This window comes from Alosa sapidissima, chromosome 7, assembly GCF_018492685.1.
Source record: "Alosa sapidissima isolate fAloSap1 chromosome 7, fAloSap1.pri, whole genome shotgun sequence".
Taxonomy (NCBI): Eukaryota; Metazoa; Chordata; class Actinopteri; order Clupeiformes; family Clupeidae; genus Alosa; species Alosa sapidissima.
In genome coordinates, this window is record NC_055963.1 from 15,950,561 (window position 1) to 16,065,560 (window position 115,000).

Genomic DNA, 115,000 nt, shown 5'->3' on the forward strand with positions numbered 1-115,000 from the left:
AGCGTTGAAAAATGGTATGCACAGTGCGTACAAGATTACGGCTGGCGGCCACCAAGGCCACAGTAGCCTGTGAACCTCTGATAGTCTGGACCAAACATTGAAAAAAGGCCACAGAAAAGAGGCAGTAGGCATTTTTGAGGAAAAGTTGTTATACAATATTTTTAGATAGTTCAAAGGGTCCTTAATACAAATCCACCATATAACATTTTGTTTAGGTCCTAAGTTTCTCAGAATTTTCCTTTAAAAATGGATGCCTTGCTCTCAGGCGAGAAAATACTGGTAGATAGGGTAAAAATGTAAACCTTTATGGATCACCACAGAACTTTGCCAGTTTGTCACGTACATTAAGACAAGTATTTTTTTGTATTACAAGTTTTCGGAAATGTAATGTTTAAATATGCAAATGAGGCTTAATCTACTGAAATATGCGCTAATATGCACAAATTTCCAAACTTGACACGTACACATTGGATGAAGCATCAATTGCATTTTTGAGGAAAACATTTTATACAGCATTTTTAGACAGTTCAAAGGGTCCTAAATACAAATCCACAGTATAACATTTTTTTTAGGTCCCCAGTTTCTCGGAATTTTCATTTAAAAATGGATGCCTTGCTCTCAGGCGAGAAAATACTGGTAGATAGGGAAAAAATGTAACTTCTATGTATCACCACAACACTTTCCCAGTTGGTGTCTTACATTAAGACAAGTATTTTTTGTATTACAAGTTTTCTGAAATGTAATGTTTAAATATGCAAATGAGGCTTAATTTACTGAAATATGCGCTAATATGCACACATTTCCAAACTTAGGCTAGTACTACTATGATTGCATCAAAATGGCTAGTTTTAAAATACTAAGGTGGCTTGACACAACTTGACACTTTGCTTGTACTATTATCAGGCAGGCTTCCTACATATGAACTCGAGCATTGATAACATCGTTCGTTGCAAAGAATTTACTTTAAAGACGTTTTTGTTAGCACAGGACCTACATCGTCTTGTCTTCCGGTTGTTGCCACAGGTAAGGTCCAGTGTTGTTATTTTAAGGAAACCTCTTCTAGGCTACACAAACAATGTTCCCAATGCTCGAGTTCATGTGTAGAGACCCTGGTGATACTACGAGCAAAGTTTCATGTTGTGTCGAGCCTTCTTAGTGTTTTAAAAATAGCGATTTTGATGCTATTATAGCAGTGCCCCTAGCGCTCCCATTCAAAAAGCCAATAGTTTGGCCAGGGACCAGATGATAACTACATCCATAGTGAAACGACAAAAGGCAGAATGAAACGGGACAATGCAGATGATAGTGATGGGGACGAGACCGCCTATGCCGAGTCCGAGACAAGACCGAGTCTTTGAAGGGTCGAGACCGAGTTGAGACCGAGTCCGTTGGTTTTCAAATACAGTCGAGTCCGAGTCAAGACCGAGTCTTTGAGGAAGCAAGTCCGAGTCGAGACCGAGTCGAGACCAAGACCATAAAAACATGTCAGTTTTCATATTCATGATTTAATATCACCCCAATTAATAATCAACAGTTAGGCCCAGGCTTGGAATTTCACCATTTTAGGGTCAAGGCCACTTGGTCTTCAGTTGGGCATATTTGGTGGGGGGCACAAAGGCCACATGTCAGGGCACCAAGGCCAAAGTTAACTATACAGTAGTAGGCTATAAAAATAATCAAAGTTGTATTTAGCCTATTCACAGCAGTAGACCTGCATCACTGTATGAAACATTACAAAAACATGAAACATGACATATTACATAGAACTGTAAATCATCTGATCATCTAATATTTAGATGTCTAGGCTATATTTAATATTTATATTTATTTTATATTTGGCCTGTAATGGAATCATGTATTTAACAGTTTAAGCACAGCTCAGCTTTAAGAAACTCAAATAGCCTAGATGCATGCTTAGCATTTTTTGATCATTAAGACTCCTTTCACAAACTCTTACTCAGCTGTATATCCTCTGATTTCAATATTTACCTATATCTAGGCAATATTTGTAACATTTATTGTATTTGGCCTGTTATGAAATCATGAAGAACGATTTAAACACATTTACTTTTCTCGCGAACCGTTCACCACAGCAATTAGCGGCTAACATCATTTAAAAGCTGAGAAAAAGCTCTTTCATGTGATGTGATACATGTGTCTGCGTGATGAGTAGGCTTAACGATTGCAAGTATTTCAACTGAGAAGAATGGGTGAGTTTGGACGCACTTTCTGTCTTGTCATTTTCTCCACTGTGTAAGACTGAATTAGTTTGCGCTGTGATTATTTTGACAGGCTATAGGCTAAATAAAAATCGCTATTAAACGGACGCAAAGCAGAATATTGAAAGAAGGGGGCACAAAGGCCAACACAAGGGGCAAAGACGTGGCCGCTGTGAAATTTCATTTTCATTTTTTTTTAATATATGAACATAAAAAAATGCGCCGGTCTCGAGGACTCGGTCTGAAATTACGAGTCTTTCTCTTCCCACTGTGGTCCGAGACCGAGTCAAGACCGAGTCTTTGAAGGAACAAGTCCGAGTCGAGTCCGAGAAAGCAGAAATCGGTCTCGAGACTGGTCTCGAGTCCGAGACCGGACTCGAGTACTACATCACTGACCTGCTGCATCTGAAGGCCCACGCTACAACTATCACTATACACGCCCCCTGTTGCACGTCACATTTTAATTTGCTAGCTGATCCTGCCTCCTGACTCCCCAAAATGCCGCATCATATGAACAGATCAGCAGGCCGGCAAATTTTCACCTCGTTTTCAGACACGTTGCGGCAAAAAGACGTCTCCTCTTCCCGCAAATTTAGCGTAATCTCTGTGTGAAAAGGCCTTCAGTTATCCCCTTCAAGAGTGAATCTATTTTTCCTTTATATCTTACAATCTGTTTCAGTGCAAGGCCTTACAGAATTATATGACAGAGATTTGGAATCTATGGGCATTTAGAAATGCCACTTATTTGTAATAAGTGGGCGCAAAGCGTGACGAATTGGATCACTAACCAATTAATCTGCTGCAGCTCAACCTTGTTGCTGGAAGTTAGACTACAGGGACTATTTTCAGGTGCTGCATGATATCATTGTGCTGCTGTGCCCATGGTGTTCCTAGACTATTACGCTGGAATGAGAGTATAGTTCATGTCAAATCAGCCTAGAAAATCGCCACGTTTCATTTTCCGTTGGTTTATTACACTTTCTAACTTGAGATGAGACAAGTTTTAAATAGGAAAATTCCCGGAAATCTTAGTCACTTTTAAACGTGATGCTAGCAGGCGAGAAGCTAATGGTCTAATCAGATTCAATGATCTATGCTAGGCTGGAGCTAAAACTGGTATCGCCAGACTCGGTGAACGGCTGGAATAATAGGAGAAAGGTAAAAATCAATTGTTTAACTCAAGGGGAGGTGGAAAATGAATGTAATTCCCCAAATAGTGAAATATCACTTTAATAATGCCTTTCTTTTTTTTGACAAGGAAGATCATAGATTCAAAAAAAATAATAATAACCATTACCATTTTGCTGGGGTGATGGTGTCAGGTGGGCCTTGACAATTCCCCACCTCCAAAGTGGGGAACGACAGAACAAGTTGAGAACCGCTGTTGTCGGCCATTGTCTCCAAATTCTGCCCTGCTAGTTTGTGCTGTGAGATGGAAAATCTCTTAATTGACTCTCAAAGAATAACCCGTTGAAGAGGCAGTAATGAAATCAGGACTCTGCCAGTGCCGACAAATTCATTCAGCAGGCAATTACTATTTGGCCACAACAAATAATAAGAGATTCAATTTCTTTTGAAGTTCTCATAGTGGGACTTTGCATGCGTGTGAGTCAATTCAGTGTGAATAATTGCTAACAGAGAGCATTTATAACATTTTGATTATTTACAAAGCATACCGCACTTATTATTTTCTTCTTCCTTCATAACCCAGGAACATTGGCCCACAGCTCCCCTATGTTTATTTGCTCCTGACACTCACTAAATAGGATTGACTCCAGATCCATAACAGGCCTTGCACCTTGGACACGTCTGGCTCGGGGAGGGAATAACGAAGCTTTAGGCCATAAAGACACGTGTATGCAGAGAGGCAGAGATGCAATTAACAAGCCGGTCAGGCAGACAGGATCGATGGAGGCCTTGGAGTGATGGTGTGCCCGGGCCAGCTTATAACCACAAGGCAGCAGCTGCAGCACAGGAGCGATGATGGCAAAACACAGTGGCACAGGGCACAGTGGCACAGAGCCTCAACAGGCACCGCCATCAATGAAGCAGGACAGTCAACAAGTCTATCACATGTATGTAGGTGGCCTGTGTATCTATAGTGTGTGTGTGTGTGTGTGTGTGTGTGTGCATGATGAGAGAATGGAATGAGAATGAGAGAGACTTTAATCCGTCTCTGGGAGAGAACAAAAATGCATGTAATAAGTTCAAAGTCAGTCAATATCAAAGACAGTTTACCTGAACAGACAAACAAGCAAACAAACAAAGTAAACAACAAACAAGCATAGGGCGATTCATCTGAAGTAAGTAACCAGGCTTTGATGGCCTGGCCTACTCTCCACATTAGAACTTCTCCTTCTTTTCTGCCTGTAGTACCCATCCTGGGCATTTAAACTAATGGACCCTAATATATCTCTGCCTCTGCTCTGCAGTTCATTTGTCCTGGATGTGTTGCCTAGGGCACAGATGTGAAGTATTGGAGTGGGAGCCGGCGAGGAATAAGAGTGTCTGCTTTGTGCCCACTAGTCAGCTGCCTGCTGTGGACAGTGTCCATCAGACTAAATACTGGCTGATATCTCAAACGTCATTATAACAATAATTTGCACTAGTCATAATGACGTTTGAGATATCTTCACCTTTCATTCTGCCTAGTCAAAACTGAATTAAAGATATCGGCAATTGCCATTTAAGATGTGTGACGTTGAATGTTGTTTTCAATGACGTGATGACAGATGTCTGTAATTCAGTTTTGCCTAGTCAAAACTAAATTATAGATATCCCTATCTGACGTTTCGACTAGTCACAATTACGTTACAGATATCTTGAATGACAATTCCAACTATCCAAAATGTAATTGCGACTATCAGAAAGATGTTGTTGATATCTACAATGTTAATTCCAGATAGTCAAACTTAGCGGGTAAATGTTATCTTCAATAGATATCTTCAACTGGAGTTATGACTAATCAAATTGTAGATATCTCTAACTGGAATTACAGATATCTACAATTCAATTGCAGATATCCGTAATTCACATAGTGGATATCTGCAACTGAATTGTAGATATCCGTAATGATAAACCCCATAGAAATGAATGGGAAATGTGGCGTCATTTGTCCTAGGAAGAATGTCTTTGTGGATATCTGAAATTACAATTATGGATAGGAAGAATTAAATTGCGGATATCTAAAATGTTCGTTTTGACTAGGCAAAACTCAATTACAGATATCTGCAATACATATCCAGTCTAGCGGGTAAATGTTAAAATGGCTTGCCATAGGGCCCGTCTTGGTAGCTTCTTTCTGACTCCCGTGACGTGAACACTGGCTACCTGCAACTGCATGTTATCACTTCTGACACTATGGAGACATATTTCACGTCAACAATGGAGATGAAAACTAGCTTTCGGTTAACGGAGATGCAGATCATCTGCCTAATTAATTTCTTGGCGCAACAGGCCACATTATACATTCATTTCAGCGACATGAGTGAAATAAATGTTTTTTTTTTAAGCTGCCATCGCCATAGGTTACTATTTGCTACGATATTCATCTGTTAGAAATAGAACAAGTTGCTATTTCCTTTTTTTTCGTGCAGTGGATTAGGCTATCAAATCACTCGTTTGAACAGTAACAGTAATCCACTTCATTCGTGGTTTTAAATATAGTTGTTTCTGGCCTACGAGGTTCAGTTTATTAGTTTCACTTGCGCAGACACGTAGGCCTACTAGGGGTGTAAAGATTAACCGATACGTATCGGTATCCGTTTTTAACGTGTAAGATACGGCTACATCGATACGTGAAGCCCCGTATCGGAAAAAAACTGAAATGAACCGGTCGTTATATCGATTTACTTGTTATGAATCGGTTAACAACGTTTTCTGCTCGCTCAGACTCTCATTTACGTTCCAAGCAGCGCGTTCGTCCCACTTCCGGTTTTAAAACTATGTGGTACGGAATTGTGGGTAATGCAGTTCGTTTTTGGTTACATTCATTGCCCAAAGTTGTCAAATAACCTCATTACCCATACATCTACTGCAACTTAAGCATGTGACAACTTGCACTCGGTCGGCTTTTGTTTTTTGAAATCCAGCGCGAAATTAAACACTTGTCTGTAGAGTAGCCTTACCTTTGATGAAGGCATTTCCTTAATGTTAAATAATAATTTGGCCCTAGCTGCTAAAACGATGCACAAATTATTAGCCAATGATTTTGTTCATGTTCACTCAGACTTGTGGCATTATAGGTTTCTGCATTAGGTCTACTGTTGGAACAAAATAAGCCCAGAGAGTTTATTGATTTGTAGGCCTATTTTATTCTTGTAGGGTAGGCTAGGCTATATGAGAAAAGGCCAAGAGTTTCTTAAGCACTTTTATTTTGGTATTGTCTTACCTCAACAAGGCTACAGCTCCATGAAAACAATCAGATATAACTCTATAAAATCTGTGAAAGATCTATAGTCTATAAAAATGTATTTTTATGTTGTATTTGGCTGCTGTGTTTGACTGAAATGTAGACTATTCTTTTTTCATTTCAATACAGTATATGGAACAAACCTTAGTTTAGATAATCATATTCACACATTTTTTTTGCCTAATTGACAACCATGACCATGATAATTGATAATATAAAATTAATGTGCACCATGAGCAAATGATAAAAAATCTTTCAGAATACTTTACATTCTTGAACTGCATCGAATTGCATCGAATCGTACTGAATCGTTTTTTATAAACATGTATCTTTTCTTGTATCGAATCGTGCCCATGTATTTAGATGCGAATCGTATCGTCTTTTACATGAGAGATTCACACCCCTAAGGCCTACATTGACACGCTATGGACACTCTACTAGGCAATTTAATGCTATATCTTGATTGGGAAACCTTTTAGTTTATTTTTCTTTCAAAAATAGCCTGCTGCATATTAACAGACAGAAGCACGGCAGGGCACTCTCCAAATGAAAATGAATGAATGGAACCTCGCTTCTCGCGTCAGTCAGGAAAAACACTGTTCACCATGTCACGATGATCAGCTATCCAGCAGCAGTGTGTGATGTTTAGGTTGAGTGTAATCTTAGGTAATGGCATGTCATTTATGAGAACTAATATTGCCTGGCAATACTACATTGACATGGCAGCGGCCATGTCTCCAGTCATTTTGGTGTTAAAGTTAACGTTTGCTTTGCATGTGAACATGATGTGACTTGCGATGTAGGCTATATGACACAAAGCAGTAGCCAACATTCCCTTGCAGTAAAATTAGCATTACAAATAATTTAGATATTAAAATCATATAGCAAATTATAGCCTAATGACATACTACAATTATAGCCATGATATATTACAAAAAAAAGTTGAGTACTCGACGAGTCCTCGCGAGTGCGAATGCACGAGTAGTCCAAGGTCGAGTCATTCAGTGCTCAAGTCCAAGTGACTCCGAGTCTCGGACTCGAGTACTACAACACTGATGCACACACACACACACACACACACAAACTTTCTCTCTCTCGCTTCTGTCAATGAATCTATTCTTCACTGCTAAATTTCTTGTTATGGAAGTGCAACCACACATATAGGCTCCACTGAAGTACTAGTGGCAGCAAGTAAACATGAGATATGAAGTAACGCTGCATGACAGAGTTCAGTGTGTGTATGTGTGTGTGTGCGTGTGTGTACGTAAGTGAATGGGTGTGTTAATGTGTGTGTATATGGGTGTGTGCATGCGTAAAAGAGTGGGTGTGCCAGCGTGAGTGTGCGTCTGAGAGAGGGAGAAAGACACAGAAAGAGGAGGGGGGGGGGGTGTCCTCTCACTGAACGTGGGGTGTTGGTTTCTTTATTTTTTGTGTGTGAAGACATCTAGTTCCTCAGGGCTGTGGCATCCAGGGTGGGACACACATGGCGTTACGCTGTAGTGCAGTATAGTTCTCACCCTTGAAATAAAGTTATAGAGCACAAACACACACACACACACACACACACACAAACACACACACACACACACACAAACACAAACACGAACACGAACACACACACACACACATGCATGCATACACATATGGGTGCACTCAGGTGGCCATACACACACCAAAATAAATCACACACCAAAATATTTTTGTCCATGTGCATATCTTTCACCAGCTGCTTGACATATTGGCCACATCCCGATTTGACGTGCGAAAAGAAGTTCAGCCTTCCACTGCAGCTGACATCACCGCTTAGAAAGGAGGGTGTGGCAGTAATAGCCATTGGTTACAAGAGCACCGACAGACACACACACACAATGTCAACACTAATATACACACAACCTGCTAAACGGTTCCATCGTCATGAGGTAGCCTGCCCTTAAACACCCAGCCAGAATGCCTTTCACTGAGTGTTAAATATGATAGGGGCAGTTTTATTAGCACCGCTGAAAGTTCTCACACACTGGGCGTTCTCTCCAGGCCCCACACGCTGCTGTGGTGCGATGCTGTCCATCCTCATATAGAAATGCCTTCGCCTTCACCTTACTCTGGAACTTGAATATACCCCACTCTGGAGTCTGGGACCTGGGTGGTTCTAGAACACAAGAGCAGTTCTGATCCAGCAGCCAGGCCTATTTAGTCAGTGATTCTTTAAACAACAAAGGCAAGAATGGAAAAACAAGGACCACTGGGGTCGCAATCCTTATTGTCTTTTTCACTACAGTATTGTTATTCATGTCAAGTGAAGTCATAACATTATCCATAATAATAACACGGTAACAATATTAGTATTATGTTTGTTGCATACTTTTCTCCAGTGTAACTTGTTCAGACTTATCTATCACACTATTCCTTCCATGGAAAAAGAAGGTGAGAACTTTTCTTGAGAAGTCTTTTTTTCCCCCAATGAATCAATGTGCTGAAAGTTGTTTCTTTGTTTGTGTTCTTTTCTGAGCACCTGCCTAGAGACGGCATGTCCAATTTTGTATGTATCTTACTTTGCAATCCTCAACTTTGACATTATTAGCTATTTCTTCAGAACCAGTGTATTTCGAAATGTGCGATAGCGAAATCGTCCTGGTCGTAAAAAAAGACGCCTGTGGGTCTCATTAGAGGTGCATCCTATCCAGGAACGAGGGATTTTTGGGCTTCTACTGCACCCGGACCTCTGATGTCATCACACTAACACAGCCCAGCTCTGGCTTCCATGAGAACAGGGAGGAATTTGGAAAACATTGTGTCTTTCCACGGTGATGCAATGCGCTAAGGCTAGTTCATTTCCTACAGGCCGACAGCACTACGCCCTGCAGTCAGCTGGTAGATTTCGAAGATTTTATCCAGCATGCTGCTCACAAATCACATTATGTCACATTGGGTCATAATGTGAACGTTTTGTCTGTAGGCTAGTAATAGTCTGTGCATACTTATGAAAGTTTTTAGGCCTATCGGCAAGACTCAAATATAACTGTCCACAAATAGTCTTATAAGTGCTTTATAAGTAAGCGCTTTGTTGGTGCTCCTGAACAAAGCATGGCAAATTGCTTAAAGAAGGGTGCATGCCTGACTGATTTGTACAGTTAGGATTCAATTATAGGCTACTTTCGCATACTTTCACAAATGTAAAATTGTCTCAGTAATTCACAAAATGTTATACAAGATTTCAGCCTCTTTCTAGGCAAAAACAATTTTGTTGTGGGTGGCCAGCCTGTACGCTTTGTCTCTTTCAACCTGGGGTGGGCCTCCTGCTCTGCAAAAAAGTTATCCTCCCGCCAAAAAAATCATGCGCCCTTTTCTGAGTCTATATCTCCCTCTGCTGGAGAGGGAAGTAAAAACAAACCTTATCTACTCAAACCTAATTCCCAACCCATCCAGAAGAGGCTGGATTTCGCTCATGGAATGTTTTTATCGCGCATCTCTAATTTCGTCTGAGGATAACAGCTATAGCCTACAAGTGAATAGCTTTGCAATTGGGAAAAAATGTGAATCTTAACCATATTTTCAAGAGAAATAAGTTACATAAGTCATTAAGTGTGACGGTTATTTTGGTATGATATGATGTGAGGTGATATGATGTGATAGCCTATGATGTGATACGATATGGTAATATAGAATAGCCCTTATGTAGTATCTATTGTGTGCTAGGCCTACTTATGGTGATGGGTAGTGACTTTATCTGTAATAATTCCTTGAAAAACATCACATACAATCTTACATCACATCAATCAATATTATTACATTATTGTAAGATTGGTACGAGCGGGGAAGGAATGGGATCTTTTTCAGTCCTCAATATGAAAGCACCGCATAGTATAACACAAGCACCTTGCGCTCAGACCACGCAGTATCCGTGTACTTGGAGCGCGCCTAATAATCAGGATGAGTAATAGCCCAAGGCCTCCATATTATAAAACATCCTCTGACCGAACTTGCAAGACAGTCTCTTTGGTAATGCAGGAATTCGTTAATCAAACCATTATTGATATGGTTGCCTATGGGAATTTCGATTAGACCCGTTTATGTGCATCAGAGAATTAGGCTATTTGCATACAGCAAAGACAGGGAAGAAATAAGAGCAGGTGAGAGGTGTAGTCAGATTGTAGTCAGCAAGACACAAACTAGATAGATAGATAGATAGATACTTTATTGATCCCCAGGGGAAATTCAAGCTATCTAGCTAGGCTAGCATATGGGCTATGTTGGAATTATAAGGCTATATGAATTTGGAAAGGCTTAATTGATGTTTAATTGATTTGAATTGTCTTTGTTGTTATGTGCATGCAGAATATAATTTAAGTAGTGGGGTGGGTTGAGGTGGGGGTTAAGGGTCTTGTAGAGTCGTGGGTCTAGTGTCGTCCCTGGTCATCGTTACTATCGATATCCTTTTTACACTAAATTACTTTAATTTAGTATCCGCATATTAGTTTTCAATATGTCGATCTGATCATTTAGACCTTTGAAACGCAGATGTAGCTGTTCCACATGTGACGGAATCAAATGTTTGTAAACATGCGTCAAACGCATGTGATTTTGGTGACGGGAAATTGCGTTTTGACGCATGGGCCAATGGGAAAACGGGGGTGTGTGAGGGGGCGGAGTTTGAATGTGGCGCTGTGGAAAATTCTCTACCTTCGTCTACAAGGTGCGTGATTGAGAGACCGAGACTGGGACATGGAAATCGGATGAAAGGCAAGTTTTGCCGCATACACCATGGCCACGGCAAAAGAACCATCAAAAACAACGGCGTTTGAGGCTGTTAAGGTGAGTACTGAACGTCTCCCCTCGGAGAGATGAGTTGAAAACACAACATCACTGACGTTAGAATAGTCTTATGTTGTGTTGTGTCCTATAGGAATGAAACAGTCCATTGCGGCGTCACAGGTTTTTGTAAACATTGCCGTTTCTTATGCCATTGCTAAACTTATTGTAAACCATGATTATTTTTGAAGTGTTTATATTTCGAAATGTCTAAATCTCATAAAGGAGTTGAAAAATGGAACTTTATTAATATCGAACTTTATGATAAACATGTGGCGTAATACGGGCTATTGAGCTGCGTAGTTTGCGCAGGCTATATTATCCCGTTTAGAAGGCCTTGGGATACTCTCTCTCTCTCTCTCTCTCTCTCTCTCTGTCTGTCTGTCTGTGTCTCTTTCTCACTGGGAAAAAACAATCAGATTGAGGTTGACGGGAAGGGGGAGGGTATGCAGCATGAGACGTAGGTGTACGCGGTGAAAACACGGCATGGCTGAAAGATGTTACGCAGTTCTTATTTACAATAGTCTCCCATCCCCGCCCATTCTGTGCGACTTAGCCACCTGAAACTGTAGCCTGGTGGAAATTGATGTCGTCGTTAAAACAAGATAGGCCCTATATAATGTCTTAAATTGTAGTCGGAGAACTGTTGTTCAAAGCGAAACGATCCAATCGGTAAGAATTATTTAGAGTATTGCCTAATAGGCTACCAGAGAATGTTTTCAATGTTTTCATAACATATTGTCCTGATTACTTAATTATCATCATAATGAATGTTTGCATTTGTGTGATAATGGTTTTGAATAGTCTTGTAGCCTACTTCAGTGTATAATAGGGTGTTGTAAGGATATGTATGTAGTGCGCACTTTTTATTTGGGATGTAAACAAAGCTAAACCGCAATACATTCATCTCAACGCGGAGTGGCGTTATTTCACCCTTTTTGTCATTTTATAATCCTTGTATTTTTCTTTTTTTTTTTATTTATTTAGTCATACCTCATGGTTTATGAACGTTTTATTCAACACCGGATGTGTATTCACCTGGTAGATATAATGGATAGGCTATTCTTACATTTGTGCTGAAAGCTAACAATCGTTAGGTGGCCTTTTTCACATTTCACGATGCTGGCGTTCCTGTCTGCGTTCCGGAAAGAATACGACAGGACGTGCTTGACGTCAGATTTGAGGCCCTTGGTTAAGTGGAAAGACCTGTCAACCATCCCAGGACATGTTTACCATGTCTCAGCTCCACAGTGATGGATCAAATGGATACAAATTCACTTCGTTTCTAGTAAACAAAGCAAACTTTTGCAACATAGCAAACATTGCTGATCCAAGGCTGTTTTCTTTCTACAGGAAATGTCTCTATCATTATTTGGACTTGGTTTTAATGCATGCGATAGCTGAATAATAGTCAAAGATTATCTTTCAACAATATTCATCTCTCAGAACAAGGTGAGTAATGACAATCATACAACTCACAAACCGGTCTGGTCAGTCCCATTACCTAAATAATGACAATAATTGGGTTTTATGCAAAGTAATGGGATGGGATAGAAGTAAAATCTGGCAGAGTGACAGACAAGCCAAGGAGGTGATGTAACCCATGGCACTGGTCGTGAGGTAACTAAATATCTTGAATAAATAAGCAAACCTTTAATCTCGGGCCCTGGAGTGCTGCTAACTGACTTGTGCTTTTTTAGTTCCTCTGTGACGACAAGAAAGAAGAGTTTCTAGTGAGTGTGAGGTGAAGAGTTTCATAGAAGACCGTGTCAGGCAGAGGTCGCACAACCACCAGAAGGTAAGTGCACAACACATACATGTAGCAAAGGCAAATAGCCAGTGAATGTTTGTTACATCCAAACATATTTAAGGATGTGTAATATTATGGAAATATTACGTAGGCTTATACTAAGTTGGATTGGTTCATACTTCTTAACTGGCCTCGTAGGATCTTCTGCTGTTTTAAATATTGTGTATTTTACAACACAATTGTGTATTAACCACACAATAGTACACACTGTTGTTAGATAATATAACTATAACTACTTTGACAACATAATCAGTGTTCTACAAAGACAAGAGTAGGAAACAAGAAACGTAGAATACGGAAGTCCTTATGTGTGGTGAACAAGCTTAACATAAAATCGAACAAGGAACCAAATTGATAGGTGACATGAAACTGATGATGTTCACCACATCCTGTCTGGGCTGTTGACATGTGCTTGCTACGGTAATCATGTGTTTTAGATCGTCCATACGTGGTGTGGAATGCAACAGAATATCACTGATATAATATAAAGGTGCAATGAATATTTTTTGTTGACAAAAAATATGAATACTTCTGGTTTTATAACAGAAGAGCATGATAAATAAACAGTGTTACCCAATATTACTGTACGGTTTACACACTGTTTTATGATGTTTTAACCTTTTCGATGTATTTGTTTATATACTTGGGCCTTCTACATTGTATCAACATACAGAGAAGAGAGAAAATCAGTTGCCTACTCTTGTTCTTCAGATTAATATAATTCATATCTGGCTAGAGGCATCTCAAAAAAAAAAAAAAAACACTGTACTCACCTTTAAATAAGTCTCTACTGTATATTGATCATAATCATATTTGTGTGTTTTGATTTTGAAATATGAAAGTGAACTATTTATCTGTGCTCATGTAACCTTGAATTTTCAAGATTATGGAAACAAACTGTCCTAGTCATCCTCCAACATGGGATTCATGAGATGATTTTTTGTTGCATCATCTCTGTCTGAACCACAAAGGCTAGGGTCACACTGCAAGTCTTAATGCTAAATTAGATTTTTTTGCGCAAATCCTATTTTTGGTGTGGCTGTTCACATTGTTTTTATTAAACATGGCCAATGCCAGGCTCTCAGTGTGAGTGGTAACAGTCCTGAACTGACCCACATGCACAAAATAACAACAAACAAGCATACACACAGCACGCAGCTAGCATGAAGAACTGACTGACTGCCTTTGTAGTTCTCTTCCTTTTCCACTGTGTGATGCCATAACCCACACCAGAGAGCATTCTCCCAACTCCGCTGCTGCTCCAGTGAAATGTTTGGAATAATTTCCGCCAGCACAGAATTCTGGCGAACGTTGATCAAGATTGACATAAAAGTCACAGAAATTCTAATATGACTGCTGCATTAAAAAAAATCAAACCTGTATGTTAATTAGGACCAAACATCAACTGATGATAGAATAGTCTATGTTGTGTTGTGTCCTATAGGAATGAAACAGTCCATTGCGGCATCACAGGTTTTTATAAACATTGCCGTTTCTTATGCCATCGCTAAACTTAATTAGGACCAAACATGGAGGTGGGCCAAATCAGAAAGGGAAAAGACAGATTTCATGTGTCACACTGTTTTGACAACATCAAACAGTTCACATCGTGTGAAAGAAATGGGATTTGGCCTGGTAGTGTGACCCTAATACACCTGAGCAGCCTGTTTCAAGTCTTCCCCCCTCACCGTCTTTATGTGTCAGTCATTGTTGTTGTTGTTGTTGTGGGGGCTTGTTTGTGTGCTTTATTGGGAGAGACGTGTCATGTCAGGGTGGGAAGGTGGGTTGTGTTAGTGCGTCACACAGGCAGCATGGCGGCTCCAGCGTGTCGTGACACATGTGAGGGACGCCACAGGCTCCCGGTGCAGCTGGGGCTGGGCCTGGCCTGGGCTGGGCTGGGCTGGGCTGGGCGCTTGTGCTCTCCTGCGGGCGGGCAGATTAAGCTTTAGGAAGTAGAACGCGGCGGAGGGATGACACAGCTAAAATTAACCAGGCTGCCTGTTGAATGACGGCCATATAAATAGCTCGCACACGAGAAGGACCAACAAGGCACTCTCGTTCCCTCTCTCTCTCTTCCTCTCTCTCTCCCTTCCTCCCTCCCTCTCTCTCTCTCTCTCTCCCACACCCGCTCCCTCTCTCTCATGCGTCATTAGCGTGAGATTCTAGCATGTGCGAGAGCGACTTAATCGGGAATGCCGTCGAGGTAAACATGCCCCCATTCACCCACTGGAGAGTGAAGATATATTTACGTGGCAAAGAGCAGACACCGTGACTCACATCCAGAAGGTTTTGGGGATTTAAGGCTCACGGACACAAGTACCTCTGTCCATGTCAACAACAGTGTTGTTATCCTCCAGGGCAATCCAACTGCTCCAAAACAGAAAAAAAAAGAAATCAGATCAGTGATAAATCTTCCCTTGAAAATCCTACTGCCTGAAGACAGACAAAAAAACAAAACAAAAATACCCCCAAGAAATCCCACTGTCTAAAACAAGTCACTTAGGAATTGCTTGTGCTGTTTGTGTGTGCAATAACTTCAGTTGTCCACGTTGTTGGAGGACCACACACCTGATTAGTGACCACCCTCCTGCCTAACGTGGCTCCAGAAACCTGCGCTGCTCTGTGAAACCTGGCGCCTTGATGACTCACTCCATGCTGTACCCTTTATGCAGAGTTGACAGAGTGCCCAGGGCTTGGCCCAGACTGCCGTGTTCTTCCCTAATGCCACCTGTGACCCATTAGCAAACATGCTTTGATGTGCCATATTCCATATGTTCCCCAGCAGGTGAAGGGAGACGGCCTTAGATGAAAGCTGAGTCTTTTATCAATAGACTTTCTTGGCTGAAAACCCAAGCTCCTACACACTTACCGTAAGCCCTTTGGATGGGCCAGACGGACCTCCGTGTTTGGTAGATCTCAGCTTGCTGCGGGGGAGCTGCTGAATCGTATTTTGATATCCAGGACCAGATACAAGGGCATACATCTGGAATGGGACTGCTTATGTACGGTGGTGAAAAGATATTTAGTTTAGTTTCATTCTAATGGATTCTTTTTTTTTTTATCTCGCATCTGTTGTAATCTGAAAGGGTTCCACATGTATTGTATCATCCCTCATTCATTTTAGTTTTTAGTTTAAGATGTGGCTTTACAGCACAGATATGTTTTTCTAAAGATGTTATCACTTTGAGCAGAAGGAAGCCATGCAAAGTCTTCAGTGTCACCTTGCACTGTTTGGCTCCCCACGGTTTGTGCAGATCCAATTACCCCTTCACATATTCACTCAATAGATTCCTATCGTCAAGATTTCACCAAGCTACTTTGATATAGTCCAGGTTTAAGACCTGATGATCTGGAAGATAAATGCTAATTTCACACACTTCAACACTGAACTGTGATGGAAAACAAACAAACAAACAAAGTGCCTCCCTTACCTTTGTCACTCTCTATGCTCCAGTAATGCTGACAGCAAAACAGGCTGTACATTAAGCCACATAGAGGCCTTGCCTGTGGTCTGCTCTAGTCTGATTTGTGGTCAGCGCGCAGGAACAAAGCATCCTCTTCAGCTCGGCCAATAAAGACGTCTTTCTGGTCGGATGGGATGTGCTCTGGTGTGGTGTGTTTGTGGGCTGGTGTGTTTCCCCGGCGGAGAGTGGAGTGGAATGGAGTCACAGCCTGGCAGCCTGCTGGTCCAGCCTGCCCGGCGATGAGGCTAGCAGCTGGTTGTCAGCTCCCTGCAGGCTCGGGCCATCCGCCCCACAGATGCGCTCCCAGAACAGGGGCTGTCACAGAGAGAGAGAGAGAGAGAGAGAGAGAGAATCCCACTGGAGAGAGCCACCGTCCAGTGCTGTATTCTCATCAGTGGCTAGGGACAGTCGTTGGCAGTGTGTGTGTGGGGGGGGGGGGGGGGGGTGGGAAGCTCCTGTTCTCCTTGAACTAATGATGCAACACTGTTGGTAACGAGGAGCTTTCTCCATTTATCATTAGCTGTCCCTCGTATGTATTCTCATGTGTCCATCGATTTTTCAAAAACACTGCGGATATCTGCCTCTTAAAGGCACAGTGCCGTTCATACGCGGAAGTGAAATAGTATCCTCCCCATTTCATTGTGACTGGTGGGTCTTGTTTGCATCATACTCCAAGTCTCGCTTTACGCTACGCAGCTGTAGCGAGTCTGAGTCTGGTCACAAAGCATTTCTCTTTTTTAGTGGGATAGATTCCTTCAGCATCGAGCTAATGGCTAAGTTGTACTTTTTGTTGTCATGTTTACTCCACCTACAACTGTCCCACTTCTGCTCCAGTAGTTAAATTAGGGTTCTAAGAGGCTTATGTGTCTGTGTGCTTTGTCATCTCCTTGCTGTCTATGACGCTCACTAACACATGACCCTACCACGTCATCTCATCTCATCTCATCTTGCCAAGGCTGGGTCAGATTTGAGAAAACAAGGCACCATGGGACTTGTAGTTTTGCCATTAGCTTGGAGAAACCCATGCATACAAAACAGCATAGATGGATTACAAATCTGATTCTGATTCAAACCATGACACGGACACATAGTATGGTGTATCTAATGCCTTTTTGTGTTATTTAACAATCAAAGAATACTTTGACACTGAAAAAATGTGCCAAGGTTTCACTTCTTTCTCTGCAGTGTTTGACATTTTCAGTTTAACAGTTGAATGGATATATCTGTTCCATGCTCTTGTTTCTATGCAGAACTGATTCTGCTCCATTGCCTCTTCACACTGAAGCATATAGACTCTCCTTCTGTGTTTGATGTTATTATAAAGTATATGGTTCCGTTTTCCTATGAACGGCTAATGGATCCATTCATAATGAAATCAGATCTGTTTATTCAGTGCTGACATGAAACCGAAACAAAAGACTGGGAAAGATCTTGTGAGTCCATTTTCAGTCCAGAAATAATGGAAAATTACTTGCACAAGTATGTTGCCAAAAGTACTTAGCCATTTTAGATAAATTATTACTTAGAGGATTAGTTAATCATTGAAGTACACAGATAAAATATACTGAACAACTGTAGAGCTAAGTAAAGCTTAGAAATGTGATACCTTGGATTACATTACGTTTTTCACACTAAATCCTGTTTGACTGAAATGTTATTATTACATTTCCAGTAAATGTTTACAGAAAGCCATTCTTCATTCAGTGAGGAACAGTACAGACCTACTCAAAAAGATTATCCACTGATGAGGTGCTTGGCATCTTTAACCAAGTTTGCCCTGGAATCTTTGGATTTTATCATGTTTTGATGGAAGGATCATTTTTCAGTTTAAAGAATGCGATAGTGCCTCATAAAGTTGACTGACCTACTTCATTTGTGAATGGGACTCAATTGTTGGCTGGACTATAATCTGAAAGTCAAAGGGGGCGTCAAATCAACCAAGTCATAATGTGTGTTTTACCATGTTATTCCTCTTGTCTGCCTATATGTCTGTGATACATTTGAAATGAATCGGTGACCCTTTGCCTCTTGCTGGAACCTCCTGCCTCCCCCATTCCTACCTCATGTTTAGACTACAGTCAGTTCACAGGGGTTTTGGTGACATAGGCACAGCACTCTGTCGTGGTTGCCGTGGTTACGGTGGCATGTGGGTAGGGGCAAAAACAGGAAGATGAAATCCATGACATAATCATGCCATGATGCCTTACGACGCCACAGTGCTCTTACCCTCTCCACCCTCCTGCCAGAGACTCGCGTGTCTCACCAGGATCAGTTTCAGCATCCGCCTCATCCCTGGGAGGGTAGAGAGAGAGAGAGAGAGAGAGAGAGAGAGAGAGAGAGGAGGAAGGGGGGATTTGGGGGTTTTGACATCCTATAGAGCGGAGCTCCTCGAGATCGTGTGGGGCGCTGCAGCTTAGGCACCTCCGAGGACGCACAACAAATTCCTCCTCTGATTTTGGCTGAAGCCAGTCGATGTTCACGATCTCGCTAACGGAGGCGGTGTGTGTGTGTGTGTGTGTGTGTGTGTGTGTGTGTGCGCGCGTGTGTGTGTGTATTTCTAAAGGGCTGGAGGATGGAAAAAAAAGCGAGCAGCATCCCAGCTGTTACATAACCTCCCCCTGCGCAGCCTCGACATGTGCCTTTAAAATAAGAAAAAAAGGTGGAAAAAAGAGAAAGAGAAATCAGGTGACCAGCCGGGCACAATCCGCTGGGCTCGCGGACACAGGAGACTGTCTTCACTCACAGCCAAACTGCAGAGAAGCAGGGACTGCACAGGAGGGCTCCAGTTTAGCCACTCTGTGTGTGTGTGTGGTGTGGGGGGGGTGCTGTTGAGGCCAGAGACCCAATTAAAGACGGGCACATATGGGAGAAAGAGAGAGCAGAGAGAGGAGGGGCACAGAAAGGACAGTAAGAGGAAGGTGGCTGTATCTCTTTAATAGCGATCTCTCCCTCTCTCTCTTTCTCTCCTCTCTCTGGATCATTATTGAGAAGCAGGCAGTGCTCGTTTTACCCCCTCTGAGCTGTCGCTGTCGCTGTCGCTGTTGGTTCCAGTTCCGCCGCCGCCGTGCTGCCTGCCGCCGGCTCCGAGAAGCTTTCCAAGAGGCTACGCACTCATGTAGCGACAGCAGTGAGCAAAAAGAGTGAGAGAGAAAAAAAGAAAAGTCCAGAGAATTAAATGCTGCGTCACACTGAGGTAGAGAGAGAGAGAGGGAGGGAGGGAGGGAGGGCAAGAAAGAGAGGGAGGGAGGGAGAGAGATTTGTGCATAGTGTGTATTTGTGTCTGCTGCTGTTTGTGTGATAGGGTGGGGGGCCGTTGTGGTGGGGGGGTGGGTTGGGGAGGGCAGATCTATTTGTGTGTATGTGTGTCAGTAAGAACGAGTCGTCTGAAAAGGCAATTCTGCTGTTGCAACAAGATGAAAATAGAGTGTGTGTGTGTGTGTGTGTGGCAGAGGTGGTGGTGGGGGGGGGGGGGGGGGGGGGGTGGAGTGAGTGAAGGGAAGGGGTGGGAGAAGGAGAGTGAGCAGCTAGAGATTTTGGATTAGTTGCTACGTCACTTTTTCACGTCGAAGGGAAAACAGTATCAAGGAGAATAGCAGCCTCAATTCGACCGGGCTTTCAACCTGAGAGTGGACGTGAGTGCGACCTAGTCTCTCATCCTCTTCTCCTCTCATCCTTTCTTCCTCCTCCTCCTCCACCTCCTTTCTTCTCTTAAGGGCTTCTTTCCTTCTCGGTCTCTGCTGTCCATTCGAGCCGATAGTTTAGACATCGTAGTGCTCACTTCCAGTGTGGATGCTCAGAAGCTGACACACTTTCTCCGGGGTCTGAACCCACAATGTTTTGATGGTGCACTGACGTGCATGCGTACTTTGGGCAGACGTCGAGTGAGGAATGAGCTCTTGTTCTGGAATGTTCTTGATACCGAGGTGAAACGCATCTTGCCAGCGCTTTCACAGGAGTTGTTTGCGCCTTTTTTGTTGTGTATCACTATAGCGATGAATGTACAGGTATGTACATATATCTGTAAAGACACACAGAGTATGTACGTATGTGCTTCTTGTCTGACCTGACTAGCCATAGCAGTGAGTGGGGAAGGTAACAGGTGATTCAGTACATGTACTGTACTACCACCCACATTGGTAAAGACAATCCAGACATAGACTGTGTCTCTTACTCTCTTCCTCCTACAACATGTCTGATCCGCCCAGCATCGGTCTGTTAATACCCCCTTAGTCTGTATCCTCTGCGTTTGGTGACATGTGTTGTGTTCTTCACTAGGTGTTCACCAAGGGGGCCATGAGAGGGTGTGAGAGAGAGGACGTTTGGCAAGCCGTGTTTGTTATTTGTTTATCAGAGGGCGCAACCAGAATTGGAACATGGGAGCTAATTTAGCTCTGGCCATGCTGGTCAGCGCGAGCACGAAGACGAGGCGAGAGCGCGCCTGTAATTGTGTCTGCGTTATCAGCAGTGGACGGCGTGGTGCTGGTGTTGCCGATCAGTTCCTTCTCCTGCGCACTAGTCCCAGGGCTTCCCGCAGGTGTGTGTGTGTGTGTGTGGGTGTGTGTGTGTGTGTGTGTGCGCGTGTGTGTGCGTGTGTTTGGAGTTGGTAGGTACAGAGATGATGACGCAGTCTTTTCTGCCATACTTTTGATCGGTGCTTTCTACTGTGTCATTCTGTCTCTCTCTCTTTCTCTTTCTCTCTATTTTTGTCTCTCTCAGTTTCCCTATATTCATTTCCCTTTAGAGACGAGGGTGTTGTCGACAATGAAGGGGACTCCGCTGAACAGAGACTAAATGTCATGGCTCCCGATCAGAGAAAGAGCGAGAAAGTGAGGGAGAGAGAGAGAGCGAGGGAGAAATTGTTTACCTTGCTCTCTTGGTGACTCTGCGTTGGCATGGGTCCAGTTCACATGCGCCAGACTTCCGAAAGCAGCAGCACAAGAGCTCTGAGTGACAGCCCAGCTCTCCTATCAGTCGCCCTGGCTTTGCAAACAACCACCAGCCATTGGCTGAGCACAGGCAAGCAGGTGGAGGGCTACAGCTGATTGGATGAGAGGTACTGTTGTCATGTTTGAGTGTTATGTGTTGTTTAGGGTTACGCAGACGTTTATATAAAGAACCCGATTTATCTTTTTTGTATTTTAATGTTGTAATGTTGCAGAAATGTTAAGTGTAGGTTATGAAAATTAATGTGAGGTTTCTTATATTCCGAGAAGCGCTGTGTTAAACTAGATTACTTGTTATTGGTGAATATTACCCTGCAGCCAGCGCCAATCCCCGTTCATCATGTCCTCCTGTAGAAAAATGAACACTCTCTCACACACACACACACACACACTCTCTCTCTCTCTCTCACACACACACTGCAGAGATTCTGACACTCTGTGTTCCACAAGTCCTGTTTGTGTATAGCCTGATGCAGTCGGTCTGGGTGTGTTTTTTTTTGCTATGCTTGTTTACCTCTGTCATCGCTAAGGCAGACTGACCACTCATTGCTTCATTCCGGCGACATTTCACCATCCGTCTCGATCTCTCTCACGCCTGGTCAGTCTCTGCGATTCTCGCCTCCACAACAACTCCTGTGAGGAGCCAGGTTAAACTGTTTGTTGTTAATAATTGCTATTTCCTCTGCAGGATCCACTACTAATCTAACACAGCTCATCTAAGCCGCAATCTGCTATTCGGCAGGTGGTTAATGAGTTTATATTCACAAGGGGATGAGTATTTCTTTTTTTTTTCTTTTTTTTGGTGGTGTGTGTGTGCGGAGGGGGGGAGTGGGGGGCGGGGGGTAGAAAGCCGCACCTGTATTAGTTTGAGATTTAACTGCCTGTCTGATCTAATCGCCCTCATATCCCTTTTGGAAACGTTTTGAGTATGGTTAACTTCTGGTAGGATGTTGTGTGATATTTGACCTCAACAACTTATCAAACCTCACCCCTCCCCTTCTCTGTTCTTCAAGTGACATGTTGATTGGTTAGGACAGCTCTGTCCAAAAGAGACTTTTTTTTCCTATTTCAGGAGCTAGGACTGTGAACTCTAAATGAAAGTGGGGTCTACGAGGAGTCATTTGCTGAATTTGACGAAAAGGTATATTGCGTATTTTCTCTTGAATCATGGAGTGGACCTTTAAGGGGATGGGACGCATGACTGTGCCATTCTGGGGGCTTTTGCTGTGGGTCAGGACGGTCTGGCTGCGTGTCCCCAGAAGACGCTGGAGCATCTGGACAAGAGTAGATCTGCAGTGCAGCTGCTACTGCTGCTACTGTTTCAGTTCAGGGCAAAGAGCGGAGCTTTGGCTGCGACTCTGTGTGTGACCCATGACTCTCCTCGACTCGCTAGGAGGTCATTTCTTATTGATGAGGCTAGCAACAGGAGAGCACTTTGTGTGTGTGTGTGTCTGTGTGTCTGTGTGTGTTGTGTGTGTACTTGAGTGATTGTATGTGCTTATGAGATATAATGTGTGTGTGTGTGTGTATATATATATATATATGTGTGTGTGTGTGTGTGTGTGTGTGTGTGTGTGTTTAGGTGTACATTGGGAATTGCAGACAGAAGCTGTTGATATATTCACATAACGTTGTAGGGCAACAGAGCACATGTGATTCACCTGGCAGTAGTGCTAGATATTAAAACAGAGAGTGTTTTGGATGCTTCACTTAGCATTAGCAATCTACTGCAAAAACTGTCATCATCATTGTTGACATTAGTTTACAACATTAACAAATATTGAAACAATAGAAGGAAATGACTGAGCCATGTTGCAGTTATCAGTTCAGGAGCTTTGGCATATTTATGGATTTCCATGACGTGGCTGGTACATGATGTCTTATTCTTCTGATCATATTTTTGTTGTGATGCTGCGCAGCACTGGATGAATTTGAATGGATTCTCTCGGCCTTTAATTTGTTATTCACTTAAAGATTCAACTTCAAAAAGCAAAGAAAAAATTGCATTAAGATGCTTCTCTGTCGTCCAAATTGTGGCCGTGGCCTGGTTGTTTCTCTCACCAGAGCATGGAAAAGAACACTGGCCCTTTAAATCTTTTATAAACATTACACAACAAGTGGAGGGGCAGGAAAGCAACAAACAAGAAGGCAAAAAGTGAGAGCCTTGAGCCTGTAAAGGGAAATAAGATACCTCCAAACAGCAACTGTCACCAAGGGCCATCGCAGTTTAAAGAAAACAAAAACAACGACAGCGTAACAACAGATCACAAGTACCTGCTTTTGTGACTGTTTTATGGTTACCCTGTCTGTTAGATAAGGGCTGTATGTTGCTATGAGAGCTGCTCTGATTTCTCTGGAGGAGAATATCGGAGCAGGGAGACGGTATAGGGCACGGCACAGGGGAGGGGAGTGAAACTAGTTTGGCTGCAGCCGACCCCCAGTCTTAACTCTCATCTAATCCGTCGAAATACGCACAAGGAGCACTTAGGAGTGGCCTGCTGCAGAGAGGAGAGGATTGAGGTGTGTTGGAAATCGGGGAGGAGAGGGTGGAAACGGACCCACAAACGTGCCAACAAGGGGAGAGATACAGAGGCCAGAGAGAGAGAGAGAGGGGAAAGAAAACAAGGGCACAACAGGCACGGTTTCGGCAGTCTAGGATTGGCGCATTGCTGGCATACGGGCACTCCCTGCCAGAATTCGCCACTTCCTCTAACTTCCTCCATTTCAGGGCGTTGGTTGTTGGCAGGGCAAGGCCAGGCAAGGTCCAGCGGTGTAAACAGTGGCGTGCAGGGGAGAGTGCATTGCTCTTAAAACAGCTTAGTTTAGTGCCCACTCACAAGTGCACCAGGTGAGCAAGAGGATTAGTGAAGACGCAGTTGCACGGAGACACTCCACTCCATGCTGAGTAGACACTGTTTGTTTGTCTCGCATACAGGGACCATTTCGTAGGTGTCAGGTTTCGTCTTAACCTATTATCTTCTAAACAAAATTTTTTGCCATTTTGGTTTTTGTTTATCTGTTTTCAGTGTTACGGTATCATCATAATTGCTAGTGTAAGTGTGTGTGTGGGGGGGTGGGGGTGGTGTAAAGGTACACATATTCGTACTGAACCGTTTAAGTACAGGGCATTGGGTTCAATACGGATGTGTACCGAATGCAGTAATCAACAGTAGGCTTTTTTGTGTGCATACCATGTTTCAAATTACAGTTCCCACACAAACATATTCGTGGCTGACCATATATCAGTTATATTATTTAACGGCAAAAAAACAATTGCCACCTTTTCAAAATACTATTCTTGCTTATGTGTTAGCTTTAAATTGCAATTAGCAATATTGTCAGTGAATGTTAGACTAGCAGTACTTTCAGAAGATTAACTGAATCGTAACTTCAATACCGAGGTACGTACCGAATCGAGATTTTTGTGTACTGTTACACCCCTAGTGTGTGTATTTGTGTTTGTCTGGAAACACAACTCTTGTCAAGAGGTGCATTCCCTAAAAGCATTGTTGAACAACTACCATAGTTAAGCGATAGACTATCACTTTGAACACCCTCTCTCTCCATATTTGACACAGTGGTTTATCAACACCGCTTTCAGGAAGTGCTACCTGGCCCAGGTGATTTGGGATTTAGCCAATGCCCTAGTGGATGCTCCTTTGCTGTCTCACTGTTTGTACTCAATGCTGTAGGTTGCTCATGTTTACAAGAAGGCCATGAATTGGTTGCTTGTAACAAAGCAAAGAAAGACAGCCCCACAATTCTATGGCTATTGCTATTTGTATAATTTCACAGATTCTCTAATAATCTAGCCTACTTTTAACAAGAGCAGATTGTTATTGATGTAATAACGTGTGTGGAATGGCACTCAGCATTTAGGTGAGCTGCCATTTGGTTTAGTGGAGGGTTTAGTGGTGGAAGTTCAATGTTGCTGGGCATGATGGCACTGGTGCGTCAGAGCATAGAGGAAAAGCATCTCTCATGGATCATATAACACTCACTCAACATGATAAGGAGATGGGCCGCACAGTGAGTTCACATTCTAAAACTGTATAAACAGGAACAGACTCACTAAAGCTCTGCTGGTTTTTTACAACAATATTGACCAGGTGTCATTATTGCTTTAGCCACACCGATCTAGTCAAAAAGCAATATAGGCACTTGAATTGATGATCCAATCAACTCTAAACACAGTAGTAGTAGGCATATGTTCCATCTACGAACATCAGAAGTGTGTCATATCAGTGTGTGCTTGTGTCTGTCTTGAGAAATCCTGTTAGGGTAGGCTGAAGAGAGAAGAGATTTACACGATTAAAGTGCCTTCTGCTGGACACTTTGTGTACCTCTTTTAGACTTCCCGAATGCATTTGCTGCTGAGATAATAATCGTACAGTAGGTGGTGAAAAGGACCTTTAAGGGTTGGGTTTCCAAACCAAGTTGGCGGCCTAGCTTTTTGTCTGTACTTCTCAGCCGGTTTGTGGGTTTTAAGTTTCTATATGCCAAGTTAAAGAGGAGCGGATTAAAAATGAAAGGGGTAACCTTTGGGTCAGTCAGACTACTCTGTCAGTACATGCAAACCATACTTGCAGGTGATCATTCCAGGAACTGAGGCTTGATGGAATGCAGGATACTCAGCAAAATGTTGAACTTGACGCAGCTTGTTTAGAGGAGAATCAGCATTTTTGTTGCAAATATGAATGTATTTTTCATAATCATTAGGCCTACCATTATATCTACCTTTCAAGTGTTTTTTTGTTATGAAATGATTGAACAACAAAACTTACAAAAATAGATCCTGTACATCTATCACATCATATACTATTTGGCCTAATTCTTCAATAGACCTCTGACTTTCAGCTACAAAAAAGCCTCAAAGCTGCCATATTTGCCCATGTAAGGAGATCCAGACCTCCTTATATGGGCAAAGATGGTAACCGGATCTCCTTATATGGGCAAGGATGGTACCCGGCTTTCCTTATATGGGCAAGGATGGTAGCTTTGGGGTTTTATGGGCACAGTATAACACAGTGCCACATGAGGTAATGTAGTCTACACATAGACAGTTCCAAGTGCATGAAGCTATGGGGGAGCATCACTGTGGCGGTAACAGTCAAACTACTGTCAGGACTGCTGGATAAGCATAGATACTGGAGCTAAGCCTTTAATGATCCAATTACATATCATGCTTCAGGGTCTTCCTCTTCTGTAACACCATGCATTCAGCAGGTGATGTGCCAGCTAGCTGGGCTGACTCAACACTGCCTGTCACCGTGTTGTGTGTGACCTGAAGTGGGGTCATGCCCCTGCGGCTTAAGCCTTTCAGGTAACACACTATTCACATAATGGAAATGTTCTTATCAATGTCATGTGATACTTAGTATGTCACACAGTGCAATAGTACATATATTGTATCACATGAGCAAAGCATGACCCCCATTAGTTGTAAAAGGATTGCAAATTATTTAGCGTCAGGTTTAAGTTTTTAAAATTGCACTTTATTGTCAGGACCTCTTAATTAACATGATGCATTTAGAAACATGAGTAAACAAGTAAAGCTGTTCAAAGTGTTATAATAGTTAAATGCCATTTCTGAAATCCTGCTCTCTCATGTCTGATATGATATATGATATGATTTTAATCATTTTTGGCAAGGTGTTTCTGTACTCCTCATGCTCTATTTTATTTTTGCCTTTGATTTCTAGGTCTCATAATGAATAGTTTATGGTCTTCATGCTCTAACGATTATACAGTAGTATTGTATGGTATTACAAAGTAATATATTATGCAGATGTTTTATTGCTTTGTATATTACAATACATACATACAATTTATATAGACATACAGACATAAATAGCTATGCAGGTACAGATGAGTGTTCCAGTGTATATCTGGTATCTCTACATATATTGCCTTTCTGTGTTGTGGATTTACATGTCTGTAGCAACATGTATCTCCGTGTTCAGGGTCAGGGCTTCAATTTAAAAGATTTACACCTAAAGAAAAAAAACTGAAGTACTTCTTTCTCCAGTAGCAGAACAATGTTTTTACATTAAGAGTTGTTCATCATCTTTGAGAACTGCCTGTCCCCCTGTAAGTATTTGACACCATCTATCAGGGTCAGGACTCCATACTTTAGTGAGCACACCACTGAATCATAGAGCAACCTCATATTGCCTCCCTTCAAGGACTCCACATCAGGAAGTCACTGCATTGAATTGTATTGCAGCCTGCTTCATGCTTCTCCAGGAAGCTGGTCTCAGATGGTGGCTTAGAGTTGATATCCATCTAGCACCATTTGAAATCAGTGTTCTTGGGGTAGGCCGAGCTTCTACGCAGCCCCCTCCGACAACTCTGAAACAGCTTCGACATAAATCAACAACCCAAGAACGATGGGTGAAGGATCCTCTGGACAGCCACGCGACTGCCTCGAGACCCTTGTCCTCTTAGCAAGGCTGACCGATTTCTTTTGGTGTTCAGAGTCTTTAGGGGTTTCTAGCACCATTTGAAATCGGTTACAATGAAGGACAGAAATCGGCTAGAAGAGGGAACACTGATCGCTTGGAGCTTTCTTTTCACACTGGAGAGATCAGTAGAATGTTTGGGCCATTACCAGATGTACATGCTTTGTGGTAAGTGTTCTAAAAATCGTATGATTTTATTTGACAAGGGGAACGGAGAAGGGAAATGCTTTTCTAGGAAATGACATTCGGGGAATCTTGTGCACTTCTGAGCTCTCTAGCTCTAACCCAATCTCTTCCATCTGCCTTAAATGACTTGGCCTAATTATCATAAAAGCCCAACACTTGAAAATTCATCACTTTGACTGACCTGGACACTCAGACTTTGAAGCTCTTAGAGATTAAATGCTTCTAAGGTACATTTTGTAGATTTACAGACTGTTTCATTATGTATAGGAGTTTGTTGATTTTATGTAAGACTGAATGTTATTAAATCTAACTCATACACTATTGCATCTCTGGAGCAGAACTGTCCTTGTCCCTTGCTTTGGCCCTATGAAGCTAATGTATCTGCAATAAAGTCTGAATCGTTAACATTCTAACCTGCATTTGTTCCATTTATGAATATTCACAGTTAAAGTCAAAAATTACATTTCTCTTTACAATACAGATTTATGAGACAACAAAAATTCAAACAACAAAAAATATTCTTCAATAAACTTCTATCTTGGCAAACTGCTGGTTTGGCATGTTTTTTAATGTACATACATTTGTTTATATTTTAAAATTTCCACTCATTGTAAAATACAGGACAGTTTTTATTATCCTATTCTGCTGCTGTGTTGTCTTCAGTAAGGCAGGGATCACATTGACCAGCAGCAATCAGCAGATTTGTTATTGTTCACTGTGGTACAGCAGCAGAATAATTGGAGCAGTTAGCGTCAAACTATTTGAGTGTTGAACTTAGTTAAACTTTCAAAGCGAATGTGAGAGTAGACCATTCGAATAACATACTAACGAGATAGAACGTCTTTTGAATGATTATGGTCTGAGCGTTGTGTTTCGCTTTACTGCTACTGCTTTGTTACTTCTAATGTGGTCTCTGCCTAATGAAGAAGAATGTAAACATGGGACCCAGTTCCTGACGCAGGTAAATGCAGACCAGGCTGTTCTGATAGACAACATTGAGTCTATTTCTATATCCCACTCAACACAGTTCAATTTTGAGAACATTGGGTACATATCAGAAACTCTGTACATCATTGCTGTAAAGCAGGGGTTTTCAAAATTATTGATACCCAGTGACCACCATTCTGACTAAAACCAACCTGAAGACCACGTTTGTGGTAAAATAAGAAGTGATTTCTACTTCACAATGTTATTGAATACATGGTCAGGACATGGCCATTCACAGACCACAGTGGGCCGTAGGTCTTGTTTGTAGAACTAATTTCTTCCGACACATATCAACTAATATTTCTCAACTTGCAGCACAAACTGCCGTTACTAGTTCTAAATGGTTCTATCTCTCCCATTGTCAAGCGGGCGTATCCTAAGATTCTGATGAACTTTAGTTTTGAAACATCGCTATTTTACTTAGCCTGCTGTCATCCATCTAGCTAAAAGCCACCTCCGTCATGCTACAATGTTGCCATGTTCTGAACGTCTGCATTTTACAGCTCGGATGCAACGTGACAGTTTGGCGAATTAATATACAAGTGTGATACGGCCAAAATGACGGATCTACTTCATAGGTGTGCAAATAACATACTGTAGCGATCTCACCCTCAGACAAGACCCACCCCTGGCCAGGACGGCCATCCACTGGAACAGGAAGACTCAGACACAATCAGACAACTAGGACAACTACATAGGGCAACACAGGGGTAGTCTCAGCCGCAAATGTAACACACAATAAGGGTTTACCACACACATCAACACGAGGATAAACACATGAAGTACAACCAAAGAGACTAACACGCTAACAAATACACAACATGCTAAACGTAACTACAACTATTATAACCGACATTACACCTTATAGCATTCACTCGCACTGCATTCTGGGAGACACTCATTCAACGTTAGACATGTACATCCACCAACGCTACATAACCCCCTCCCGAGCCATTGTCGTCCCCGGCAATGACAGCTCAGCTCACCGCTCGCGGCTGCGTCGGTGTCAGTCCCAGTGCTTAGTCCAAGTGACCGGAAAGCCTCCGGCTGCAAATGGAGAGTCCAAGGCGGCCGGAGCTTCTCTGTAGACGTAGGATCCCCAGGCTGTCGGTGGCCCGCTCTTGGCCACTACGACCCCAGGTGATCAGTCTTTGGAGCCGCTCCCGCAGAAAGGCCAGGCACTCTCCAACGATAACCCCTCCTGACTGGAAGGGCTCTCGGCTGCCTCTGTCACGTCAGTTCTCCCCCGAACAAGCACCAGTACCGGCCAGACGTGGGTCGTGGTGTCGCTTGGGCCCTCAGTCTCCTGCCGTGCAGCTGCGCTACCTCAAACAGCAGCAAACAGTCCCACTGCAAGCCGAACCCCTGGATACGCTGGAACCTCTGGACGTTCGGTAGCCCCTTCTGGCTACTGTGACAGCTCGTGGCCGTTGCCACCTGTCCACAGTGTGCCGATCTCCAGGCGGTCAGCAGTCCACATCGAGGTCCTTCCTCGCGCTGCCCTCTTGTAGAACTTTTGTCGGCTGTCTCTCGAGCACAACGATGCTCCACTGTGGTGGGAAATGGAGACCCCGACCCTCCCAGCAGGCTCGGGACACACAGGAACTCACACACAAAACATGAAAAACATTGCGCAGACTTGCGTCAACCGGAACGTGCGCACTTCAAATCTCAACAGTCCACAAAACGATAGCTCCCAAGGCTCTACAGGTCGACGTTACCCTCTTGGTCACTAGCTGGAGCACCGCAAGCTCCCGAACTAGCAGCTATGACTCCATCACACTTTCGACCGGCAGCTGACGCTCTGGAAGTTCTTCAGTAGCTGGCGGTGTAAACCCGGCCGCTGTGGTCGTGTTCCAAGGTCGTCAGAGAGTTCGCGCTCTTTATGGATGAGATCCTCGGATGACGGCAGCATCGACATCGGCGTCGAGCCGGGAACTCCTTGCCAGCCGCAGACATTTCCGCGACATCAGCCGGGGCCGCTTCCTCCAGCGCTGGCAGCTCTCGTCGGCTGTGCAGGGCTGGTCCCGCTGGTCGCCTGCACAGGTCCCGCGCCGGGCCGGAAGGTCCTCCATCCTCCGCAGTGGCGAGCTCAGCGAGCTGGCTAGTCCTTAAAAGGACCATTGGAACATCTGCTGAGGTTCGCCGCCATCTTGCTGGTCTGGTCTTCGGCCTTCTTCTCCATCTTGATCTGGCATAGATCTTCGCGCCCCGGGAGGGGCCCATCCCACTTCTGACACCAATGTAGCGATCTCACCCTCAGACAAGACCCACCCCTGGCCAGGACGGCCATCCACTGGAACAGGAAGACTCAGACACAATCAGACAACTAGGACAACTACATAGGGCAACACAGGGGTAGTCTCAGCCGCAAATGTAACACACAATAAGGGTTTACCACACACATCAACACGAGGATAAACACATGAGGTACAACCAAAGAGACTAACACGCTAACAAATACACAACATGCTAAACGTAACTACAACTATTATAACCGACATTACACCTTATAGCATTCACTCGTACTGCATTCTGGGAGACACTCATTCAACGTTAGACATGTACATCCACCGACACTACAATACGGTTAATGGGCGTTCTAAATTACGTAGGACAATGGGAAATTCAACCAAGCAGTGGAATAACTACCAACAAATACCAACATATTCTTCAGTCAGTCCTCTTTGTTGCTGTGGCCGTTTATGACCCGGTCAGCAATATAACAAAACAAAACATAAAGCTTGATGCTGGCCCCAACAAATACCAAAAAGTACCAGCAAATTCTTTGGTCATTCCTTTTAGTTACTTAAGCCGTTTATGATCCAATCAGCAACATAACCAGACATACCAAAATCCCTTGATGCAGGCTCCCACAAATACCAACAAATTTGTCAGTCAATCTTCTTCGTTGCTATGGGCGTTTATGATCTGATCAGCAACTTAACCCAATAAAAGCAAGCCCCTGATGTAGTGACCAACAAATTCCAACACATTTTTCAGTGCCAACTACCAACAAATTAAACAAAGAATTCTGTCCTTCTTCATTGTTGTGGCAATTTATGATCCAATTAGTAACATAACAAGACCCAAGGCCTTGATGCGTGCATCTACAGATAACAAGTACCAAATAAAACCAACAAGTTCTTCAGTCATTCCCCTTTGTTGCTGTAGCCGTTTATGATCCAATCAACATTACCAGCCAAAAAGCAAGCCCTTGATGTGGGCACCAACAACTACCATTCCAGAAACACAGTTTTCACACAGGTTACAACATGACCCTAAGATAGCTGACTTACAGTGAGCGTTCTTGAAAACCAAAATGTGACACATGCACGCACACACACACATATACAGTATACACACACAAGCAGGCAGGCACACACACACACACATATGTAAGTATACGCTTGGGCGGCAGTAGATACATCCAGGTATTTATAAATCCCAACACAGGGATCAGATAACACAGAATTTGTCACAGGTACACCACAACTTTGACTATTACATCAAATGGTCAACAACAACAAAATGTTTTAGTGTATTGTGTGTACATGAAAGGGTGTAGCATTCGGGTTATTAGTCTCCTAAAGATTTTAACTTCCTCCATAATTTTCTGATATTGCTGTGTATGATGTCCGCAATAATGTGCATAACGTTCCTGGTATGTATATAATTTTCAGGCTTGGTACCTTTCAGAGATGATGCGGCAAGACTGGGACTGATAGCATCAGGTTTTTGAAAGTCATTGGCGCCTACAACTGCAGGTGGTTGTGTCGCTGCGTCAGTAGGTGGCTGAGGTCACTACGATCAACCCCATGTTTGTGCAATGGCGCTCGAGTTACAGAGGTCAATTCAACAAACCAGAATTTCCCTGTACAGGAACGCTATACAGCATGGAATCTGAGCTCGTTCAGTTCTGTTTTCACTGGAACATCAGTACTCAAATGTATGACCAAGGACATACAGTCTGGATGCTCGATGGTGTTTTAAGCCTACAGCGTCGACTTCAAGGCAGCGCTGCTACCGTCGACTTCAAGGCACCTAACCCTAACCCTAGTGCCTTCCATGCAGCGCTGCCTGGAAGACGACATTGGGGGCTTAAAACACCAAACACCAGTCTTGATTACCACATATGACAAGATTTAATATCCAATCAATGGAAATATGAAACAAATTTAAAAAAGGTTTTTAAATGCCTATATTTATGTGTTTAAATACTTCGTTTTTTAGAGATAAAGCCATTTTTGCAGGTAGTCTTACATACCACACGAGAGATGTGCTGTCCTGCATTATCATGCTCTATATGTCTCGGCATCAAAACAGGAGAAATGTTCTTTTCCATCCTCACGTACATGGTCATTTATGAAGCTGGAACCTGAAACAGGAACAAAGAAACTGAGAGGAGGGAGGAGATGGACCAAATAAAAACCCCGGACCACACTTTGAGAAACACTGCTTTAGACATACAAACATTACTATGCAGATTAATAAATTGCATTAAATATATATATTTATATACAAACAACAAAGTCATTTGTAACACCTGTTTTTTTTTACATTTTGCAATACATACATTTATTTATCATATACACATTTGACTATATTCACTGTGATGAAAAAAACCCTACACAATAGTTTTCACTAGAAAGAAATAGCCTGATTGTGCTGAAGTTCAATGCTCACGTTTTCACATGGTTTTTGGTTCATGTTTTTAACAATTTAATTGTGAAATCCACCAAAGCTCTCAAATTGTCTATTATATTGTATGTACAGTCCTGGATGTGCTTTGGATCCCTTTTAATAGCTTTCATCTGTCCTGGTCTACAGCGGTGTGTGGCCTTCGGTAAAGGTGATCCGGTCTCTCTGTGAAAACAAAACTACAAAAAATTAATGCATGGTCACTGACAAGCTACAGTGCGTTCATAGACCACCAGTGGGCCACAGATGGAAAATACCCATGTTAGTGTACTCACATGATGGCGTGCAGCTGTGTGTCACTTCCAAGTACTTATTGACACCACGGCAGGGATCAGAGAAGACAGTATTTGAAGCATTTAACTGACATGATGTCTTCCCATTGCACCTGCACAGATAGGACAGAAATTAAAATATTTTTAGTCTGCATATCTGACACACATGTAGTTATTGAGTAGATGCTTTTATCCAAAGCAACTGATCATGCTGTACAGAAATACAAACTCTGTCTATTATTAATTGATTTGATTCGAACTGGTTTGATAGTCTGTCTGTCCCAAACGTATATAAGTCAGGACCACTTTGTCAAAATTGATTTATTACTATAATATGCATAGGTTCTATTTGGCTCTGTTCTGGGAGTCTCCTGCCCTTCCATGTGTACACATGGAAAGACTAAGACAAGGGGAGCAGCAAGATAAACCCACCATAGGGTACAGAACAGAGCAGGCATCAATGACAACAACTGGACATTGATAAGTCAGATGTATAAGGAGGAGATGGGTTGCATACTGTACATATCTGTCTTCACTGTTCATAATGAATAGCCATATGTATTCTGTTTTTATAATGCTACTGTTGATACACTGCATAATATTATTAGTAATACTTTTTATAATGTTACTGCTACATTGCAAATATCTGTACATGTTGTTCATAAATTGTTCGTACTGCATATCCATATCTATTCTGCTCTTATAAGGATACACTGCACTATTTATATTTATATTACTGTAAACCATACCAATTTCTTAACTGTATAGTACTGTCTACACTGCACTATATGTCATATACTGTTACTGTACCACCTGTCTATATCACTTTGCACTTTTCTGTTTTTTATTTGCACTTCTGGTTAGACGCAAACTGCATTTCATTGTCTCTGTACTTGTACTCTGCACAATGACAATAAAGTTAATCTGTAAGAGCAAGTGATCATAAACTGATCAGCTGAGTGATCAGCTGGACAGTCAGATGAGTGGTTAGTTACTAGAAAACTTCAAGAGGCTGCCCAGAACTTTGTGGCCGGCCTGAACTAACGCTAAGCTCCATATCAATATCAATGTCCCTGGTGTTGTTAGCATCTTTCTCTACCAGTTGAGCCAAGGCAATAGCCTTGCCTTTGACTGATGTGACTAGCCTATTTGTCTGTTTGAATTAAAAAATACTCTGACCTGCCGCGTAGGTAGTCTGTTTGAGAGTGATAACAGTTGGGAGTTGTTGCATGTTCATGTGGGCAGGTCAGGAGATCTCTCCTTCCATAATTGGCATGATAAATGAACAGGCTTCCGGTGTCTTGATATCAATCAGAATTGAGATTCGATTACAAGTATAGAAAAACTCAGTGATCGTTTAGAAAATAATTAATTGTATACATTAATATATGTATTATTGTTATACATAGTGACTTAAATTGTAATCTGGCATGCAATTACAGAAGTTAGCAAATATTTGTGATGTGTAATTGTACTGTATGTGCTCAGTCTAATGCTGCAGTTCTGCATGACGTCTTTGCATAGGTGTTGATGATGTAAAAGTGTTAAGATTTACCACAGCTGATAACATTCTGGTTGTGTTCACATGTGACACTTCTTTCTGAAGATCAAAAGAGAGTATTCAATATACCAGTATAGGGTCAGTATGGCTGCATTTGAAAGCTTTTCCCAAATATACTGTATAGTGATACTTACTGACTGGGTGGCATGTATATGATATATCCAGGTATTTATATGTCCCAACACAGGGATCAGAGAACACCGATTTTGTCACAGGTACAGCACAACTTGACATTCCATTGCACCTTTATGGAAAACAAAATTATTGTGTTTGTACATTATTGTGTATCGGATTCCAAGTATGTGTCCCTGAACAAGGCACTAAACCCTGTAATTAGTTCACTCTGAGTCCCTCTAGATAAGTGTAAGTGTCAGTTAAATGTAGCCCGGGAGGTGTCATTGCAACATATTTTTGTATATCGAGACAATGTGCACTCATTTTTCTAAATTGTGTACTCGTTTTACTAAATTGTGGTCTCATCGTATTAAATTGTGCACACAAGTTAGTATATTGTGCATTAGTTTTACTACATAATGCGCTCATTTTATTACATTTTGCTCTCAATTTAGTAAATTGTGTGGATGTTTTACTAAATTCTGTGCTCATTTTACTAAATAGTGCACTCATTTTACTAAATTGTGTGCTCAATTTACAAAAATTCAAATGAGATCACAATTTAGTTGAGCACACTATTTAGTAAAACGTGCACCTGATTAACTAAATTGAGAGCACAATTTAGTAAAATGACAGCATGATTTAGTAAAATGAGTGCACAATTTAGTAAAATGAGCGCACATTCTGTTGATATACACAAAACATGTCTTGCAATGACACTTCTGGGGCTCTGTACAAATTATATGTAATGTACAGATGTAAAAGTATGTGTATGATTTTCAGGTCTGCATCCTCAGGTGTGGTACCTGTCAGACATGATGCGTAGAGACTGGTGCTGGTGGCATTGGGTGTTGGAAAGCTGACTTGGGGGGCGTCCACTGCTGCAGGTGTCTCTGTTACTGCGTCCATAGCTGGCCGAGATCACCTTGATGAAACCCCACCCTATGCAATGACCCCCAGTTACAAAATATCTATTCTACAAACAGGAAGTTCCTTTTCCAGGAGCATGATTCATGTAGATGAATGCAATCTGAGCTCAATCAGGGTCAATTTCCCTGGAACACCAGTGCTCAAACTTCGGATGAACACATCTGACTAAATATAGTCTGCAACCAATGGAAATATTAAATAGGGCAAGGAAAGGTTACTGAATAGGTTTTAAAGGTACTTGAATATTCTATTGAATAATTCTATTGAATATTGTATTTGCACATTTTTTCTATTAGCAGATACAGTGCTGTATACACACCATACAAAAGTATGCTGTATACTGTACAAAAGTATATAAGGATATAAGTCAATTAGCATCATCAATAGATACAGTCTATACTCTACAAGCATTACCACAACCATGAGCATCAATAGATACAGTCTATACTCTACAGTGGCTCTCAAACATTTCACAATGAGTAGACTACCACATCGGAAAACAATTGGCTCCCCAAGTACATTAAAATACCCAATTTAACTACATATTTTACATTGTATATTCTTTTTTCCAAGAAAGACAAAAAACCTAACCTAACTAGTTTAATCTAACTTCAGTGATCGTGTCGTTAACAATGTTTTAATACATCTATTTTTAAGTGATTATATTGTCTTTATGAAAAAAACATCTTGGAGTACTCCGAAAGAGAGTCCGCGTACCACCAGTGGTACCTGTACCACAGTTTGAGAACCACTGCTCTACAAGCATTACCACAACCATGAGCATTCTGGCACAGGGCAATTCTTCCTGTAAAAAAGCATGCAATGTTTGCTCAATTTTCTTTTAAACTAACAAAAAGTTAGGCCAGTAATTTAGAGATGTTGTGTTCATATGTGTTACTGGAAGTACATTTGCAACCTAGAGCAATTCCAAGGTATTGCGTGTGTATAGCCAACGTACCGATGAGAGCCTGCCTCTGCATTGTGAAAAGAAGGCCACTCAGCAAGAGGAAGTTTCGTGTTTGTTTAAATAGGCAAGGTATCGGCATCATATTAACCAAACTCCCATAAACTGAACTCTTGGAATTAAACTGAAATGCTATCGCCACCTTAATTACCACATTAACCGACTTCCTGGAATCCAAATGTTTGCTTTATCTCAGCAAGAGCTATAAAGCTCTGAAGGTCCTTTATTTTGGTGGCTTGCTTCCTTGTGATGGCTTACAATTGTAGCCATTGTTGTTTTCGCATGCATAGATAGCAGACATAGGCATTTGTGTTAAGGAAGGGGGAAAATATTTTCAGCTCTGATTGGTTGAATGTTTTATTGTGATTACCTCAAATTGAATGAATGCATTTAGTGGTGTCCTTTATATTGCACCTGCACAGAGTGGATAAGAGAGTAGGCTACCATTCTGCAGCCTTTATACATGCAAAATGTAAATTTTGTCACTTCCAAAAATTGGGAGTTCCGGATTTTTTCCATAACTGGCTTAGAGTCCCACATTTATCATCGGTGAGAAATATGAAGAGATACAGAGGTGCAGAGGTGTAACTGAAAATAAATGTCAGGTTTGCATGAGATTACCTATCAGACATAATGCATTGAGAGTCGGATGTTTGACAGTTGGTGCATGCAAGCTGTCTGTAGGAGTGCATCTGAAATGGCATTAATAGACCCCCAAAAAAGCCAATTGAGGAAATGTGGTTTTCTTATGCAGAAAACAATTTGCTAGCACGTTTATTTATCTCAATTTGTTTTTGCATCTCTGTCAGAGTCATAAAGCTATAAAAAAAACAGTCTGTGGTTTGCCTCCTTGTGAGAGCTTACTTGCTTGGACCCAGCTGGGTAGAGTTCATACACATCAGGATAAGCACATTAGTGTGTGTGCAAAATAGGTTGATGCATACAAAATTAGTTAATTATAATTACATTAGATTATACATATGCAAGTCGATTTGTGGAAAGACTGGGACTGACATCCTACAGTTTGAGGCACATGTATGGTATGAAGGGAGCTTTGTGGATTCTTTTGTTGTTAAAGGTGCTCTAAGCAATGCAGGGTAACGTAACTTCAGTTGACTTTCAAATAAAACAGAGAGCTAGCTCGCTACTTCCTCCCCCTCCCTGCCCGTGGTGGTTCAGTGCAACTTGTATTGCATACATCTCAGCAGCTCTGTCCCTGTTCTGTTGTAGAATCACACTACAGTCTGAATATGTAATTGTATAATGGTCAACAAAGTCTTGGAAAAAATATTAATAGACAGAAATAGTGTTTGCAAATGATTTGATTATAAAACACATTTATTTGCATATACAATCTGTCATTGCCATCCCCTTTATTGTAAGATATTTATATAGTTTACATAAAATATCTGTTTCAGATGTATTCCAACAATGTAATATTTCCTGAGAGATGTACTGAATTCATTAACAATATGAATGGCATTTATTCCATTTAGAAGTTTCAAAGGATCAGTGTTGCTTTAGACCAGTGTTTCTCAAACTTTTTCAGACGAACGACCAATTAACCAATAAAAAAAGCCTCACGGACCACCTAGCTAAAAAAAAAAAGTAGACCTACTTCAACAGCATATTACACAATAGGCCTACTCACTGAACCACCTTGCTTATTGTCTTTGCACCTTGCTTATTGTGTCAGAGAATTCATATGATTTAAACTGCCATAGCTTACATAGGCAGTGTTGCAGAAATGTTTGGATTTACATACAAGTTGGTTCAATATTGCAAACAATTATTCTATATTATATTTTACCACGTCTGCTCGCGGACCACTTAGGATAGCTTGCAGACCACCAGTGGTCCCCGGACCACACTTTGAGAAACACTGCTTTAGACATACAAACATTACTATGCAGATTAATAAATTGCATTAAATATATATATTTATATACAAACACCAACAAAGTAATTTGTAACACCTGGTTTTTTTTTACATTTTGCAATACATACATTTATTTATCATATACACATTTGACTATGTTCACTGTGATGAAAAAAACCCTACATTAGAAAGAAATAGCCTGATTGTGCTGAAGTTCAATGCTCACGTTTTCACATGGTTTTTGGTTCATGTTTTTAACAATTTAATTGTGAAATCCACCAAAGCTCTCAAATTGTATATTATATTGTATGTACCGGTACAGTCCTGGATGTGCTTTGGATCCCTTTTAATAGCTTTCATCTGTCCTGGTCTACAGCGGTGTGTGGCCTTCGGTAAAGGTGATCCGGTCTCGCTGTGAAAACAAAACTACAAAAAATGAATGCATGGTCACTGACAAGCTACAGTGCCTTCATAGACCACCAGTGGACCACAGATGGAAAATACCCATGTTAGTGTACTCACATGATGGCGTGCAGCTGTATGTCACTTCTAAGTACTTATTGACACCACGGCAGGGATCAGAGAAGACAGTATTTGAAGCATTTAACTGACATGATGTCTTCCTATTGCACCTGCACAGATAGGACAGAAATGAAAATATTTAGTAGTATACTAAATAAGTCTTTGCATATCTGACACACATGTAGTTATTGAGTAGATGCTTTTATCCAAAGCAACTGACCATGCTGTACAGAAATACAAACTCTGTCTATTATTAATTGATTTGATTCGAACTGGTTTGAACTGGTCTGTCTGTCCCAAACGTATATAAGTCAGGACCACTTTGTCAAAATAGATTTATTATGACCGCCGCTAGCGAAGCGGTCATATAGGGATTGTCAAAGTTTTTTTTTTTTTTTTTTTTTTTTTCCCGTCATCTACTTCCTGAATTTTTGGTCAACGATACCGCAAAAAAAGCAGTTTTTCCTAAATAACTACCTGAACCGTGGCACCGAGGATGAAGAATCTTTTATGGTATGTTGGTCTCAAGGGCCCACATCAATCTGGCCCATAATCACTCATTTGTGATTTGCACCCCCCCGGTAAAAAATGAAAATGCAATATTATTCTGCTTTAATCGCCCCTATCTTCAGTTAAGATGTTCAGAACTGCACCAAATTTTATTTGTATGATTGACCTGGCATTATCTGGGGGTATGCTAAGTTTCGTAGAATTTCATCCATGGGGGGGTCTTAAAAAAAATAGATTATGTGTACATTTAGTGACTGTACACTCATTGGCCTGTAGATGGCGGTGCACACATATACACATGCACACACACACAGGCACCCACATACTATCGGTATTAGAACGGCCGATACATAATTACAAATTCAGTAGGATTAAAAGAAAGCCAAAATATATATTCATCATCATCATCATGGCTGCATTTCCAGTATTGGCGATAAGTAGTCGTTTGTCCACTAGATGGCGCATCGTTGCAGTGAGACGTAATTTTGTTGGAAGTTAAACGTGGGTTGGAATAACACTGGACGCTTCCTACAAGGACTATAGTTTACCGCAGAGAACGTCTAATAAGGATAGGATGATGTTCACATGAAATGTAATTCCCATTTCTTCTTGAAGCCGAAATAAATCTGAGGATGTTTATCGGACATGCTTGGTTTTTACTGCAGGTACATTAATCTTATAATATCAATAAGGACCTAGGTAATGTTACCTTTAGCGTTGGTTGAGTGATGGAGGCCAATTTGATTGATTGCATTTGTAGAAAACTATAAATGCGGTTATACCAAGCAAATTGATAGCAGCACTGTAATTGTATCTTTCGACTGTCATTTGTTGCATGTGCTACAAAAATCATTCTGTGCAATGGAAGATTTACCAACGTTACACCGGTCTGATACAGTTTTGCCTATACATGCGTGAGACTGAGACGCCTGTTTATTTTGTTTTAAGTGCGTGCAGGGTGTGAGAGGGGAATCGATGTGCTTTGATTCCAGCTTGGTAGTTGTAGTCTGTGAAATTAAAAAGCACGTGTGTGTGAAGTATCCAAACAATGACACCTTAATTTCATTATGGCTGCTTTAGCAACACACCTTAAGCTACTGTGTAGTGGGTCCCATTTAGAAGTGGCTACTTCATTCGCGCTTTCCTTGACTCATGGAGCTGCGTGAATTTTATTACAACTTTTCGCCACGATATGGCAGTTTAAGTCCGCTTGATACTGTAAGGCGTAAGCCATTGGTTTCCAAAGGAGATTTTATTTGTGTCGCCAGCATAGCCTATTGACAATTTATGTTGTAAATAGGCCTACCTTATAAGCCTACCTGTAGCTTAGGGAAGCTAACAGCTTTCTATTAGGATCTAGTGTGTTAGTTACAGTTTTGTCATAACACCCTGATGCATTTTTGCATTTAGAATAGCCAGAGCGTGAACAATATCGGGTGCCTATGGACTAGGCTGGGCGAACCCAGCCTGATCTGCCCGCTATTAATTTTTTGATTGCTTAAAAGATGGAGCTTGGTCTGGTGAAAGCCAGACTAGCCATGGACCTCAGTTACACAATGCAAGGGAACATGAATCAGTCTATATTTGCACGAACAATAACGGACAACAGCTCTTCAACTTTGGCCCGTTAAAATGTGTATGAACAGTCTAGCGACGCATTTCATCAAGGCCCATTTGGACATGTCAGTTATTTGCACCACTGGTTAGATGTAAAACAGCATTTCGTTTCAGACTACTGTTACTTAATTTGTGTATTAACAATAACGTTTCAGACTACTGTTACTTAATTTGTGCATTGACAATAAAGTATTACATGAACTAACGATGACTAAAATCTTATGTAGAAGAAGAAACATTCACAAAAAATCCATCCATCCAAAAATGACCTTTGTTTTTGATAGCTGTTGAAAACGGCATGGAACTGACAGAGATGTTTTTGTTTATAAATAAATAAATAAATAACATTATGCTGATACCTTTTGCTTTTCCCAAATACAATGTAGCCTACAGGTAAGTGACCTTTCATCAATCCAGTTGCAATGGATGAACTGCCCTACTTGTGATTGTTTAGAGATTTTAAAGGTTTTATAACAATGCTACATCTTCTTTGGCTATTCTACAATCTATTCACCTTTTCAGCACCAGTAGGCTACTTTCTGTGCAGCCGCACACACACACTCAGGCATGCCAAACAAGCATACACAAAAGTTTCAAGAGTGGGGGATGGAGTAAAATATGGAGACAAATTGAAGTGTGATTTATTTTCGCGGAACGGATGTATAGGACATATTTTGTACCGCTATGCGGTACATCTAGTTATATTTATATTACTGTAAACCATACCACTTTCTTAACTGTATAGTACTGTCTACACTGCACTATATGTCATATACTGTTACTGTACCACCTGTCTATATCACTTTGCACTTTTCTGTTTTTTATTTGCACTTCTGGTTAGACACAAACTGCATTTCATTTTATCTGTACTTGTACTCTGCACAATGATAATAAAGTTATTCTGTAAGAGCAAGTGATCATAAACTGATCAGCTGAGTGATCAGCTGGACAGTCAGATGATTGGTTAGTTACTAGTAAACTCCAAGAGGCTGCCCAGAACTAGTGATGGGGACGAGACCGCCTATGCCGAGTCCGAGTCAAGACCGAGTCTTTGAAGGGTCGAGACCGAGTCGAGACCGAGTCTGTTGGTTTTCAAATACAGTCGAGTCCGAGTCAAGACCGAGTCTTTGAAGAAGCAAGTCCGAGTCGAGACCGAGTCCTTTAGGAGTCGAGACCGATTCGAGACCAAGACCATAAAAAAATTTCAGTTTTAATATTCATAATTAATATTTAATATTTATTAAAGATTATTAACTGGGGTGATAATTTAATATCACCCCAGTTAATAATCAACAGTTAGGCCTACAGACTAAGCTAGATTGGGAATTGTTTAGAGGAGCAGTCTTAACGTCTTAATATGGACTATGCTGACCTACAGACACTCACCGGCAGCAGAGCCATAGAGATAAATAAACGGCTCTGACGGCAATATCTTTGCATTGCACCATGGGATGTCATTTTCAAATAATGCCGGTCAACATTGCATTTTATTATTATTGTTGTTATGTGTTGTCTGTTTTTTATATGAACATAAAAAATGCGTTGGTCTCGAGGACTCGGTCTGAAATTACGAGTCCTTCTCCTCCCACTGTGGTCCGAGACCGAGTCAAGACCGAGTCTTTGAAGGAACGAGTCCGAGACGAGACCGAGAAAGCAGAAATTGGTCTCGAGACCGGACTCGAGTCCGAGACCGGACTCGAGTACTACATCACTACCCAGAACTTTGTGGCCGGCCTGAACTAACGCTAGGCTCCATATCAATATCAATGTCCCTGGTGTTGTTAGCAACTTTCTCTACCAGTTGAGCCAAGGCAATAGCCTTGCCTTTGACTGATGTGACTAGCCTATTTGTCTGAATTACTAAAATACTCTGACCTGCCGCGTAGGTAGTCTGTTTGAGAGTGATAACAGTTGGGAGTTGTTGCATGTTCATGTGGGCAGGTCAGGAGATCTCTCCTTCCATAATTGGCATGATGAATGAACAGGCTTCCGGTGTCTTGGTATCAATCGGAATTGAGATTTGATTACAAGTATAGAAAAACTCAGTGATCATTTAGAAAATAATTAATTACATGAATATATGTATTATTGTTATACATAGTGACTTATATGTAATCTGGCATGCAATTACAGAAGTTAGCAAATAATTGTGATGTGTAATTGTACTGTATGTGCTCAGTCTAATGCTGCAGTTCTGCATGAAGTCTTTGCATAGGTGTTGATGATGTAAAAGTGTTAAGATTTACCACAGCTGATAACATTCTGGTTGTGTTCACATGTGACACTTCTTTCTGAAGATCAAAAGAGAGTCTATTCAATATACCAGTATAGTGGTCAGTATGGCTGCATTTGAAAGCTTTTCCCAAATATATAGTGATACTTACTGGCTGGGTGGCATGTATATGATATATCCAGGTATTTATATGTCCCAACACAGGGATCAGAGAACACCGAGTTTGTCACAGGTACAGCACAACTTGACATTCCATTGCACCTATATGGAAAACAAAATTATTGTGTGTGTACATTATTGTGTATCGGATTCCAAGTATGTGTCCCTGAACAAGGCACTAAACCCAGTAATTAGTTCACTCTGAGTCCCTCTAGATAAGTGTAAGTGTCAGTTAACTGTAGCCTGGGAGGTGTCATTGCAATATATTTTTGTATATCGAGACAATGTGCACTCATTTTTCTAAATTGTGTACTCGTTTTACTAAATTGTGGTCTCATCGTATTAAATTGTGCACACAAGTTAGTATATTGTGCATTAGTTTTACTACATAATGCGCTCATTTTATTACATTTTGCTCTCAATTTAGTAAATTGTGTGGATGTTTTACTAAATTCTGTGCTCATTTTACTAAATAGTGCACTCATTTTACTAAATTGTGTGCTCAATTTACACAAATTCAAATGAGATCACAATTTAGTTGAGCACACTATTTAGTAAAACGTGCACCTGATTAATAAATTAAGAGCACAATTTAGTAAAATGACAGCATGATTTAGTAAAATGAGTGCACAATTTAGTAAAATGAGCGAATATTCTGTTGATATACACAAAACATGTCTTGCAATGACACTTCTGGGGCTCTGTACAAATTATATGTAATGTACAAATGTAAAAGTATGTGTATGATTTTCAGGTCTGCGTCCTCAGGTGTGGTACCTGTCAGACATGATGCGTAGAGACTGGTGCTGGTGGCATTGGGTGTTGGAAAGCTGACTTGGGGGGCGTCCACTGCTGCAGGTGTCTCTGTTACTGCGTCCATAGCTGGCCGAGATCACCTTGATGAAACCCCACCCTATGCAATAACCCCCAGTTACAAAATATCTATTCTACAAACAGGAAGTTCCTTTTCCAGGAACATGATTCATGTAGCATGATGAATGCAATCTGAGCTCAATCAGGGTCAATTTCCCTGGAACACCAGTGCTCAAACTTCGGATGAACACATCTGACTAAATATAGTTTGCAACCAATGGAAATATTAAATAGGGCAAGAAAAAGTTACTGAATAGGTTTAAAGGTACTTCAATATTCTATTGAATAATTCTATTGAATATTGTATTTGCACATTTTTTCTATTAGCAGATACAGTGCTGTATACACACCACAGGAGAGATGCCCCGTCTCACCCTCACATTCAGCATACCTCTTGCCCTCTATACCTGAAAAACAAGAAAAAGCAACTTGGAGGATGGATATGGACAAAAAAATCTTGGTAACACTTTACTTGATGGGTGAGTTCATAACACATTCATAGCAGCTGGCATAAACTGCACATAAAGCATTCATGACTGTTTCATGAGACATGACTCAACATGCGATTGTTAGACTTTTATTTTGACAAGTTGTTGTCGTTCTGTCTTCCACATTCATGAAAGGTTTGGTATGAATGTTAAGTCATGTCTCATGAAACAGTCATGAATGCTTTATGTGCAGTTTATGACAGCTGCTATGAATGTTTTATGAACCCACCCGTCAAGTAAAGTGTTACCAAAATCTTTAAATAAAATAAGCATCAATAATAAGACAAATGCAATGCTTTACCATTATGGCACAGGACAATAAGTGCTGGGAAAAAAACAGACAAAGTTACTTTTTTCCTGTTTACATCTTGAAAAATAATAAACAATCCAACAAATAAGTAAATGATACAGCATGTATTGATACAGTCACATGGGGCTAGTGAGTTCCACTATTTTTACAAGTACATCTGCAACCCATGCACTTCCAAACATTGGTTGGCAACATACCGATGAGCCTGATGAATGTCTGTCCCTGCATTGCAAGAAGTACTGAGCAGGAGGACGTTTCTGATCTTTTAAATAGGCAAGGCACAAGCCTCTTATCAGGCTATCATAAACGGGACTCCTAGCTAAATACTATCCCCGCCATATGAACAGACCTCCTGGAAACCACCAGGAAGCTGTTCTTAATACACTCATTTTCTATGACTGCATTGTGATCACTGACATTTAATTTATTTGGAAGTGTATCCTATAATCAATGGCTTTGATAGAACTTCAGCCAGAAAAAAAAAAGTTATGATCTAGTTTATTAATCTTAAACTTTATCTCTGTCAGAGCCATAAACCTCTGAATACTTTTTATTTTTGTTGTTTGCTTCCTTCTGATAGCTTATGCACGTGCAGGCTTTGCTGTCACGTGTTGATAACACATGTTGATAAGGACTTTGATATAGGCAACTGTGTTGAGGGAAACAGGAAACAATATGTTCAACTCTGTCTAATGATCAGCAAAGAGGCACAAAGAGACAAAATGAGGGTGAATGATAATCTGATGGATAGATGGATGGATGGATAGATAGATTGATTGATTGATCGATCCAATGATTCTTATTATTATTTCACTTACCACTTTTTCCGTACGCAATTTCTCAGTTAAAACTTAGAAACTTCGTTCAAACTTTGTAACGTAGGTCTTCAAACGGACCAGGTTGCTATGTCTTTTCAACTGTAACTTTTATACTTTTTAAACTATTAAGTAAAAACTTTTTTAAAATCCCCATAGACTTAACATTGTGATTGTGACATCACAATACGGCCATTAAGCAATTAGAATCCTATGCCAGGTGTGCAGGCCACCTGCAGTAACTGCCAGTCTCAGGCTTTAAGCATACAAACTAGCTGTCTATCAACAACTTTTAAACAATTTACATTCAACTTTTAAACGGTCTACTTTTAAACTATCATTAAACTGTCTATCTATTAAACTAGCTGTCTATCAACAACTTTTAAACTATCTACATTCAACTTTTAAACTTTTAAACTATCTACATTCAACTTTTAAACAGACAACTTTTAAACTACATTCAACTTTTAAATGGTCTACTTTTAAACTATCAACTTTTATCAAGCTATGCATATCAACATCCATTAAACTATCTATCTATTAACCCTTAAAGGAGTACCGTCACACTGGTGTGACGGGAATGTTGAGAAATGAACGTTCTAAAGAATATCTGGGTTCATTGAATTCAACATAGAATTTTAGAACCTTCAATTGTTGCGGAACTTAGAACGTTCAAAAACCTACACCTTTAAGGGTTAAATAGCTGTCTACCAACAACTTTTAAACTATCTACATTCAACTTTTAAACTGTCTACTTTTAAACTATTTACTTTTATTAAGCTATGCAACCACCATGCATGCATGCACAACTGCCAGTCTCAGGCTTTAAGCATACAGTCGGACTCTCTTAAGACTACACATCCTGTTCAACTGTTTCCTCTGCCCAAAACTGTTTCAAAATAAAAGTTCTCACTACAATAATTCACTGTTAAACAATTTAACCCTTTAAACTACTGAACTTTTTAACTGTTCAGCCATTGTAACTGTCACATATCATCAACTATGACTCCTACCCACTGTAGCTAGTTAGTATAATAAACATTGTTAGCCTAGTTAACATTGCTAACATAGTTAGCATTTTTAACATTTTTAGCAAAACTGCTAGAAAACATTAGCTAAGTTAGCTAAGTAGCATGGTTAGCATAGTTAACATTGTTAACATAGTTAGCATTTTTAGCAAAACTGCTAGAAAACATTAGCTAAGTTAGCTAGGTAGCATGGTTAACATAGTTACCGTTGTTAACATTTATAGCAAAACTGCTAGAAAACATTAGCTAAGTTACATGGTTAGCATAGTTAAGATTATTAGCATAGTTAACATTGTTACCATCACTACTAGCAAACATTAGAGCCATTCTTACTTTTGGATATCGTCACCTATACACAGCCATTAAACTATTGAAATATCAACATTCATTAAACTTTCAGTCTGTGAACAACTTTTAAACTATTTACATTCAACTTTTAAACGGTCTACTTTTAAACTATCATTACATTATCTATCTATTAAACTAGCTGTCTATCAACAACTTTTAAACTATCTACATTCAACTTTTAAACAGTCTACTTTTAAACTATCAACTTTTATTAAGCTATGCAACCACCATGTCTGTCCTAGCATCACCGTAGTAACCATCTCTGTATTATTTATTTTAACTATACAAAAATATCACAACTTTTGCATTTTCATGCACTGGTAATTCCTTGGAATTGCATTTATAGTTATTTTTATAACCTTTTCTTTTTAACTTTTCAAGAATGAATGTGACTCCACTTAGCGTACAGACATGTTGAAATAACCGTTCTGAAGGTCTGGAGTGGGGCAAGAGAGTTTATACTTTTTGAGAAATAGGGGATTAAAAATGTTAAAAAGCTAATTTTCCCCCATAGACTTGAATGGCTGTGATGTCATGATGGCCTAAAGCCAGCTGCGCTCGTTAAACTCCCAGAGTAGTTCCCAGGCTAATCAGAACACTGGCACAGGTGTCACCTGTGAATCCAACTGTCTCAGGTTCTAATGCATACAATCTGGCGCTCCCTAAAACTACACATCCTGTTTAAGTGTTTCCCGTGTGTCAAAATAAAAGTCACAGCCATTTCTCATGCTTTGCGCATAATATCTCCAGAACGGCTTGACGCATATGCTTCCAATTTGGTACAAGTGTTTGTATGGACTCAAAGAGTTTGATGTTGGAGGTCAAAGGTCAAGGTCAATAACACCTTGAGTGTTATATCTCAAAAAGTTTTTTTGGTACGAGGGTTTGTATGAACTCAAAGATTAAGTGATTCAATGGGTTTTTTTTTCCAGGAATCTCCCCACCAACATTAAGCCAGCAGCTTTCCATCCACTATTGTAATTCCTCTGGCATTATATTATATATTTATATATTTATAGTATAATTTCATATTTTATTGTAGCGTCTTGGTGGTTTTCAGGTATCATTAATTGGGCCTCCAAACAAAATAATATTATGTAACAATGCAACCAGACACTACAATAAAGTAGCCTAACCAACTGTCATCAACTGAACTCATGGCAAAATCCTATCACCACCTTAATAACCGACTTCCTGAAATCCAAATGTTGAGCGATAAAGCTCTGGAAGTCCATTATTTTTGTGGCTTGCTTCCTCGTGATAGCTTTCAATTGTTGCCTTTGTTGTTGTCACATACATAGTACATAGCAGAACTTTGACAACTAATGGACTTGGACATAGGCATTTGTGTTAAGGAAAATAGGGGGAAGATATTTTCAGCCCTGATCTGTATCTCTGTCAGAGCCATAAAGCAAAAAAAACATTCTGTGGTTTGCATCCTTGTGATAGCTTACACATGTTGGCTTTGCGAACACATGTTACCGGATCTTTGATTAATAAAAGACTTTCAGAAAAAGAAGAAAAACATATTTCACGCTATTTTTTTCCTTTTACATTCAATTAAATGTTATTTATACAGTGCCATAACATATGAATGTGTTCACATCTTGAGCCCAATTTTTAACTTGAACACCTAGATCAAACACAAGGCAACAGGTCAAGAAAGACAGGGGCCTATTTGCTTGGAGCCAGCTGGGTAGATATGAATTCATATACATCAGGATAAGCAGTAGCACATTAGCGTGTGTGCAATATAGGTTGATACAAAATTAGTTAATTTTACATTAGATTATAAATATGCAAGTAGATTTGTGGAAAGACTGGGATGGCATCATTCGGTATATTTTGAGGCACAGGTATTATGGTATGGAAGGTGCTTTGTGGATTTTTTTGTAGTCATTGTCTGATCAAAACGTCCTATAGCCATATACATTTCCTGATATTTTTTTTTCTTTTCATGTTGAATACTTTTTTTCTTCCCACTGTACAATGAAGCTTATAATATTGTTTATACAGCACATTCACTGGACAGAAGTATATATTTAAAGTATTCATAGTTCCCGGATATTGGAAGGGCCCCGCAAACTGTTACATAAAGCATAATTTGAAATCTATATTGACCTCTCTCTAACCGTCACCACGGTCTTACTGTGAATGATGCCATCCTGGCACCTGTTCCGAGACCATAATGTCAACAATGTCATGTGACTGACCTCTGGAGGCTGAACCCACAGCATAAAGCGTTACAGGGTGAGACGCCTCTTCCTCTTTTCCTTCCTCGCCTCGATTCTGAGACCGGTAAGTTCGAAAAGTTGTGGGTTCTAATCCGTCACGTTGTTGTGCAGGCGCCTTGAGCCCCCGAGGATTGTTTAACGACCCCCTTTGTTGTATCAGCGAGTAGCTTAGGCTGCATCGCGTTTCAGTTGTGCTAACTTTTACTGCCTATGTCACTACAGGTGCAAGTTAAAATTACGTTGAACACTTCAAAATAGCCTTTATCGTGTTGCAAGAGAATGCCAAAACCACGGTAAGAATTTTTGGTTTCTCCTATTAAGTTTGTTGCCGTCTGTAGGCGGCTGGGCTGAGAGGCTGGGCTGAGAGGGACCGGTGGAGAGGGAATTGGCAGTCTTGACCCCCCTTGGACCAACCAGGGTTACCACTGATCCCCACTGCCCTAGCAGGGAGTGTGACAAGACTGATCGCCTGACTTGTAGGACCTACAATGCTGCTGTGCGTGCTGCCCGCTCAGGCAATGCCCTAGCAGTCCTTTTAGCGGCTATTAGAAAGACTGTTAGTGCATGTGACCAGGATACCAGAGATCTGGTTGATGCGGCCTTGTCCACTCATGCCCAGTTGACCCGAGACATAGGGGCAGCTATGTCCTCGGCTATTCTGACTCGCAGGCAGATCTGGTTGGCCCAGACATCCCTCCCTGAGAACATCAAAAGGGAACTCACTAATATGCCCGTGGAGCCTGCTAGTGTATTCCACTCTAGCTCGCATAGCTTGCTGGATAAGGCTCAGCACTCACTGCGCACTCGTGAGACTGTCCAGAGGACGTTTCGGCGCCCTGAGATTAGAACAGCTAGCCGACAGCACTCATATCCTGCTTTCAGGGTCCCTCAGGAGCCCTGGATGGGTAATGTGCAACATAACTAGAAGAGCTGCTCAGGCTAGGCCTCCCCCCAAGGACCCAAGGGGGTCATACATAGCATTTGTGGTACAGCTGCCGAGATGCACTCCCAGCTATGCCTGGACAGCTGGGAGAGAGAGACTTCGGACCCCTGGGTACTGGAAACTGTGGCAAGGGGTTACCGGCTCCAGTTCCGGCAGCGACCCCCACCCTTTTCTGTGGTCCGTGTGACCAAAGTGAAGGACCCAGTCCAGGCAAATACCTTGGCAAAGGAAATTGCAACATTGCTCCAAAAGGACGCCATTGCCAAAGTAAGTGCCAGCGAACAGCAGGCTGGCTATTATTCAGCATATTTCCTCGTCCCCAAGAAGGACGGTGGGCTGCGCCCCATTTTAGACCTGCGTCGCCTCAATACTTACATCAAGGTTTTACCCTTCAAGATGCTGCACACAAGGCACATCCTCGAGTCCGTAGAATACGGCGAGTGGTTCACCACCATAGACTTGAAGGATGCATACTTCCATGAGCCGCGAGCATTGGAAGTTCCTGCGGTTTGCCTTTCAAGGCCAAGCCTACGAGTTCAAAGTCCTCCCGGTTGGATACTCTCTCTCCCCAAGGGTATTTACCAGGGTGGTCGCAGCCGCCTTGGCGCCACTTCAAAGAAAGGGGATAAAGATCATGCCCTATCTAGACGACTGGCTGCTCTGTGCTCCATCTCGCGAGCAAGTCGTACTGGATACGGAAACTGTGCTGTCTCACATTCAGTCTCTGGGCTTCAAGGTCAACTTGACCAAGTGCAACCTGACCCCAAGACAGGAAACCACCTTTCTAGGGCTCCAGCTGAACTCGCTCACAATGAGGGCATCTCTTACCCCTCACAGAGTAGCCAAGATTTTGGCAGCCCTTGGCACTTTTCACCGGGGCAAGCATGTGAAATTGCTTCACCTCCAGAGGTTACTGGGGAAACTCCTTTGTTGGGCATTCCCGCATCTGGCCTCTCTGAAGGCAATTTACATTCCCGGGGTCCAGAACCAGGCAGCAGATCTCCTGTCCCGGTCCGGACCTCCCCCGGGAGAGGCTCCACACAGAGGTGGTGGAAAGTTTGTGGGCACGCTTTGGCGTAACCCAGGCGGATCTATTTGCATCAGGGGAAACGACCCATTGCCAGACGTGGTACTCCCTCAGGCATCCGGTCGGCCCGCTTGGGCTGGATGCACTGTCTCACAAGTGGCCGGACGGATTGCTATACGCCTTTCCCCCGCTGCCCTTGATCCCGCATGTACTGAGCAGAATTTCTCGGGGACACTACAGAGTTCTGTTGGTGGCCCCACATTGGCCCGCGAGACATTGGTTCCCAGCTCTACTTCGTCTTGTGAAGGGCCAGCCTTGGCCTCTGCCACTCAGAGCAGACCTTTTGTCGCAGGTGGGGGGCCAGATTTGGCATCCCAGGCCGACAGTTCTACAACTCTGGGCCTGGCCGCTCCTCAGTCCTTGCCTTTGGAATTGAATGAGGCGGTCTTGGAGACCAATGGTAATGCCAGGGCACCCTCCACCCGTATGAACTATCAGCAGAAATGGAGTTTTTTCTCTGGATGGTGTCAAGGTCAGGGGCAAGACCCCAAAACCTGTCAAGTGGCTCTAGTGCTCCTCTTTCTCCAGTCTCTCTTGGATGCTGGGAGGGCAGCCAACACTTTGAGGGTCTACACGGCAGCTATATCTGCATTTCATGCAGCCAGTAGACGGTCTTTCTGTTGGGAAACTCCCGATGGTGTCCCAAGGGTGCTAAGCGCCTGCGTCCAGGCAGATCATTGCGCGCTCCATCTTGGGACCTCCCCCTAGTGTTGAGATCTTTGACTGTGGCTCCGTATAAACCTTTGAAGCGGTCGGAGCTGAAATATCTGACTCATAAGACTGTGTTTCTCTTAGCCATGTGTTCTGCTAAGAGGGTGAGCGAACTGCATGCCTTGTCTGTGAGTGCAGAATGCATGAGGTGGAAACCAGAGGATATGGGCGTGTCTCTCTGGCCTAACCCCTTTTTTCTACCTAAGGTGTTGACCCCTCAATCAGTTAACCAGGCTATTGAACTGGAGGCATTCCATCCTGAGCTGGTTGACCAGTCGGAGGTGGCTCCTGATTCCCAGTGCCCAGTTAGGGCTCTGAAGGCTTATCTTGAGCGCACCAGGCAGCAGAGGCAAACTCACACACAGATGTTTGTGTGCTATGGAGGTCGACAGTCTGGCCAGCCAGTGTCCAAGCAGCGCCTATCTCACTGGCTGGTGGACACCATCTCTCAGGCTTACTCTGGACAAGGTTTTCCAATCCCAGAGGGTCTGGTGGCTCACTCCACACGCAGCATGGCCACATCCTGGGCTGCTTTGAAGGGAGTTGCTATTAATGATCTATGTGCTGCCGCGGCCTGGAGTACTCCTTGTACCTTTGCCAGGTTTTATCGGGTTAACGTGACCTCTAATACTGTTGGCTCCACTGTTCTTAGAGCTGCTTCTGAGCAGATGGGCCCCTTGTGACACTGTTGGTACTAGGCATCCACAGTAAGACCGTGGTGACGGTCAGAGAGAGGTCGATATAGATCGTAAGTTATGTCCATAACTATGGATCTATGAGACCGAATGATGACCGTCACCATCTCTTGTCACTCGGGACGAATGCGAGGCGTTCAAGACAAGAGGAAGAGGCGTCTCACCCGGTAATGCTTTATGCTGCGGGTTCAGCCTCCAGAGGTCAGTCACATGACATTGTTGACATTATGGTCTCGGAACAGGTGCCAGGATGGCATCATTCACAGTAAGACCGTGGTGACGGTCATCGTTCAATCTCATAGATCCATAGTTATGGACATAACTTACGTTCCATTAACTTGCATTGTATTTAACACAGTGGCCACGTGTGGTGCAACATGGTATTACAAGGGAGCCAGGTTTACATCTAGACAACCTGATTGGCTGCATCATGTATAAACTCACATAAAGTGTGTTTTATGAAAAACAAGCCCTCAAATTGTATATTATATTGTATGTACAGTCCTGGATGTGCCTTGGATCCCTTTTAATAGCTTTCATTAGACTATCTGTGCTGGTCTACAGCGGTGTGTGGCCTTCAGTAAAGGTGATCTGCTCTCTCTGTGAAAAAAGAAGGATGTAAACATGGGACCTAGTTCAGATCAACACAAACCTGATGTGTTGTGTGAGGTGACAAAAATAATTCCAAACAAAACTACAAAACATGAATGCATGGTCACTGACAAGCTACAGTGCCTTCATAGACCACCAGTGGGCCACAGATGAGAAATACCCACGTTAGTGTACTTACACGATTGCGTGCAGCTGTATGTCACTTCCAGGTACTTATTGACACCATGGCAGGGATCAGAGAAGACCGCATTTGAAGCATGTAACTGACATGATTTCTTCCCATTGCACCTGCACAGATATGACAGAAACAAAAATCTTTTTTAGTCTTTCCATTTCTGACAGAAATGCAGGCAGCATTTTGCATGAAACCTTGTTATATTTGCAGCCATTAAGCAGATGCTTTTATCCAAAGCAACTGACAAAGTTGTACAGAAATACAGACTTTGTCTATTAGTCTAAATGATTCATGGATTGTTTGATAGTCTGTCTGTCCCAACTGTATTGACAAGACCACTTTGTCAAAATAGTTTTATTACTATTTGCACATGGTTACATTTTGCAGTATGGCTCTGTTCTGGGAGTCTCCTGCCCTTCCATGTGCAAACAAGGAAAGACTAAGACAAGGAGAGCAGCAAGATAAACCCACCATAGGGTACAGAACAGAGCAGGCATCAGTGACAACAACTGGACATTGATAAATCAAATGACTGTATGAGGAGGAGATGTGGTGGAGGTGGGTTGCAAAGAGGCTTGTAGAGAAAGTGAGTAGGCAGGCTATAAGGTAGCTTAAGGCACCCTGAATGATCTCCACAAATATAAGAGTACCCGGCTGTTGTCAGCAACTTTTTCTACCAGTTGAGTCATGGCAGTGGTCAATTGCCTTTGACTGATGTGGCTATTTGTCAGTTGGAATTGAAAGACTCTAACCTGCCGCGTAGGTTGTCCGTTTGAGAGTGATAACAGTGGGAGGTCTTTGCCAGTTTATGGGGGCAGGTCAGGCGATCTCTCCTTCCATAGTTGGCGTGATGAATGAACAGGCTTCCCTTGGCTTGAGATCAATTATCAAGTATAGAAAAACTCAGTGATCATTTAGAAAATAATTAATTGTATACATGATTATTAGTGTTGTTATTGACATATGACTTCTGTATATGTAACCGTTATGTATAATTACAGAACATCTGTGATGTGCAGATATACTGTATGCCCTCATTGCCTAATGCAGTCATTTCTCTGTGACTTGATTGTATGTACAGTACAACTGTAGGCGTTGGTGTAAAAGTGTTGAGATTTACCACAGCTGATAGCATTCTGGTTGTTTTCACATGTGACACTTCTTTCTGAAAATCAAAAGAGAGTCTATTTAGTACAACAAATAAGTATAGCGGGTCAGTATGCCTGCATTTGAAAGCTTTTTTATTTCAAATATATAGTGACACTTACTGACTGAGTGGCATGTATAAGATAAATCCAGGTATTTATATGTCCCTGGACAGGGATCATAGAACACAGAGTTTTCCACAGGTACAGCACAACTTGACATTCCATTGCACCTATTGAAAACAACAAAAAATGTTTTAGTATGTTGTGTGTACATTAATGTGTATCGCATTCCAGGTATGTACCCCTGAGCAAGGCACTCAACTCTATCATTAGTTCACAGTGAGTCAATCTAGATAAGTGTGAGTGTCAGTTAAATGTAGCCCGGGAGGTGTCATTGTAAGTTTTTTTGTATATTGGAAAAATTGAAATTTTTCTAAATTGTGCGCTCCTTTAACTAAATCGTGGTCTCATTTTTTTAGATTGTGCGCATAATTTAGTATATTGTGCATTAGTTTTATTACATAGTGTTCTCATTTTACTTAATTTCGTTCTCAATTTAGTAAATTGTGTGCACATTTTACTAAATTGTGCACTCATTCAAAATGAGAGCACAATTTAGTAAAATTAAAGCATGATTTAGTAAAATGAGCACACAATTTAGTGAAATGAGCACACATTCTGTGGATATACACAAACACAAAAATCTTGCAATGACACTTCTGGGGCTCCGTATAAATGATATATAATGTAAACATTAGTATCTGTATGATTTTCAGGTCTGCATCCTCAGGTGTGGTACCTGTCAGACATGATGCGTAGAGACTTCTGCTGGTGGCATTTGGTGTTGGAAAGCTGACTTGGGGGGCGTCCACTGCTGCAGGTGTCTCTGTTGCTGCGTCCATAGCTGGCCCAGTTCACCTTGATGAAACCCAACCCTGTGCAAAGACCCCCAGTTACAAAATATCTATTCCACAAACAGGAAGGTCCTTTTCCAGGAACATGATTCTTGTAGCATGATGAATGCAATCTGAGTTCATGGGTTCAATTTCCCTGCAACACCAGTGCTCAAATGTATCGAGCTCAAGTTACTTTCGATGACTACAGCTGACTAGAGGTCATCTGCAACCAATGGAAATATTAAATAGGGCAAGGGAAGGTTACTGAATAGGTTTTAAAGGTACTTGAATATTCTATTGAATAATTTTATTGAATAATTCTATTGAATATTGTATTTGCATGTTTTTTTCTATTAGCAGATATAGTGCTGTATACATACCACAGGAGAGTTGTACCGTGTGTGTGTGTGTGTGTGTGTGTGCGCATGCGCAAGTGCAATGGGTGGGAAGGTGAGGGGAATTAGAGGCCAAAGGCCTCAGTGAAGAGATGTGTTTTGAGAAGATTTTTGAACAGGCCCATAAAAGAGGCACAGCGGATGTGAAGGGGGAGTTGGTTCCAGAGAGTTGGGGCGGAGACACAGAAGGCCCTGTCCCCAATGGTCTTGTCTGGTGCGGGGTATAGCCAGCTGGTCCTTGTAGGAGGACCAGAGGGACCGCAGAGGGGTGTAGTAGGTCAGAAAGGTATTTAGGGGCCAGAGCATGGAGGGACTTGTAAGTGAGAAGCAGGATTTTGTAGATGATGTGGAACTTGACTAGTAACCAATGGAGCTGCATGAGAGTGGGGGTAATGTGCTGCCAGGGCTTAGTGCCTGTCGGATAGTGAGGGACGTAATCTTGAGATGTTTTTTAAGTGATAGAAAGCAGCTTTCATGGTGTTTTTAATGTGGGAATGGAATGACAGGGTAGAGTCCAGAATGATGGCAAGGTTGAGGACTTCAGGGGATGGAGCAATGGAACACCCATCCACATTCAGAGAAGATCCCCAATCTTCTTGAGCAGTGGCTTAGGAGCCACCACCTTGAGCTCAGTTTTATTGCTATTCAGTTTGAGAAGATTAGAGGTCATCCAGGTTTTAAGTTCTTGCAGACAGTTGACAAGTAGTCCAACTGGGAGCTGAGTTGAGGGTGCTGATGTACAGTTGGGTGTCATCAGCGTAGCAGTGGAAGTTGAGACCGTGGTGACGTATAATTTGACCCAGGGGGAGAATGTATATGGTGAAGAGGAGAGGGCCAAGCACAGATCACTGATCCCAGATGAAGACACAGAGGCAGGAATTGTGTTTAGGTATTAATAACAGGACCAAACACAAGCAGTCAGCTGTCTTACTCTTGTAGACAAGAATTTGTGAAATCAACAATAGTATTCACAAAATAAATGTAGCCTCGCTACTCAGGAAAAGGGAAAACACAAAAGTTCCAGTGAAAGTCCAGGTAATAATCCAGGTCAGAAAATCCACAAAACGACTGGCAGGAATCAAATCTAAAGAAAATAACCAAAATAATCCAAAAACACAATAGGAGTAATCCATGTGAAACAGCCTCCAATAGATATGGCAAGTATGATAACTCGTGTACAGGTGTACAGGTGGGCATGGGAAATAATATATGGAACGGATGGCATGGCATGGCATGGCATGGCACAGGACAAACAAAGGCAGACAGAGCAGAGAGCAGATGAGAGCAGGCAAGTGCAGGCAAGAGCAAAACACGGGTCACGACCGAGAGGGGCTGGGCTGGATTGTGACAGTACCCCTCTTCTTACAGACGCCTCCAGGCGTCCCAGGCAAAGCAAAAGGGTGGTTCCTGGATTAGCAAGAGCATCTGTGACATCCCCGGATGGCAAGCAGGGAGAGAGCCACGGCCCCACTGGAGCACCTGTGACCTTAGAGAAAGAGGTACAAAGGTTCTGGACTGTGAGTTCAATGTCAAGTCAGACTGCGGCAACCAAGCAATGGTCTGGGAGAATGTCTGTCTGGCGATCAGGACAGAATTGCCTTGAGTGGGCATCGGGCTTGATGTTCTTTGACCCAGGTCTGTAAGAGAGCACAAAATTAAATCTTGAGAAAAAACAAAGACCACTTGGCCTGGCGAGAGTTAAGGCGCTTGGCTGACCTGAGATAGGCCTACTCAAGTTTTGTAGTCGGTCCACACGAGAAATGGGAAATGAGCCACTGCCTCCATTCTTCAAGAGCCAGCTTGATCGCTATTAAAGAGCTCTATCTCCGATGCCGTAGCTGCATTCTGAAGGAGTCAAGTAGTGCGCAAATAGCGCACATGGATGCAGCCGACTTTTGCTCTCTGAAACCTGACTTTTACATTTCTGATTGTAATTTCATGTATCTAAAGAGCCCAAGATTGAAACGATCGAAACAGTAACGTTAGAGTAGACACTGAGTAGCCTACTTGTCTAATAGATATTTTATTTGTCCACTGCCATTTTCCTTTGTTTTCTCTAGAATATACAAATGGGCTTCTGTCTCCATTTTAAAAATGTAAATTTCTGTGAATGCTACTTTTGCAATCTTTTTGTTTAATTTAGGCTTACGCCTTGTGTAGACTGCATCTCTTATAGCTGAATGGGGACATTAGATTTTGTTTCAGCCAGAATAATATTTTTATGATCTAGTTTATTAATCTTAAACTTTATCTCTGTCAGAGCCATAAACCTCTGAATACTCTTTATTTTTGTTGTTTGCTTCCTTCTGATAGCTTATGCACGTGCAGGCTTTGCTGTCACATGTTGATAACACTAAAGGACTTTGATATAGGCATCTGTGTTGAAGGAAACAGGAAACAATATGTCCATAGACTTGAATGGAGGCTGATATGTCATAATGGCCTAAAGCCAGCTGCGCTCGTTAAGCTCCCAGAGTAGTTTCCGTGCTAATCAGAACACTGGCACAGGTGTCACCTGTGAATCCAACTGTCTCAGCTTCTTAGCATACAATCTGGCTCTCCCTGAACTACATATCCTGTTTAAGGCTACGTTTATACGGTGATGATGAAAAGAGAAGACGCAGAAGTGGCGTCTCGTCTTCATTTTTTTATTCGCGTTTAGACGAGCATTCTCAGGGGGAAACCTTTGTTTATATGAAGCATGGCGCACGCGCATTTCTCCCAGGCTTGTGCAAAATTCCGAATTTTAGAATGGATCTCCATTCAATTCACGAATTGGAATTTGAATTGAATTGGCTCCGCCCCACAGGAAGTTGAATTTGAATTGGAATTGGAATGACAGGAAGTGGAATTAAATTCATGGCAATTCAAAGCAACTCCACAGTCACACAACAGGAAAAATGTGTTGAATCTCACATGCATTCAGTTTTGGGGAAAGTTACTTTGCACTATAAAATTGAATAGCTACAGTTCCGAAATAATATAACACACTGTATTCTTACTTAAAATGTTTAGTTAGTATAACACAGTTTTTGTCTTTTGTTGATTATGTTGATTTTGGAGATTACTTGGCTAAAAGGAGTAATTTAATGTTAAGGTGGAAAAGTGAACATGATCATTTAAATCAAGTAAACTATACTTGAATTGCTTAAGTTTTGCTACACTGTGAAGTTAGTTAGTTAGTTAACCTTACTTAACCTGTTAGTTAACCTTAGTTTAAAAACCAATTGCCTTGAAATTACAGACTAATCTGGAATAGGAATTCCAAGTTGTGCAAACAAATGCTTACTTTGTGTAGTACACTTACACTAAGGAGAATTCCTATTTAACCTAACTTGGTCATCACAAGTAAAGTATATTGTGTATTAAACACAAGGTGTGCTAACTGATGTTGCATTTCCAGAATGCCACCTCCCTGGCCCACATATTTGTAAAGATATCACATATTAATCCTTACTGAAATTCAATCTTAAATTACAATAAAGTGACAGTGACACGGTTATATATACTGTTGGTGTGTAATTTATGTGGATGCATCGCACCATCAAGTAGATGACTATCCAAAACACTCTAATGCTGTCGGTAGAACATAAGCAACATGTTACATTTGTATTTTGGGTATTACCCTCGGAAAGTACTGCACAATGACGTTGAGACCTCACTATGTACCACTAATATGTGGCACACACCTGGTTTTGTCCAGTGGGTCAGGGAAACCTCAATCTTTGATGTCCACAGTGAGTCAGGACTTGGCCTGATTTCTGCATTTCAGTGTATCCATGATGTTGTGATGGCATTGGGGTTGATATTAATATCCTGACCAGAGAGGAGAGTGCCATTTAATGGACAGCCACTAAGACCCTTCTAGTAGCAACATAAGTTGCAAGGAGAGCACCCATAAAAATCCTAGTCAAGCTCATTTAGCCTTAGTAACTTAGCAGAGATAGCTTCAGTAACTTAGCAGAGATAGGGTACCAGTTTGTATGATTTCCAGATACAGATCTGTGTCTGTCTATAACTAGTTCTAATCACAGGTTTGGTCTGTTTTGGATAGTCATTGATGGGGTGATGTATCAATATAAATCACATATCAATTACACAACAACACTATATATAGCCGTTAGTGTCACTGTCACTTTGTTATTGTAACTTAAAATTGAATTTCAGTAAAGACAGTAATGTGATTCCTTTAACAAAAATGCATTTCCAGAATACCACAGACGTGGTATTCTGGAAATGCAATTTTGTCATATCAGTTACTTCAGTATCAGTATATTTTACTTGTAATTGTAATGACCAAGTTAGTTGAAATAGCAATTATGTGTACTGTAAGTGCACTACACTAAGTGAGCATTTGTTTGCACAACTTGACATTACAGACAAATTTTACAGTGTAGTACAAACTTCAGCAATTCAAGTATAGTTTACTTGATTGTTCACTTTTCTACCTCAAAATGAAGTAACACTCATTTTACGCAAGTAATCTCAACAAAAGACAAAACCTGAATTCTACTTACTAGAACATTTTAAGTAAGTAAAACTATTATGTTTTACAGTGTGGAAATATAATTTGTTACTGTTTTAAGTTACAAGTTGTGTGCTTAATGCTATCATATCTGGCATATACTGTGAGGCTTCATTGTTTAACACTACCCTCAAATTATGTATATGAATTTCTTCGAATTTCATTGAATTTCAATTCTACTTCCTTTAATTCAAATTCGAATTGTAATTCTACATCCTGTTTTTGACCTTAATTCAAATTCAATTCAAATTCAAGAATTGAATTGGAATTTAGGAGTCATTCTCAATTCAATTCTGAATTGTGCACAAGCCTGATTTCTGCCGAAAGGGATGCCCGATGAGTGCCCAAAAAGCGCTGCAATATAGATGTCGAGTGGAAGGACTTGCCTAAAAGGACTTTTGTTATATCTCAAGAACGCCTTGACACACAAAGTTTTTTGGTACGAGGGTTTGTATGAACCCAAAGATTAAGTGATTCAATGGTTTTTTTTTCCAGGTATCTCCCACCAACATTAAGCCAGCAGCTTTCCATCCACTATTGTAATTCCTCTGGCACTACATTTCTAGTTTATTGATTGGTGATTCATTCATTGGATCATAATGTCATACTTTGTTGTAGCATCTTGGTGGTTTCGTGGAGTCGTGTTTACACAGGCAAGGTATAAATCCATTCTCATTAACTGTCTCCAGAGAAAATAGTATTAACAGTCAAACCACCAAGATGCTACAATAAAATAATGAATTGTCATCCATCTTGAATTTGCCTTTTTACTAGCATCTTATTAGACTATATTCATAACCTACCTATAAATAACTAATTCAATAATGTCCTCGTTTATTCTTTGTTTTTTCTATAGTTTTACAGTTTGGTAATTTCATATATCTAAAACCCCCAAGATTGAAACGATTGAAACACTAGTCATTGAAGGCTAGAGTAGACACTGAGTAGCCTACTTGTCTGATAGATATTTTATTTGTCCACTGTAATATTACTTTTTTCTCTGTGGAATATACAGTATAAATGGGCTTCTGTCTCCATTTTTTTGACGTTTCTGTGAATGCTACTTTCCATATCTTAATTTTTAATTTAGTCCTACACCTTGTGTAGACTGCATCTCTTATAGCTGACTGGGGGCATTAGATTTTTTTTTTCAGCCAGAATATTTGTTTTATGATCTAGTTTATTCATCTTAAACTTTATTTCTGTCAGAGCTGTAAACCTCTAACCTGACTCTCGCCAGATGAATTTCGTTCCGCTTAGCTCCGCCTAGCTTCACTCACATCCATCTGGGACCTCTTCCATTGAGAGTGATTTCTGCAACCGACTTTATGGTATAACCAGTCAGGACGCAGGGCGGGAGTTTCATAGATGTGACATGGCGTAGAAGCGACTGTGAGACTGTTATCAACGTCACGGGTTGGCTTCGATGTGAGTGGTTGAAGTAGCACGTCAATAGATGACGGACAAGTGGCTTATTCAATCATATGCAAGCATTTTTTGATTAGGCCCAGCCTTCTGAAACACCATTCCAATGGATCGGTTCCAGATGGATGAGTGGAGCTAGGCAGAGCGAAATTAATCTGGCGAGAGTCAGGTTAGTAAACCTCTGTAACTTTTTATTTTTGGCATCTGTGTTGAGGGAAACAGGAAACAATATGTTCAGCTTTGTCTTATGACCACCAAAGACAGACACTAAGAGATAAAATGAGTGTGAAGGATAATCTGATGGATGGATTGATGGATGGATTGATTGATTGACTGATTGATAGATTAGTTGGTTGATTGATTATCTCTGAATGTCCCAAAATAACTAATTCAATATATAATGTCCTTGTTCTTTTATTTATTGTTGCCTGTTAATTGCCTGAGCAATTTACTTCAACATAGCATATTCGCTCCATATATGCTGTAGTCATCTGACGTTGGTATCCAATGGTGCCAGTTGGCCAAACCATAGACATTAGAAAGCAAGATACTGCATTGTCCATCGAGTTATATTAGGTACTGTAGCATACGTGAAGGCAGCCGCCATCCTGCTGGGGGCAAACACCTTATTGTCTACGGTCACTCTGTCTACGGGCAACACTTGCTGGCAGTCAGATACACCTGTTTCTCCATTGGCCTTCAGCGATTGTTGCCCCCATAGATATTAGCATGTGCCGGCAATCAGAGGCACCTGTCTGATTACCAGTCAGAGTCACATGTTTCTCCATTGGCCTGCAGTGATTGTTGCCCCCACCAATATGACAGCGCTATTTACGTACGTTCTGGAGCCCAATGTGGTATCTAGCTTTCTAATATCTATGGTAGCCCCCACCATGATGGTGGCTATATTTACGTACGTTCTGGAACCCAATGTGGTATCTAACTTTCTAATATCTATGGTAGCCCCCACCATGATGGTGGCTATATTTACGTACGTTCTGGAACCCAATGTGGTATCTAACTTTCTAATATCTATGGTAGCCCCCACCATGATGGTGGCGTTATTTACGTATGTTCTGGAGCCCAATGCGGTAACTAGCTTTCTAATATCTATGGTAGCCCCCACCATGATGGTGGCATTATTTACGTATGTTCTGGAGCACGTTTCCCAAAACCATTTTTGCTAACTAAGTTAGCATCTTTCTTGGTTGCAATGCAATTTCCCATTGCCAACCAACTAAGTTGCTAACAGGTTAGCAACTATGGTTTTGGGAAACGCACCATAGTGCAGTATCTGGCTTTCTAATATCTATGGGCCAAACTCTCTTTATATACGCCTCTGCATAGCCCTCTCCAGAATAAGTCCCGCCTCTGTAACCTCCGTATCCATCCAACCTCCGGGTGTTGATTGTCTATGGGAAATAACATGGCGTTTCGAAATATCATACCGGTAAAACATCTGTAGGTGGCGAAGTAGAAAAAAATGGTGGGCCGATTGGCCTACACACTCGGTGCCGTTAAAGTAGAAATATATCAGTAAGAAGCACTAAGCTAACGCACGCTTCAGACGGCGCGACTCCCCCAGTCAAGGTTGCATAGCAACGGCAATGTTTCATAGTTTGTCTTCACCGAAATGGAGTTCGTGACACCAGAGCCTGTCTATGGAGGTGGCACTAACCCTGCGTGAAATCATCATGTTTGATAGGTTGTTAATACATCCAGAAAACGTTACTGTTCTGATCAAGGTCATGCAAAATAAAGCTATCGACTCAATACGATTCAGCCTCTGATTCCTTGTCTGCTTATCATTATCTGTTATTCGTGAAAAAAAATCTCATCTCGTCATGTCTTTAGTGTCTTCGTCGGCAATTTCTTTCTTTTTCAAATATCTCAATAACAGCCAACAAATTCGCACAGTCAAACCAAAGTTAAGTCATGTTGAAAATAGTCTGAACCTTGCAAGCGATTTACATTTATAGACCACTGAAACCACGCATGAATCACACGTGAAAATGACTATCAAGTTAGGTTGTGACTGGTTGGTTGTGAGCAAGATCTAACGTCCTCCTCAGCCCGCGTACATCGGAACTAGCTCCCGGTTAGCATTAATAATCGTTTACTACTTAAACGGCACCGACAATCAAAAAATCCAGTGGAAACTAGATGGCAGAAGTGTGTAGGCCAATCGGCCCACCAGCACACTTTTCTACTCTGTCACCTACAGAGTTTGACAGGTACGATCTTTCAAAACGCCATGTTATTTCCCATAGACACTTGACGACCGGAAGTTGGATGGATACGGAAGTTACGGAGGCGGGACTTATTCTGGAGAGGTCTATGTCTTTATAAAAAAATTCTTTATTATGCTTCGTACGATGGCTTGCAGCTGTACGTCACTTCCAAGTACTTAAAGACACCATGGCAGGGATCAGAGAAGACAGCATTTGAAGCATGTAACTGACATGATTTCTTCCCATTGCACCTGCACAGATGACAGAAACAAAAATATTTTTAGTCTTTGTATTTCTGCCAGAAATGCAGGCAGCATTTTGCATGAAACCTTGTTGTATTTACATTTACATGCAGTCATTAAGCAGATGCATTTATCCAAAGGAACTGACAATGTTGTACAGAACTAGATGTACCGCATAGCGGTACAAAATATGACCGCCGCTCAGTCCTGTACATCCGTTCCGCGAAAAGAAATCACACTTCAATTTGTCTCCATATTTTACTCCATCCCCCACTCTTGAAACTTTTGTGTAGGCCTATGCTTGTTTGGCATGCCTGAGTGTGTGTGTGTGCGGCTGCACAGAAAGTAGCCTACTGGTGCTGAAAAGGTGAATAGATTGTAGAATAGCCAAAGAAGATGTAGTATTGTTATAAAACCTTTAAAATCTGTAAACAATCACAAGTAGGGCAGTTCATCACAGTTCATCCATTGCAACTGGATTGATGAAAGGTCACTTACACCTGTAGGCTACATTGTATTTGGGAAAAGCAAAAGGTATCAGCATAATGTTATTTATTTATTTATTTATAAACAAAAACATCTCTGTCAGTTCCATGCCGTTTTCAACAGCTATCAAAAACAAAGGTCATTTTTGGATGGATGGATTTTTTGTGAATGTTTCTTCTTCTACATAAGATTTTAGTCATCTTTAGTTCATGTAATACTTTATTGTCAATGCACAAATTAAGTAACAGTAGTCTGAAATGTTATTGTTAATGCACAAAAAGTAACAGTAGTCTGAAACGAAATGCTGTTTTACATCTAACCAGTGGTGCAAATAACTGACATGTCCAAATGGGCCTTGATGAAATGCGTCGCTAGACTGTTCATACACATTTTAACGGGCCAAAGTTGAAGAGCTGTTGTCCGTTATTGTTCGTGCAAATATAAGCTGATTCATGTTCCCTTGCATTGTGTAACTGAGGTCCATGGCTAGTCTGGCTTTCACCAGACCAAGCTCAATCTTTTAAGAAATCAAAAAATAAATAGGTTCACCCAGCCTAGTCCATAGGCACCCGATATTGTTTAATTTTCCGATTGAGATATCCACACTCTGGCCATTCTAAATTCAAAAATGCATCAGGGAGTTATGACAAAACTGTAACTAACAAACTAGATCCTAATAGAAAGCTGTTAGCTTTCCTAAGCTACAGGTAGACTTATAAGGTAGGCCTATTTACAACATAAATTGGCAATAGGCTATGCTGGCGACACAAATAAAATCTCCTTTGGAAACCAATGACTTACGCCTTACAGTATCAAGCGGACTTAAACTGCCATATCGTGGCGAAAAGTTGTAATAAAATTCACGCAGCTCCATGAGTCAAGGAAAGCGCGAATGAAGTAGCCACTTCTAAATGGGACCCACTACACAGTAGCTTAAGGTGTGTTGCTAAAGCAGCCATAATGAAATGAAGGTGTCATTGTTTGGATACTTAACACACACGTGCTTTTTAATTTCACAGACTACAACTTCCAAGCTGGAATCAAAGCACATCGATTCCCCTCTCACACCCTGCACGCACTTAAAACAAAATAAACAGGCGTCTCAGTCTCACGCATGTACAGGCAAAACTGTATCAGACCGGTGTAACGTTGGTAAATCTTCGTGCAACGTGCAACAAATGACAGTCGAAAGATACAATTACAGTGCTGCTATCAATTTGCTTGGTATAACCGCATTTATAGTTTTCTACAAATGCAATCAATCAAATTGGCCTCCATCACTCAACCAACGCTAACGGTAACATTACCTAGGTCCTTATTGATATTATAAGATTAACGTACCTGCAGTAAAAACCAAGCATGTCCGATAAACATCCTCAGATTTATTTCGGCTTCAAGAAGAAATGGGAATTACATTTCATGTGAACATCATCCTATCCTTATTAGACGTTCTCTGCGGTAAACTACAGTCCTTGTAGGAAGCGTCCATTGTTTTTCCAACCCACTTTTAACTTCCAACAAAATTACGTCTCACTGCAACGATGCGCCATCTAGTGGACAAACGACTACTTATCGCCAATACTGGAAATGCAGCCATGATGATGAATATTTATTTTGTCTTTCTTTTAATCCTACTGAATTTGTAATTATGTATCGGCCGCTCTAATACCGATAGTATGTGGGTGCCTGTGTGTGTGTGTGCATGTGTATATGTGTGCACCGCCATCTACAGGCCAATGAGTGTACAGTCACTAAATGTACACATAACCTATTTTTTTTTTAGACCCCCCCATGGATGAAATTCTACGAAACTTGGCATACCCCCAGAGAATGCCAGGTCAATCATACACATAAAATTTGGTGCAGTTCTGAACATCTTAACTGAAGATAGGGGCGATTAAAGCAGAATAATATTGCATTTTCATTTTTTACCGGGGAGGTGCAAATCCCAAATAAGTGATTATGGGCCAGATTGATGTGGGCCCTTGAGACCAACATACCATAAAAGATTCTTCATCCTCAGTGCCACGGTTCAGGTAGTTATTTAGGAAAAACTGCTTTTTTTGCAGTTCGGGGGGCCCAGCACGGGGGGGGAGTGGCCCCCGGGGACGAAACGATTTTTTTCCGTAAAAGTCTAGTGGGGCTACATACCCACCAAATTTCATGTGCCCCGGTGGTTCGGTGTCCCGGGTATCGTTGACCAAAAATTCAGGAAGTAGATGACGGGGAAAAAAAAAAAAAAAAACTTTGACAATCCCTATGTGACCGCTTCGCTAGCTTTGCTAGCGGCGGTCATAATAATAATTTGGCTGCATTTCCAGTATTGGCGTCACGTAGTCGTTTGTCCACCAGATGGCGCATCGTTGCAGTGAGACGTAATTTTGTTGGAAGTTAATCTAAAGTGGGTTGGAAAGACACTACGCTTCCTACAAGGACAAGACTGTAGTTTACCGCAGAGAACGTCTAATAAGGGTAGGATGATTTCTGCATGACATGTAATTCCCATTTCTTCTTGAAGCCGAAATAAATCTGCGAATGTTTATCGGACATGCTTGGTTTTTACTGCAGGTAGGCTACGTTAATCTTAAGTTATATCAATAGCCTAGAGTAGGAAAATAATGTTACTATTAGCATTGGTTGAGTGATAGAGGCCAATTTTATTATTGATGTATTTGTAGAAAACCATAAATGCGGTTATAGGCTACCAAGAAAATTGATAACAGCACTAATTGCATCTTTCGGCTGTCATCTCATTTGCTTATAACCATAACCTAGGCTACTAACAGGAGCTAAGTGAGTTAGCCACAACACGTTCGCTACGTGATGGTTTTCTAATGGAAAATATAGGCTACCTGAAAGACAACCTGATGATGCATCCTAAACACCGGGCTGGGACATTAAGCTCAAAGTCTCAAAAAGCATCTGAGTCAACGTTCATTCCCAAACACCCATATAGGCTACTTCAATCCTCTATTTTCAAAGGTGATTCAAGTAAGGAAGAGCATGGCTCAAAGTAAAGTAACTAGGACTGAAACTACATAAATTCGTCAAAGTGAATAATTTGTGTCAACTCGCCGCAATGTAGATTTATTAACGCACCCGTGATCTACATCTCCATTTAAACCACATGTTTTAGAGCGCACGTTGAGAGATGTATCCAGGGCAGGGCTGTACCTACACATATTTGTTGCACGTGCTACAAAAATCATTCTTTGCGATGGATGATTTAGTACCAACGTTACACCGGTCCAATACAGTTTTGCCTATGGCTATACCGTGAGACTGAGACGTTTTTTGTTTATTCGAAGTGCGTGTTTAGGGTGTGAGAGGGGAGTCGATGTGCTTTGATTCCAGCTTGGTAGTAGTAGTCTATGCGATTAAAAAACACGTGTGTGTGAAGTATCTAAACAATGATAACGCTTTCATTATGGCTGCTTTAGCCATATACCTTGAGCTACTGTACAGTGGGTTGGGTTCCATTTAGAAGTTCCGCTTTCCGTGATTCACACAGCCAGGCTCGGACTGGTAATCTGTACAACTGGGCAAATGCCCGGTGGGCCGGTCCACATGTGGGCCGGTGACCTCTGGGATTTTTATTTTATTTAAGTTATTTAGCCTATTTGCGGCCCGTCATGTAGACCTAGGCTTAGCCTATAAATGCAGTTGCATCCATTTGGATTGGGGGGTGACAGGTCAATCATTTTGGCCTCTTCATGACAAGTTCAGTGTGTGTTACGATCGCGCCCCCTGCCCCACCCCTCAAGTGGATTTGTCCAAGCAGCCGCTTGGTTTGTGGGGAAATATAGCCTACGAGTCCATGCATGGTAGCCTAGGCTATATAAGTGCCCTCCGCTGGCTGGTGTTCACATCATCGCAGTTTAACCGTAAACAGCAATCAGAGGTGTCTAATTTCATTCCATAAATATATTGTTTTTATAGACGTAAGTTGCACGCGCTACGAAGAGCTTCCATTTACTGCACCATGTAGGCTACTGTAGTGCGGTTTGTCTGACATAAAAAAAACTCCGGGTACCTACAATTTTCGCACAACTTGGTGGAAAAGTGTAGCACAGGTTAAAGAAAACCTATTCATGTTTGGACTCAAAAGGAACTTCAAAGTATTTCCCATATACTAGCCTTTTAGCTCACAACGACAGTGAAAGTGGAACTTGGAAAGTGGAAGTCTCTCCACCGAGTGTTACATTAGATGCACAATCAATCGCGAGTCGATGCATGTAAAAAGTATCAACTGGTAGGTTAGTAACGAAGGTAGCCTAATTTTGGAAAATGTGATGACGGCACACAAACTTGGGCAAAAACGTTTAGTATACACTTGTGGTGATAGCCTACAGTTAATGTGAATCTCTGACTATAACCAATGTAGAAGATTTGCACCAAATAGGCCTAACTGTGGTTGTGTTTCTACAACATGTTGGCACAAATCATAATTTCTGTCAACTATGACGATCTCCATGCATGTTCAGTAGCCTATATTTTTCATTTAATCAAGCAGTGACATGTGGTTTAATCAGTGTTGGGCAAGTTACTTCAAAATCGTAATATATTATGTATTACTTATTACTATCATTTCAAAGTAATTCATTACATTATAATATTACTGTCTCTGAATTGTAAGGCATTACACTACTATTGTATTACTTTTGCTGTGGGAATACATCTACTGATGCAACTGGACACATCGTCAGTGATGTTCCTGGAGTCATTGGGTGTTTCGGGTCTTTCAACATCATACACCCTCATCCAGGTGACCCAGCCGGGGTTGATCAGACCCCAGCTTGTGTCCAGATGGCATGCTAGCTACCACGACTCCATGGTTCTCCTCTCTTGAGCCACAGCCATCTTGAGGCCCTCTCTGCCGCTTCGGTAGTATTGCGGATGGCTCTTCTCTTTTGCTGTCCGACGATGCCTAAACGTCCGAGTGCGCTGGCCAAGGATCGGGCCGCAAAGCCTCTGCACCCTACCTCGACTGGGAGGCACTTCGCCCTCCATCCTGACTGCTGGCAATCATTGACTAACCCCATGTACTTGGAGAGCTTCCTCTCATACGCTTCTTCCAGGCGATCTTCCCATGGGACTGTCAGTTCCAGCATTACGACCTGCTTGGTGGACTCTGATACAAGGACGATATCAGGGCGGAGGGTGGTGACCGCAATGTTGCTGGGGAACTTCAGTTGTTTCTCAAGGTCCACCAGCAGCTGCCAGTCTCTTGCCGAGGTCAGGATGCCTGTTGGTGCTTTCTTTGCTGAGGCAACCTGCTCCCCAGCCTTGACAAAGGTGATGGTGTTCTTGGGGGGACGCAGCTGCTTTGCCCATACCAGTCCTGTGTTGATGGCTTCAGCTACTTCAGGACTTGGTCATGCCTCCAACGGTAATGCCCTTCTCCTAGTGCTGTTGTGCAGCAACTAAGAACGTGTTCCAAGGTGCCTCTCTTGGAACATAATGGGCAGGCAGATGACTCTCCTAGACCCCATACATGTAGATTTGATGGACTGGGCAACACGTCGTACACTGCCTGGATGAGAAATTTGATGCGGTGGGGCTCAGCTCTCCAGATCTCAGTCCAGGTTACTTTCCGCTCCAGCGCATTCTCCTGTCTTGTCCAGGCCTCCTGCTGTCTCATGCCCACCGCCCTGCAGGATCTTATCTCCTCCACATCAGCCCTCACTTCCTCTTGGATCGCACGCCGCCTCTCCTTCCCCCTGGTGTTCATTTGTGGAGTTGGAAAGGATCCCAGACCAGCTCTGCCTCGTGTCACCACTCCCACCAAAGCCCTGTGGCGCAGCCTAGCTTTGGCCATCTGTACGGCCTCTTCTGCCTTCCACTCTCTACCCGTCCTCACTTGGATTCCAGCATTGGCCACCTTTGGATCACTAGAGTCCCTGTACAGCACCACTTCTCTAACCCTTGCTACCTTGAACACCTCCTCTAGGGATTTAAAGGGCAGCTGCAGCTTGTTATTGTGCCCGTAGAGTGCGATGCTGCTCAGGCTCTTAGGTAGCCCCAGCCATCTCCGCAGGTGGTTGCTGACTTTCCTCTCCAAGGTCTCTACTGTGGAAACTGGGACGGCATAGACAAGGAGAGGCCACAGGATCCTGGGGAGGATGCCGTGCTGATAGACCCATGCTTTGAATTTTCCAGGTAGCCCGGATTTGTCCACGGATTTCAGCCAGCCATCCAACTCAGCACAGGTGGTCTGGATAGATGTTGCATCCTTGAGAGAGCTGTCAAACACCTTGCCCAAGCTCTTGACTGGCTTCTCTGTGATCGTTGGGATGGCTGTGCCTATGTTAAACTGGAACTTGTCCTCCACCTTTCCTTTCCTCAGCACCATGGATCTGGATTTGGCAAGCTTCAAACTCATTCGGGCCCACACCATCATCTTCTCCAGACCCTTCAGAATCCACCGGCATCCTGGGACTGATTCTGTGGTGACTGTAAGGTCATCCATGAACACCCTAATGGGTGGCTGACATTGCCCGGAGCTCATAAGAGGTCCTCTGCAGACTTGGTGAGCATATTCATGGCCAAAGAGAATAGCGTCACAGAGATAGTACACCCTGTGATGATGCCAATATCTACCTTGTGCCAGCTTGATGGAGTTGCTCCTGAGGAGACCCTCATCCTGAAGTTGTTGTAATAGTCAGCGATGAGGTCTCTACACTTGCTGGGGACATGATGTTTCACCAGAGTGAGCTGGACAAGCTTATGGGGGATGGAGCCGAATGCATTGGCCAGATCAAGCCAAAGCACTGACAGGTTTCCCTTATTTTCTCTGGCCTCTCGGATAAGCTGTGTTACCACACCTGTGTGCTCCACACAGCCCGGCATCCCTGATATGCCACCTTTCTGGACTGATGTGTCGATGTAGGTGTTCCTGGCTAGGTAAGTGCTCAGCCTCTTGGAGATAGCACTGAAGAAGATTTTGGACTCGATGCACAGGAGGGAGATGATGCGGAACTGGTCGAGCTGGGTGGAACCTTCCTCCTTAGGGATCCAGACCCCTTCTGCCGTACGCCATTGTTCTGGGATCTTCCCCTTTCTCCAGAAGACTCGCAGGATTTTCCACAGCCGCAGTAGCAGTTTGGGACAACTGGTTGTACACTTTGTACGAAGTGCCACTTGGTCCTGGAGCGGAGCCTGCTCTAGCTTTATGGACAACCTCCTTGATTTCCATCAGCTTCAGTTCATCCATGTCAAACTGCACCTCTGGTTCAGGTGGGTCAATGAGGATGTCGCAATATCCCAGCTTCAGCTCTCGTCTGGGATCGCAGAACATCTGTGCGAGATATTGGTCAATGTCTTCCTTTGAAGAGGACAGTTTACAGCTGCGCTTCTGGCCTAGCAGGTCTTTTGTGAACTTGAAGGGGTTGGTGATGAAGGCCGCTCTTTTACGTGCTCTCTCACGTCTCCTCCTCCGATGCCACTCTGCCCGGCGAAGAGTCCTTATCCTCTTCCGGAGCATGGATATTAGTTGGGCTAAACCAAAGCGTTCCTCCTCTCCTGCCTCTTTGTATCGAGACTTCAGCGCTTTCATCTCCCGCCTTATGAGGTGGACCTTCTCTGCTCTGTGGTTCCTTGTGTAGGATGTACCCGAGCTTGTGTGGGATGTTGTCCTCTCCTCTTCACCGAACCTCTCAGCTGCCTAAAAGTGATTGTTGTCATGGCTTGCAGCTTCCGTTCCGCCTCTCCCTTTGCCACAGACTCCAGAATTTGATCCACGTCATCGTCGAACTGCTTCCACAGCGTAGTCATGGTAGCTGCCGGCCACTTGATCCGCCTCCATTCCGATTGGGTGCTTGAGAAGTGCGGCGCCAACACTTGGAGGTTCCTAGCACTGTGGGGTGACTCCAGGCAAGGCCCCTCCTGCGACTCACCAGGTGGAACACCTGTGCGTTGTGTTGCTGCCGTTCCCCCCAAACACTTCATCTTTGCTTGGTGGATTTTCAAGCCGCGCATGTTCTTACATACTTTCCCACACGTACACTGTGCGCTCATAGTCGTTGGTCCATTGCCTAGGTCTGTTGCCATTGAATCAGTCCAATTGGGGTGCTCATTCTCCCCCCCTCTCGGGCACCCCTGGGGGTATTTCTCCATTGAGTTCATCGTAGCTTGTTTTGGGTGTCCTCCTCACGGTGAACACAGATTGGGTTGCCAGCCCGTTCTGCCCCGGTTGCCGTCTCTCCGAGCAGTCACTGTCTCTCCAGTTTAAGTTACTTTTACCAAAATATCTAGAAATATGGATTTGGAATTCTAAATGCAGTTTATTATGCTCAATGCAGCTCATTGCACTTCTAATGGAGGGTGATGTGGTACAACATAATGACTGAGCTAGGCTTAAGGCTACAGTAGAATGCAATAGGTGCAGTGATGGCTCATGATGCAATACAAGGAACAATCATAGTCAGAATTTTGTTTAACCCTTAAAGGAGTACCGTCACACCGGTGTGACGGGAATGTTGGGAAATTAACATTCTAAAGAATATCTGGGTTCATTGAATTCAACATAGAATTTTAGAACCTTCAATTGTTGCGGAACTTAGAATGTTCAAAAACCTAGAAGACAAAAGGTCAAAGTCTGGTCAATTGTGATAGAAATGCTTTAACTTTAGGCTTAGGCCTACTCATTAAAATCAACAGAGAGCCCACTACCTGTATATTGTAACCCAAAACTTAAAGACATGTCAAGATAGGCTACACAGTGCAGCTACTGGCCATTTTGGTGCCCTAACTGGTGAAATACAGTATTAACCTAAGTATGTCATCATATGGCCAACTATAAAGATGTAATCTGCCTGTTCCCAGGGATGGGTAGTATTTCTGAAACATGTAATGTGTTTCAAATGCAAAATAGTATTTTGTCCTTTGTATTTTATTCAGTAGGCCTAACCATATTACGTATGTATCAAAATAAAATACTGTATTTTTGTATTTAGAAAATACTCAAAATACTTTTTTCAAGGAAGTATGGAAGTACTGCAAAAAAGCTGTTTTTTATCCCAAACATTTAGCCTATTAAAACTATATAGTAAAAAACAATACAATTTGGCCCCTGTCGTATACCGTATGCAAGTTCATGTAGTGTGATCAGAATTAAGAATAATTCAAGAATTTACATTTACATTTAGTCATCTAGCTGATGCTTATCCAAATGACTGACAGAGCTTTCAATTAACCACATTATAATCAATAGGCCAAAATCATAATTGTGTATCTGTGTCAAAATTCGTAATTCAAGTCCAGTGCAGAACTGAATAAGAAAATCATACGGCTATGTATCTTGAAGTTCCAGTATGTGAGAGACTTGACGTGCCTTAATATCTCCAACCTCAAGTATGCAGCTAATAAGGAAATAGAATTGTTATTTAATTAAACAAGGTGAACTTCTCCCCACTGTGGAATGCAGTAAAAGGATGCTACAAGGAAGGGAATTCAAACTCACTCAACACCTTACCATCTATTGATGTCATTGTGGTTGAGATATCTGACATTTTTCTGTTAAAGATTGGCATGGAGACAATGGGACATGGTTGCCTTTGTCAGTGTCCTTATGTGAACTTGCACAGGTCAACTTGCTCATCTTAACTTGCGTACCACTTCACACCAGTGCTTCAGACCAGAGCTGATGCTTCAGCAATAGCTGAAAAGCTGTAAGTGTTGTTGAACACAGCTGTTCTCACATTAGCTGATTGCGATAAACATAAACCATTGTTGCCTAATTACCAATTATTCATTACACCTGTCTGTAGAATCTACTTTTTTTGTGTTTTTCACATATAGTATTTTGCAGTATTTTTAAAATACAAAAATACACACCAATAAAGTATTTTGATACAAAATACAGAGCCATTTCCTTCAACCCAATAAAATACAAATGACAAAATACTATTTTGCATTTGAAACACATATAAATAGAAATACTACCCATCCCTGGGAACAGGCAGATTACATCTTTATAGTTGGCCATATAATGACATACTTAGCTTAATACTGTATTTCACCAGTTAGGGCACAAAAATGGCCAGTAGCTGCACTGTGTAGCCTATCTTGACATGTCTTTAAGTTTTGGGTTACAATATACAGGTAGTGGGCTCTCTGTTGATTTTAATGAGTAGGCCTAAGCCTAAAGTTACAGCATTTCTATCACAATTGACCAGACTTTGACCTTTTGTCTTCTTTTAACAAAATTCTGGCTATGATTGTTTCTTGTATTGCATCATGAGCCATCACTGCACCTATTGCATTATACTGTTGTTAGCCTTAAGCCTAGCTCATTATGTTGTACCACATCACCCTCCATTAGAAGTGCAATGAGCTGCATTGAGCATAATAAACTGCATTTAGAATTCCAAATCCATATTTCCAGATATTTTGGTAAAAGTAACTTAAAAGTAATACAATAGTAGTGTAATGCCTATTACAGATTCAGAGACAGTAATATTATAATAATGAATTACTTTGAAATGACAGTAATAAGTAATACATAATATATTACGATTTTGAAGTAACTTGCCCAACACTGATTAAACCACATGTCACTGCTTGACTAAAGGAAAAATATAGGCTACCGTGGATATCTCAATGGCAAAATTAAACAATATTTATATCGGGCGCCTACCATGGACTAGGCTGGGTGAACTCAGCCTGATCTGCCGGCGATTCCTTTTCGATTTCTTAAAAGATTGAGCTTGGTATGGCGAAAGCCAGACTAACCATGGACCTCATAGTTGCAAAATGCAAGGGAACATGAATCTGCATATTATTTGCACAAACAATAACGGACAGTAGCTCTTCAACTTGGCCCGTTAAAATGTGTATTAGTCTAGCAACGCATTTCATGAAGGCCCTTTTGGACATGTCAGTTATTTGCATCACTGGGTAAAACAGCATTTTGTTTTAGACTACTGGTATTTAATTTGTGCATTGACAATAAAGCTGAATATCATATGAACTAGATGACTAAACGTATGCATATGTAGAAGAAGAAACATTCACAAAAATCCATGACATGATCTCTCTTCTTGATAGCTGTTGAAAACTGCATGGAACTGACAGGGATTGTTTTGTTTAATAATAAATAAATAAATACTACATTATGCTGCTACCTTCTGCTTTTCCCAAATACAATGTAGCCTACATGTGTACCTTTCATCAGTCCAGTTGCAATGGATGGACTGTGATGACTTGTGATTGTTTAGATATTTTAAAGGTTTTATAACAATGCTACAATTTTTTTGGCAAGTGCTACAAATCTATTCACCTTTGCAGCGCCAGTTGGCTACTTTGTGTGCGGCCCGCAAACACACATTCCAAACAAGCATACACAAAAGTTTCAAGAGTGGGGGATGGAGTAGAAGATGGAGACAAATTCATTAATATGATTTATTTTCACGGAATGGATGTACAGGACTGAGCGGCGGTCATATTTTGTACCGCTATGCGGTACATCTATATACGGCTACTTGCCAAAACGAAAACATAAACTCCACATGATAGGTCTTTAAATTTATTTGTTACTGTTTCGTCGTGCCTTTTTCTGGGAAAAAAACAGTTTGCAACACGCTGAACTTGAATCAAACATTCTTTAACACAGCTGATCAACCGTCTGCTTTCACTTTTGAAGTTCCATTGCAAGAAGTGACCAGACTACTTTTGGATTGATATGAAAGATGTAAATCAGAAGCACAAACCCCATTGCTATTGACAACGGTAATTATGTTTGCAGTGGTAATTACATTAATTTATTTTACCATAGAATGTTGGGAAATCCCATTCAAGTCAATGGAGCATTCTACTAGCATTGTGAAGAGCCGTATAATAAATAAAAATAAAAATTGTGTAAAATTTGGCCCCTGTGATACCACATAGTACCATGTGCAAGTTAATGTAGTGTGATCGGAATTTGTGTAGTCAGAATTAAGAACCATTCAAGAATTTACATTTACATTTAGTAATTTAGCTGACACTTTTATCTAAAGCGACTTACAAAAAAGGGAACAATCAAGGTAGGTATGACTATAGGACATGTCACGCAAGTCACAGCAAGTACTTTTCACATATAATAGAATGACAGTTCAAGCTAAGTTAAGTCAAGGGAAGGAGAATAGTGATAGTCTAGTGCTAGATTAAGCATGCCCAGCTGTTTGTAGTGCTAGGAAAGGAAGTACTCTCGGAAGATCCTCGGAAGTTCCTGTACGTGACAAACTTGATGTGCCTGAATATTGCCTAAAATTACGAGGTGAACTTCTCCCTATGTGGAATGTAGGAGGGGATGCTAGGAAGGAAATTCAAACACATTTTGTGTGTGTACATTAATGTGTATCGTATTCCAGGTATGTACCCCTGAGCAAGACATCCAACTAGGCTAATTAGTTCACTATGAGTTACTGTAGATAAGTGTGTCAGTTACCGGTAAATAAGGTAAAAATGTATAATTTTCAGGTCTGCATCCTCAGGAGTGGTACCTTTCAGACACGTGGTGTAGAGAATTGTGCTGGTGGCATTGGGTGTTGGAAAGCTGACTTGGGGGGCGTCCACTGCTGCAGGTGTCTCTGTTGCTGCGTCCATAGCTGGCAGAGATCACCTTGATGAAACCCAACCCTGTGCAAAGACTTAGTTACAAAATATCTATTCTACAAACAGGAAGGTCTTTTTCCAGGAGCATGATTCATGTAGCATGATGAATGCAATCTGAGCTCAATCAGGGTCAATTTCCCTGGAACACCAATGCTCAAAAGTATGAGCTGAAGTTACTTATTGTGTATACATGAATATCAGTGTTATTGATTTGCATATGAGTTATGTATATGTAATCTGGCATGCAATTACAGAAGTTAGCAAATATAAATCATTTGTGATGTATAGTTGTACTGTATGTGCTCAGTCTAATTCTGCAGTTCTGCATGACTTGTTTGCATGTAGGTGTTGATGATGTAAAAGTGTTAAGATTTACCACAGCTGATAACATTCTTTGCATGTTCACATGTGACACAAGAGAATCTATTCAATATAACAGTAAGGAGGGTCAGTATAGCTGCATTTGAAAGCTTTTCCCAAATATATAGTTGGGACACTTACTCTCTGGGCCGCATACAAAAGATATATCCAGGTATTTATATGTCCCAAAACAGGGATTAGAGAACACAGAGTTTGTCACAGGCACAGTACAACTTGACATTCCATTGCACCTATGTAAAACAACAAAAACATTTTAGTGTATTGTTAAGCAAGCAACCTTGATGAAACCGCGCCCTGTGCAAATTTTCTTAGAATATCTATTCTACAAACAGGAAGGTCTTTTTCCAGGAGCATGATTCTTGTAGCATGATGAATGCAATCTGAGTTCATGGGTTCAATTTTCCTGGAACACCAGTGCTAAAATGTATGAGCTCAAGTTACTTCAGATGAACACAGCTGACTAAAGGTCATCTGCAACCAAAGGAAATATTAAATAGGGCAAGGAAATGTTACTGAACAGGTTGTTTGAATATTGTATTTGCATGTTTTTTTCTATTAGCAGATATAGTGCTGTATACATACCACAGGAGAGATGCCCCGTCCCGCCCTCACATACAGCATACCTCTTGGCCTCTATACCTGAAAACAAGAAAAAGCAACTTGGAGGATGGAGATAGACAACAATACATTGCTTTGATGCCCTAACTCGCCACTGTCCCAAACTTTTGTTGAGCTCTCCTTGGAGCTCAATTACCAGTGTTTGCAGTGATCACTACTGGACATTCCACATTGCTAGACAGCACTTGAGTGAGGATAGACTTATTTCCACTTCTTAAATAACCATTGCTATCTGCAATAGCTACAGTACAGGGACATTAATCAGTTCATAGCTGAGGATTTGTCCTAGGTCCACTTCCCTTTCAGCATCAATGATGATGCACTGGAGAATGTTTCTTTTTGTTGCACTATAAAGGATATCTTGTCATTTTTTTTTGCAAATAATGCAATCTCCATAGCACTCTTCAGCACTCCTCAAACATGCACACTCTTCCATTTTTCTGCATGGCTGGAATTTGAATGATGGGACAGAGCACCAGTGAGATGTTTTAAAGGCAAGAACAGTCGCCTTTACAGTACCTTCACCTATACTTTAAGGTATTTTGCACGTTTATTTTTTAAGGATCTTTGGCTTCACTGTGCAGTGGCACCCAAAGATTCTAGAGCGCTTAAAAGACATCTGGCTCTGGGACGTCGAGCACCTGGTTACTATAGTAACCATTTAGTAAACAAGCAGGTAGGTATGGCGGCAAAACGGGAGGCAGGTATGTTGTTGTCAGTCTTGTGTTTTTCAAATTACTCGATTCGGTTTGCCTCTATCCTGCATTATCCTGGCAGCTATAGTGATAGGCCTGACAAATTCGTCCATAAACCATGCTAGCGATCAATTCGATTTAAAATGTCAAAGTCCTTTGGTTTAGACATTAGCCAACAGTTTAGTAGGCTAAGGTTTTAGCGAAAGTATCGATACGTTAGATAATTGGCCTAACAAAATAGGCGGTGAGCAGTTGGGTGACTTAGGCTAAGCCTGTCAGTCCATGATTTAGCATAGGCTATGCCTTACAATTACTAATGAGTTGTCGCATTTTAAAGCAGCCGGTCAAGTCGCGTTTGGGAGCTCCCAGCAACGTTTGATGTTCCCAGCCCACTGTGCCCCCAATCGCTTGGGGAACGAGATGCTGGCAGTGAAAGGATCCCCAGAGCGCGGGCCCGGCTGCTATGACAACCATGTGGTGAGTGTTTCTTTTACTGTTTATGGGCGGTGTCGGTGCTGGGTCAGGTAGGTATTGCATAACAAAAGCCAGGAAAATATCTTGAAGGCCTGCTTTTTGAAGAATCCAGACGAGTACAAAATAATGGTTAAAAACTGTAGGCCTAGCACGATTTTCATTGCTTTCAGATTGGCACTGTCTTGTATGACATTCAGAAAAGACCAGAGAGCAAGAAGGGCTATATTTTAGCAGCAAGAACTGCAGCACGCTTTCGACCTGTTGCACAGGTGAGTCAATGCTCAGGTGGTCCCATTAATAACAACAACCTTGAGATATTCTCAACAGCTTCACTACACTGTATGGCCTTATGTATCCAGTATATAGTTATTGCAAACATACCCAGGGCAACATTAACATAAAAAGAAGCACGAAAAGGGCCATTCATGTACTATTTAGCAGGGTTCCCATGGATCATGACATTTCTGGAATAGTCTATTCTAGACATGGAAAGTCATGGAATTGTATCATTTGTAGGGCAAAGTCATGGAATATCAGGGAATTTTGTAGTAGCAGTTTAAAATGTACTTGCAAAAACACATTAATGCAAATATATGTCTACGTAGAATTGATGTATATCTAGTAATTAGCTTTACTGCTTGCTTGAGTGGTTGTGGTTAGCCTAACTTTGTTTATTCAATGGCCATTTATTCATCTCCCACTCAAAAAAAAAGTCAAAGATTCTTGAATGCTACGCGACTACTCTGAAATCTTTGGTCGGTATATTGTACGATTCATTCTAAGTAGATCATGGAAATTCAGGTTTTTTTGTCAGGGAAAGTCAGGGAAAAGTCATGGAATTTTACATCTGACTTAGAGTGGGAACCCTGTATGTAGGCTTACTTGGCACACCATGCCAATGGTAAGCATTCAATGGCAGGATGTATTCAACAAATGACAAGGTCGCATCGTTTTACTGTGTAGAAGTAATGCTGTAGGCTACTGATTACAACCATGACATCTCTGTCTACAGACATTGACTCCCTCACCACAGATGTACCAGCCTAACTGGGCCCTGTCTAAAACAGAACCTCCTGGGAAAACCCCCTTCAACTCCACCATGGCCAGATTATCTGTCCAGCAGATCAGTACCGGCTTAAATCCAGGGTGAGTTCAGTCTTTTCCATATCAGCAGTGAACCAAAGCAAACTTCCCGATGGCATCAGTGTTGCTAATCCACTGCTACCCAGTAGACACACTGTATCACCTGTACCACATGAAATCACATGAATTACAAAATCCAAAGAGAGCTTTTCAGGTATTGCGGCAGCATCTCAATTGACAAGTCTGCTACTCTATTGCCTGGTGCAGCTAAGATGCAGCTAAGTAGCAGCAGAACCATCTCAACTTTAAATTCTTGGATGTCAGACCTTGAATATTGCCTACTGCAGAAGCATTGATAGTATTAATGACGTTTGTTAGTAATATAACCCTAAACAGCTGAGGTTCTGATTGGCTGGAGAGAAACTATACTGAAAAATGCTGATGATGGCTGAAATGCTGACCTTTCTGTCCTATCCATCGCTAGCCCAGGGACGTACGCTCACAACACCAGCGCCTGCAGGAAGGTGTCCTGGCCCATGAAGTTTGGCTCCCCAGACTGGAACCGAGTGCCTCAGCTGGAGAGGAAGGCGCTGAGAACAGAGGTGAGGGAGAGAGAACCATATGGAAACAAACTGAATGGTTCAAATACCATATGTTTTCCTTACTTAGATCGGGCAGAACTACATTCTATGTAAGACCATCACATTTCCATAATACAACATAATTCAATATAATATTTATATAATGGCCAGTTTCCTATTAAGGCATACATTTTTAGTATGAAAAGGCACAGGATTTTTGGGTCATATAAGAAATTTTACATGTAAAAGGTATGTGATAATATAACAAATTGATACGATAATGTAGGAAATGACTATGAAAGTTTTGGGGTAGATTCATGTTAGGCAGCCGTGGCCCACTCCGGACCTGTAACCGGAGGGTTGCCGGTTCGAGCCCCGACCAGTGGGAACGGCTGAAGTGCCCTTGAGCAAGGCACTTAACCCCTCACTGCTCCCCGAGCGCTGCTGTTGTAGCAGGCAGCTCACTGCGCCGGGATTACGTGTGCTTCACCTCACTGTGTGCTGAGTGTGTTTCACTAATTCACAAAATGAGTTTCACAGAGACCAAATTTCCCTCACAGGATCAGGCTTATACATAATACGGCTAAAACATAGGAAATTACTGTATATAATAATTTAGTAAGTGAAAATGCAGCATTACACAAAGGAGCACATCTGGAGGGGTTGGTTGCTTTGCTCAAGGGCACCTCATCCGTGGATGTGGGAGAGTACTGTTCAATCACTTCGCTCACCCACATTTTTTCTACCATTCAGGGATTGAGCTTGCCACCTCCCATTTAGAAGTCCAATTCCCTAAGCGGTAGGCCATGGATGACCTCATGCAATCAGCAATGAAAACACTTCAGTATTTACAGTATCGCTAAACAATAGGGGGTTCAGCATCAGGTGGATTGTGTTAAATGCCTTCCAAAATGAAAGGCAACAAGTTTTCTGTCCATGCCTTCACCCCATATGTCCAGCCCTCATTCTTTGTAGGTGTTACAGCCAGAGATCTGGACCCACAAGCATGATGATGCCAGTTGGGCATGGATAGAAGGTGGCATGGGGTGAGAAAAGAAGCAAAAACTGACTTATCTAGTTAAAAAGTGTCATAGCTTCTAGGGTGCAGTTGTTTTGGTTTGAATATTGTTTACATGATCATATTACCAGGGTTACCACACAGGCACACAGGCATACTCAGAGAGTAGACCAGAAATGTTGCACACACAAGTTTTGGAATATTTGCTAAACTTTGTCCACAATATCTGATGATTATAGTTGTCACTATAGTCACACTATAGTCAGTATTTCTGTATTTGCCATTCAGATCAGGAATGGTTAGTTGTCCATTCCTGAACATCGTGCAAGAGCTGTTTACTGATATTTCCAATGTATTCACGCTGATGCATTCAGAGTGGCGTAAAGGGAGAGGGGGAGGGGCGCATGATGATGCCAGATGGTGGCATGGGAAGAAGGAAAGGAGCAAAAACTGACTTATCTAATTAAAACGTGCTTCAAGGGTGCAGTTGTTGTGGTTTAAATATTGTTTATTACACAGCTCTTCATAATGCTGAAGAATGCTCCATTCACTTGAATGGGCCTTCCCAACATCAGTGGTCTGATATTTCTCGATAACAGACCTTGCTAAGTATAACAGACCGCTGTTTACATGATCACATGGAGCAAATACACACCGAAGGATCCGCATCTGCACCCGGATCTAGCTAATAAGGGCATTTATGCATCCGCATCTAGCCAATGAGGGCATTTATGCATCCGCATCTAGCCAATGAGGGCATTTATGCATCCGCATCTAGCCAATGAGGAAGTTTTAGTTGGCAGGTCATTGTCCATAAACACAATTGTGTTTAGACAAGGTGAGGTTTCTGGCGAACAAAACATTTCCCTGGAAGCTCCTCCTTGCTGAATGTGGTTTTCCAAATCAAACATGTTCATATTTCCTTTACTGGAACTTCCTTAGCAGGACCTTGTTTGTACATGCATACTATATTTTTGTAATAAATACTATATGCATGAATAGTAAGGCTGGACATATAAGATTGTTCGTACATGAATACTATGTATTATACATGTGGTTTTAGAGCCATATATGGTCCTTGTGTTATTCTATTAGGACAGATAAGAATCATGTGTTTTCAACAGGACACTAGTGTACACCCATGTTTCTATCCATCCTCCACAATTAAAGGCATAGTCCTTGACTGTAGCCCTTTAAACTTTCTGTCAAATTCAGTGATACTCTCCTCATGTTTCTCTATCTATCCGAAATAAAAAATAAGAAATAAAATTGATCCTCCTCCCGTAATAACATTTATATCTCTGTTAACCTCCTCATTTAGAATAGCAGGTGGATTTTAAAGCAGTAATTGAAGTTATACGGCAGTATGGAGGGAACGTGTAGCTTTGTATAAGATGTAAATGTGAGACAAAGCTGCACTGGTTGCAGTCAGAGAGCAGCTGGTGCACTGAGGAAAGGTAAAAGCAAGTGGCATTATTTACAGTATCCAAGGCGACAGGAGCTGGAATCATTTCTGGATCCTCCCCCACCCCCACCTCAACCCCGTTCTCCTAAAACATGAATTTTAATGCTGTAATCTGTTACAGTATGAAGGGGTTAACAGGTTATAAACAATAGAGTTGTTTGACCAGGGCTCACCTCTGTGTCCCCAAGGTGAACACTCATTTATATCCCCAATCCTTCAGCTGTATTTTTTATACTTGCAAGGTGAGGTAATGGTTGATATTTTCTTGTTCTATTTCTGTCCAGCTTCAATGTGACAAGGAGTTCCTGAAGCAGAGGAACAGAGTAGCATACCTCAAATTATACTACCCCTGAGTCAACACCTCACCAGCAGCTGAAATAAGTATTCTACCTGGATTTAGACCTGACTGCACCACCTGTTCCTGCACATCTACCCCCTACTTTTAACCCCAAATATACCTTGCAATCAGAAATGCCTGTTTGTGTTATCAAGATAAATGTATGTATCATATCTGGCCAGTATTCTGAGAAATGTTACTGTGTGTGAACTGCCTGTTCATCACGTATTTAAGGGACAAAATGAGTGTTATTCTGCACAGAGCTTGTATCTCTTGCCTTTCCTGCCTCCTTTGATGAACAACCATGCTTTAGTGTTACAGTCTTATATAAAGGAATATTGTCCCAGCTGCTCACATTTTATATCAATTCCTCAAGGTGTTAAAGGAGAAATCCAGCAAATTTTTTTACATAGAGATCGAGGTCACGGAGTAATTGTCGGTACGGGGCGGGGGGGGGGGGGGGGGACTGTTTTACCTAGCTCGAGTTGCTGCAGCGAGGCAGCTACAGCGCTACACTCTGGGGGCATGTTTGTGAGCCCCATGTTCACACCCCCAGAGTGCAGCATTTTTTTTTTTCCGTACTGACAGTACTTGGTGACCTCAGAAATGCTCTATGTGAAATATCGCCGGATTTCTCCTTGAAACATTATTCTGTGTTGACTTGTTTTTTACATCAAATGTATATCAATTAGTGAAATAAAGCTTCATAAAGCAGTGATCAGTTCCAACGTTGTTTTGTTTCACATCTGTAAGTTATGACTTATGAAAGATGACGTGGGCAAATATTAAGAAAAACAACAGTTTAATAGAAAAACAAAGAACAAGAAAAACTTTTTTTTGAGTTTATTACCCCCTTTGTATTCACAAACACACTTTTAGTCTGGGATTTGGTAGGCAGAGGCAACACAAATAAGACATATCTGTCCCTCGCAAAAAAACAAAAAACAAAGGAAGATCAGTGTTCAGCCAAAGCCTTCACTTGACTATCAATCATGATGGTTGAGTAAACCCTTGGAGCATCCCGAAGCACAGAAATCCCAGCTGAGTGAACTGCCTAGCTCCTTTTCCAAGAGTCCATTTTGGCGACATTCACATTACCTGCCCAGAATTCTCAGTTTCCAGTACACCGAGGCAGAAGGCAGTTCAAGAGATCCTGGAATCGAGTCCTTGGCTGTTGACTGACAGAAACAAAAACTGTCCATGAAAAGTCAGTGGAGTTTCTTCCTTTACTTCTTCCGCCTCACTTTGGGCTTCTTGACTGGCCTCAGGTAGGGGTTATCGATGCTCTCCTCGTTGACCTTCACTGTTGGCACCACCCCACCAGAGGGCAGTCCGGAGTTCTCCTTATCCGCTCCAGGATCATCCTGCATCAGAAAGATAAAAAAAGAAGATACATAGCTCCTTATTGATCCTTATGCAGCACACCACCAGACAGAGACGCCAGTCTACTTATTACTAGGCAACCATTGTACATAAAACACATATGACATAGACACAGTGGATAGCAGATAAGTGAAGTAACTGTTTCTAGAATGACCAAAAAAAAAAAAGGTGTACCATCTGACCCCATGCACTGGTCATACTATAACTGTTCAGAATCTGAACATATCTGGCACCTCTCATTGTGACAAATTTGACAAAATAACTGAATGGCATGCTGTCATGGCATGTTGTGCATTTTAGTCATTGGAACAAAGAGATTAAGGCCAACCTCAGACTTACATTGATTATGTTGCCGTGGTTGTTCTCGCTGTCTGTCTGGTCGTCCTGCTCAGAGGAGTCGGTCTCCTCCAGAGACTGCAGCTCCAGCTCGGATGGGAGTAGGGCACTCAGGTAGGGGATAGAGCTCGGACGGGCCGCAATCACTAGTGGCACACACAGAAAATCCGGTCAGGTTTGTAAAGGCGGACCATCTGTAACAGTTCTGTTATATGAATTATAACCCACATACAGGCAGTGAAGTTTTGCAGATCATCTCAATTTTGAGGTCTGGTAGACAGCTTTGACAAAAACAGCTTTGATAAACTAAACCGAGACAGCTTGTTGAATGCAAACTCAAGGTAATGACAGGATTAAGAGACAAATGCACACAGACAACAACGACGAGCTAGCTAGCTCTAGCCTTCGAATGCATTTCATATGGTCTGGTGAATCCCCTTTTTTTTTTGCGTTGTGGTGTCAGCAATGGAGGCACTAAATCAGCCTTTATTCCATCAGCATACGCACTACCAACACTGATTTAAAAGGCTCTATTCTCAACTAAACCTCGCCCCCTCAACTCAGTACCACTGAGCCAAGGTCCTCAATGTAGGGCTTCCAGTCTCAGTATCCAACTGGGGCTCCTTCAGTGTAACATTTCAAAGTTTAAGATATGGTTCTTTAAAAATAAAGATAAATGAATGAATAAATAAATAAATCAATCATGGAAGCGAGCTCACATGGAAAGGCTGTGATGTCGGTCTTGAAAAAGCTCTGGGTCTGTGCTGGGTCCTGGGTCTGTCCGGTCTTGGCCATGAAGCGGGTGAGCGCTCGCTCCACGTCCCTCCGCTGAGAGGCAGCTTTCTCACGGACCACCTGGTAATCCGACACCGGCTCCCGGAACGTCTATGCAAAGGCGATGGTAAAGTATAGTCAGCCAGCAGGCTACTGCACCAGAGCCCTGGTCATGCCTTGGTCAGAGGACATGAGTATTCAGTCTACTCAGGAGCACTGTCGCAAAAGCCTGTATAAACCGTTCTCATTCTTTTAGATGGATATACTCCAGACTTTACCTACGTATTGTTCATTTGTCTTTAATGTGGTGTATCTTTATGCATTTTCTTTTTTAATCTCACTAGGAACTTTGGGTCTGCAAAAGGACTAACTGAAAAATTAACATTCAGTGTTGGCATTAGAACTATTGTCAGACTTTAACCATTCAGGGGTGCGTTTCCCAAAATCATAGTTGCTAACCTGTTAGCAATTTAGTTGGTTGGCAACGGGAAATGACATGGCAACCAACAAAGTTTCTAACAGTTAGCAACTATGGTTTTGGGAAACGCACCCCAGTACAGTTGGCTAAGCTATACCAATGTGAATTTTAGCTTGAATACACACCGGGGTCTTGATGTACGTGTGAGGATCAGGGAATTCTGGGAAGTGGCTGGGGATATGAGCGGGATGTGAACGCTTCTGTCCAGCAATGAGTGCCTTGGGAATCACAGGTGGATTTGTCACAGGAGCTGTGTAAACAAACATCACAACCGTAACAATCAGGACTTATTTTGTCCTAGAAGGTCAATGAGGTGTTATGTTGTTCTGTATGAGGCAGCCTTAAAGATACACAGAGGACACTTACGTGCAGTTATAACCATTCTCTGGGATCTTTTGGCATACACTGGCAACGTATCCACATTGAAGCCTGTGGGTGAGCAAACGTCTTAGCAACTTAGAGGACGTAAAATCAAAATGTTTCTGACAATTTTCCTACAGGAATGTTGTAGCAAGTGACAGGTTTTATATCCATTAAACTCTTCTCATAATATGAACTATTACTTGCTGAAATGTAGACCTATTGCTGGTCACTTACCCATTTCTATTAGCGTAATCACCACATCCGGCAGCGTGGGCGTGCTTCTGGCTGTGTGCTCACAGTACGCCTTTGCACAACGGCCGATTTCTGTGATGTCTGCAAGGAACAGGAGAAAGGTGAGCGCAGTAGCACAATGAGTGACGCTCATAACGAATAGCTTCAGACATGTTCACTTCAAAAATAGCCGAGTCATGCTGCTCCGAAGATTAAATCTCGACTCAGCATGAATTGAAGCTGACAAACACAGAAAACTGTTTGGTGCTTCGTGGCCTGAAAATCAGTCACCCCAGGTTTGATTCCCGAACCGAATATTGTGAGTCTCTGTCGCTGTCTCTGAACTTTTTTAAACTTTTTGTTTTAATCTTAGAAAGCTCTGGTGAGAGTAATTCCGTATGAGGAGGAGGATGAAGTTCAGACAGAAGTTGTCCCTTACAGCTCTGCATCATCTCTGTGAGTGACTCAACGGCAGCCTTCTCTGCACTCTCATAGCCGCACTCCGTCAGGAGCGAGCTCACCACCACCTGAAGGGTGCGCCGCCGCGCCAGGTAGTAGTTCTCTGCTGGACTGGTTGTTGTCTTGTTGGCACCAGAGCGCTACAGAAGCAGACAGGAGAGAATGTTTTAAAGAGTGCTCAGATTATGATTACGCCCATACACATGCACCCCTACCAATATATACCGATTCCTGGGGTAATGTGATGAGCAAACAACTAATTCTCAATTGTCAATTAATTGTATTATAGTAGGCTATTTATTGTATTATAGTAGGCTAAGTACTAGGAGCATCCACATGTCTAATAGAACAGATGCTCTATTTCTGTTTTTTCTCTAACAAACACTGAAACCTCGTGTATTTGCACAACACTGTATATAAAATTAGATGAGATTAGATTACATTAGAGTCATCCACACTATAACTACTGCACAAGTAAAGTACCAGCACAAAGAAATGCAGCAGGCCTACATGTTTAATGTACTGAAAGAGCTGAACTGAAAAGCAGATGTTATAAGTCATTATGCTAGAAATTATTATGCTCCAGTATCACACTCACAACAGCACAATACTATACTATTTACATTAAAAAAAACAGTTATACATCTAAAGCAGCTATACGTCTTAGGATGTTGATTAATTTGCTTTCTCTCAACATGATTATTATTTGCTAATATTTATTATCAAGTACACAGGGTAGTCTGATACAACACTAACCAGCAAGTGTGATGACAACAAAGACATTGAAGTGTCTTTGATGAACTGTTCAGCCCACCCACAATCCCTCTGTTTGGCCCATGACAATGGGACAGTGGCAAAAACAAACACATGTCAAAGTATGCCACCTCAATTTGCTAACGTTAATTTAGATTCAAATTTAAAACAATGTATGACACATACTATGAAGTAGGGAAGACATTCTTAACGTAGCTAGGAAAGGCTACTTAACCTACTTATATCAATATTGGCAAAGTATATCAGTATGTCTAACGTCTTAATAGCCTAAACACAATCAAAGCGATAACAGCACATCATATTATCCTGAATAAAACAAAGAGAAGGCGAACATGGTAACGATAATGCATCGCGTGCCTTCCAAGTTAGCTCGTGTATGGAGGCTAATGTTATACAATAGCAGCTATTTAGCAAGTTATTGATAACGCGTTCTTCTGGTGTTCGGTTCCGTTGACAGAAAGCAAAAATCCCTGTATTTAACGTTATACTGGAACGAAAACGTCAAAGCCATTTTATTATATGGGGATGGCTTCGCGTTTAACAGAGGATTGTTGCAGACAGCGCGTTTTTCCTTCTTTCGTTTGGCTAGCTACTGTTAGCTAACGCTGTGATAAAATGCAAGGAAATTATTACGTTTTCTTACCGTTCCTGAATTTAAGGATCCGCTAGCCATTACCGCCGAATCTGCCATCTTCACGACAATGTCTAATCTTGAGATATTTAAGAAACACAGTTCGTATGATGCGTAAACTACATTTTCTACCTCTACAAAGACAGTATTTTCTTCGCGGTGGTAACAACACAGCAGAGGAATAAGCACACGACGTCACATCCGTGTTTGTACGGTTAGGACTGGACCTGGACTGTCTCACGCATAGACTGTATAGATGTTCTATATACAGTCTATGGTCTCACGGGATAGACACAGAGCAGTGGTCGCACCGTAGGCTACCATTTACAAATGCACTGTATTTCTCAGAAACTGTTCATTGTACTCTGATCTGTATTGATCCATGAGTGGATGTAATGCAATATTTTGAGTTCATAGTCATTAGCTCTGATCAGTTGTCTGATATACTTCCAGCTCTGTTCTAGCCACTGTAACCACTGAATTAGCTCCCTCATTCATTCAAGTCATAGTAAGTGCTGTGCTATGATTTCTCTCTATCTTGTTGAGTGCAGTTGAATCCCCATGATCACAATAAAAAGTCTGTGAAAAACATAGCATGAAAGTGAAGTTGGCCACACACATACATTCAGAATATGTAGGCCCTTTGTGTACCAAACACCCTGCATGCCACTTGTTCATGATGCTCATTTTAAATTGCTGGACCACAAATGCAAAACATGTCAGTTATTTATTCAATTTCAGCCAAACAGTTAAATGCAAAAGTACAGTTACTTTAACAATCAGTATTCTACAAAAATATATTTTCTGCTACAGAAAAAAATCTACAACTTGAATATCAGACCATTCAGACACCTATCTAAAGTCAGCACAGAGAAGTTTCAATGTGTTTGTTCGGCTATCAATAGTAGACGTGCTCAGGTGTCAGAAGTAGGCTATTCACTGTGAGCTCAGAAGGAGGACCTGGATGTCTTACTAACAGGTTTGTAGTGTGAAGTCATAATGCATGAAGAATCAGGCGCCCTAAATCCAGTGCTTCCAAAACTACTACAACAAACTCCATCCTGTTGTGAGATTGTGTGAAAGAAGACAAAGCATAATGGGGGTAAAATGGAAGACATGACAAAGGAAGAAAAAATAAACAGAAGTAGACAGAGGACACAGAACAGACATAAGTAGGCCTTTCAAACTTTCTCGAAAGGGAAGAGGTGTTTCTGTTGACCACGTTTCTCTCGCTTGCTGCTGCTGGCTTGCTTGGACGCCTCCTCCGGTTCCTCTTGCCTGTTCTGGGGCCAGGAGCTGGCCAGCGAGGGGGCGTTGGCGGACGGTCCACCTCCCTTCCCCTCCTCCTCCGCCTCCTCCTCCTCTCCTGAGGACAGGCCGTCCGTCCCTCCCTGCTCCCCCTGTTCAACCCCTGATCGCTGCTGGGCGAGGCCCTGTTGTCCGTAGCGACGCTTGAGTCTCTCCCTGATCAGAAGACCTTTAACCAGCAGAGTCCAGTTTGCCACAGCGCGCTTCTCTCGTTTCTGTTGGAGACACACAGAGGCACACAAAGGCAAGTTAGGGACACACTGTGATGTGCTTTTGGCAAACACATGCGCACACATATTTTAGAAGCATGCCAAAATGAGACCAACTTCCTAGTGAGAAGACTCACAAAAAAATGCTGGCAAATGCAACCACTGCCCCATGGAACTACACAATAAAGTACTTGTGTGTGCAACTGATTTGTTAAATTAGACAGATATATATGGAGTAGGTTTTAATGAACATTTTGCAAGAACACATTATAAATCACAGAAAAACACAAACAATAAACATAATGCTTTCCTATCTCATTCTAAAATGCACACAAGTTTGGTAAATTTAACTTTTTTCCCTGAGCAATATCAAATATGTAGAACTCTGCCAAATAGAATTACTGCACAAAGCCTGAGTTAATATTTCAGGAACACGCCAGCAATGTAATTTGCACTGGAATTTCAAGGAATCTCATTTCCATGAAAATCCCTCTCCTGGGGAATGTGCTTCCTTCACTGATTGCATGCATTAACACCCCCACCCACCTACCCCCCACCCACCCCACACACACACACACACACACACACCTCTATCTCCTTCTTCTGCTGAATCTCTTGCTCATTTTCCCATGCAGCTCTCAAGATTTCCTGATGTTCCTCACAAACAATATATCCATCAGTTCTGAAAAATAAAATGTTCCATTAGTTGCCAGCTGGTTTGACAGCATTTGAACTACCATTAAAGATCATGCAATAGTCTCTGTTTTAAATCTAAATGACTAAGTGCAAAGTTGGGGAGAGAAGCAAAGGATCTCACGCATGTAAACCCATCATGCAGTGTATGCCACTGACCCATCTATGTTTGGTCATGGATGGTATCAACTTTTAACTTTGCCAGTCATTTAGATATTAGGGCCAATGGTCTCTCACCAATTATTTCTTTCACTCATACTTACATTTACATACATTTATTCATTTAGCATTTTTATCCAAAGCGACTTACATATGTCAATTATATTACAAGGGCAATTGTCCCAGGAGCAACTCGAGGTTAAGTGCCTTGCTCAAGAGCACAACGGTGGAATCCGGGTATTGAACCCACAATTTTTCAGGCTACTGCATGCTAGCCAAGCTCCTTACCCACTACGCTAGGGTTTCTCAACGGGGGCGGTACCGCCTCCTGGGGGGCGTTCGTACTACCTAGGGGGGCGCTGGGAACGTGAGAGGTTTTTTGTTTTTTTTTTACATTTTAAACTTTCATGGTTTTCACATATTTTTGGTGCAAAAATAGGCTACCTGAAATAAATAGGCTATTTTCATTCATGGGTTTCTAACCCCTCTACCGTCCCAGCTACATTTTACTGTTTATCTATGCTCAGTGCCACTGAGTCAGTGGTCATACAGTGCAGTTCGGGCCTGCACACGCCCGGACTCACGTTCCCCAGCCCCAGCTATCGTCATCTCTATAGCCCGTTTTCCGCTCGCTGTTGTTCTGCAGCTGCTCTGAGCGTAGTCTCCACGAAAAGACCGTTGCTAATCCGTTGGATTGTTACGGTGCATATGTTGTTCACGTGATGTGCACTTGATTTTTGTCCATGATAAAATGACACGTCTTGTTGCCCACATTTAATGTGAAAAAAAAAATCATTACAACCAATGCTGATGTGGTAGTGTTTTTTTTTTTTACCCAACCAGTCTCCTATTGCTTAGGGACATTTTCTTATAATTCCAGAAGAAACCAAAACAGCACAGAAATGGGCTGGTTTTTTTATTTAAGCAATATAGCATGAGTGTGAGTGGCCTAATAGCCCACCCAGGGGTGATTTCTTTTTTTTTTTTTTTTTTAATTGTGTGTGTGTGTGTGTGTGTGGGGGGGGCACCAGAGGATCAAAGTAAGGTCAGGGGGGCGTTTGCTCAAAAAAGGTTGAGAACCACTGCACTACGCTAACACCACTCACCAAACACCACTACTTACACTGCATGTGAATAACCGCCGTGGAAGTCGAATCCGGTCACTGCTAACGCACAGTCTATTTCCAGCTTCCTGGCCACGCGGTGCAGATTTGGCAAACGCAGGTGAGCACAGCCGATGGGCAACATGCAAGGCTTGAACAAGTACACGTTCCCAAAGTCATTGCGAGGGACCTGTGAAACACACACACACACACACACACACACACACACACACACACACACGCACATACATTATGCAAGCCTTCAGCTACACAGAAAGTATCTTAATCCTACAACCCCTCGGACACAAAACTCTAAGGCTTTTCTGTGCCTGGTCAGTGTTTTCCTGCTCAAACATGAGCCCTTGAGAAATGCCCCACCTTCCCATCCACAGCCAGGGGAGGCTGGTACTCCTCCGTCTGCCACTCTCCGAACAGCGAGAGGTCCTTCTCCTCCTTTTGCTCGGCCATCGAGCGAGCCTTCCGCGAGCGGTTGGAGAAGCCCTTCACCATCTGGCGCCAGGACAGCAGAGGGGAGAGAAGTCAGAGATGAACAAGGAGGTGCGAGAGGATTAGGGAGGAGGAGAGTTCAAATGCTGTTCTTAAAACTACAAAACCTAAGGCTAGTATGAGCCATATCCTATATTAGTAAATATGACTCTTTACCTGCCAGTCTTTGTCACAAAGAGACATTCTCTTTAAAAGATTCAGAATTCAACCAATCAAATGGCACCATTATATATTATTTTGAGTAGGCTACAGTAGGAATGATTGAGCACAATACCATGTAGCCCTCATGGCACATATGTGACTTGAGTCAAGAGCAGAATATCCATAGGTTGAAAATATCCATAGGTTGAAAATCGTGTAAATGAAAAGACAGGAAGGGTGAAATGGTTCAATTAATGGCACATACCTTATAGGGCACTTCTCCAAGACGGACGGTGCGTGCCTCTTTAAGCCATGTGTCTCTGGAATGCAGCGTATGAACACAGTCCCTACAACACACACACACACACACACACACACACACACATACACATACATTAATACAATCTCACACATCCATGCAGTGTATCCATCACATAGTAAGTGTAACCCACACATCAATGATCATCCAAATACGTTATGAAATACCAGGCTAATTATAAACCCTATAAAGTCTATATACAATGTAGTCTATGAGCATAAAACCATACTAAGCAACTCTGGAAGAATAATCCCTAAATCAAACTGAAGCTTGCGCATTCTTTAAAGGTATCCACCTACTGCACATCTAAAAGGCTGCTTCCACTTACCTGGAGTAGACAGGCTCCCCCCTGCAGTAGCCCAAGATGGCGGCTGTGGAGGGATACAGGGCCTCGTACTTCAGCAGGTGCCTCTTCAGGGCGTACAGCGGGTGGTTCTTGTACTCCGAGATGGCCGTGGGCAAGGGCTTGCTCAGCAGCCTGGCCTCCAGCTGAGGACACAAAGAGGCACGTCATCCCCAATGAGATATTCTATATGCCCTTTAAGTGACATGTGTGTGTATATGAGTGAGTGCGCATGTGCGCGGCTTGTATATTTTTATGTGATTGTGATAAGGTTCTGTGTGTATGTGCATGACATAGTAACTTTGAGGGTTTTGTAAAAAAAAAGTGTGTGTGTGTGTGTGTTTGTGTGTGTGTGAGTGTGTATGTGTATGAGTGAGTGCGCATGTGTGCGGCTTGTATATTTTTATGTGATTGTGATAAGGTTCTGTGTGTATGTGCATGACATAGTATATAAGGGTTTGAGAAAATAAAGTGTGTGTGTGTGTGTGTGTGTGTCACATGAGTCTAACCTCGTTGTCCTCCTTCTTTTCCCTCTCTGAGTCGGGCGCTTCATAGAACAGCAGGGTCTCGTCCCACCAGTCCCCCTCCACGCGGCGTTTCCGTGACGACGTGAGCCAGGTGGGGTCGTACCTGCTGCTGAGGTCTTTGATGTAGCCGTCGCCATCCACGGCCACCACATAGCTTATGGGCTGCGTGGCCTGACTGGAGCAGCGCTGCACCTGCCCAACCCCCTGCTCCACGTCCACACACACCCACCTGCCCACCTCCACCAGGTACACCTCTAGCCACTCGTCGTTCCCCTTGCCCTGCCTCCTCTTCCCCCTCTTCCTGCCCATCTCCTCCTCCTCCTCCTCCTCCTCCTCCATCTTCTTCTTCGCCCCACTGGACGTCCTTGGCGCTCGGCCTTTGCCCTTAGCTGCCCCTTTGCCCTTTCCCCCTCGTCCCTTTTGCGGTCCTCCTCTCCTCTGCTCCTGCTCCTCCTCCTCGCTCTCTCCTCCACTGCTCAGCAGGAACTCCTCTTCGCTGCCAGCCTCCTCCTCCTCCTCCATCTCCTCGTCACTGCTCTCGTCCTTGTAGCTCACCTTTGAGGCCACGCTGCGTCTCTTTGTGTTTTTCGGACGCTGTCCCGTCCCTTCCTTCTCTCCCGTTCCATCTCGCTTCTTCGGCCGCTTCCCTCCCCTCTCCGTCTTGCTATCCCCGCGGCCTGCGGCCGGACGCTTGGACCCTGGGGACACTTTCGCCTCTGGGGAGCTCATATCCGAGAGGCTTTTTTTAGATGTGCCTGTTTTTTTATCAGCTGCAGACTTGGAGGTTTTAGCTTTGTCCTGCGGAAGGAAATTAAATTAAGTCAGGAATCATATGTTATTACTAAAAAACTTTACCATCCTGTGATACACAAAAGATGTATGAATATAATGTATGATTTGTATAACGGTACTATACAAATATTACACTACACAAATATGCTCTCCATATGTTTGTCAATAAACATGTATCTTGACTCAAACACCGTACAGACATATTTAAATTGGGACAAAACAATATTGTAGAACACATATTGAGATATCACACATATGTGTGTGATACATGCATATTCCACTTAGACAGGGGGTGCAGCCTTTGGTTGCTAAGGAGACAGGTACCTTGGCAGGGGTCGGTTTGATTGGCAGGGGCTGCAGAGAGAGCACCAGCCTGCAGAACAACTGTAGTGCCCTGAGCACCAACAGGAATAACTACAGAGAGGAGAGGATAGAATGGGTCAGAGGTCAAACCTACAAACCACTACACACCACTACACACCTACTCAGTCAGCATGCCTACTAATGACACCTGAGAAATGCAGTTCTTCAGCATCAGACAAAGACAATAAGGGATCCTTAGATCTAATGTTGCATTCCAGACAACTCGGAGGTCAGATATTTCCTCCCAATTTCATTCCAGACAAACTTGGAGGTCAAGAATTCTGAACTCCTACTTGAAAAAAGTACAATAGAAACGCCACTTGATGTCGGGGTAAGTCGATCTACCCCAACTTGAGCTGGAAGAGTAACTGGTCAAGCAAAACACGACCAATATCATGGGTTAGGGGGCACACTAACAAATGGTGGAAATGTGTATCTGCAAAGTATTTAAGCTGCTTTAGGTAAGTGTGTAAGTGTGTACACTCACTAAAAAGAGTGTAAAAGTGGAAATATAACATCCAGTTAAATAAAACTTACTAAAATATACATTACTATTATGTTTGTTTGAAATCTATTACAAAGCTGGGCAGCCTTGAGCAAGGCACCTAACCCCTCACTGCTCCCCGAGCGCCGCTGTTGATGCAGGCAGCTCACTGCGCCGGGATTAGTGTGTGCTTCACCTCACTGTGTGTTCACTGTGTGCTGAGTGTGTTTCACTAATTCACTCAATTGGGTTAAATGCAGACCAAATTTCCCTCACAGGATCAAAAGAGTATATATACTTATACTTACTTAAACTAATGTTTGCTTCATCTGCAGTGTACTGAATGTAGATTTCCTGTGTGTGTATCATGCTGGCCACAAAAACACTATTCACATTCACATATTCTACTCAGTCTTACGTGAGTCATCTCCTCATGGTTTCTGGCGGTCAGACTCCCCAGCCTCCTCTCCAGGACCGTCCTCAGCTCCTGGCCTTTCTCCTCGGGAAGCTCCGGGTTCACTGTGAAGGTGGTCCCAAACCTGCCAAGCGGGTGAAGGTGTCAATGTGCTTGTGTTGTGAAGTATGTAAGGCTCTGTACAGACTGTGACAACAAATTTCCCTTGCAAACAGCCAATCAATTAATCAATCAATCAACCAATAGGTGCTATACTTCAAAGGTGGTGTAAATACAGTATACATACATGTCTGCATTAAAGCACAGAGTAGACATATGTGGTGAATGAAAAGATATACTCGTTGGTTTGATCCAACAGAGGACACACAGAAGTTCATATACTATGAGAGACATGCAGAAACTGACAATTCCGCAGGAATAGTACACAAGCTCACTTACCACTTCAACAGGTCATTGAGAAATAGTGTGTCGACCCGATTCGGGTTAACCGCTATGAAGTGGGAGGGCAGTAGTGACAAAGTAATGGCTATGAGATCTGGTTCTCTGCACACACTGTTCCGGAATATTCCATTGGCTAGCAGACACAGCAGATGAACCTGGGACACACAATGCAATACAAGTGTTAAAGTTGCGACAAAACAAGAGAAAAATAATAAAGCAGGCCAAACCCAGAACAGAGGTGTAGACTAACCAGAGTGCAAAATACAGAGTAAAAAGTAAATTATAAAAGCTTTTCGTCATTGTATAGACAAATTAATAACAGAGACTTATTGTTGGCAGATCAGAGGCAACTCATCCATAATTTCACTCAAAAGTCCTTATTACATTAACCAGTTATTCAGGGCAGAAGAATCTACCTTGTGCGTGTCTTCTATTAGGTCCTTGTTAAAGCGGTTCATCATGCGACGCAGGTAGTTCTCAAACTCGGTCTTCCTCTTCTCCCTGAAGACACAGGAAATGAGACTGGCTGCTAAAGTGACTTTGGAGAGACTGCAGAGTTATCAGCACTACAAGATAGTGGAAGAAAACTCAGCACAGAGAAGCAGTAAGGCATGGACGAGTTTTATCCTGAGCTTTGGCTATTGATAAACATGTGTCTAGTGTTATCTGCGACATAAGAAAGTGTGAAACTTTTAGGAGTTGTAATATTCCTTAAAAAAAAAAAAAACTTGAATAATATTTACCAACATATATCCTGACTTTCCAACCCACTATAAACAAGATATCTGCACATTTTTAAAGTATGCATTTAATAACTTTTAAGACCTTTTCAGAACCCGTAAAAAGGAAAAAATATTATCATTACTACGAGTGGTATTAACTTATTCTATGTGAAACCCATAGCACGTCTTCCATCAATGTAGCCTATTAGCTGGAGAGATAGTGCTAAAAGCAGCCATATGACTTATAGTGGGGACTGGAGGCTTCACTAGACCTTGTTCACTAGTCATTGCTGAAATAGTCATTGTTGTGGGATAGGCCAGCAAAATAAACTAATAAACTGTTCCAGATCAAATGTAATGCCCGCCCTCCTACAATTCAATACATTTTAAGACATTTGTAGGCCTTAAATATAAAACACTACTTCAGATGTTTTAAAGACTAACAATCCACGGGGACCCTGTTTAAAATGGATCAGTTAAAACTAGTCCCAAAAAAACTGAAAGGTATAGCAGAAATGACCGCCGCTTTGTGGGGATATGGTGATGTAAGTGAAGTTGGTGTGTGTGTGTGTGTGTTTTACAAGCATGTCATGTTTCTCACTTCTGTTGTCTCTTGCGGGCGATGTCTGGGGTTTCAATCTCAATCTCCACAGGCTGAGACGGAACCGCTGGTTCCACAGGAGCAGCAGGCCCCAACGGCTCTGTGAGTTCTGGGAAGAGGAAGCAGAGGAGGAAGAAGGGAGAGAAAGGAAAGATGAGGATGAAGAGAAGATGGCTGTCAACATAAGATATCCAACCAGACATAAACACAGCAACAACAGACAGACACATAATTGTTACCATAACTACGGGAGGGTCAACAGCATGATATAAACCAGAGATGCCCAGTGAGCGTATCCTTCCTCCCATCTTCATCTTACACACCCTCAAGCCACTGGCAGTCCTGGCTCGTCTCCTGCCCGGGCATATTATTTTACATCTCCATTAAACCTGAATGACAATGATGTCTCTTTAATTACGCATCAAGCTCTGTGGGGATGTCTCGTTAATTACGCATCATGCTTTGTGGGGATGTCTCTTAAATTACGCATCATGCTCTGATGTTGCTCATGTTGCGCAAAACCTGCCACTGAACATAGCTATTTACATCTATAGGCTCCAAAAATGTTTTCTTAATTGAACTATTTCTGATATAATAACATTATATAAATAACACACTCAGCATGATAAAGACCCTGCAGGAAGACCCTGCAGGACTGTCACCAACACCTGCCGAAGGTTTGGGAGCACCAGAAGCATGCACCTCTGGCCACCTTAGCCTAGATGACAAAAGCTCACACAGACAAAATGTGCACTGGGAGACAAAATAGCTAATAAAGTGTATAGATGCATATTTGTAAATTTTGCATGCCATTACTTATAACCTGCACCTTCCCTGTCTTGTGTCCCTGTCTAGTCTTCATCTAGACTCACGTCAACCATTACCAGTTATTAAAGCTAGTGCACTCTTAAATTGATCATTGTCACGTCTAGCTAAACTAAAAGCCTAATATTAACTAGTCAGCATCTCAATGATTGAGTAGACACACACATTTTGTACAGGGGACACAGTACACCAAAAACGGGGATGGTTCCAGAAAAACAGGGACATCTGGTCACCCTAACACACACACACACACACACACACACACACACACACACACACACACACACACACACACACACACACGGTCTGTGTAGCTGACACAAGGGAACAATGACTTGCTAGACAATCTTAATTGAAGTCACATTCACCCCAGCAGAAGAGGACACCTCTAGGAGACACAATGGCCACCCTTCAGGAGTGCAATCAGCACCCACCACAGAGAGAGAACAGGTGAGAGGACACCACTGATGGTGATAATACACACACTCCGACTCTGCACTGACCACATAGCACAGCACAGCACAGACACTAACCTTCCACCTCCTCCCAATCGCCATCTTCATCACTGTCATCCTCACACTCCTCATCGTCTTCCTCTTCTTTTTTGGTCTCAGTTTTCTTCACCCCTGATGCAACAGCAACAGCAGGTACAATGAAGTCATCATCATCATCTTCATTGTTGTTATCAGCATCGACATTCATGGTTTCAGGCTCCCTTTTCATTGGCTGGTCCTGGAAGTATTTGCTGGTGTGCTTCTTGGCAGAGGAACTGCCTGCTTTCTTGGAAGTTTGGGATTTGGCTTTGGATTTCTTGGGGACCTCCTTAACCCCATTTTCTGAGAGGAGAAGACCATGCATGGTTACCTATTTTATATAGTCTATGATGGTTACGTATAGGACACACCGTCTATGTTTTAGGTACTCTAAAGCCAAAACATGAATACAACTGAACTGATACCTCAGGAGGCTCATATATTGGTTTATTGTAACGCTTTTTCTTTTGTGAATGCACAGCATTTCAGGACATATGCAAGGGCAGTCATGCAGGGGTGCAAGCCAGCTGCAGCACTCGCACCTGCAACCCCCTGACCTAAATTGCCCTGCTAACGTGATGCAGTGTGAAAGGGGGATGAATAAATAAGCAATTATGAGTGAATTATTTTCATCAATTTTCTCTCAACTTACCTCACTAACGATGGTGATGTGGACTTAACAAAATATTGTTCTTGTCTGAGTAGGTTAACTTTACCCTAGCACTATGCAAGTCTGGTCGATTAATCTATTGCCATACCGTTAATATTTATAGTCTTAATTTAAAGACGAACTGTGGCAATATCTGTGTACCAGGGTAACGTTAGTGGTTATCAAGGATCAGTTACGTTACCTGCAATCTTCTGAGATATCTTTCCTCTCCCGACTTTGCCCTTTGCTGCTGCTACTTGCTTCAGTTTCTTTGTCGTGTCACTTTTCACAGCAACATCTGCTGGTCCCTTATGTTTGGCCATGCTGACTATCCGATATCACAGTGTATCAGTGGTTGGTCATGGCATACACATAAGTCGCTGGTACTACAGTAACAGGAGAAAACTACATGCACAAGTTGTGTAATTTCATGTCCGCTGGTTATTCAACACACAGCTATCTCATGGAACCTTTGTTGTGTTTTCCGTACTACTCGGTATGCTACAATGGCCCACATAAGTTACGTCATATCCGTAGAGGGGCACGTTCAAAACATCATGTTGAAAAGGGTGTAGCGCGAAATAATAATGACAAGTTGCTCGATGGGAGATTCAATTTGAAGGCAAATGTGGTTTTAGCCGTTCTATAATTGCAATGTGCTTAAGAATGTGCAATTTTATTAGATTACTTGCAGTAGTAAAGAAGAAGTAGCCTAGGCCTACTTGAGATTAAGGTGAACTAGCCTAGAAATCTAGACGCACCCTAGCGGTCGGGCTATCTGAAAACATCTGTGTGATGAAAGTGAGGGAGAGCAGAAGAGAACTTCTGATGGCAAATCTGAGGAAAAGTTGGTAAACCACCCTTCTTACCTAATTTGAGGGTGCTGATTCTGAATATTTTATTTACCAAGCTCAATTCTGAGTTTTAAGCCGCATAATCAGCATTTTAACATAAAATAGCGATTTTGCTTATTTTTCCCTAAATTGGGTTTATTTAAAAGTAATCACTAAAACCAAATAAAAGTGTTCTCTAAATACATGTTTGAGCATTAAAGAAGCCATACTATAGTTTATTAACGTATTTAATGGGAACATGATTACAGTTAACATGTAATAAACTCAGAAATTCTAATCAAAACACAAACATATCTTTATTGCTAAGATAGTGAGTAACTCATGTGGTGTTTAATGCATTTCAAGTTGCACAGATAACCTTCAACTCAGAATATATCCTACAGTACATATGAACTTAGATAGCGGGAATAAGCCTAATGCCAAACTGCATCTAACGTCAGCAACAACCGAAAAGTAAAAAACATTTTACTTCCAGTAACACTTTGGTATGTGTGCTTGCCTCCATACTTAAGCTTGATTATGTGCTCTTCTAATATGCCATTGAGCAGCATCACTTGTTGGTGGTAGCCTCCGATCCTTGACATCTAGAAAACAGAGTGGCTCTGGCATATAGTGTTGTCACGATACCAAAATTATGACTTTGATACAATACCTGCCATAAATATCTTGATACTCGATACTGAAACGATATCCAAATCCTAAAATATCTGAAAAGAAAGGATTCAGGCCTCCTCCAAGTGTATTGAGTCATTTGTGTTGAATTTGGTGCACTTTTGGTTCTGGGTTTTAAACTTCTAAACTTCCTACATAATTATTATGACCGCCGCTAGCAAAGCTAGCGAAGCGGTCATATAGGGATTGTCAAAGTTTTTTTTTTTTTTTTTTTTTTCGTCATCTACTTCCTGAATTTTTGGTCAACGATACCCGGGACACCGAACCACCGGGGCACATGAAATTTGGTGGGTATGTAGCCCAACTAGACTTTTACGGAAAAATTTTGTTTGGTCCCCGGGGGCCACTCCCCCACCGCGCTGGGCCCCCCGAAACCCAAAAAATGCAGTTTTTCCTAAATAACTACCTGAACCGTGGCACCGGGGATGAAGAAATTTTTATGGTATGTTGGTCTCAAGGGCCCACATCAACCTAGCCCTAAAAGAATTAAGTTATGTGTACATTTAGTGACTGTACACTCATTGGCCTGTAGATGGTGGTGCACACATATACACATGCACACACACACACAGGTACGCACATACCATCAGTATCAGCAATTACAACGGCCGATACATAATTACAAATTCAGTAGGATTAAAGGAAAACCAAATATTCATCATAATAATTTGGCTGCATTTCCAGTATTGGCGTCACGTCGTTTGTCCACCAGATGGCGCATCGTTGCAGTGAGACGTAATTTTGTTGGAAGTTAATCTAAAGTGGGTTGGAAAGAGACTATGCTTCCTACAAGGACAAGACTGTAGTTTAACGCAGAGAATGTCTAATAAGGGTAGGAGGATTTCTGCATGACATGTAATTCCCATTTTTTCTTGAAGCCGAAATAAATCTGTGAATGTTTATCAGACATACTTGGTTTTTACTGCAGGTAGGCTATGTTAATCTTAAGTTATATCAATAGCCTAGAGTAGGTAAAATAATGTTACCATTAGCATCGGTTGAGTGATAGAGGCCAATTTGATTATTGATGTATTTGTAAAAAACCATAAATGCGGTTATAGGCTACCAAGAAAATTGATAACAGCACTAATTGCTTCTTTCGACTGTCATCTCATTTGCTTATAACCATAACCTAGGCTACTAACAGGAGCTAAGTGAGTTAGCCACAACACGTTCGCTACGTGATGGTTTTCTAATGGAAAATATAGGCTACCTGAAAGACAACCTGATGATGCATCCTAAACACCAGGCTGGGACATTAAGCTCAAAGTCTCAAAAAGCATCTGAGTCAACGTTCATTCCCAAACACCCATATAGGCTACTTCAATCCTCTATTTTCAAAGGTGATTCAAGTAAGGAAGAGCATGGCTCAAAGTAAAGTAACTAGGACTGAAACTACATAAATTCGTCAAAGTGAATAATTTGTGTCAACTCGCCGTAATGTAGATTTATTAACGCACCCGTGATCTACATCTCCATTTAAACCACATGTTTTAGAGCGCACGTTGAGAGATGTATCCAGGGCAGGGCTGTACCTACACATATTTGTTGCACGTGCTACAAAAATCATTCTTTGCGATGGATGATTTAGTACCAACGTTACACCGGTCCAATACAGTTTTGCCTATGCCTATACCGTGAGACTTTTTTTGTTTGTTCGAAGTGCGTGTTTAGGGTGTGAGATGGGAGTCGATGTGCTTTGATTCCAGCTTGGTAGTAGTAGTCTATGTGATTAAAAAACACGTGTGTGTGTGAAGTATCCAAACAATGATAACGCTTTCATTATGGCTGCTTTAGCCATAGACCTTGAGCTACTGTACAGTGGGTTCCATTTAGAAGTGGCGCTTTCCGTGATTCACACAGCTCCGTGACATGTATTACTACTGATATGCAAAACTATTAACTTTTCGCCAAGAGGTGGCAGCTTAAAGGAGAATTCCGGTGTGATATTGACCTAAAGTGTATTGAAACATGATACCGAGTGTGAACGTATGTCTCATAGCCCATCTCGGCTTGTCCCCTGCACTCCAAAATCTGGCGCTAGTTAGCCGATGCTACCAACAGCTTTTTCAATAGTGGTGCTTCGGCATCGGGCTAGCCATACAAATAAATCACTGTTTTACACCCATTTACGAGGCTCAATGTATCTCCACACTTCATCGGTAGACTTCCGAGGGCCCTGACATTTAAAGCGATACATTGAGAACTTTGAAAAAGCACTGGTAGTTTACTTACAAGACGATTTATACAGACAGTATCTTCACGAAGTTTAGCGTTTGCAGCCATCTTGAATTTAGTCACGATAAGTCGAGCAATGAGTAAGAATGAACAGCTATGATAAGGGATCAGATTCCAAAAATAATTCAGTGGAAATGCATGGATTACAGTTGCTGCTACTGGAAGAAACTGGAATCCATGCATTTCCACCGGAATTCTCCTTTAAGTCCGCTTGATACTGTAAGCCATTGGTTCCCAAAGGAGATTTTATTTGGGTCGCCAGCATAGCCTAGTGACAATTTATGTGTAATAGGCCAGTGCGTGGATATCTCAATTGCAAAATTAAACAATATTTCTATCGGGCGCCTACAATAGACTAGGCTGGGTGAACTCAGCCTGATCTGCCGGCGATTCCTTTTCGATTTCTTAAAAGATTGAGCTTGGTCTGGCGAAAGCAAGGAAACATGAATCAGCATATTATTTGCACAAACAATAACGGACAGTAGCTCTTCAACTTGGTCCGTTAAAATGTGTATGAACAGCAACGCATTTCATGAAGGCCCTTTTGGACATGTCAGTTATTTGCACCACTGGGTAAAACGGCATTTTGTTTTAGACTACTGGTATTTCATTTGTGCATTGACAATAAAGCTGAATATCATATGAACTAGATGACTAAACTTATGCATGTGTAGACGAAGAAACATTCACAAAAATCCATGACATGACCTCTCTTCTTGATAGCTGTTGAAAACTGCATGGAACTGACAGGGATTGTTTTGTTTAATAATAAATAAATAAATACATTATGCTGCTACCTTCTGCTTTTCCCAAATACAATGTAGCCTACAGGTGTACCTTTCATCAGTCCAGTTGCAATGGATGGACTGTGATGAACTGCCCTACTTGTGATTGTTTACATATTTTAAAGGTTTTATAACAATGCTACAAATTTTTTGGCAAGTGCTACAAATCTATTCACCTTTGCAGCGCCAGTAGGCTACTTTGTGTGCGGCCCGCAAACACACATTCCAAACAAGCATACACAAAAGTTTCAAGAGTGGGGGATGGAGTAGGAGATGGAGACAAATTCATTTATATGATTTATTTTCGCGGAATGGATGTACAGGACTGAGTGCGGTCATATTTTGTACGGCTTTGCGGTACATCTAGTTATTTTTGTAGTCAGTAAAATAGTAGTTTGTGTGTGATTAAGTCCTTTATTGTTTGTTATAGCTCATTTATATTGTGTTTTGGCAATACATTACCTTTAAATAGCCAAAGTAGGCTAGATCATGGTCAGTGTTCAAATTACTGCATGCAAATCACTTAATGCTTTGCAGAAGTGCATAATCTTTAGGCCATCTGATAGGCTACCCTAGACCTTCCCGTGTTTATGGGATTTCTTTGACAGTTGCAAAGAGGAAAAAAGTGAAGATAGTGTTCTTTGCTCCCAGTGTAATTTAGGCCTATGTTTAAACCACTCAGGTCTTAATCAGATAGGCCTACACCAGTATGTGTTGCAATATCTGTGTGCATTACTACATTAGGTCTATTTCTTTGATAGTTAACATCATTTGCTACCACATAACAAATACCAAATAACAATACGAAAGTTTCTCACAAACTTTCCTGTATAGGCCTACTTCTTAAATGTGCTGCAGTCAGATGGGTGTCCTAAAGACATAACTAGATCTTGAGCATCTATTACCAGTGTTGAATGAGCAGTTTTCGCAGTGATCACTACTGGATATTCCACATTGCTAGACAATTTCCACTTGATAGACTTATTTCCACTCGACAAATAACCATCGCTATCTGCAATAGCTACAGTACAGGAACATTAATCAGTTCATAGCTGAGAATTTGTCCTAGGTCCACTTTCCTTTCAGCATCATTATGCATTCTTTTTGTTGCACTATAAAGGATATCTTGTCTAAATTCTTTGCAAATAATGCAATCTCCATAGCACTCTTCAGCACTCCTAAAACATGCACACTTCTCCATTTTTCTGCATGGCTGGAATTTGAATGATATGACTGTTCATAAAAGTTAGTGACAAAGGACTTTCTACAGAAAAATGAGCAGTCACCTACTATTCTATCAATTTATTATCAAGGAATCTATTTTGTTTCTAAACGTCATACTGAATTTTAGCTATTATTTCAATTTATATTTTAATTTTAGCTTATTTTCATTTGCTACTTGAGGGTCATTGGGGTAATTCCTGTCCTGTCCTACAACATATCTGATACATAAAGAGTATATTAATGCCTTATTTTTTGCAATTATGATATCTGATGTCAAAACCAAAAAGTATGTGAATTATGCTAATTAGCAAGCTTAAAACTCAAAATTGAGCTTGGTAAACAACATATTTGAATTCCGCACCCTCAACGACTTTTCCTCAAATTTGCCAACAGGACTTTTTCTGAACGTTTGTTAGCTATCTGCTCTCCCTCTATTAGTAGGCTACCCCATTGAACATAGGCCTACAGAATTTACTTCGTTTTGTTCTTTTAGGAAACACCCAATTAACTAAACTGTTCAACCAATTTAATAGCCATGACACAAACCACAGGCAATTTTTAAAGCCCAAATGTAAATCTATCCAGTCACCACTTTCTTACTTCTGACCTCTTGATTTTGTCCCGGTCAATATCTTATTTTAGATAGGCTATGGGCCTATACACTATGTTGTTTGTGTAGGCCCTATCAATCTGATTTTAATGTGCTATTGTTAAATTTCTCTCTAGATATGTCTTCTGTTCCTCACAGCTTTTATAGGCTATGTAATTGTCTTGAAAAAAATGGAATATTGTAGTTGTCTTTCACTACAACCATATTTGGACATGCTAAACAATAAACAAAAGACTGGTAATTAGCAAATAAGCATGTGAATTAAATGGGATATGTATATGGAATATTTTATTTATTTATTTTAATGTTCATGAAACCCATTTCTATCACAGGTTATAAATCCACAGATTCCTTGCAATTAGCCTGTTATAGAACACAATTGCTATAGGTCTACTGTGCAAATACATCTTTACATTATAAACAAATAGGCAGAAAGTAGTAGATTTTGACACATTCATGAATATTAATTCTGCAATATCCCTTGACCCAGGTCTAACATGATTGGCAATATGTTCACTTCTACACCATCAGCTGAGTCTCCTCCAGTCACTCCACATTCAGTGATGTCCTTGCAATCCATCAAACGGTGCAGCAGCTTCCAAAAGTGTGCAACTCATTTTGATATTCTTGTTACTAATTAATGGCCTGCATGGCAGATTTGTTCTCAATTTGGCAGATCGACATTTAATCAGGGCCAGATCAATTTTGTTGCAGAAACTACAGAGGGAGTGGGATTACTTTATACCTTTAGTCAGAATGTACCTCTTTCTCAGTCTTCATTGTAATTATCAGTTTCTAATGTAACTAAGCCAAAAACGTATGAAAAACAGCTTCAAAGCTAGACCCCATTTATGTATGCACTGCAAAGATTGTGATACACATTTTCTGTGAGGTACAGTTAATGTAGTTAAATTACATTCAAAATGCAGTAGCTTCCACAATTCCTATGCCAGCTATATCAAAACTGCAGTTCATTCATCACACTGTATCTCAAAGAGCTGAAAAGCCGCTGTACTTTCAATAAGCAATTTCTCTCAATGTATTTCAACCAGAAACATTTTTCTCCAATCAATATATAGAGCAGGAAGCCTCGCAGGAGTGGCAGAGATAGATGTTGCAAGAACATGACTGAACCTCTAGAGGGCACTGTTGTATAAGTTGACATGTCCCCTTGCCAAACAACTCCAGAGACTTGGATTACAAGTAGCCTTAATTTTATGAACAGACTACTGAGACGACAGATTCAGAATAATCTTTGTATTTAAATCTGTATTGCTGTGTCAGTGTTCCTCTGTTGGGACAGATCTTACAGGGAAATAATGTAAAAAAAAAAGAAAAAAACATGTCACCATCTCCCATCACCATCATTCTATCACCAGGTGGGCAAACAGTCTACATTCCCAAGTTCCCACTTATGGAAATATCTCAGAAATTCCCACTTCAACTGTGGCCTACAGTCTCCGAGACTCTGGTAGTTGGAACATACATCTAGAAATGCCCCCACCCAAGTGTCCTTTCATGGCAAAAGTATAATGGCTTATATATTAAATCCTTTAATGACATTAAAAAACTGTTAGGTTAGATCTTCATAACCACTGTGAGCATGTCACATTTTGCAGAGCAGAAAGCTTGAATAATGATGCTTGCCTGATGTTTCTGAATGGCAATGTTTGAGCATATGTGTGCGTCTGAACTAAGCTGGGTGCACGCTATTGTACATCTATCATTGACTGCATTTACCAAAACATTATCTATCAAAATACATTATCTACCTAATCACGCATAAACACACACACACATATGAATGCACGCATACAGACTGCTCACTAGGTATTAAGGACTTTTTTGAACATGTGATGAGATGTAAATTCTGTGTCTCTCATCAGTCTGGGTCATCATGTTTATGTCTGTGACTCCTAAATGGCTCTGAGGAGCGTTCGCTTCACACCGGCAATGCTGCATGTGTGTGTTACTTCAGAGAGCTGTCTGTAAACAGAATGGCACCACTGCTTCAGACAGCCTCCCTGCAGCAAGAGTGGGGTGTTTCCAAGGCGATGCCCACGCCAAGACAGGTGCCAGGCCAGGTGTTTGGCAAAGGGTCGATGTGCCCCCTGCTCACTCCTTGGTTGCCATGGAGATGTGGGCTCCTCGCCCTGCATGGCTTCCATCCCTATATGAATCCTTAGCACAGTCAGATAGGAATAAAAAGCCATACAGAGCAGGGAGAAGAGGACAGCAGGAGTGCGGGTGCACAAACACACACACACACAAATCGGATAGGAGTAAAAAGCCATAAGGTGCAGGAGGAACAGGACAGAGGGGCATGTGCGCGCACACACACACACAGACACTCCTATAAACACACACAGACACAGTCAGTCAGTCAGGAATAAAAAGCCATACAGAACAGGATAGAAGGGCACGAACACATAATCTCTCATTCACACGCATGTACACACCTACCTAGTCCATCCTCTCTCTCTCACACACTCACTCACTCTCTCTCACACACACCACAGCACATCTCATGTTCATTTGTATGCATGTGGGCTCCAGTGGTGTGTCCAGCTGGGAAAGGTAGCTGGAGAGGCAGCCGTGCGTGGCTGCTGTGAAGCTGCACCCTCGCCATCTAGCCAGGCAGTATTGGATAGAATCCTATACCATCTTACCTGTTCAGTCAGAGGTGCGAGCGTGGTCGTCCATTCAGCTGTTCAAAATATACACATATGACTCCACCTCACCTTAAAAACAATTTGGAGGGAATATAAATATTCAGATGTCACCATAGGCTATTCATTCGATGATGCCAGTCAATGTACCCAACTTTATTTTTATTTGAATACCCAGGTCTGATTATATTTTTTTGTGTAAAACACATGGTCTAAGATGGCATCCCCTCCTCACAACCGTTGAGGTCTCAAGCGGTTTGCCGATGCATTCTTAAAAATATAATGGACCACTGGGAAGCACGCTGCATGAATGGGGCACCTGTTGTCCTTCACTCCCCGTGTGCCCAGACGAGCGAGCACACGGATGGAGTCGACCGCTCTCCCGGTTACAGGACCCTGCGTGCCTCACAAGATCAAGCGCAAGATAACGGCCACTCTCTGAGCGTCGGTGTCGGTACCCCTTAGTCTGTCTCAATAACACGTCAAAAAAAGCGCAACAGGCGTACCAAAACAGAAAGAAAGGACGCATACATTCCGTTATATGTAACAGAAAAAACAATCTCGGTTTACCTTAATTAAATCATACATACACTGATTCAGTAGGCTGCCTAGACAAAACACAGCGTTCCTTATAATGGGCAACGCAGTTTGATATGACAGAGCATACGGTCTAGACTAGAGTATATTGGCAAAAATAACTCAGGATATATTTAGCGCATAACTCTCTATTGGAATACACATCAACATTTATCAACAGTTAACTGCACAAGTTAACTCTGTTCCTGGATCTGCTTGACGATTCTTCCACCGACCTAAAATTACCTTATAAGTGTGAGAGGAGGGCATAAGGAAAAGCCTATGAAAGCGCAGAAAGGACTGTATCACTATTTCAAGGTAGCCATGCTTGAGCGCCAAATAGTAGGCTGTTCTAGTAGTGCAGGTGAAAGGAATTTTCTTCATCAGCGTTGAAATCTCTCGTAACCACAATCCGAGTGGTGGCGATGGTGGTGAACAAGGCTGAACAAAAAAGTTAACGGAAAAGGTTAGAAGGACGAAACATCTCATACCAGGACAGCCGACCACGCCGTCCAAAAAGCGTTGTTCCCCGTTGTCCTTCCTAGCTCACCCGAACGCCACTGGACCTCGATAGGGATGAGACCGATGTGGAACGCTGGGGCGCACAGCCAGCAGGTGGATGTCGCCTCGCCCAATCAGCGCGTCCGCTAGGCAGTCTCCGTCGGCCGGTGAGGCCGGAACGAGTTTGACCGACGCTCTGCGACTGTGCGTATGTCCATTCACGCTCACAGCAGAGCGAGGGGCCACGTCGAGGGAGGGAGCGATGACACAGGAGAAGGGGTGGTGGTGAAGTGGTAGAACAAAAGCCCCCTCAGTGCCAACCAGCCAATAAGAGGCAGCCTGGGAGAATGAAAAGGACATCATACCTGAGCACGAGACCTCCTCCATGCGCTCGCCTCTTTATCAGCGGCGGGTTCAGCAGCCTCGCAGAGCAGAGCGTGTTAATAAAGGACCGTAGCAGCTGAATAGGGTCTTTTTAAAAAGCCTCTTTCAAATACCGCCAGAAAGCACTTTCATTCTGAGTATGATGAAGTAGACAGAGGCAGAGCGGTTTAATATGTGCACAGGGGGGAGAGAGAGAGAGAGAGCGCGCTAAGAACTACTCACAAAGACGAAAGCTTGCCATTAGTCAGATGCCAGTTCCTACCGGTTGTCCTAACAACAGTACAGTGCACTAGAAGTAGGGAACAAAGGAATCACGAAATGTCCACAAAGGGGGAGAAAACGCTCTGGTTCGGGAGATGTTTAAAACATTTAATTGCCCCCCCCCCCCCTCTCCTCTTCTCTTCCCGGGTTGCATTCCAGTGCGTTTCCTCGTGCCTTTCCCTCTCTGTGCCTTTCTGTAACACCCCTTCTCCAGCAACAATCACGTCATGGTGAAGCTGGTGGAGGGAGTAGGGGTGCGTGTGTGTGGAGTGGGGGGGGAGGCTCTAAGCTATCCCTTCTACCAGTTTCTGTTGTGGCCATTTCAGGCAAATGTCAAATGATGTCACCCTGATGCCTGATCTTTTGTTGTGTTGTTTTCCTCTAGGCCTACTCTTGGCACTTCATAAACATAACCCCCCTCCAAAGCACTGAGTTATTTGGAGAGATGCAGCCAAAACAGTTTTTTGTTTCTCAGTTGAAAAATCAATGGTGGGCATAACTGATCCATCAAAACTTTTCAAAGCAAAGAATTATATTTCTCTTCTTTAGGACTGTCCAGTTGTATCAGCATTGAGAACACTTTTGCACTGTAAAATAAGCTTCTTAAAACCACTTAAATTTCAATTAAAATATATTATAAGTTGAAATGATTCCACCAAAAAATCTTGGGGCCTGTGTTCTAGTTTCCTTGTGGCAGTCTGCATTATTAAAGAAGCACCAGTGTTTATGCAGATTTAATGAAGTAAAGATACATTTATACATGATCAGTTTGTACACTTTTATTCAAAGTAATTTACTGTACACTATGTTGTTAATCTTATCAAGATGTGCCCTACATAGGAATTTATGGAATTGTGATGTTGTAAAGATACACGTGAGATTATGAGGAATGCAATTATGGCCATGGAAGATGGGAGAACGTTCTTGTTGCTATAGAGATAGGATAAAAAAGAGATGCACTTGTGGCTATGGAGATGGGATGCTGTAAAAATGTACCTGCAGCTATGGAGTTGGGATTCTGTGACTATGGATGAAGGAGGTGTCTGCTGTTTGGAAAGGAGCCATATGTGGTTATGGAAACTGGATATTGTAAAGAGGCACCTGTGGTGATGAAGTTGGATATTGTAAAGAAGCACCTGTGGTGATGAAGTTGGACATTGTTAAGAGGCACCTGTGGTGATGAAGTTGGATATTGTAAAGACAGCAGGTGTAGCTGTGGATTTGGAATCATGCAAAAATAGACTTGGTACTATGAAGCTGAAATGTTGTAAAAAGACACCTGTAGCTAGAGAGATAGGATGCTGTAAGAGTGATGGGATGCTATGGCTATGGAGATATAATGATGCACCCGATTTTAAAGATGCTTTTGTAGTTATGAATATGAGATGCTCAGGGACACCAATAGTTCTAAAGATGGATGCTGTACTAAAGGCATATTAGGATGGGCTAGGATGCTGTAGAGATGCCCCTGTAGTTATTGAGATGGGATGCCGTGGAGTTGTGCCTGGTGATAGGATGCCGTGGAGATGTGCCTGTAATTATGGAGATGGGATGCTGTTGAGTTGTGCCTGTAGTTTTGGAGATGGGATGCTGTTGAGTTGTGCCTGTAGTTATGGAGATGGGATGTGGTTGAGATGTGTCTGTAGTTATGGAAATGGGATGCTGTGGAGATGTGTGTAGTTAAGGAGATGGGATGCCCCTGTAGTTGAGTCCCTGTAGAGATGCCCCTGTAGTTATGGAGATGGGATGCCGTGGAGTTGTGCCTGGTGATGGGATACTGTTGAGATGTGCCTGTAGTTATGGAGATGGGATGCCGTGGAGTTGTGCCTGGTGATGGGATGCTGTTGAGATGTGCCTGTAGTTATGGAGATGGGATGCTGTGGTGTTGTGCCTGGTGATGGGATGCTGTTGAGATGTGCCTGTAGTTCTGGAGATGGGATGCTGTTGAGATGTGCCTGTAGTTCTGGAGATGGGATGCGGGTTAGATGTGTCTGTAGTTAT

General features: G+C 41.9%; 5 protein-coding genes and 2 long non-coding RNA genes across 11 annotated transcripts; 2 read left to right on the forward strand and 5 right to left on the reverse strand.

The window, feature by feature from the left end:
* Positions 1-11,152: 11,152 nt before the first annotated feature.
* On the forward strand, positions 11,153-16,648 carry LOC121713525. The gene is made up of 3 exons (XR_006032842.1): positions 11,153-11,439; positions 12,790-12,888; positions 13,137-16,648. It is a non-coding gene; the product is annotated as an uncharacterized LOC121713525 (long non-coding RNA).
* Positions 15,536-17,478, reverse strand: LOC121713526. The gene is made up of 4 exons (XR_006032843.1): positions 16,678-17,478; positions 16,116-16,243; positions 15,815-15,974; positions 15,536-15,613 (listed from the first exon to the last, which is right to left on the reverse strand). It is a non-coding gene; the product is annotated as an uncharacterized LOC121713526 (long non-coding RNA).
* A 16,562-nt stretch (positions 17,479-34,040) lies between these two features.
* Positions 34,041-37,845, reverse strand: LOC121713317 (L-rhamnose-binding lectin CSL3-like). Its single transcript, XM_042097841.1, has 6 exons — positions 37,824-37,845; positions 36,742-36,877; positions 35,956-36,065; positions 35,440-35,560; positions 34,264-34,373; positions 34,041-34,153 (listed from the first exon to the last, which is right to left on the reverse strand). Coding segments are annotated over exons 1-6 (501 nt in total). The 3' UTR covers positions 34,041-34,151.
* A 1,853-nt stretch (positions 37,846-39,698) lies between these two features.
* LOC121713837 (L-rhamnose-binding lectin CSL1-like) lies at positions 39,699-79,614 on the reverse strand. The gene is made up of 15 exons (XM_042098839.1): positions 79,512-79,614; positions 78,899-79,034; positions 57,016-57,151; positions 56,337-56,446; positions 56,189-56,233; positions 55,821-55,941; positions 55,072-55,181; positions 46,412-46,435; positions 45,973-46,029; positions 45,527-45,662; positions 44,742-44,851; positions 44,604-44,648; positions 44,233-44,353; positions 40,231-40,340; positions 39,699-40,120 (listed from the first exon to the last, which is right to left on the reverse strand). Exons 2-15 carry the CDS (start codon positions 78,999-79,001, stop codon positions 40,065-40,067), a joined length of 1,284 nt encoding a protein of 427 aa, XP_041954773.1. The 5' UTR covers positions 79,002-79,034; positions 79,512-79,614; the 3' UTR covers positions 39,699-40,064.
* A 1,013-nt stretch (positions 79,615-80,627) lies between these two features.
* On the forward strand, positions 80,628-86,377 carry LOC121713838 (protein pitchfork-like). 4 transcript variants are annotated; one of them, XM_042098840.1, is made up of 7 exons: positions 80,628-80,713; positions 81,042-81,181; positions 81,349-81,447; positions 82,191-82,324; positions 82,746-82,863; positions 83,818-83,888; positions 85,344-85,443. In XM_042098840.1, exons 1-7 carry the CDS (start codon positions 80,692-80,694, stop codon positions 85,426-85,428), a joined length of 669 nt encoding a protein of 222 aa, XP_041954774.1. In that variant the 5' UTR covers positions 80,628-80,691; the 3' UTR covers positions 85,429-85,443. The 4 variants fall into 4 exon arrangements, with proteins under 4 accessions (XP_041954774.1, XP_041954776.1, XP_041954777.1 ...); XM_042098841.1 differs by having other exon boundaries at positions 80,647-80,713; positions 81,045-81,181; XM_042098842.1 differs by lacking the exon at positions 85,344-85,443 and having other exon boundaries at positions 80,629-80,713; positions 83,818-83,907.
* Positions 86,378-86,447: 70 nt separating this feature from the next.
* taf8 (TAF8 RNA polymerase II, TATA box binding protein (TBP)-associated factor) lies at positions 86,448-91,306 on the reverse strand. Of its 2 annotated transcripts, XM_042098157.1 has the most exons (9): positions 91,104-91,306; positions 90,443-90,511; positions 89,667-89,826; positions 89,231-89,329; positions 89,000-89,062; positions 88,759-88,883; positions 88,101-88,266; positions 87,385-87,527; positions 86,448-87,026 (listed from the first exon to the last, which is right to left on the reverse strand). In XM_042098157.1, the coding sequence occupies exons 1-9, from the start codon at positions 91,149-91,151 to the stop codon at positions 86,889-86,891; spliced, it is 1,011 nt and encodes a 336-aa protein (XP_041954091.1). In that variant the 5' UTR covers positions 91,152-91,306; the 3' UTR covers positions 86,448-86,888. The 2 variants fall into 2 exon arrangements, with proteins under 2 accessions (XP_041954091.1, XP_041954092.1); XM_042098158.1 differs by lacking the exon at positions 90,443-90,511 and having other exon boundaries at positions 91,104-91,305.
* A 493-nt stretch (positions 91,307-91,799) lies between these two features.
* On the reverse strand, positions 91,800-102,705 carry xpc (xeroderma pigmentosum, complementation group C). Its single transcript, XM_042098155.1, has 14 exons — positions 102,428-102,705; positions 101,577-101,879; positions 100,219-100,327; positions 99,312-99,396; positions 98,893-99,050; positions 98,458-98,578; positions 97,517-97,606; positions 96,383-97,198; positions 95,859-96,019; positions 95,477-95,558; positions 94,942-95,073; positions 94,584-94,753; positions 93,197-93,290; positions 91,800-92,614 (listed from the first exon to the last, which is right to left on the reverse strand). The coding sequence occupies exons 1-14, from the start codon at positions 102,546-102,548 to the stop codon at positions 92,273-92,275; spliced, it is 2,784 nt and encodes a 927-aa protein (XP_041954089.1). The 5' UTR covers positions 102,549-102,705; the 3' UTR covers positions 91,800-92,272.
* Between the last annotated feature and the right edge of the window lie 12,295 nt (positions 102,706-115,000).

Bases quoted from the DNA above. Each gene is read 5' to 3' on its own strand.
- LOC121713317 (XM_042097841.1), bottom strand. From the start codon at position 37,845: ATGCAGAGGCAGGCTCTCATCG. The intron at 36,066-36,741 runs GTACCACACCTG...TTTTCCATAAAG, and splicing joins CTACGCATCATGTCTGACAG to GTGCAATGGAATGTCAAGTT. The intron at 35,561-35,955 runs GTAAGTATCACT...ATTGATATCAAG, and splicing joins ATATACATGCCACCCAGTCA to ACACCGGAAGCCTGTTCATT.
- LOC121713837 (XM_042098839.1), bottom strand. From the start codon at position 79,001: ATGGACGCAGCAACAGAGACACCTGCAGCAGTGGACGCCCCCCAAGTC. The intron at 44,649-44,741 runs GTAAGTATCACT...TTTGATCTTCAG, and splicing joins ATATACATGCCACCCAGCCA to AAAGAAGTGTCACATGTGAA. The intron at 44,354-44,603 runs GTAAATCTTAAC...ATTGATACCAAG, and splicing joins CCAGAATGTTATCAGCTGTG to ACACCGGAAGCCTGTTCATT.
- LOC121713838 (XM_042098840.1), top strand. From the start codon at position 80,692: ATGGCGGCAAAACGGGAGGCAG. The intron at 80,714-81,041 runs GTATGTTGTTGT...CGCATTTTAAAG, and splicing joins GGCGGCAAAACGGGAGGCAG to CAGCCGGTCAAGTCGCGTTT. The intron at 81,448-82,190 runs GTGAGTCAATGC...CTCTGTCTACAG, and splicing joins GCTTTCGACCTGTTGCACAG to ACATTGACTCCCTCACCACA.
- taf8 (XM_042098157.1), bottom strand. From the start codon at position 91,151: ATGGCAGATTCGGCGGTAATGGCTAGCGGATCCTTAAATTCAGGAACG. The intron at 89,330-89,666 runs GTAAGGGACAAC...TGTTCCTTGCAG, and splicing joins CACAGAGATGATGCAGAGCT to ACATCACAGAAATCGGCCGT. The intron at 87,027-87,384 runs GTAAGTCTGAGG...TTTCTGATGCAG, and splicing joins ACCACGGCAACATAATCAAT to GATGATCCTGGAGCGGATAA.
- xpc (XM_042098155.1), bottom strand. From the start codon at position 102,548: ATGGCCAAACATAAGGGACCAGCAGATGTTGCTGTGAAAAGTGACACG. The intron at 95,074-95,476 runs GTATGTGCCATT...TCCTGGCGCCAG, and splicing joins TTGGAGAAGTGCCCTATAAG to ATGGTGAAGGGCTTCTCCAA. The intron at 93,291-94,583 runs GTAAGTAGTGGT...TTTATTTTTCAG, and splicing joins GGCGGTTATTCACATGCAGT to AACTGATGGATATATTGTTT.